Source organism: Lucilia sericata, unplaced genomic scaffold, assembly GCF_015586225.1.
Source record: "Lucilia sericata isolate MDLA Ls3-8-SP2 unplaced genomic scaffold, ASM1558622v1 Contig000796F_arrow, whole genome shotgun sequence".
NCBI classification, from domain to species: Eukaryota; Metazoa; Arthropoda; class Insecta; order Diptera; family Calliphoridae; genus Lucilia; species Lucilia sericata.
In genome coordinates, this window is record NW_023994788.1 from 1 (window position 1) to 122500 (window position 122500).

Below are 122500 nucleotides of genomic sequence, written 5' to 3' on the forward strand. Positions count from 1 at the left end.
GTTCAGTTCTAGTTCAGTTCTAGTTCAGTTCTAGTTTAGTTCTAGTTCAGTTCTAGTTCAGTTCTAGTTCAGTTCTAGTTCAGTTTAGTTCAGTTCAGTTCTAGTTCAGTTCTAGTTCAGTTCTAGTTCAGTTCTAGTTCAGTTCTAGTTCAGTTCTAGTTCAGTTCAGTTCAGTTCTAGTTCAGTTCTAGTTCAGTTCTAGTTCAGTTCTAGTTCAGTTCTAGTTCAGTTCTAGTTCAGTTCTAGTTCAGTTCTAGTTCAGTTCTAGTTCAGTTCTAGTTCAGTTCTAGTCAGTTCTAGTTCAGTTCTAGTTCAGTTCTAGTTCAGTTCTAGTTCAGTTCTAGTTCAGTTCAGTTCAGTTCTAGTTCAGTTCTAGTTCAGTTCTAGTTCAGTTCTAGTTCAGTTCTAGTTCAGTTCTATTCAGTTCTAGTTCAGTTCTAGTTCAGTTCTAGTTCAGTTCTAGTTCAGTTCTAGTTCAGTTCTAGTTCAGTTCTAGTTCAGTTCTAGTTCAGTTCTAGTTCAGTTCTAGTTCAGTTCTAGTTCAGTTCTAGTTCAGTTCTAGTTCAGTTCTAGTTCAGTTCTAGTTCAGTTCTAGTTCAGTTCTAGTTCAGTTCTAGTTCAGTTCTAGTTCAGTTCTAGTTCAGTTCTAGTTCAGTTCTAGTTCAGTTCTAGTTCAGTTCTAGTTCAGTTCTAGTTCAGTTCTAGTTCAGTTAGTTTAGTTCTAGTTCAGTTCTAGTTCAGTTCTAGTTCAGTTCTAGTTCAGTTCTAGTTCAGTTCTAGTTCAGTTCTAGTTCAGTTCTAGTTCAGTTCTAGTTCAGTTCTAGTTCAGTTCTGGTTCAGTTCTAGTTCAGTTCTAGTTCAGTTCTAGTTCAGTTCTAGTTCAGTTCTAGTTCAGTTCTAGTTCAGTTCTAGTTCAGTTCTAGTTCAGTTCTAGTTCAGTTCTAGTTCAGTTCTAGTTCAGTTCTAGTTCAGTTCTAGTTCAGTTCTAGTTCAGTTCTAGTTCAGTTCTAGTTCAGTTCTAGTTCAGTTCTAGTTCAGTTCTAGTTCAGTTCTAGTTCAGTTCTAGTTCAGTTCTAGTTCAGTTCTAGTTCAGTTCTAGTTCAGTTCTAGTTCAGTTCTAGTTCAGTTCTAGTTCAGTTCTAGTTCAGTTCTAGTTCAGTTCTAGTTCAGTTCTAGTTCAGTTCTAGTTCAGTTCTAGTTCAGTTCTAGTTCAGTTCTAGTTCAGTTCTAGTTCAGTTCTAGTTCAGTTCTAGTTCAGTTCTAGTTCAGTTCTAGTTCAGTTCTAGTTCAGTTCTAGTTTAGTTCTATTTCAGTTCTAGTTCAGTTCTAGTTCAGTTCTAGTTTAGTTCTATTTCAGTTCTAGTTCATTTTAAGTTCAATTCTAGTTCAGTTCTAGTTCAGTTTTAGTTCAGTTCTAGTTCTGTACTAGCTGTGTTTTAACGGATTTTAAATTGAAGAATTAGGATAAAATTCTTTTTGAATTTTTTAATTAACATTGTGAGAAATCGTTATATCTTATTTGCTTTAAGTACTTCACTTAAATAATTATGAAAGAATTGATTTTTTTTAGTTACAAAATGATTATAAATTATCGATCACAAATTCACCTCAAAACAGATTTCCAACCACTCAAATTACCAAAAAACCAAATGATTGAAGACCAAAAATTAACAAAAAAATACAACGAAAACCTCTTAACAAATTGCTCAATTAACACACTTTAAAATTTATTTGAAAAAAAAAAACAACATAAAAAAACATTAATTAAAAAAAGAGAATCCAAAAATTGAAATGTAATAAACAATGACCACAAATTAACAAAAACATTAAAGAAATATAAAAAAATACCATAAAGACAACTAATCCAAAAAAAAACACCAAAGTGCAAACAACAAGAAACCAACCGACCAGTCAGCCAGCCAGCAGCAGACCTTTAAAGACCACACCAAACCAGACTGACCACCACCAACCAAGAGGAGAACAGTCAGAAAAATAAGAAGAAAAAAGCAGTGGCAATTGAAAAAACTGATCACGCTTATGATGAAGATGACGATGACGATGACGATGATGGTGGTGTGAACTTACACACCAACATACTTAGAGTTTGGTCGGTCATACACATGATTGATTTACATGATGATTACAAAATCCAATAACCAATCAAGTGTTAGCTTACTTTGAATATTGACTGGAATGGATGGACGGACCAACACAACCCTTCTAACAAAACAACATTTTGTTTCTTCTTCAAGTGACTAAAGAGTTAAGTCTTTAGCATTAAAAGTAATTTGAGATTACAAAATTTATTTAAAAAAACAGAAAACAAAAATAATCATTAAATAAAGATGTACCATTTAAACCGCAATAAAAAAAGTCAATTTAATATAAAAAAGATAGAAAAATGCGATAAAACCCTGTTTTGAACATAAAAAAATTGTATTTAAATTTTGGCGGTTAGTTTTTTTCTGGTTGGTGATTTTTTGAAAACCAGAAGTCATTATTTTTTTGTTAAAGGTTAAAAACCATACAACTTTTATCGAAATAGAATTTTTATTTGGTTTTTATAGATGTTTTCTAAATAACACACCCTCATTTGCGGCAACTCATAAATTTTATTTTTTCAATATTGTTTGTTTTTTTCGATTTTAAAAATAAAAAATGTAATTGCAAAATTTGTTGGTTGTTATTTTGGTTTTATAAGTCATAAATCATTATTTGCAGATAAGAATAAATATTTAAAATTTAAGACAGCCTTCGCCTTAGCAAAATATTTTATATAAAAATTTTTATTATTTTTATTTTTTTATAAATTTTGGAATCTCTGAAGGTTTCACCTGTTATATAATTGAAAAACTTTTGAAATTGTAATTTAAAATAAAATGTTAATATAAAATTCCTTAAAAACTGAAGATGAAGCGAACTTGAAACTGAGCATTTAAGGAAGCTTTTTAAAACAAAAGCTTTTTCACAGTTTATTTGAGCAATTTAGCTAAAATCCTAGAACTGAACTAGAATTGAACTAGAACTGAACTAGAACTGAACTCAAACTGAACTAGAATTGAACTAGAACTGAACTAGAACTGAACTAGAACTGAACTAGAACTGAACTAGAACTGAACTAGAACTGAACTAGAACTGAACTAGAACTGAACTAGAACTGAACTAGAACTGAACTAGAACTGAACTAGAACTGAACTAGAACTGAACTAGAACTGAACTAGAACTGAACTAGAACTCAACTAGAACTGAACTAGAACTGAACTAGAACTGAACTAGAACTGAACTAGAACTGAACTAGAACTGAACTAGAACTGAACTAGAACTGAACTAGAACTGAACTAGAACTGAACTAGAACTGAACTAGAACTGAACTAGAACTGAACTAGAACTGAACTAGAACTGAACTAGACTGAACTAGAACTGAACTAGAACTGAACTAGAACTGAACTAGAACTGAACTAGAACTGAACTGAACTGAAGAACTGAACTAGAACTGAACTAGAACTGAACTAGTACTGAACTAGTACTGAACTAGAACTGAACTAGAACTGAACTAGAACTGAACTAGAACTGAACTAGAACTGAACTAGAACTGAACTAGAACTGAACTAGAACTGAACTAGAACTGAACTAGAACTGAACTAGAACTGAACTAGAACTGAACTAGAACTGAACTAGAACTAGAACTGAACTAGAACTGAACTAGAACTGAACTAGAACTGAACTAGAACTGAACTAGAACTGAACTAGAACTGAACTAGAACTGAACTAGAACTGAACTAGAACTGAACTAGAACTGAACTAGAACTGAACTAGAACTGAACTAGAACTGAACTAGAACTAAACTAGAACTGAACTAGAACTGAACTAGAACTGAACTAGAACTGAACTAGAACTGAACTAGAACTGAACTTGAACTGAACTAGAACTGAACTAGAACTGAACTAGAACTGAACTAGAACTGAACTAGAACTGAACTAGAACTGAACTAGAACTGAACTAGAACTGAACTAGAACTGAACTAGAACTGAACTAGAACTGAACTAGAACTGAACTAGAACTGAACTAGAACTGAACTAGAACTGAACTAGAACTGAACTAGAACTGAACTAGAACTGAACTAGAACTGAACTAGAACAGAACTAGAACTGAACTAGAACTGAACTAGAACTGAACTAGAGCTGAACTAGAACTGAACTAGAACTGAACTAGAACTGAACTAGAACTGAACTAGAACTGAACTAGAACTGAACTAGAACTGAACTAGAACTGAACTAGAACTGAACTAGAACTGAACTAGAACTGAACTAGAACTGAACTAGAACAGAACTAGAACTGAACTAGAACTGAACTAGAACTGAACTAGAACTGAACTAGAACTGAACTAGAACTGAACTAGAACTGAACTAGAACTGAACTAGAACTGAACTAGAACTGAACTAGAACTAAACTAGAACTGAACTAGAACTGAACTAGAACTGAACTAGAACTGAACTAGAACTGAACTAGAACTGAACTAGAACTGAACTAGAACTGAACTAGAACTGAACTTGAACTGAACTAGAACTGAACTAAGAACTAGAACTGAACTAGAACTGACTGAACTAGAACTACTGAACTAGTACTGAACTAGTACTGAACTAGAACTGAACTAGAACTGAAGAACTGACTAGAACTGAACTGAACTAGAACTGAACTAGAACTGAACTAGAACTGAACTAGAACTGAACTAGAACTGAACTAGAACAGAACTAGAACTGAACTAGAACTGAACTAGAACTGAACTAGAACTAATATAATAATTAACCATATTAACGCTCCTTTTTAAAGAGGGCGTATCATTTGCCTCAGTCATTATGAAGAAAAATGCTTTTTGTTTTTCAATTAAAACGTTTTGCTCCAATTACTGCATTTTTTTTATCATTTGCAATTGTTTTGTTGTCTATAAGTCTGGTATTGTGTTTATCTGAAAATGTCATTATTAATTAATGAACATTGTTGTCTTCTTCATAATTAGTATTTATAAAATTTTTCTAGAAATTTTATTTCGCAATATTAGCTAACAGCAAGAAATTGCGTCTTTTCCACAATTTCAACTAAAGATCTTCTCTAACTTCTCTTATAAGAGCCGATTGAAGAGGGTTTAAAACTTATAAACTTTGATACTATGTTTTGAAAAAATGTTGCAAATGTTAATTTGTTTGCATCATTGTAATTATTTAACTACTTTAGTTAAATTATTTATTATAATTATTTTATATTTCATTCACTTTGTTTGATTATTTCATTTCATTGTAATTGGTGTAGACAATAAATGTAAATTATTAAGAGTTACATTCATTCTCTTAATATTTAATTACATTTGAGGTAAAGTTGTTTTGTTTTTGTTTTCATATGAAATCATTTTAAATAATTTATCTCGTTTCATTCCTTTTAACACAGTGTTTACAAGTCTCATATCGGTAGATAAAATGACTGGTCAATAGCTTGTATACTGTTTTAAGAGTGACTTTAATATGATCGTGCAATCAAATATAATTTGTGTTTAATTGTAAAACTCAGCAAAAAAAAAAAAAAAAAAAAAATCCAATTGCATTTAACATATTTGCATACCCGCTATGATCAGAGAGGAGTTTTTATAGGGGGTTGTGGGGTTTAGATATTGAATTAAAATATTGAGACCTGTTCAGTTATAGTCAGTTCTATTTCAGTTCTAGTTCAGTTCTAGTCATTCTAGTTCAGTCTAGTTCAGTTCTAGTTCAGTTTCGTTCAGTTCTAGTCCGTTCTAGTTCAGTTCTAGTTCAGTTCTAGTTTCTAGTTCTAGTTCAGTTATTAGTTCTAGTTCTAGATTCAGTTCTAGTCAGTTCTAGTTCAGTTCTAGTTCAGTTCTAGTTCAGTTTAGTTCATTACTAGTTCAGTTCTAGTTCAGTTCTGTAGTTCTAGTTCTAGTTCAGTTCTAGTTCTAGTTCAGTTCTAGTTCAATTCTAGTTCAGTTCTAGTTCCGTTCTAGTTCCGTTCTAGTTCAGTTCTAGTTCAGTTCTAGTTCAGTCTAGTTCAGTTCTAGTTCAGTTCTAGTTCAGTTCTAGTTCAGTTCTAGTTCAGTTCTAGTTCAGTTCTAGTTCAGTTCTAGTTCAGTTCTAGTTCAGTTCTAGTTCAGTTCTAGTTCAGTTCTAGTTCAGTTCTAGTTCAGTTCTAGTTCAGTTCTAGTTCAGTTCTAGTTCAGTTCTAGTTCAGTTCTAGTTCAGTTCTAGTTCAGTTCTAGTTCAGTTCTAGTTCAGTTCTAGTTCAGTTCTAGTTCAGTTCTAGTTCAGTTCTAGTTCAGTTCTAGTTCAGTTCTAGTTCAGTTCTAGTTCAGTTCTAGTTCAGTTCTAGTTCAGTTCTAGTTCAGTTCTAGTTCAGTTCTAGTTCAGTTCTAGTTCAGTTCTAGTTCAGTTCTAGTTCAGTTCTAGTTCAGTTCTAGTTCAGTTCTAGTTCAGTTCTAGTTCAGTTCTAGTTCAGTTCTAGTTCAGTTCTAGTTCAGTTCTAGTTCAGTTCTAGTTCAGTTCTAGTTCAGTTCTAGTTCAGTTCTAGTTCAGTTCTAGTTCAGTTCTAGTTCAGTTCTAGTTCAGTTCTAGTTCAGTTTTAGTTCAGTTCTAGTTCAGTTCTAGTTCAGTTCTAGTTCAGTTCTAGTTCAGTTCTAGTTCAGTTCTAGTTCAGTTCTAGTTCAGTTCTAGTTCAGTTCTAGTTCAGTTCTAGTTCAGTTCTAGTTCAGTTCTAGTTCAGTTCTAGTTCAGTTCTAGTTCAGTTCTAGTTCAGTTCTAGTTCAGTTCTAGTTCAGTTCTAGTTCAGTTCTAGTTCAGTTCTAGTTCAGTTCTAGTTCAGTTCTAGTTCAGTTCTAGTTCAGTTCTAGTTCAGTTCTAGTTCAGTTCTAGTTCAGTTCTAGTTCAGTTCTAGTTCAGTTCTAGTTCAGTTCTAGTTCAGTTCTATTTCAGTTCTAGTTCAGTTCTAGTTCAGTTCTAGTTCAGTTCTAGTTCAGTTCTAGTTCAGTTCTAGTTTAGTTCTAGTTCAGTTCTAGTTCAGTTCTAGTTCAGTTCTAGTTCAGTTCTAGTTCAACTCTAGTTCAGTTCTAGTTCAGTTCTAGTTCAGTTCTAGTTCAGTTCTAGTTCAATTCTAGTTCAGTTCTCGTTCAGTTCTAGTTCCGTCTAGTTCAGTTCTAGTTCAGTTCTAGTTCAGTTCTAGTTCAGTTCTAGTTCAGTTCTAGTTCAGTTCTAGTTCAGTTCTAGTTCAGTTCTAGTTCAGTTCTAGTTCAGTTCTAGTTCAGTTCTAGTTCAGTTCTAGTTCAGTTCTAGTTCAGTTCTAGTTCAGTTCTAGTTCAGTTCTAGTTCAGTTCTAGTTCAGTTCTAGTTCAGTTCTAGTTCAGTTCTAGTTCAGTAGTTCAGTTCTAGTTCAGTTCTATTCAGTTCTAGTTCAGTTCTAGTTCAGTTCTAGTTCAGTTCTAGTTCATTCTAGTTCAGTTCTAGTTCAGTTCTAGTTCAGTTTCTAGTTCAGTTCTAGTTCAGTCTAGTTCAGTTCTAGTTCAAGTTCTAGTTCAGTTCTAGTTCCAGTTTCTAGTTCAGTTCTAGTTTCAGTTTCTAGTTCAGTTCTAGTTCAGTTCTAGTTCAGTTCTAGTTCAGTTCTAGTTCAGTTCTAGTTCAGTTCTAGTTCCAGTTCTAGTCAGTTCTAGTTCAGTTCTAGTTCAGTTTCTAGTTCAGTTCTAGTTCAGTTCTAGTTCAGTTCTAGTTCAGTTCTAGTTCAGTTCTAGTTCAGTTCTAGTTCAGTTCTAGTTCAGTTCTAGTTCAGTTCTAGTTCGTTCTAGTTCAGTTCTAGTTCAGTTCTAGTTCAGTTCTAGTTCAGTTCTAGTTCAGTTCTAGTTCAGGTTCTAGTTCAGTTCTAGTTCAGTTCTAGTAGTTCTAGTCTAGTTCTAGTTCAGTTCTAGTTTCAGTCTAGTTCAGTTCTAGTTCAGTTCTAGTTCAGTTCTAGTAGTCTAGTTCAGTTATAGTTCAGTTCTAGTTCAGTTCTAGTTCAGTTCTAGTTCAGTTCTAGTTCAGTTCTAGTTCAATTCTAGTTCAGTTCTAGTTCAGTTCTAGTTCAGTTCTAGTTCCGTTCTAGTTCAGTTCTAGTTCAGTTCTAGTTCAGTTCTAGTTCAGTTCTAGTTCAGTTCTAGTTCAGTTCTAGTTCAGTTCTAGTTCAGTTCTAGTTCAGTTCTAGTTCAGTTCTAGTTCAGTTCTAGTTCAGTTCTAGTTCAGTTCTAGTTCAGTTCTAGTTCAGTTCTAGTTCAGTTCTAGTTCAGTTCTAGTTCAGTTCTAGTTCAGTTCTAGTTCAGTTCTAGTTCAGTTCTAGTTCAGTTCTAGTTCAATTCTAGTTCAGTTCTAGTTCAGTTCTAGTTCAGTTCTAGTTCAGTTCTAGTTCAGTTCTAGTTCAGTTCTAGTTCAGTTCTAGTTCAGTTCTAGTTCAGTTCTGGTTCAGTTCTAGTTCAGTTCTAGTTCAGTTCTAGTTCGTTCTAGTTCAGTTTCTAGTTCCAAGTTCTAGTTTCAGTTCTAGTTCAGTTCTAGTTCAGTTCTAGTTCAGTTCTAGTTCAGTTCTACGTTCAGTTCTAGTTCTATTCTTTAGAAAAATATTCCTTTGTTTTTGAACCTCCTCCCCCATTAAACTATATCTTCCGCACCTGTTTTTATTATTATTACATAGTTGTCTTTACTTTTACCTTATTCATACCAAATGTATAATTATGTAGTTTTTTTTTGCATTGTCTCCATTATTACGTTATTTGATTTTAATTATTACAATGATTTAAAAATTTTTTTTCAGTTTTATGCAACAATTGTATTTGGCGTTTGTCTTAAGAGTTTCTATTGGTTAGTTGAAAAAAAATCAACAACATTGTTATTAATAATTTGCCAATAATAATAAACTATAATAAACATAAAAAAATGTAATTAAGTTTATTTTTTAATAAAGTATAAATTGAAAAAAAATTCAAGTTAAATTTAAAATTACTGTATGTAGAGCAACAATTTGTTTGCTAGAGTGTAACAAATGTTTAATTGTTTTAATGCTAAATTTTTCATTAAAATTATTAAATAAACATGTGTGTGGGCTAGAGTTTAAATTTAACTTGTTTCAAAAATAGTTAAATTTTGAAATGAATTTCTTTTGAAAATATCTATCTTGTTGTGAATTACTACTTATTAATGAAGTTTAATCAAAAAATATAGTAAATTAAGCTGCAAAAATATAATTTCAAATATTATTTAGGGATGTATGTATATCTTTTTACTTCAATACTAATTTGTTTGTGTTTTTTTGTCTACTTTCAGTTCCAACGAAATCGAATCAAAATTTGGCATAACTCGAACTACAACTTTGCAAAAATTCAAGACAAAAATTTTATTTTAAATTTGAAGTATGAAATTTGAAATTACCGAAGGACAAACAAACGGTTAAGGTAAGTTGATGGATATAATTTCAAGGAAAACTAATCAAAGCTAAAGTGTCTAAAATACTTAACGGGAAGTGAACTAGAATTAGAACTGAACTAGAATTGAGCCAGAACGCACAGTGGGGCAGAATGGAAATTTTTTGGAAATAAATCTGGCATTTCTAAACGGCTGATCCGATCGGGATAAAATTTGGCGTGAGCGTGAAGATGAACCCTGCAGATGCCCCAGGGACGGCGCTGTGGCGGCTCAAAGTAGGGTACCTACGACCTGTAAAATTTTTAAACTCGTGCCATTGTTTTGTTTTTCACCCAAATATTTTATATTTTGTGAAAGCGCTCGACGAGATCTTGAAAAAACATGCTTGGACATACTACTTATCTCTTATAATATCCGAGTTATAGGCATTTAAAAATTTAGTGATACAAAATTTACCATACCTTGGTCCGCCTTTTTTTGAATACCGGGCGTAATTTTGCACCAAATGGACTCAATTTTTTCTTGTTAGTTAGACAACAAAATTTCCAATAATATACAAAAAATTTCACATCAATATCGTTTACAGATCCAAAAATATACGTTTTTTAATTTAAAAATTCAAAAAATTTTAGATTTTCTTCTTTTATTAATAAAATAAAATTTTTATTAAGAACATATAACAATTTTATAGTTTTCTAAAAGGTATCTTTACGCAGAACGCTTTGGCGTAAAAAACTTGTCCTATTTTTTGAAAATGTTGCCACTGCGTCCTTCCGAATATGACCTATTTTTTATCAAAACTTCAACTTTGGGCGACATGTTCTAAAATCCCAAAGCTGGGATCAGAAAACTGAAAGCAGTTTACTCCAAAAGTATTTTCCCAGCCCTGAAAGAAATGTGGACCCTATGGGCAAAAAAGTATTCCTATTTTTGGGAATTGCGGGATGCCCTTTTACCTTTTAAATTTTTTTTTGCATATTCTTATTTGAAATGACAAATTTAACAAGCGTTGAAAATTTCATTGAGTTTTGTTCATAAATAAAGATTTTGTCATATATTACATATTTGTTTAATTTCTAAAACTATGATTTATATCAAAATTTTAATAGGATCGAAGATAGCTACAACAATTTAGTCCATATTTATCCCTTAATATCATTTTTTAGTTAGATATGGAAATTCTCGACCCTTTACAAAAAATTTCAAGCCAATCCTTATAATTGAAAGGTCCTATTATGCTTAAATTTTCAAAAATTTATAACTATTTTTTACCTAAATTTTTTCGACAGATCATTTCGTTCTGTTTCGTTTATGATCATGTAGGTAAAAATATACAGGTAATGATAATTTCGATTCATTCACTAATAAGAAATATCAATGACTGAATTACAGGTTATAGTAATATAGTCCTAAATGTTAATAGGTAGACAATTCGTAATTTTTTACTTTGGAATACCTGTATCGGAAATGACAAGAATTGGTATATAAGTAAACTTCTCAGATTTTAAGTACCATATTTAATAAATCTACAATGAAGATTACATTAAAGTACGAAGAGTTGTGTTCCGTTTTATGGAGTATATCTTCAAAAGGGCCAGAAAGAATTGAAGACATTTCAAATTATATAAAAACTACATATAGTAGAAAAGTAGACAAAACAGGCATATCAAAAATTGAAAACTTTTTAAAACTTTTTGATGTAAAAAGTAAGTCTGTGGATGGAAATCAAAAGAAATTTCGATTAAAATTTTGTAGTTGGATGGAAACTACTACGGAAATCTCAACTTACAACACATCAATAGGAGCGCCTTGCAAGTCATACGAAGACTTATGTTCAAGGTAAAAAAAAAGAGGGTCACACAAAAACTTTTTTCAATCTCAAATGAGGAAATTGCTGATACATTTAACGAAATGCTGAAAAAGGAAAACCAACATATGGATGTCGTACATATTGCAACTATTCTTCCTAATGCATCACCAAAACGACTTAAGCGAATTGTGGAAAGTATACCAACTCCAACATCATAATCAAATTTTACTGAAGAGGAAGCAATAGCGCTTATGTTGGAACTGGGTCTCAGTCGAAATAAGTACCAAATATTAAGGAAAGCTCTGCATGAAAAAGGACACAATATATTACCATCATACAAGGCGATCCAGGAAAAAAAAAACAAAATATCCTACTAAATCAACAAAAAATAATGAAGAATTGAAAGAACTGAGAGCTGCGGAAAAAAGCAGAATCCAAGAAGAATTTAAAGTTCAGATGGGATTAAACATCGACAAACCACTTTCAAGTTGCGGTAGTACAAATGACGGTAATACGTCGAGAAGGTTTTGAAAGGTTTTGAAATTACTTCAAAAATAACTGGAATCGACAAGGAGTTGCTTCGAAGAGTTAAAACTATTTTAATGGCACTGAATAGTAAACATAAAATTAATGAAAATCGATTTGGGGAATACACATCTGAAATTTCTAAATTACTTGTATCTCTGTATCCATGTAGGGAACTAACACCAACAGTACACAAAGTATTGTGTCATGGTCAAATAATAATTGAATCGAATATTCTTCCACTTGGAGAGTTAACAGAAGAAGCCCAGGAAGCGAGGAATCGAGATTTTAAGCATGTTCAACTATTCAGCTCAAGAAAATGCTCCAGGCAATCATAGAATGAAGATATTTTTAATAGTTTACTTCTATCTTCTGATCCTGTTCTTTCAACTATGCGAAAAAGATGGATTTGTTATGAAACTCTATCATCTCAAAACAAGGAAGATTTAAAGGACTTATATTACCTTCTGGATATGTATACCGATATGACAGATTATTTTATAGAAAATAAGTAGTGTTAGGAATTAACTATATAAGTAGGTTGTAAGAATTAATTGTATTATGTTTAAGATAAACATTTCAAATAAAAAAAGCTATTATACTAACTGATGATATTGTATTAAATTGTGTTTTATATTTCGGTGGGCGGGAAAGGTGGTTTGTGTGGGGTGATTTAGGTGTTGTTGTGCGTGGCTCATAATAAAATTATAATTTTTTTTATTTTATATACAATATTATAATAAAATAATTAACTAAATAATTTTTAAAAATTGTCCAAATATTTTATTCAACACCAAATGTATGTTCTGTCATACTTAATACTAAAATATGAAAAAGATGAAATTAAAGGACACAGGTTTAAATGAACATATTTTTGAATGTAATTGAGATATTGGCTTGAAATTTTTTGTAAAGGGTCGAGAATTTCCATATCTAACTAAAAAATGATATTAAGGGATAAATATGGACTAAATTGTTGTAGCTATCTGCGATCCTATTAAAATTTTGATATAAATCATAGTTTTAGAAATTAAACAAATATGTAATATATGACAAAATCTTTATTTATGAACAAAACTCAATGAAATTTTCAACGCTTGTTAAATTTGTCATTTCAAATAAGAATATGCAAAAAAAAATTTAAAAGGTCAAAGGGCATCCCGCAATTCCCAAAAATAGGAATGAAAATCCCAAAAATGGGATTTTTTACTTTTTTGCCCATAGGGTCCACATTTCTTTCAGGGCTGGGAAAATACTTTTGGAGTAAATAGAAAACATATTGAGGTTTCCAAAACTGCTTTCAGTTTTCTGATCCCAGCTTTGGGATTTTAGAACATGTCGCCCAAAGTTGAAGTTTTGATAAAAAATAGGTCATATTCGGAAGGACGCAGTGGCAACATTTTCAAAAAATAGGACAAGTTTTTTACGCCAAAGCGTTCTGCGTAAAGATACCTTTTAGAAAACTATAAAATTGTTATATGTTCTTAATAAAAATTTTATTTTATTAATAAAAGAGTTAAGACACATTTTTGGCAAAAAAACGCCAAAAAACTAAAATTTTTTGAATTTTTAAATTAAAAAACGTATATTTTTGGATCTGTAAACAATATTGGTCTGAAATTTTTTGTATATTATTGGATTTGATTGGATTGGAATTTTGTTGTCTAACTAACAAGAAAAAATTGAGTCCATTAGGTGCAAAATTACGCCCGGTATTCACAAAAAGGCGGACCAAGGTATGGTAAATTTTGTATCACTAAATTTTTAAATGCCTATAACTCGGATATTATAAGAGATAAGTAGTATGTCCAAGCATGTTTTTTCAAGATCTCGTCGAGCGCTTTCACAAAATATAAAAATCTTTGTATTTGGGTGAAAAACAAAAAAATGGCACGAGTTTAAAAATTTTACATGTCGTAGGTACCCTACTTTGAGCCGCCACAGCGCCGTCCCTGGAGCATCTGCAGGGTTCATCTTCAAAACTTAAACTCGAATACTCCTTGGCTACGCTCACGCCAAATTTTATCCCGATCGGATCAGCCGTTTAGAAATGCCAGATTTATTTCCAAAAAATTTCCATTCTGCCCCACTGTTGAACGGTAATAGAACTAAATTTTAACTAAATTAGAACTGAACTGGAACTGAACTAGAACTGAACTAAAACTGAACTAGAACTGAACTAGAACTGAACTAGAACTGAACTAGAACTGAACTAGAACTGAACTAGAACTGAACTAGAACTGAACTAGAACTGAACTAGAACTGAACTAGAACTGAACTAGAACTGAACTAGAACTGAACTAGAACTGAACTAGAACTGAACTAGAACTGAACTAGAACTGAACTAGAACTGAACTAGAACTGAACTAGAACTGAACTAGAACTGAACTAGAACTGAACTAGAACTGAACTAGAACTGAACTAGAACTGAACTAGAACTGAACTAGAACTGAACTAGAACTGAACTAGAACTGAACTAGAACTGAACTAGAACTGAACTAGATCTGAACTAGATCTGAACTAGAACTGAACTAGAACTGAACTAGAACTGAACTAGATCTGAACTAGAACTGAACTAGAACTGAACTGAACTGAACTAGAACTGAATTATAACTGAACTAGAACTAAACTAGAACTGATCTATATTTTCACTTAAAGAAGAGAGTAGAATCAAATCATTTTCATAATGTGCTTCAAAACTTATTATTTGTTTTAATTTATTTAAAATTATTTGATTGCAACGGCCTTAGGCAGTCAGTAGCCCGCCCTAACACACTAATGCCACCCAATTTCACAACTCTGCCGGTTGAAACAAACGATTTTCTTTGTGCCACCAAACAAACATTTAAATTTTTAACTCATTATTTTAATTTTTTTTCCCTAATTCTTTACAAAATATGTAATAAGTAATTTCTACCAGACAATTTATTCTCTCTATGTTTTTTCCAACTATTTTCTATAAAAGTTTTATCTGATCGTGAAAACAATTTGAAAACTTTGTTTTAAATTCACTTTGAAGTTTCTTTTATTTCTTTCTTAACATAATTAGTTAGATTTCTAGTTAAAATGTTTAAAATGTATTTAATGAAAGTCAGTCTGTTGTCCCTGTTGCGTATGCGTATAAACGAACTGTTTGTGTGGTTTAGGAATTGTTGTGACTGTGAGTTGGTCAGATCATTGGAACGATCATTAACATTATCATGATGTTTGTTTCATCTCTGGTTGATATGCCGCTGTTTGGTGTATTTTTTTTCTTTGCTGTTTCTATAAAGAACAATGGTCAGTTATTGTCTCTTAATGGTGCAGTTTTTCTGGCTTCTTGGGGAAAAGTGTTTTATAATGTGCTGTGATTATTTTAATGATCATAATGTTGTTTGTTTTTAATATAAAATATTATGGTTGATGGCATGGAAAATAAATTTTAATGAAATATTTTGAATTTTCAAAAAAAAGGAAACTTTAATAAATTTTGTAAAATTAAGAAAATTGTTTAAATTAAAAAATTATTTAGTGGCTGATTTTTGAAAGCTTTAAGAAAGTTTTGAAAATAGAAAATTATAAAATTATAAACTTAGATATTTGAATTTATAGAGTTATAAAGTTTTAAGTTTTAAGTTATAAAGTTATAAAGTTATAAAGTTATAAAGTTATAAAGTTATAAAGTTATAAAGTTATAAAGTTATAAAGTTATAAAGTTATAAAGTTATAAAGTTATAAAGTTATAAAGTTATAAAGTTATAAAGTTATATAGTTATAATGTTATAAAGTTATAAAGTTTTAAAGTTTAAAGTTATAAGTTTTAAAGTTTCAAGTTTTAAAGTTTTAAAGTTTAAAGTTTTAAAGTTTTAAAGTTTTAAAGTTTTAAAGTTTTAAAGTTTTAAAGTTTTAAAGTTTTAAAGTTTTAAGGTTTTAAAGTTCTAAAGTTCTAAAGTTCTAAAGTTTTAAGTTTTAAGTTTTAAAGTTTTAAAGTTTTAAATTTTTAATTAAAATTTAAATTTAAATTATAAAGTTATTAAATTTACAAGGAATTAAAAACTAAACTTTGCCAAATTAGATTTATGTTTAGACATAAAATTGTCTTGACATAAAAATGTTATGACATATTTATGTCTTGACATAATTTTTTAATATTTTCCAATACCTTGCCTGGAATAATATGAAAGAAAAATTTCATATAAAAATATCCTTCTAGCCTTAATTACAAAAGCTAAGGCTCCTAGTTTTAGACTTCTAACACAGGGTGTTGCCTCTTATTATTATTAAAAAAATCAATAAAAAGTCTATTATTTATAAAGAATTCATGTAGCACGTGTGTAAAAGGCACTCTATTGAGTGCACAAAAAAAGTCTTAATATAATTTTCATTCTTTTTTTTTTTTTTGTTTTTGGTAACAAATTGTTTGTGATTTTTTGTTTGTTGTTGTTAAGGTTTTAGTATATTTAACCTTTTTTTCTGGGATCACCAAAAAATAACAAAAACATTTACAAATATTTTTTGTGTTTTTTTTTCAACTTTAACTTTATTTTTAAATTTTTTAGTGACTTGAAATTCCATACAGTTTTATTTGGATTTTTTTATTATTATTGCTGTTGTTGATGGGAGTTTTACAAAACTTTAACTAACCATGGGCCGTAACGCCTCAACGATTAATTTGTTAAATGTTTTTAGTAGATTTTTGTGACTCGCACACGTACACACGTTCTTAAACTTCCAAAAAGAAAAGATATTAAAAAGAATGCAAACATTTTTTTAAACATTAATGTGTTAACAAACTTTGCTTAGAGAAAATTGTATATAAAGTTTTCATTCCTTTAAATAATTGCTGTATAATGTTCTTGCTTTTAGGCCTTTTTTGGGAGTTGTTATTTTTGTTTTTCTGTATTCCCTTTTTAAAGCAAAGGCAGCTGCTTGGATGTTCTTATTTATTCTGAACATAAGTTTGTGAACACAAAAAAAGACCAAAGTATTGATTCCTCATTTTTTATTTCATTTTAAATTTTAGCTTTCAGCATAAAGTTTTGAAAAATTTTCGTTTTTCCTTCCAAAATAAGAAGAAAAAATCAAAACAATTTAAACGTCGTATGTGTCAAAAAATTTCTTCAGTCTTGTCGTTCTTTTGGGGGGGTTTTCGAAATTCTTTCTTTGAAAAAAAAAAAAAAATGAAAAAAAAGTTTTAGCCAGTGGGTGTGTTATAAAATGTTACATGTTCTTTAAGTTTTTTTATTTTGGCATTTTGACTTCATCATGCTTTTTGCATAAAAAATTACCGCAATTTTTTGTCGGCTTTAGTTTTTTGACAACAAAAACAAAATTGGGTCGATATTATATGGGCTTTTTTTTGAAAAACATCAGAAATATCAATCAAAATGTTAATTAAAATATTTATCTTTTTATTTCTTTTGCTTTTTTGGTGGAAGAAGAAATTAATGTATCAATTTCCAACAATTATTAATAATTAAAATATTAAATAAAATACAACCCAGGTGGGGAAATGGATGGACAAATATGAAGACAAACATACAGTCAGTTACAATAATTATAGGGTAATCAAAGAAGTATTCAGTTATTTATAAATATACATTTTCAACATAAAGAATGTGAAAGTTAGGTTTACTCATTGAAAAAATTATGCCATGACATTTTTGTGTCTTGATACTTATATGTCTTGACATATTTATGTCTTAAAATGAATCTAATTTTGACATAGTTTGTTTTCAAATCCTTGTTTTCTGATATTTTGATTTAAAACTTTATAACTTTATAATTTTATAAATTTATAACTTTATAACTTTATAACTTTTATAACTTTTATAACTTTATAACTTTTTAACTTTATAACTTTATAACTTTATAACTTTATAACTTTATAACTTTATAACTTTATAACTTTATAACTTTATAACTTTATAACTTTTATAACTTTTATAACTTTTATAACTTTTATAACTTTTATAATTTTTATAACTTTTATAACTTTTATAATTTTTATAACTTTATAACTTTATAACTTTATAACTTTTATAACTTTTATAACCTTTATAACTTTTATAACTTTTATAACTTTTATAACTTTTATAATTTTTATAACTTTTATAACTTTTATAACTTTTATAACTTTATAACTTTATAACTTTTATAACTTTTATAACGTTTATAACTTTTATAACTTTTATAACTTTTATAACTTTTATAACTTTTATAACTTTTATAACTTTTATAACTTTATAACTTTATAACTTTATAACTTTAAAACTTTTAAAACTTTTATAACTTTTATAACTTTTATAACTTTTATAACTTTTATAACTTTTATAACTTTTATAACTTTTATAACTTTTATAACTTTTATAACTTTATAACTTTTATAACTTTATAACTTTTATAACTTCTATAACTTGAAAATTTCAGAGTATTTTATTAAATAAATCAGTAAGTTATCCAACTTTGCCAATAAATTGTTAGTCGGTATTTGGCAAAAGATAATTTGTTTTAAAAATTATTAAAAAATAATTATCTTTTCTTCAATTTAATAATTAATAAACATCAAACACTTTTATTGCTATAAAAAAACTATTATTCAAATATTAAAATTTTCCAAAATCCTAACATCGTGTTTGGAATATTTAATTTCAAAATTAAGCAAAAACGCTCAGAAATTGAAGACAGCTGAAATATTTATATTACTCAAATCAAAGGTTTAACTTCAAAATTGTTAAGTATTTCTTTTTTTTTTCGAGTTCAGTCACCACTTTCCGTATTAAGGCTAAATTCAATAATTATTTTTTATTTATGATAAGTTTGAGTGTTGTGCGTATGTTATTGTTGTTGAGGTTGTCATAGTTTTATTAGCAATTAACTCATAATCCCTTAAAAAAAAAACAAAACATAAACCATATGCAACAACTACAACAACAACGTTTTTTTCATAAAAATTTGAAATAATGTATAATTTTTTTCTTGTTTAATGTTTTGTTATGGCTTTTAACTATTTGAGTTTTTAAATCATATTTTAGTTTTTATCCAGACTTTGTTGTCACAACAGGTGAATTTCTACAGACAATTTGAATTCGGTGTTTTTTTTTTTAATTTTTTATTAATTTTTTGTTGTTTTTTGTTTTGTTAATGATAATCTATGTTGACCGGAAACTCAATGTTGTAGTTGTTGTTTTGTGGTGTGTATTTTTATGTTTTTTTTTTAAATGTTTAGAATCACCGGAGTTTAAATTACTTAATACTTGTATATTGTTTGAAAAAAATAATCGGGGAAAAAACATAAAAAACTCAGTTTTGAAACGGAAGTGAATTTAATGGTTGGTTGTGTCAATAAATTTGAAAAAAGGCAAGAGTTTTTTTGAAAAAAAAAAATAAAAATTCAAGTGTTTATTGAATTTAAATAAAAAATTTTATGAAAAAATTATTCTATTTAAATTAAAAAAATTTTAAATTTAAAAAAATAAATCTAAAAATTAAAAAATTTTAATAAATTCAAATATTAAAACAAAATATAAAATTTTTTCTAAAAAGTGCTTTAAAATTTTATTAAAAAAAGGTATAAATATTTAATTATTTAAAATTTACACAGAATTTTAACAAAAAACTATTTCAAATAAAACTTTTAAACAGAAAAGTTGTAGTCGGTTTTATGTTATGACATAATTTTAACATAAATGTGAGCATTAACTAGGTTAAATTCTTAATAATAATTTGGTTATGAACTTTTGTATACAAATATAAATATGTCTTCATAAATTTCTGAACTAATATAAAAATGTCCTGATTTAATTTTTATTTTTTTTAAAGAAAATTTCGTATTTTGTAAAATTTATGGCTTAACATAAAAATGTCTTGACATAAATATGTCATATTATATTTTAAAAACTTTTTATGGTGATTAGGTTTTATGTTAAAAAAAGTTGCTGTTAGTATGTTTAGACTAAATTATGTTCTGACATATTTTTGATAAATTTAAGGCTTAACATAATTATGTCTTAACATTAAAATGTCTTGACACTAATATGTCATATCATATTTTTAAACATTTATATGTTAGTTGAGTTTTATATTAAAAATAGTTTGGCATAAATATGTTTGGACTAAATTATGTTTTGACAAAAATATGTCTTGACAAAATTTTTTCTTAACATAAATAAAATTTAAACGAAATCTTTAAAATTCTAATTGAAAATTTTTTTAAGAGAAGTTTTGATAAAAAATCAAATCTATTTAGTTTTTATAGAAAAATTATTTAACACTAATATGTATGTCTTGACATAATTTTGTTTTAACAAAATCATATTGTTTTTTAATTTTTAAATTAAAATGACGTATTTTAAATAAGATAATCAGAAAAATGTCTTAACATATTTTCTTATATTTTTTAGATAAAAATTTGATTGGAAATATGTTAATAAGGAAATGTCATAACATACTTATATCTTAACATTAATTTATGCATCTTGACATAAATATGTCATGTCATAAATATTATTATTTTTATAATTTTTCATGTTGCCGTAGTTTTTAGGAATACGGCTTTTTAATTATGGCTTAACATAAATTTATATTGACATAATTTTGTTTTGACATAAATATGTCTTGACATAATGTCTTATTTCAGATTTCGAAATTATTTAAACTTTTTAATAAAATTAATTATTTAAAAAAAATTCATAACATAATTATGTCTTGACATTAAAATGTCTTGATATAAATATGTTTGGACAAACATTTTAATTTTTTTGGTTTTTCTTGAGTATTTTTTCTTTAAACTTTTTAATAAAATTAATTATAAAAAAAATTCATAACATAATTATGTCTTGACATTAAAATGTCTTGATATAAATATGCTTGAATAAGAATTTTCACATTTTGTGTTTTTCTTGAGTATTTTTTTTATTAAACTTTTTAATAAAATTAATTATTTAAAAAAAAATCCGTAACATAATTATGTCTTAACAATAAAACGTCTTGATATAAATATGTTTGAACAATATTTTTTAAATTTATTTATTTTTCTTGTGTCTTGTGTTTTTACAATAAAAAAGATGATGATTTAAAATAAATTTGTCTGAATAATATATTCTTTTTGTCATAAAAATGTCTTGACATTATTTACAGGAACAAAAATTTCAATTATTTAATTATAATTTTTATTTTTGAAAAAAATAATATATTGACATTTATATATGTTTCATAACATAAAATTTCACATTATTTAGTTTGAAATGTGATTTGCATTTTTATATAATAAAAACATTTATGTCTTGACATAAAATTTTCTTAAAAATGTTTTAATAATTATGAATTTTTAATATCTTTACTATGGCTAAACATTAACATGTCTTGAAATAAATATATCATCAAGGACTTCTTTTGTTTTTTAGATTTAATAGTTAACTTATTTAATTTATGCTTAACATAAATATGTCTTGACATAATCTTTTTATTTCATATGTCATAATATAAATATTTTTTTGCTTAAAATGTATGTTTTAATTACATTTTATTAAATAAATTTTTAAAAAATATGTTTGTGTTGACATAATTATGTCTTGACATATTTATGTCATAACAAAATTTTTTAAATTGTCTTAAAATTACCTAAGTTTTTAACAAAATATCTTACAAAATTCTTCTTCAAAATCTTGATACAATTTCACCATTTCTATTTGTTTTACGCTTAATTTTGAAATTCCGAACAGAATTTTTTTTTTTCAAACCAAAACTTTTTCAACTCCACTTTAAGGCAATCTTAGTTCATGACTTTTCAATACATCCATCATAAATCTTTTGAAATGACATGTCAGTTTACCAATCGAAAAAAAAAACAAAAGCAAAACTTAAATTCCAATTAGTCAACGGAAATTAAGTAATTTTTCAGCTAGATGCTAGAAAAAAACAACAATACAAAAATAACGAAATAACTGAAACTTGTACTCTAATTTAAACATTGCAAGTGATCTATCAAATGAGCTGAAAAAAAAAACAATTTTTTTTTTTCTTTCTGTTAGCGTTTTAAATTTAAAATGAAGCCATAAAGTTTTTAGAAGCAAAATAAAACTTGATTTTATTTCCATTTGATTTTATTTAATGCTGCAGCACATGTGACGTTTCAAACTCTATGATTTTCAGAGCAATTTATTTTTTGTCGTGTAGCTGCTGTTGTAGGTTTCTAATGTGTTTCGGTTTTTTGTTTTTTTTTTGTTCGTCTAAAGTGTTGCGTGTTTTTTATTTTGTTGATATTAAAAAACCAAAAAAAAGTTGTTGCAGATTGATCTGTTTTTAATTTATTTTAAAGAAATAATATATTGTTTAAAAATTGTGGTTTTAAGAATGAAATGCATCTATGATATTGCAGGGCTGGGTAGTGGTAGTGTAAGGCACCTGGTGTAAATGTTGATTTAGCAATAAAATAGCAGTTAATGTGGTTTAACTAATTAAATTAGGTTGAAAATTTATGCAATAGTTAAAAGCTATTTGATCATATTTGTCATTATCATTAGCAAAATTATCATTAACGTTCACATAATTATGTCTTCTGATGTTTTTTTAATTTATGTTAAAATAATTGATATTCTCATACGTTTTTTAATTAAAAAATATGTCTTAACATTTTTATGTCTTGACATATTTATCTCATAACATGAATTTTTAATTTTATTGTATAAACATTTCCTGTACACAATAAAACATTTAGCTGAAATTTTTTTAAATTTTCTTTTATGTCTTGACATTTTATGTCAGAAAGTTAATATTTTCTTATAACATTATTTTAAAAATTAATTTTCAAACTTTAAACTATTTATTTAAACATAAAATTTTTAAATAATTTTATTTTATGTCTTGACATGTAAATTCTATTTTTAAAATGTTTGTTTTGACATAAAAATATCTAGACATAATTTTATGACAATTAATTTGAACGTTCTCTATTACTATTATTTATTTAATTTTTTCCAAAATTTCAAATTTTCCTTTATGTCTTGATATATCAATGTCTTAATATAAGTTATGTCTTGACATAATTATGTTTTGCTGTTAAATTTTTTTCAACTATTTTTGAAATTTTAACTAGTTTCGAGGGTTTTTTAAGTAGCTTATGCCTTGACATAAATATATCTTAATATAATTTTGTCTTGACATAAATATGTTTAATTCAAAATCTTGCTATTTTTTCTATTTACCTAAATTTATACATAAAGTTAAAATTTTAATATATGTCTTGATATGTTATGTCAGCTTTTCTGAATTATATCTTGACATAAAAATTACTTGATATAATTTTATATATATTTAATATAAACCCTTGATATTATACTTAAATTTACAATAAAATATTGTAATAACAATTTATGGTTTGACATATTTATGTCATAACATAAATCATGCCTTGACATTATTACGTCTTGAAAATTAGTTTGCAATTTTAAAATTGTTTAACTTCTTATGAAGTTTGAAGTAATTTCGAGTGTTTTTTCAACTTCCTCATGTGTTGACATAAATATGTCTTAACAAATTTCTATTTGCAAAATCGAAGGTTTTAAAATTATAATTATAAAATACTTTTATATCATGACATATTTATATATGTCCTTACAAGTGTTATCTTAATTATTTCTCATCATTTTTATGTCATAACAAAAATTATGTCTTGATATAATTTTTATTTTTTTTAATTTTTGACGTTTCTGAACATTTTATGAAATTTTTGTACATTTTAATTTGTTCATGTCTTAACATAAATATATTTTAAAATAATTTTGTCTTGACATAAATATGTCTTAGGCAAATTTTTGACGTTTCTCACTTTTATGAATTTTTTCTTGACATAAATATGTCTTGGCAAATTTTTGACGTTTCTCACTTTTATGAAGTTTTTAGTAATTTTTAATTTTTTCATGTTTTGATATAAATATATGTTAACATATTTTTGTCTTGCCATAAATATGTCATAGGCGAATTTTTGAAAAATTTAACTTTTTAAATTTTAAATTTATAACTTATCTATGTTATAGCATATGTTATGTCATAACATACATACATCATTGTATTAATGTCATAAAATTTTTATGTCAAAACAAAAATTATGTCTTGATATAATCGTAAATTTTTACATTTGTGACATATCTTAACTTTTTATGAAATTTTTAGTACATTTTAATTTTCTCATGTCTTAACATAATTTTGTCTTGACATAAATATGTCTTATGCGAATTTTTGACAAATTTAACTTTTTTACATAGAAATTTTATTTTTTTTTATTTATATCATGAAATATGTTATGTCTTGACATAATCTTGTTAATTTTTTAAGATTTTAAATGTTTCTTAACTTTTTATCAAGTTCTTTTTGTATTATTTACTTTGTCTTGACATAATTAACATAATTCTTAATACGTTCATACAATAAGTTACATTTTTGCCTTTAAGTTTTCTCTCCTCTGTTTCGTTTCTTAACCATTTATTAGTGTTAATTTCTGCTTAATATTTATATAAAAACGTTTTTTTAATCAAAATGACTTTACATGTTAAAGCTTTTTGTTAAAATGTCTACGAATTGTTGTGATCTTTATTTCTGTGAGATCTTTTGATTGTACGTACAGTCGCATACAAAATGTCAGATGGTTTGATGATTTTCATTTACATTCTGTTGATTATACATGTTTATTGTAAATATTTATAATAATGTTGCACATTTCGTTTTGTTGTTCTTGTAAACATTTGTGTATTCCTCTTTGTCTTGGTGATCAAAACATATTTGTTGTAATAATTTTTTTCCGGTCGTTTAGTTGATAATTTTGTGGTTTTTCTTTTGACTTTGAATTTTACTTCATGGTGATGATGATGAAAAAAAAGATCCTTTCATACGTAGAGGAAGAGTAATATGAACAAATGAAAAATAAATAACAACCACAAAATTTAATTAAAAATTATATTTGGAAAATATTAACAAAATATGTTTAAGAAAAACAGGAAGTTCTTATACAAAAAAAGCCTGGGAAAATGTGGTAAATCTTAAAAAAGACTTTTCATGTTATAACATAAAGCCTAAAAAGAATATCTTTACAAAATTTTGTCATAACATTATACATATTCTAAATTTATTGAAAATGTTCTTTTCAATTCTTGTTTAGTTTTAAACAGTTTAGTCATAATTTAATATTTTTACATAAAATTTTTAAACCTTTGTAACTTTTATCAAGTTATAAAAACTTTTTTATTATCACAATTAATAACATTGAAATTATGCTAAAATTTTTATTATGCCATTTTTTATAATACTGTTAAAATCAAACCACTTTAAAAAGCTTGTTGATTGCAACACGGATCTGGCCACAAAATATTTGTAAAGTTGAAAGCAGGAATTAAATTAAATAAATGTGAATTTTTTTTAGCCTCAACCTAAATATGTCATTAATAGCAACACCTACGCACAGGAATAATGTAAAAAGATTTAAATACAAATGAATTAATGAAAAGCATAATAAGAAGCAAATAAAACGTTTTCATTTGAAGGCGGAGATATACAGTAAAAGATGAAAAATGAGGGACACTTTTGAAGTTCAAATACTATTTTCTGAAGTCTGGGCAAATTAGTGTCATGACAGAATTATTTATGTCTTGACATAGTTATATTTTATTTTTGAATTTTTTTAATATTTGGAAATTTTTTTATGTCATGACATATTTAATATCTTAACATAACAATTTATGTTTTGACACAAATGTATAAAGCAAAATAAATAATTTAGTTTTTCGTAACGTTATTTGTGTTCTTTATGTGTTGAAATTTTAATGTCTTAACATTGAAATTTTTTATGTTTTAACATAAATTTTGTCTTGACACATATTTAACTGATAAACATATATTAGTCTTTATTCCAATATACTTTTAAGTAATAAAAAATAAAATTTTTTATGTCTTGACATATTAATGTCTTAACATTATAGTTTATGCCTTGAAATTGTTTCTGTCTTAACATAAATTTTGTCTTGACACATATTTAACTGATATAATATATATGTTTATTCCAATAAAAGTTTAAGTAATAAAAAATAAAATTTTTGATGTCTTGACATAAAAGTTTATGTCTTGCCATAAATTTGAACTATATATTTTTATTGCAATTAAAAAAATATGTTGATTTTATTTTTGCAATAACTATTTAGAAATTTTTATGTCTTGACATTTATTAGTGACTTAACATAAAAATTTATGTCTTGACATAAACTTAACATAATATACTTTATATATATATTTTACATTAAAATTATGATATTGTAGTTATTTATAATAGATTTTCTATGTCTTGACATATTTAATATTTTAACATACTATATAATTTCTTGACATGTTCATATTTTGTCTTTTTTTCTTTTTCATACTCTATCTTGACATTTTAAACGCCTTAACATAATAATTTGTAACTTGACATATTTTAATTTTATCATAAATAAATTTATTGTTAGAAAATCTTACAGATTTTTTTTAAATTTTTGAAATTTTTTAAAATATTTCTTGACATAATTTTATCTTGACATATTTTTGTCCTAACATAGTATAAATTGTACATCTATAATTTAGCTATTTTTATAAATTTTTATACATTTTTTAAAATTTATGTCTTGATATAATTTTATTTTGGAATATTTTTTTTGACATATTTATGGTATAACATATTTTCTATTGCTGTAATAATGTCTGGTGAAAATTTTTAGAAATTTCTACCAAAATTAAATATGTTTATAATTTGTGGGCGATTATCACAATTTTATAACTTGACATAAATATGTATATCTAGACATAATTTTATCTTTATATTATTTTTATTTTGAATAAGAACAGGTTATTTTTACTACAAATTGCTAAAAAGGTAAAAAATTTATTGTATGTCTTAACATATTTATGTCAAGACATTCATTTTGTCTTGACATAATTATGTCTGGTAAAATGTTTGCCAATTTCTTCGAAATTTCTAGATAACTATTATTTTAATTGATTTTGTAATGTTTTTCAAAATTTATGTCTTGACATAAATATGTATATCTTGACATAATTTTGTTTTAACTTTATTTTTACAAAATACCAAAAAGTGATGTTTTCTAAAATATTTTTAAAATTTTTGTGTTATGGCTTGACATAAATTTTGTCTTGACATAATTATGTTTGGCAAAAATTTTTAGCAATTTGTGGAAAATTTTTAGAAATTAAATATTATAACTATGTTTAGAAAGTTTTAAAAATTTATGTCTTGACATAAATATATACATATGTATATCATGACATAATTATTTACATATGTATATCATAACATAATTTTATCCTAATTCCATTTTTATAAATATAAACTCGCGATTTTTACTAAAAATTAAAAATTTTTTTTTAAATGTCATGATATATTTTTATACTTATGTCTTGACATAATTATATCTAGTTTAACAATTGTAGCCAATTAAAATTAGTCGAAAATTAATATTTTAACTGTTTTTAGAATAATTTAGAAAATTTATATCTTGACATAAATATGTCATAACAAAATGAAATTAGTCTTGATTAATTTTTATTGCAACTAATGGTACATATTTTCCTCTCAACTGTTTTAAACTCATAATATTAAAATCTTTTTTGTTAAGACACAGCTAAACGTGTCATTTACATAAATATAAAACTTTTTGATCTAAATATGTCAGTTTAAGAGTTTCCACCAACTAAATGACTAACGAATTTTTTTATTTTACAATGTTAAATGACAATTAAATTCTCCTGTGTAAAAATTAAAAGACTTTCATTGATTTTTATCTCATGATTTATTTTTTGAATGAAAAATCATAAATTTAAAAAAAAATCAATTTCATGTAAAAAAAAGTGAAAGAATTACTTTATTTTGTTATTTAGTGGTTTAATTTGATGGTTGGCTGAGTTTCTTCTCAAAATGTGACGCTTGTGGTTTAGAGTGTCAGTAAACCAAATGTGAAAAAAAAATCCCAAAATGAAGGTGTCATGCTGTTAATGACATTTAAATTGTCAAAAATGTTAAGAAAATGAAAATAAATAGAGAAAACAAAATCATGACATGACATAACGAAAACATAATTCAAAAAACATAGTGAATTTAGAAATTGGTTTAGGTTTTGAGCAAAAAGGAAAAAAAGAGTCAAATGTAAATGAGATTTTATGTAAATTACTATTTCTTGTAAATAGTAAATTGTGTTACATTTTATTGTAATTCGTTGCTGTTTTTTGTTTTGTAATTATGTTTGACAAGTGTACATGAAGTAAATGACTTAATAGGGACTAATATCACGTTTTGTATTCAATTATGTTGTATTTTATTCCTCAAAAACAGGGAATTAATGTCTGAAATGGGTGAAAGTAAAATCAGAGTAGAGGGATTAATTTGAAAATTGAAATCATTTGTAAAAAGAGACTTTTTTCTAAATTAAAATTGTGTTGAATCAACAATTTTCATAAAATTAAGTGAAATAAGTAGTTTAAGTAGACTAGACTAAAAGCTACACTATACACTAGACTATAGATTAGACTTAACTATAGACTAGACTATTTTATTGACTATGCTATAGACCAAACTATAGACTCGACTGTAGACTAAACTATAGACTAGACTGTATATTAGACTTAACTATAGACTAGACTATAGATTAGACTATAGACTAGACTATTGACTAGACCAATAGACTAGACTATAGACTACACTTTAGACTAGACCATAGACTGGACTATAGAATAGACTAGACTATAGACTAGACTATAGACTAGACTATAGACTAGACTAGATTATAGACTAGACTATAGACTAGACTATAGACTAGACTATAGACTAGACTATAGACTAGACTATAGACTAGACTATAGACTAGACTATAGACTAGACTATAGACTAGACTATAGACTAGACTATAGACTAGACTATAGACTAGACTATAGACTAGACTATAGACTAGACTATAGACTAGACTATAGACTAGACTATCGACTAGACTATAGACTAGACTATAGACTAGACTATAGACTAGACTATAGACTAGACTATAGACTAGACTATAGACTAGACTATAGACTAGACTATAGACTAGACTATAGACTAGGACTATAGACTAGACTATAGACTAGACTATAGACTAGACTATAGACCTAGACTATAGACTAGACTATAGACTAGACTATAGACTAGACTATAGACTAGACTATAGACTAGACTATAGACTAGACTATAGACTAGACTATAGACTAGACTATAGACTAGACTATAGACTAGACTATAGACTAGACTATAGACTAGACTATAGACTAGACTAGACTAGACTATAGACTAGACTATAGACTAGACTATAGACTAAGACTAGACTATAGACTAGACTATAGACTAGACTATAGACTAGACTATAGACTAGACTATAGACTAGACTATAGACTAGACTATAGACTAGACTATAGACTAGACTATAGACTAGACTATAGACTAGACTATAGACTAGACTATACACTAGACTATAGACTAGACTATAGACTAGACTATAGACTAGACTATAGACTAGACTATACACTAGACTATAGACTAGACTATAGACTAGACTATAGACTAGACTATAGACTAGACTATACACTAGACTATACACTAGACTATAGACTAGACTATAGACTAGACTATAGACTAGACTATAGACTAGACTATAGACTAGACTATAGACTAGACTATAGACTAGACTATAGACTAGACTATAGACTAGACTATAGACTAGACTATAGACTAGACTATAGACTAGACTATAGACTAGACTATAGACTAGACTATAGACTAGACTATAGACTAGACTATAGACTAGACTATAGACTAGACTATAGACTAGACTATAGACTAGACTATAGACTAGACTATAGACTAGACTATAGACTAGACTATAGACTAGACTATAGACTAGACTATAGACTAGACTATAGACTAGACTATAGACTAGACTATAGACTAGACTATAGACTAGACTATAGACTAGACTATAGACTAGACTATAGACTAGACTATAGACTAGACTATAGACTAGACTATAGACTAGACTATAGACTAGACTATAGACTAGACTATAGACTAGACTATAGACTAGACTATAGACTAGACTATAGACTAGACTATAGACTAGACTATAGACTAGACTATAGACTAGACTATAGACTAGACTATAGACTAGACTATAGACTAGACTATAGACTAGAATATAGATTAGACTAGACTATAGACTAGACTATAGACTAGAATATAGATTAGACTAGACTATAGACTAGACTATAGACTAGAATATAGATTAGACTAGACTATAGACTAGACTATAGACTACATTATAGACTAGACTATAGACTAGACTATAGACTAGACTAAGCTTGAAAGGAGAGTGATTTTTTTGAAAACAACTTTTTATGCGTTAATTTTCCTGGCTTAATCCGACTTCGAGCAGGTGCAGAGGTTAGGCTCCACATTGTCGTACATTTAAAATTTACATAGAATTTTAATAAATTATAAACAACTTTAGGAAACAGCTGCTTGGAAAAAAGTAGTTTTTCAACCATAAACAACTTAAAGTAATTAATAATTAATTAATAATTGTTAATAGTTAACACTTTTAACACACATACATAAGTACAGGGGCACTTTAAAGGCAACAACAACAATAAAGTAAAGAAAAAACTTAACAAGCCGGATAGCAATACTACTCCGATTAGTAAAGTATCACTTAAAATATGGAGGACACTTAGAAGATAAATTTTACTTTAATAAATATTTCAATTAACATTTTTTCTCTCTCTTTGACTTGCAATAAATAAAATTTCTAGAAAAAAGACAGACAGACAGACATTCATCACAAATTTTCTTAAGTTGCAGTAGACCAATTGAACTCTATAGTTCAGTTTTAAATGAGAATTGTTGGATGGGGCGATTACAGCTTGTGCTGTAATAAAAAGGGAAGATACCCCTCTCTTTTAGACTCTTAAAGATCCATTAAAAGATGTTAATGCTGCTGGCTCTGCTGGCATCAAGTATGTGGAACATTTCTACTTTTTTCTTGAAAAAACAAAAAAATTAACTTTAAGTGACCCTTTTTATTATTGTTGTTCTTGGCTGTCGTTTTCTCTACTTTAATTTGCAAAAAAAAAAAACAAGAAACATCTAAGAAACTCTACTTAAAAACTAGCTTCTTTTTTTACAGCAATTCAAATAATGTTGCAAGTTTTTTTTTTTTTGCATCACAAAACAAAACGATGTCAACTGTTGAGGCTGCCTTTGCTGCATTAAAAAAAAACAATATGTGTTATTTTTTCGCAGATAAACTCTGCCATAAAAATAAAAGCTACAAAGTGCAAAAAATTGTCATGCAACTTAAATAAATATAAAAGAATTTTAAATTAACAATAGAGTTTTTAGAAGATGAGCAGGTCTGTTGCAAGTTTAGTTTAGGTCAGTTTTTTTTTTCGTTTAGACAAACAATTGGGCTTTTATGCCTCGCAGAAAATAGAGGATTCTTTTGGATTATATACAGATTCAAAAGGAATTTGTTTTAAAGGATTAAGGCCATAAAGTAGTGAAAAATATTTAGATTTCACTTCAAAAGGATTTGGGTTAAAATAAACAAAGTTTAACAAGCAAATGGTACTAATTTTTGGTAAAATTATGTCATGACATAATATAAAAGAAGAAAATTACATATTACAAAACAACAAAAGTTATTATTTTATCAAAAAAAAAATATAAAATAAAAATGTATGTCTTGACATAAATATTTTTGTCATGACATAAATTTTTTTATGTTAAAAAATATTGACAAATGTTACTATATATAAAATTATACCCTAAAAATTATGTTTATGTCATGACATAATTATGTCATAACAGAAAAATGTCGATAACAAATTTTGTACTTATACAACGTTATATATATTTATGTCAAGACATATGACATATTAAGATAAAAAAATATAAATAAATCCTTATTTAATAAAAGTTTGAAAAAATTATGTCTTGCTACAAGACATGCCATGCCATAATAATTTATCGAAAAATTTAAATTTAACACAAAATTTCAAATTTAAATTAGTTTAACATTTTAATATAAAATGACATTTGTCATGACTTGAAACATAAATATACTAATGCCATGCTATGAGACGTAAATATGTTAAGGCATAAATATGTCTTGATCAAAGTTTAATTTAAAATACAATTTTATTAACAGAAGTAATAAAAAATATATTTCCTAAAAAAATTATGTCAAGCTACAGGATATATGTAACTTTCGAAAAGATATGTCATGCTACAAGACATATTTATGTCATGTCATAAAAATTTATCAAAAAATTTAAATTTAGCACAAAATTTTAAATTCAAATTAGTTTAACATTTTAATATAAAATGTCATTTGTTATGACTTAAAACATAAATATGCTAATGTCATGCTATGAGACATAAATATATTAATAGCGTGACATAAGACATATGCCTTGATCAAAGTTTAATTTAAAATACAAGTTTATTAACAGAAATAATAAAAAATATATTACCCATAAAAATTATGTCAAAGTAAAGGACATTTTTATGTCATGCCATAAATTGAAACTTGAATTTTCACTAAAAATAAACTAATTTTTAATGAGATAATTCACAGTTTTTAACGAAAAACCTCATTTTCACTAAAAATTCACATTATTACCTAAAAATCACTTTTGGACTGCAAAAATTCACTTTTCCACTTAAAATTTATAATTTCACTGAAAAATCATATTTTCACTAATAATTCATAATTTCAAATAAAATTCATCATTTCAATGAAAATTCATCATTTCACTGAAATTTCATAATTTCACAGAAAATTCATCATTTCACTGAAAATTCATCATTTCACTGAAATTTCATATTTTCACTTAAAATTCATTTTTCAATAAAATTCCACTTTTTTACTGAAAGTTTACATTTCACTAAGAATTCACTTTTTTGCTTAAAATTCAGTTTGTGACTGAAAATTCATCAAAAATTCATAATTTCACTGAAAATGTTTATTCTTAATGGAAATTAATATTTAACTAAAAATTCATTTTTCAATAAAATTCCACTTTTTTATTGAAAATTTACATTTCACTAAGAATTCACTTTTTTACTTAAAATTCAGTTTTTGACTGAAAATTCATCAGAAGTTCACTTTTCCACTGAAAATTCATATTTTCTTATTCTATTCTCATTTTTACTAAAAATTCACTTTTTCACTAAAAATTCGCTCTTTCACCAAAAATTCACTTTTTTACTAAAAATTTTTTTTTTCAACATAAATTCACTTCAAACCGAAATTTCACACATATTCACCGAAAAATAACTTTTTCACCGAAAATTTCGCCGGAATTTCACTTTTTTGTTAAAAATCTAATTTTCATTTTTTTTACTAAAAAATTAATTTCACTTAAAAATTCTCTTTTTCACTAAAAAATACACATTTTTACCAAAAATTCACAAATACTCACCGAAAATTTCACTTTTTTGTTAAAAATCTAATTTTCACTTTTTCACTAAAAAAAAAACTTTATTATATTCTCGTTTTCACTTAAAATTCTCTATTTCACTTAAAATTCACTTTTTCACTAAAAATTCACATTTTCCCCAAAAATTCACTTTTTCACCAAAATTTTATTTTTCACCAAAAATTCACACATATTCACCAAGAAATAAGTTTTTTCACCGAAAATTTTGCTGAAATTTCTCTTTTTCATTAAAAATCTAATTTTCATTTTTTCACTCAAAAATTCTTTTTATATTTTCATTTTCACTTAAAATTCACTTTTTCACTAAAAATTCACTTTTTTTACAAAAAAATCACATTTTCACCAAAAATTTTATTTATCACCATAAATGTACTTTTCTCCAAAAATTCACACATATTCACCAAAAAATAACTTTTTCACCGAAAATTTCGCTGAAATTTCACTTATTATTAAAAATTTAATTTTCACTTTTTCACTAAAAAATTCTTTTTATATTCTCATTTTCACTTAAAATTCACTTTTTCACTAAAAAATCACATTTTCACCAATAAATTTATTTATCACCATAAATTCACTTTTCACCAAAAATTCACACATATTCACCAAAAAATAACCTTTTCACCAAAAATTTCGTTGAAATTTTAGTTTTTTATTTAAAAGCTAATTTATAACTGAAAATTTACAATTTAACCAAAAAATTAAATTTCTTTCTTTAATTAACAAAATTTCGAAGTTTGTTTTTAAAATCTGACTTCAAAATTAGTCACCATTTTATTGAATTAAATCCGCCTCTATTTTAGTAATTCTAACACTAAATTTTTATAAAAATTTTTGTAGGCTTTAAAATGCTTTTCAATATTTAACACCTTTTTTATTGGAAAACGCACATAAATTCCTACGCCCACAACATAAAACATGAAACTTTAACCCGACACCACCAACTTGAAATGACCGTTAAATATTTCATTACAAACAAGAATTATTACTTTATACAGAATCAATACTCAAAAATTAACATATTTATTTTAATGTTTAACAAATTTTTTATTAAAAAAAAAACTTTTATTTTATTATTTAATTACAGATACTGGACAACAAATTGATGCCCCATAAAATACCAAACACTTTTAGAAAATAAAAAAAAGAAAAGAAATGTGTGGGTAACTTCCCTCCAATTTGATTTGAAAATTTACAAAGAAAAACAAATTGATGAAATGTCATCATAATATTATCAAATATTTTTTTTTAATAATGTTGAACAAATTTCAATCACATTTTTACTACGAAATCCGTACCAAAGTTTATTTTTAACGAAAGAATAAAACGCAAAAAAACAACGAATTTATTTTAGAAGCTGTTTTTAAAAAGAAAAAAAAATTATTGATTAATTTTTTTTTTAAATAAAATAAAAATTATTGAATAAAATCACAGGCATTTGAAATGCCTACAGAATGTGAGCGAAGTTCTACTTCGCCAGCCACAACAACAATAACAAATAATTCAGCAGAATTAAAGGATAATTTAAATGAAGATTCAGCAGCAGCAGCTCAACAACAACAACAACAACAACATTCAGCAATGATGGATAACAGCGATAATATGTCAACTTCACAGACCTCTACTACTTCGAATGGCAGTAGTAGTTGTAATGGTGGTAGAAAAACGGTAAGTTCTTTAAAAGTTTCCTTAAAAAAACTTAATTATTTAAAAAAAATATTCTAATATTTAAACAAATTTCCCCTTCAATTAACTAAAATCTCTCTCTATTTTTAATTCTAAAAGCTGTTTAAGTGCTAATTACCCAAAGGTTTTAACTCTGCAATTATCACTTTAAAAACGCTTAAACAAATATTTAACTAACAACAATATTTAATTGTTGTTAAATTTATGCCAAACCATATATTCTTCTTTTTGTTTGTATATATAATATTTTTGTTGTTGCCCCAAATGGCCTATTGCTGTTCTTGTTAATGGGTTAAATAAAAGAGAGAAAGTACTTTTTGTTTTTGTACATGTTGCCACTCATTGTCAAGTAGAAAATATGAAAAATGTTTATAAACATTTTCTATTTTTGTTTTTGTGTTTTTGCCATAAACACTTAAAAAGTCAATAAACTAAACAATATAAAATACATAAATAAAAAAAGAAGAAGAAATAAAATGTTTAGAAAATCTAGTAATAGAACCTCTTTAAGTACAACAACAACAACAAAAATAAATATTATTAAAAACAATGCAAATAACAGTAATTTTAAAAAAGAGAAAGATACTACATATATGCTAAACTATAGACTTTAGACAAGATTTTAGTTCAGACCATACAATAGACTATAGCCCTGAAAATATAAAAGGCTATAGTCCTAACTGAACTATAGTATAGGCAAATCCACTGTAGTATAGGCAAATCCATAGTGTGGACTATAGTTCAGCGCATACAACTGTCAAGACTGCAGACTAGACTATAGTCTAAACTAGTGTAGTAGACTATACAGTAGACTACAGGCTATTGTCCAGGCTATTGAATAGACTATAGACTAGACTATAGTCCAGAATAAAGACTAGACTATAGTCCAAACTATAGGCTAGACTACAGTCCAAACTACAGACTATATTCCAAACTAAAGACTAGACTATAGTCCAAACTATAGACTAGTCTATAGTTCAGACTATAGACTAGCCTATAGTTCAGACTAGTTTACTAGACTATATAGTAGACTATAGTCTGGGCTATAGAATAGGCTATAGACTAGACTATAGTCCAGGCTATTGACTAGACTATAGTCAAAACTATAGACTAGACTATAGTCCTGAATATAGCCTAGACTATAGTCCAAACTATAGATTAGACTTTAGTCCAAACTATAGACTAGACTATAGTCCAAACTATATACTAGACTATAGTCCAAACTATAGACTAGACTATAGTCCAAACTATAGACTAGACTATAGTCCAAACTATAGACTAGACTATAGTCCAAACTATAGACAAGACTATAGACTAGACTATAGAATAGTCTATAGTCCAGACTATAGTCTAAACTAGTGTACTAGACTATATAGTAGACTAGACTATAGTCCTGAATATAGACAAGACTATAGTCCTGAATATAGGCTAGACCAAACCATAGACTAGACTATAGCACAGACTATAGAGTAGCCTATAGCACAGACGATAGACTAGCCTATAGTTCAGACTATAGACTAGCCTATAGTCCAGAGTATAGACTAGAGTAAAGTCCAGAATAAATACTAGCCTATAGACTAGCCTTTAGTCCAGACTATAGACTAGCCTTTAGTCCAGACTATAAGCTAGACTATAGTCCAGACTATAAGCTAGACTATAGTCCAGACTATAAGCTAGACTATAGTCCAGACTATAGGATATTCTATAGTCCAGACTATAGGCTATTCTATAGTCCAGACTATAGGCTATTCTATAGTCCAGACTATAGGCTATTCTATAGTCCAGACTATAGGCTATTCTATAGTCCAGACTATAGGCTATTCTATAGTCCAGACTATAGGCTATTCTATAGTCCAGACTATAGGCTATTCTATAGTCCAGACTATAGGCTATTCTATAGTCCAGACTATAGGCTATTCTATAGTCCAGACTATAGGCTATTCTATAGTCCAGACTATAGGCTATTCTATAGTCCAGACTATAGGCTATTCTATAGTCCAGACTATAGGATAATATGTCAACTTCACAGACCTCTACTACTTCGAATGGCAGTAGTAGTTGTAATGGTGGTAGAAAAACGGTAAGTTCTTTAAAAGTTTTCTTTAAAAAAACTTAATTATTTAATTATTCAAAAAAATATTCTAATAATTAAACAAATTTCCCCTTTAATTAACTTAAATCTCTCTCTATTTTTAATTCTAAAAGCTGTTTAAGTGCTAATTACCCAAAGGTTTTAACTCTGCAATTATCACTTTAAAAACGCTTAAACAAATATTTAACTAACAACAATATTTAATTGTTGTTAAATTTATGCCAAACCATATATTCTTCTTTTTGTTTGTATATATAATATTTTTGTTGTTGCCCCAAATGGCCTATTGCTGTTCTTGTTAATGGGTTAAATAAAAGAGAGAAAGTACTTTTTGTTTTTGTACATGTTGCCACTCATTGTCAAGTAGAAAATATGAAAAATGTTTATAAACATTTTCTATTTTTGTTTTTGTGTTTTTGCCATAAACACTTAAAAAGTCAATAAACTAAACAATATAAAATACATAAATAAAAAAAGAAGAAGAAATAAAATGTTTAGAAAATCTAGTAATAGAACCTCTTTAGGTACAACAACAACAAAAATAAATATTATTAAAAACAATGCAAATAACAGTAATTTTAAAAAAGAGAAAGATACTACATATATGCTAAACTATAGACTTTAGACAAGATTTTAGTCCAGACCATACAATAGACTATAGCCCTGAAAATATAAAAGGCTATAGTCCTAACTGAAATATAGTATAGGCAAATCCACTGTAGTATAGGCAAATCCATAGTGTGGACCATAGTTCAGCGCATACAACAGTCAAGACTACAGACTAGACTATAGTCTAAACTAGTGTAGTAGACTATACAATAGACTATAGTCCAGGCTATTGAATAGACTATAGTCAAAACTATAGATTAGACTATAGACTAGACTATAGTCCAGAATATAGACTAGACTATAGTCCAAACTATAGGCTAGACTATAGTCCAAACTATAGACTAGACTATATTCCAAACTAAAAACTAGACTATAGTCCAAACTATAGACTAGTCTATAGTTCAGACTATAGACTAGCCTATAGTCCAGACTATAGACTAGACTATAGTCTAAACTAGTTTACTAGACTATATAGTAGACTATTGACTAGACTATAGTCAAAACTATAGACTAGACTATAGTCCAAACTATAGAATAGACTATAGTCCAAACTATAGACTAGACTATAGTCCAAACTATACTCTAGACTATAGTCCAGACTATAGACTAGACTATAGCACAGACCATAGAATAGTCTATAGTCCAGACTATAGACTAGACTATAGTCTAAACTAGTGTACTAGACTATATAGTAGAATATAGTCTAGGCTATAGACTATAGTCCAGGCTATTGACTAGACTATAGTCCTGAATATAGACTAGCCTTTAGTCCAGACTATAGACTAGACTAAAGTCTAAACTAGTGTACTAGACTATATAGTAGACTATAGTCTGGGCTATAGACTATAGTCCAGGCTATTGACTAGACTATAGTTCAAACTATAGGCTATACTATAGTCCAAACTATAGACTATAGTCCAGGCTGTAGCACAGACTATAGACTAGCCTATAGTCCAGAATATAGACAAGACTATAGTCCAAACTATAGGCTAAACTATAGTCCAAGTTATAGACTAGACTATAGTCCAGACTATAGACTAGACTATAGTCCAGACTATAGACTAGCCTATATCACAGACGATAGACTAGCCTATAGCACAGACGGTAGACTAGCCTATAGCACAGACGATAGACTAGCCTATAGTCCAGAATATAGACTAGCCTTTAGTGCAGACTATAGACTAGCCTTTAGTCCAGACTATAGACTAGCCTTTAGTGCAGACTATAGACTAGCCTTTAGTCCAGACTATAGACTAGCCTTTAGTCCAGACTATAGACTATGGTCCAGATTATAGACTAGACTATAGTCCAGGCTATAGGCTAGACTATAGACTAGACTATAGTCCAGACTATAAATTAGGCTATATCATAGACTACAGACTAGCCTATAGCACAGACGATAGACTAGCCTATAGTCCAGACTATAGACTAGAATATACTTCTGGCTATAGACTAGACTTTAGTCCAGAGTATAGTCTTGACTATAGTCCAGACTATAGACTAAACTATAATCCAGATTATAGACTAGACTATAATCCAGACTATACTAGACTATAGTCCAGACTATTGGCTAGATTATAGTCCAGACTATAAACTAGATTATAGATTAGACTTTAGTCCAGACTGTAGACTAGCCTTTAGTCCAGACTATAGACAATAGTTTAGAATATTAATATATACATAGTTCAGACTACAGCTTAGGCAATTCTTCAGACTATAGCGTAGACTATAGGCTGTACTGCTGAATATATATATGAGGCTGTAGTGCAGACTATAGACTAGACTATAGTTTAGACTCTAGTCCAGACAATAGACTAGACAATAGTCCAAACTATAGACTGGACTGTAGTCCAGAGTATGGACTAGACTCTTGTCCAAATTATAGACTACTCTTTTCCAGATTACATACTAGACTGTAGTCCAGAAAAGAGTCAAGACTTTAGTCCAGATTTCATTCAAGACTATAGACTAGACTATAGTTCAGACTATAGACAGGACTATAATTTAGACACTAGTATAGACTTTAGTCAATTCTAAATTTTTAATTGTTCAAGTAAAAAAAATTTACCCAAATCATAACCTATAAATGGCTTAAATTAACAATGTTTCAAAGTCTTTTGTAGCGTTTTGTTATTAGCATTTCACCACCCCCAATCCCCTTCAAATACATTTTAATCATAAATGGCGTTTTGTAAAAGCAAACAAATCTGTAAAGGTTATTGGCACCAAAAAGAAAATAAATCAATCAATTTTGTCTCTCTAACATTTATTTAAGCAAAACAAACAGCTGATTTTATGGGGGGAAAAACAAATACCTATAGTGTTCAACAAATATGGTAACACTGAAACTATCATAAAGAGTTACCTTAGTTACTTAAAGAACCTTCATATTGTGACAGCTTTATAGTTTTTTCATATTTCTGCTTTATGTTTAATGTCAATTGTTTAGAAAGAAAAAAATAATATTGAAATTTTTATTGTTATTAGTAGTTTATCGTTATTGTTGTTATTATTTAACTTTGACTTGCCTACTGGTGCCTGCTAGTCCCAAAGACTTTAAGAGGTTTCTTGGGTATTTTTTTCTTATTATTTCATATGCTACATACCTAATTATAGGTACTAGAGGAGGAGAGAAAAAAATTTTATAAAAAATATTGTCTTTAGAAAAAATTTAACGCATTGAGACTGAATCTTATTGAAAGGTATGAAAAAGGGAAGAGAAAAAAAACAAATGTTTGTTTTAAACATTCTCTGTTTGAGGCAAATATGCAGAAGGGTTGAATGTTGTTAAATAGCAATGGTTTTTTAAAATGACTAGATATATGCTGATGATTGCTGATGAGGACGACATAGACATTTCTTCAAACAGTGCGTCGTTGACAATGTCTGTTGGTTAATTTTGAGTTAATGTGGTTTTTTTGTTTGGTCTTGCCAAGAAAACCACTGCTAATGTGAATTTACCTATATATTTGCCCACAATCTTAGATAGGAACAGAGGTTCAAAATAATTTATTAATAAATTTTATAATATTTTACAAAAACTATGAAATGAAAAGTCAGTTTTTAGTTTAGTACTTAAACTCAGTTTAGTTAATTTTAGAAAAAAAGTAATTTCCTAATCAGCTTTGCATTTAAAATCCCATTATTCCTTTGCTATTTAAACTTGTCATTTCATCTCTTGACATTTTAAAATCTTTACTCTATTTTGTCAATTCTAAATGTCACTCTATAATTTCCCTTAACAAAATGTCAATTCAAAATTGATGCTCTTTCGTTATGTTTGCGATTACCATTTCCTTTTCAACCACCCTAAATAATAATACCAGACTGTCACTGTCAGTGTCACTCTTTTACTAAAGACTTAAAGAAATAATTACTTTAAGATTCTGTAAAATTGTCATGCAAGAAAATTTTGCTTATACGTAGCTACCTTTCAAACATATGGTGTGGTATTATTGTTCTTGTCAGCAGCAGCAACTACAATAAAAGCAACAAGAACAACAACAACTAGACTTCCGTCAACATCAAACAGTCATTGACTGCTGCACAGTGGTATAGGAAAAAAAAAGAGGGAAATAATTCGGTAACTTCTAAACGGTTAATCCGATTTTAATGAAATTTGGTATGCACAAAGAGGAGGTGTTGTCGAGTTTAGGTTTTGAATTTGGACCTTATAGGCCAACCAGGGGCCCGGCGGGGGGTCCTCAAATTAGGACACCTCGGCTATGTTAAATTTTTAAAACGATCCTATTTCTTCATTTGAGTTCCGATTTAAAAAAAATTTCGTATATAGAATCTCCTCATCGAGCACTATAAAAAATGTCGTCGTAGCAGTAAATTATCTCTTATAGTTTAGGAGATATTCGCATTTGAATATTAAAATTTTTACCGTCCTTACTTTAGTTTTTTTGATCCAAATATTTCCGATTTTCGCCATTTTTTTTTATTTGCTTAACAACAAGTTTATATACCAAGCAGTGAAAGAATTATGTAAAAATCATGACTGAGTCCAAAGTTATAGGCATTTAAATTTAAAAAATTAAAAAAAGGCGATTTTTTGTCATTTTTTTGGGAAAAAAGTATCTTTTTCTTTTTAAGTTATCTAAAAAGTTTCTAAGAAGATGTATATAGAATTTATACTTTTTGGAAAGCTGACTTTACATAAAGTACGATAAATGAAACAAAACCTAAAAATTTTTGATACCGAGGGGACCAGGTCCATCCAAAAAAACCCTATTTTTTATGGAAAATTAAATTTTGAGCAAAAATTCTCAAATCGCATAGTCGATATCAAATTATAGTGACCTGTTTTATATGACCCAATATGTTCTTAATCATTTTGTAACGGGTTTCGATAACCCCGCCCCTGGTATGGATATAATAGGCAAAAAACTAAAAAATCCCATTTTTGGGATTTTTTAAAACTTTTTTGGGAGTTCCGGGATTTCTAATAAGAAAATTCGAAATTTTGATTTAATTTTGGATTTTAAGTAAAAAAGTCTACCTAACTGTAAAATTTCATCAAAAAATATTCATAAATAAAATTTTTATTGCAATTTGAAAAATTTGTATCTTCGCAAAAACTGAATAAAAAACATTTTTTAATTTTTTTTAAAAAAAGTATTCCGCGAATTTTTTAATTTTCAAAAATTATATACAGTTTTGAAAAATAGACAAAATTACCTTTCCATTGATATATAACATGCCTACCTAATGTTTTTTAAGTGACAAATTAATTAGGGAAAACTCAACATCTTTTAGAAAATTTACCTAGCACTATTATTTTCATCCATATATGTAACAAATTTAAGAGTTAACCTTATGGATGAAAATAATAGTGCTAGGCAAATTTTCTAAAAGATGTTGAGTTTTCCCTAATTAATTTGTCACTTAAAAAACATTAGGTAGGCATGTTATATATCAATGGAAAGGTAATTTTGTCTATTTTTCAAAACTGTATATAATTTTTGAAAATTAAAAAATTCGCGGAATACTTTTTTTAAAAAAAATTAAAAAATGTTTTTTATTCAGTTTTTGCGAAGATACAAATTTTTCAAATTGCAATAAAAATTTTATTTATGAATATTTTTTGATGAAATTTTACAGTTAGGTAGATTTTTTTACTTAAAATCCAAAATTAAATCAAAATTTCGAATTTTCTTATTAGAAATCCCGGAATTCCCAAAAAAGTTTTAAAAAATCCCAAAAATGGGATTTTTTAGTTTTTTGCCTATTATATCCATACCAGGGGCGGGGTTATCGAAACCCGTTACAAAATGATTAAGAACATATTGGGTCATATAAAACAGGTCACTATAATTTGATATCGACTATGCGATTTGAGAATTTTTGCTCAAAATTTAATTTTCCATAAAAAATAGGGTTTTTTTGGATGGACCTGGTCCCCTCGGTATCAAAAATTTTTAGGTTTTGTTTCATTTATCGTACTTTATGTAAAGTCAGCTTTCCAAAAAGTATAAATTCTATATACATCTTCTTAGAAACTTTTTAGATAACTTAAAAAGAAAAAGATACTTTTTTCCCAAAAAAATTACAAAAAATCGCCTTTTTTTAATTTTTTAAATTTAAATGCCTATAACTTTGGACTCAGTCATGATTTTTACATAATTCTTTCACTGCTTGATATATAAACTTGTTGTTAAGCGAATAAAACAAAATGGCGAAAATCGGGAATATTTGGACCTGCTATTATCAAAAAAAACTAAAGTAAGGACGGTAAAAATTTTAAAATTTTAATTTTCAAATGCGAATATCTCCTAAACTATAAGAGATAATTTACTGCTATGACAACATTTTTTATAGTGCTCGATGAGGAGATTCTATATACGAAATTTTTTTTAAATCGGAACTCAAATGAAGAAATAGGATCGTTTTAAAAATTTAACATAGCCGAGGTGTCCTAATTTGATGACCCCCCGCCGGGCCCCTGGTTGGCCTATAAGGTCCAAATTCAAAACCTAAACTCGACAACACCTCCTCTTTGTGCACACCAAATTTCATTAAAATCGGATTAACCGTTTAGAAGTTACCGAATTATTTCCCTCTTTTTTTTTTCCTATACCACTGTGTGCTGTATATATTACAACATTTGCCCAGGCTTATAATTTTCTACTTTTGGTATGTTCTTGTTAGTTTAAACAGAATTGGGGTGGCTGACGACGAGCGTCTTTGTCGGCAAGATATATTCATAGATTCACCATGAACTTTTCGAATGGTCTAAAATCTTCAAGTGAATTTCCATTTGGCAGTAAATGTTCATTTCCTTCACTTCCCTCGTTAAGAGGGAATAAAATAAAATCTCACTTAGAAATGGAATTCTTTATTTGAAATGTTTTATTGCTTTCATTGCCAAAACCATGTCGCTATCGTTCTAATTGTAATCCAGAAAGAAATGTTATTGTTATTTGTTATAGCAGCCAGGCATGGAATATAGAAATATTATGACTATAGTGTGGTCTAAAGTCTTGACTATAGTCAGGTCTATATATAGTCTGGTCTATAGTCCTGATTGTATTCTGGCCTATAGTCTGGTCTATAGTCGTGACTATAATCTGGTTTGTCTGTAGTGTATTTATAGTCTTCGCTGTACTGTAGTCTATAATCTTGACCATAGACTGATCTACAGTCTTGACTATAATCTGGTCTATAGTCTGGTCTAACACTTGATTATAGTCTGCTCTATAGTATTCACTTTAGTCTAGTGTATAGTCGGGTGTATAGTCTTGATTATAGTCTGGTGTATAGTCTTGACTAGTGCCTGGTCTATAGTATTAACTATAGTCTGGTCTATTGTCTCGACTATAGTCTGGTCTATTGTCTCGACTATAGTCTGATTTATTGTCTTGACTATAGTCTGGTCTGTAGTCTTTACTATAGTATAGTCTATAGTCTTGACTATAGTCTGCTCTACAGTCTGCTCTATACTATTCACTATAGTCTAGTGTATAGTCTGGTGTATAGTCTTGATTATAGTCTGGTCTATAGACTTGACTATAGTCTGGTGTATAGTTTTGACTAGTGCGTAGTCTCGACAATAGTCCGGTATATAGTCTTGACTATAGTCTGGTCTGTAGTCTGGCCTATAGTTTGGTTTATAGTCTTGCCCATAGTGTGGTCTATAGACTTGACTATAGTCTGGTGTATAGTTTTGACTAGTGCCTAGTCTCGACTATAGTCCGATATATAGTCTGGTCTATAGACTTGACTATAGTCTGGTGTATAGTTTTGACTAGTGCTTAGTCTGGTCTATAGTCTTGTCTGGTCTGGTCTTAGTCTGGTCTATAGTCTTGACTATAGTCTGGTCTATAGTCTTGACTATAGTCTGTTCTATAGTCTTGACTAAAGTCTGGTCTATAGTCTTGACTATAGTCTGGTCTATAGTCTGGTCTATAGTCTGGTTTATAGTCTTGACAAAAGTCGGGTCTATAGTCTTAACTATAATCTAGCTTATATTCTGTTGACTAATCAATAGATCAGTTAATTCCATCTCTGACAGCTGTCATCATGATGTAGAATTCTTTTTAACGTTTTTCTTATTATATTCTTCCTCATTTTCTTTAGCTCTCAAGTGGGTGACCTTAAAGAGAGTAAGAGAATACAAGGGGAAAGAGCATAAATATCTTTTGGATATAGCATTTTTTATACTTTTATTTTGTTCCTTTTTCAGACTATTAGCAAGTAACAGGGTTGCAATTTGTGGGTAGTATTAGTTGAAAATAGGAGAGTGGGTAAGAAAGGGTTTAATATTTATTGGGTGCTTTTGTGAGCAGCCAGGGGTTAATGTATTTGTTGTGATTTTTATTTATTTTTTTGCATATAACCATGTCCATTTATGAATATACGTTGCTCATTTATTGTCGGTCAGGTCGAGGTGACAATTTAAACACTAGCTTTTATACATATTTTTTTAAATAATACTTTTTTTAATGTTGGTTATGGTAGTCGGAAAATAATATTGATTTTTTTTGGGATAAAAAAACGAGAATAATAACAAAACAATATGTCGCGTCAGGTGCCTTTGTGGGTAGATATTTATTTAATATCTTTATATTTAATGAAATAAATTTATTATTTTATAAAATATTAATTAACTTTTTTTTGTATTTTCTTTTAGTCTATAACATCTCCGGATCCCACAGCATATGTGGCTAAAGCCAGAGTAACACGACCAACCCCACCACCCCCACCTTATAATCCCATGCAATTCGTACAAATCAAACCCTGTAATTTGTATCAAACAGCACAAGAACAACTTAAGAAAGCGGAAGAAGTTAAAAAGATTAAAGAGATACGCAAAGAGGAGCCAGAAGATTGGCAAAATGTAAGTAGAATAAAAAAAAAAAAAATATTTTTTAAATAGTAAAAAATATTTTTTTAAAAGTAAATGATTTAAAAGATCAAGTTTAGTTCTAGTTCAGTTCTAGTTCAGTTCTAGTTCAGTTCTAGTTCAGTTCTAGTTCAGTTCTAGTCAGTTCTAGTTCAGTTCTAGTTCAGTTCTAGTTCAGTTCTAGTTCAGTTCTAGTTCAGTTCTAGTTCAGTTCTAGTTCAGTTCTAGTTCAGTTCTAGTTCAGTTCTAGTTCAGTTCTAGTTCAGTTCTAGTTCAGTTCTAGTTCAGTTCTAGTTCAGTTTCTAGTCAGTTCTAGTTCAGTTCTAGTTCAGTTCTAGTTCAGTTCTAGTTCAGTTCTAGTTCAGTTCTAGTTCAGTTCTAGTTCAGTTTCTAGTTCAGTTCTAGTTCAGTTCTAGTTCAGTTCTAGTTCAGTTCTAGTTCAGTTCTAGTTCAGTTCTAGTTCAGTTCTAGTTCAGTTCTAGTTCAGTTCTAGTTCAGTTCTAGTTCAGTGTCTAGTTCAGTTCTAGTTCAGTTCTAGTTCAGTTCTAGTTCAGTTCTAGTTCAGTTCTAGTTCAGTTCTAGTTCAGTTCTAGTTCAGTTCTATTCTTCTAGTTCAGTTCTAGTTCAGTTCTAGTTCAGATTCTAGTTCAGTTCTAGTTCAGTTCTAGTTCAGTTCTAGTTCAGTTCTAGTTCATTTCTATTCAGTTCTATTTCAGTTTCTAGTTCAGTTCAGTTCAGTTCTAGTTCATGTCTAGTTCAGTTCTAGTTCAGTTCTAGTTCAGTTCTAGTTCAGTTCTAGTTCAGTTTCTAGTTCAGTTCTATGTTCATTTCAGTTCTAGTTCAGTTCTAGTTCAGTTCTAGTTCAGTTCTAGTTCAGTTCTAGTTCAGTTCTAGTTCAGTTCTAGTTCAGTTCTAGTTCAGTTCTAGTTCAGTTCTAGTTCAGTTCTAGTTCAGTTCTAGTTCAGTTCTAGTTCAGTTCTAGTTCAGTTCTAGTTCAGTTCTAGTTCAGTTCTAGTTCAGTTCTAGTTCAGTTCTAGTTCAGTTCTAGTTCAGTTCTAGTTCAGTTCTAGTTCAGTTCTAGTTCAGTTCTAGTTCAGTTCTAGTTCAGTTCTAGTTCAGTTCTAGTTCAGTTCTAGTTCAGTTTAGTTCAGTTCTAGTTCAGTTCTAGTTCAGTTCTAGTTCAGTTCTAGTTCAGTTCTAGTTCAGTTCTAGTTCAGTTCTAGTTCAGTTCTAGTTCAGTTCTAGTTCAGTTCTAGTTCAGTTCTAGTTCAGTTCTAGTTCAGTTCTAGTTCAGTTCTAGTTCAGTTCTAGTTCAGTTCTAGTTCAGTTCTAGTTCAGTTCTAGTTCAGTTCTAGTTCAGTTCTAGTTCAGTTCTAGTTCAGTTCTAGTTCAGTTCTAGTTCAGTTAGTCAGTTCTAGTTCAGTTCTAGTTCAGTTCTAGTTCAGTTCTAGTTCAGTTCTAGTTCAGTTCTAGTTCAGTTCTAGTTCAGTTCTAGTTCAGTTCTAGTTCAGTTCTAGTTCAGTTCTAGTTCAGTTCTAGTTCAGTTCTAGTTTCAGTTCTAGTTCAGTTCTAGTTCAGTTCTAGTTCAGTTCTAGTTCAGTTCTAGTTCAGTTCTAGTTCAGTTCTAGTTCAGTTCTAGTTCAGTTCTAGTTCAGTTCTAGTTCAGTTCTAGTTCAGTTCTAGTTCAGTTCTAGTTCAGTTCTAGTTCAGTTCTAGTTCAGTTTCTAGTCAGTTCTAGTTCAGTTCTAGTTCAGTTCTAGTTCGTTCTAGTTCAGTTCTAGTTCAGTTCTAGTTCAGTTCTAGTTCAGTTCTAGTTCAGTTCTAGTTCAGTTCTAGTTCAGTTCTAGTTCAGTTCTAGTTCAGTTCTAGTTCAGTTCTAGTTCAGTTGTTCTAGTTCAGTTCTAGTCAGTTCTAGTTCAGTTCTAGTTCAGTTCTAGTTCAGTTCTAGTCGTTCTAGTTCAGTTCTAGTGCAGTTCTAGTTCAGTTCTAGTACAGTGGACGTCCAATAGTACGTACACTCTTTATTACGAATATCCAATAATACGAATGGCAAAATTGTTGCATTGTCTACTCTATAGTACGAATAAAGTCACAATTTTTCTGTTCGATAGTACGAATAACGCATTTTTTATGGGAATTTTGGTTTTATTTACGTATGAATGAAGTTTTTTATTATGTTTTTATTTTATTATTTCGGTATCATTCACCTTAAGCTCAGTAATTTTGAAGTTTTTTTTGTATTTATTACAAGTGTTTTGTATTTTTAAAAATCCTATACACACAATTTACTGCATGTATATTTACAAATCAACAATTATTTAGTGTTATTAATTTATTTTATTGGAATTTTGATGACCCAAGAGAAGAAATTAAATTGGATGATAACGCCAATGAGGAAAGTATTTTATTAGTTCCCGACAATAACTCTGCTGAGAACAATATTGAAGCCTCAAAAGCGCTGTTATTGAAAAAGCCGTAAGAATCATTTTACAATGTAATAAACATCAATGTTAAATGATGGATTTTTTAATAAGTAAAATGATTTTATATACATATGTATGTATGAACTGTTAATTTTGAAAGTAGTGTGACTCCACATTCCAAACAATGGGTTTAAGGATAACTATTCTAATTTTTAAGAGAAAATTATAAATTAGAGAATTGTGGTATATTACATTCAAGTTTCTAATAAATGTTTTATGTAATCTGAACATTTTAATACATTTTAGAACACATATGTAAATTGCAAATTGTCTTTGGCACACATCTTTTTAAAAACATTAAAATTTAATACCTTCTACATATATCTCATTTCAACCATTGGACTCACGATACTTTCAAAATTAACAATTCATATACGTAAATATGTCCCTTTTATGCCTGTTTATGTACAAGAAATTTATTTAAAATAATACACATTTATTATATTTTGTTCCGTTATGTAATTTTTCATGAAAAATAAAACAAAAATAAATAAAATCCAATATTTTATGTGTATTATTTGAATTTAAACATACAAAATGTGTTGTTCAATAATACGAATTTTTCGGTATTACGAAAGGGCCTGACACTATATAATTCGTACTAGTGGACGTCCACTGTAATGTGTTTTAAGTGTTTTTTTTTTTTTTTAATAAAATTCGCTGTGTTTATTTTTCACAAAAATTGCAATTATTTTTTGAAAGTCATTTTTGTTGACATTATTTATTTTAATAAAAACTTATTTAATTATGGCCTTTTTTGTTCAGTCAGTGTTAATTTTATTAATAAAAAAAGTTTCTTTTAATAAATTTTTTTAACATTTTATTTTGTTCATAGTTTTTATTTGAATTGGTTTTTTCATTAATATTTTACTTTTAATTCATTAGTTTTTTTCTTTTCCTACAAATGTTTTTTTTTAGACAAAAGTGTGGGAAAGGAAGTTGTTTGTTTATTTTTATTGCCAATATTAGTTGTATGTTTTTACAACTGTTGCTTTTTTTCGTATTTTATTATTTAAAATGTCTCTTTTTGTGTAATTTGTTATGGTAGTTTTTTTGGTTTTTTATTTAGTATTCAATAACTTAACTTACTGCTACAACTTTATGTATGGTTAAATAATACTACTAAATATATTAATTAGTATTTGAAACTTAATTTCTTTCGTTATATGATTTTACTTTATGAATTGTTTGTTAAAAGTGGTAAATGGTTTGTTAAACATTAAGAAATATTAACAATTTGTTAACCCATTTTTCTGGTGGGTTTTTATATTGTTTTAATATTTATGAGTTTAAAACGTGTGTTTTTATTTTATTCAATTCATATAAATCTGCTAATAGGGATTGAATATTTTCTGTCAGTTTGATTGTAGGCGCCAAATGTATTTGAAATTGAACATTTTTTAAATGATGTTTTTTTAATGAGTTCAAGTTGCAAAGATTTAAATTAAACCCTAGTCTAGACTATACAGTATGGTCCATGGTCTTGACTATAGTCTGGTCAATAGTCTTGTCTAAAATATTGACTATAGTCTTGTCTATTGTCAGGTCTAGTCTAGACTATAGTTGAGTCTATAGACTGGTCTATAGTCGAGACTATAGTCTGGTCTATAGTTGAGACTATAGTCTGGTCTATAGTTGACACTATAGTCTGGTCTATAGTCGAGACTATAGTTTGGTTAATAGTCGAGACTATAGTCTGGTTTATAGTCGAGACTATAGTCTGGTCTATAGTCAAGGCTTAAGTCTGGTCTATAGTCTGGTCTATAGTAGGGACTATAGTCTGGTCTATAGTCGAGGCTATAGTCTGGTCTATAGTCGAGACTATAATCTGGTCTATAGTCGAGACTATAGTCCGGTCTTTGATCAAGGCTATAGTCGAGTCAATAGTCTGTCCATAGTCGAGACTATAGTCTAGTTTATAGTCGAGATAATAGGCTGGTCTATAGTCGAGACTATAGTTTGGTTTATAGTCGAAACAATAGGCTGGTCTATGGTCGAGACTATAGTCTGGTTTATAGTCGAGACAATAGGCTGGTCTATGGTCTGGTCTATAGTCGAGACTATAGTCTGGTCTATAGTCGACACTATAGTCTGGTCTATATTAGGGACTATGGTCTGGTAGAGACTATAGTCTGGCCTATAATCGAGACTATAGTCTGGTCTATAGTCAAGACAATAGTCTGCTCTATATCGAGACTATAGTCTGGTATATTGCTGGGTCTATAGTCGGGACTATAGTTTGGTCTTTAATCGAGGCTATAGTCGAGACAATAGGCTGGTCTATAGTCGAGACTATAGTCCGGTCTATAGTCGAGGCTATAGTCTGGTCTATAGTCGAGGCTATAGTCTGGTCTATAGTCGAGACTATAGTTTGGTCTATAGTTGAGACTATAGTCGGCTCTATTGTCGAGACTACAGTCTGGTCTACAGTCGAGACTATAATCTGGTCTATAGTTGAGACTATAGTCTGTTCACTAGTCGACACTATAGTCTGGTCTATAGTTAAGACTTTAGACTGGTCTATAGTCGAGACAATAGTCAGCAAGATCTAAGCTTTCAGATACTTAAACCTTTTGGCAACTTGTTGAACTACAAAGAAAGCTCTAGACTACAACAATTTTACAACTCGAATGTGATAAATATTGTGTTAAATTCATCGTCCATTTGTTATAGATCTGGGTTAGGTAACACTTTCATAAAAGCTTAAAAAAATTACTAAAACTGCATTTCTTAAACATTGAGCAAGTTCGGCAAAAAAAGCCCTTTGTCTATTAGATCACGCTCATACACACAATTCCAATTGATATCTACCGCGCTCCAAAGCCCCAATAACTCAGAAAAAAGTGTGTAAAACAAATTTCATTTATTTTATCTTTTTAATCATTTCAAAATCCTCTAAATATATGTAATTTTTTTTCTTTAACAACTACTGCATACTAAAAGAAAAACTTTCGTTAATCTCATAAACTAGTTATTACTAACTAACCACCAATTGCAGTTTTGAACGTGTGCAAATCAATTGCAGTTTCTCGAAATATTTTTATCAGTTTCACATGAAATAATCATAAAAAAAAACAATTGCATAAAATTGTATATAAAATGAAAATAAAATCCATAAATTCAATACATGAAATGATGAAAGAAAACGCTCTAATAAAAAAAAAAAAAACCTTTAAAATGTTGCTACTAGAGTAGTAGTTCAGCAGCAGAGTAGATTGAAATAAAAACACCACGACAGACAGACACAAAATATAGCTGAAAAAGAAGAATCAGTAATACAAATGACACTGTTACAGATTCGTGACAAATTTACACAAAATTTGAAAAAACTCACGTAATATGTTAACATAACACACATACACAGAGTAGAAGTATAAACTTAATAATGCATTAGTAGCTAAAGTGGGCTAAAAAAGTAAAGCTACACAGAGGAATTACTTAGCAAATCAGAAATTTAAAGGTTAATAGCATTAACCTCAATTTGACACCTTGATAGCTGGGCTATAATTTAAAATTTTCAATTACTTTAACTTTATAATAACAGCTTAACTCTTCTTCTATTATCCAGCCAAATTTGCCACAAATCGCTTAGATAATTATCAAGTTATGAATGAACAAACTTTTCACATAACTTTTGGCAAACGCTTTAAAATTGAATTGCCAACCTGCACCCCATTCGAGTAAATAAGCTGCTTTAAATCGCTAAAAATCTAGTTTACTTGCAATATGTAACACTGAATCCATATCTTCAGTTTCGATTTAAACAAATTTAATATGCCAAACACATCATTGAAATGGCCAACTAACAACTGCCTCCTATTTGTTTGTTTTTTCTTTCCTGAACTACAAATTCGTGGCTTATAAATATTTTTAACACCCATCTATCTTATTTGTTTTTTATAGTTTAATGCGTAACTCGTCTCACCAAAAAAAAAAAAAAAAAAAAATAAAGAAGCGAAAAATAATTAAAATTTTATTTCAGTTTTGTTTAAATACAAAAATAAACTATTACGCAATTGTTTGCTAAATAAACATATAAATTACCAACTTAAAATTTTTAAAATTTGTTGGTTTTTTTTTTGTTACAATTTTACTTTCTATGCATTTTAAACTTTATTTTCTTATTATTTTCTCAGCATAAATAAAAGAAATTAAAGATTAAATAATCGCTAGCAATGCACTATGGCTTAAAACTAAATTGTAAACATCTTCACGTAGGAATATGAAATGGAATTAAATTTACACAAAATTTTATAATTTATGAGAAATTTTTTAATAATTTATGAAAAGTTATTAAAAATTTAGTCATATGAAATGTTTGTTATGTTTCGGAAAAGGTTTTCAAAACTCTTTTAATTAAAAATTGAGTTATCGACACTAGGACAACAAGCATATAGAAGGCAGACAGATGGACAGAAGACAGACAGACAGACGGACAGACAGATAGAAGGAAAGAAGGATAGATAAATAGATAGATAGATAGATAGATAGATAGATAGATAGATAGATAGATAGATAGATAGATAGATAGATAGATAGATAGATAGATAGATAGATAGATAGATAGATAGATAGATAGATAGATAGATAGATAGATAGATAGATAGATAGATAGATAGATAGATAGATAGATAGATAGATAGATAGATAGATAGATAGATAGATAGATAGATAGATAGATAGATAGATAGATAGATAGATAGATAGATAGATAGATAGATAGATAGATAGATAGATAGATAGATAGATAGATAGATAGATAGATAGATAGATAGATAGATAGATAGATAGATAGATAGATAGATAGATAGATAGATAGATGCTATCTATACTATAGGAAGGATTTAAATAAGTTTGGAGAGATTTAAAACTATTTAAAGTACACAGAGATTTAGGGAGATTGATAGAGATGAGAAGAGAATAAGAGAATGTAAAAGAGAATTAGAGACATTTTGAAGGATTTAAAGAAATTTGAAGAGATTTCGAGATATAACTAAAGTAACTCTGAGACGAGTAGAGAGATTTTGAAAGATATGAAGAAATGTTGAGTGATTCAGAAAGGCATAGATATATTTTGAGATATTTGTATATGGGAATTAAAAATATTTTGAAGGATTCAGATAAATTTTAAAAGATTTTGATGTATTTAGAGAAATTTGGAGATATTTAAAGTAATTCAAAGAGACTTAGAGCGATGTATGAAGATTGAGAAAGAGCGAGAGAGATTTTGAAGTGTTTAGAGAAATTTGGAAACCTTTAATGAGATATAGAAAGATTAACGGAGTAATTTAGAAAGATATATTATAATTTGAGAGAAATGTGAAGAGATTTAGTGAGACTTAGAGAGATTTTGAAGGATTTAGAGGAATTTGGAGAGATTTAAAGTAATTTAGAGAGATTTAGAGAGATTGAGAGAGAATTAGAGAGATTTTGAAGGATTCAGAGACATTTAGGAGAGATTTTAATAGATATGGAAAGATTTAGAAAGATATATAGAGATTGAGAGACATGTGAAGAGAATGAGAGAATGTAAAAGGAAATTAGAAAGATTTTGAAGGATTTAGAGAAATTTGGCGAGATTTAAAGTTATTCAAAAAGATCGGAAAATTATATTGTAGAAATTATAAACGGAATGACAAATTTATACATAGTCTTCTCACAAAAGTGAAGACTCTAATAAAATTTTCAAATAATGTAAAGTTTTCACCAAAATGTCATATTTTTCTAATAATAATAATTTTCTTAGAAAAAAGGTTTCTATGAAATTAAATGGCGCCAACACAAAATAATGTTCCTTCCCCAAACTCCTCATACTTTTACCACACATATTTATTAAAAATTAAAACTCTTTAAACGATAATTAAACAAATAAATTTGTTCTCAAGAAATTCTTTTAATAAACTTTTAATTAGTAATTTAAACATTATTAAAACAAGTGAAATTTTCAAATTCTTATGAAATTCTTTAAAAAATAAACTCCCAACACAGTGAAAATGAAAAACCTGACAAACAAACAAACAAATAATTAATTATTTTAAACACATATTTTAGTAACAGCTGAAAAAACACACATACACACATATAAAATTCTTAAAGACTCTTTATTAAGCCGATATTTTTTTCTCCCATAATTAAACAGACATGAATGACAATTACTTTTATATATATAAAAATAAGTTAAACTTTCTCTGATTTAAATTTTATATTAATAAATATTCTTTTATTCTTTTCTTTTTTTTCATTCTCTACAAAAAAATACCCCACCAATTACGAAATGGAATGTGCGTTAAAAAAAATCAACAACCCAACCTTAAACAATTAAATTGTTTAAAAATGATTAAATGTTTAACATCATTATTATTTTTATAAACAAACAAAAAATGTGTTATTGATTTGTTTCATTGTTGCAAATGTTATGTGTTGCGTGTAATTGGTTTTCACTCTTAAAGAATCTGGACAATTGGAAGTCATCACGTAGAAAACGTGTCGAACATATTATTGATCGTGTGGTGGAGGTGAAAAAATTGGAATTAGAAGAACATGATCGCACGCGCAGAAAATCGAAAACATTTTCCGAAATGATTGAAGAGAGGTAAGTTGCAAAAAAGGGAAATAAAATAGAATTTAATACTAGTTTTCTAAAAAAATTGAAAAGGAAATAATTATAAGAACAAAGTTCTTTAAAATACTATGTCGAGACAAACTTTTTTTTAAGAAAATTTGGTCGAGACAAAATTTTTTTAAAGAAAACTTGGTCCAGACAAAATTTATTAAAGTAAACTTAGTCGAGATAAACAGTTCTCAACAAACTTTGTTGAGACAGACTTTTCTAAAGAAAACTTTGTTGAGACAAACTTTTCTAAAGAAAACTTTGTTGAGACAAACTTTTCTAAAGAAAACTTTGTCGAGACAAACTATTCTAAAGAAAACTTTGTCGAGACAAACTATTCTAAAGAAAACTTTGTCGAGATAAACTTTTCTAAAGAAAACTTTAATGAAACAAACTTTTCTATAGAAAACTTTGCCGAGATTAACTTTTCTAAAGAAAACTTTAATGAGACAAACTTTTCTAAAGAAAACTTTGTCTAGAGAATCTTTGCTAGAGAAAACTTTGTCGAAACAAACTAAAGACAAATTTGTTGAGACAAACTTTTCTAAAGAAAACTTTGTCGAGACAAACTTTTCTGAAGAAAACTTGGTCGAGACAAACTATTCTAAAGAAAACTTTGTCGAGATAAACTTTTCTAAAGAAAACTTTAGTGAAACAAACTTTTCTACAGAAAACTTTGTCGAGATAAACTTTTCTAAAGAAAACTTTAATGAGACAAACTTTTCTAAAGAAAACTTTGTCTAGAGAATCTTTGCTAAAGAAAATTTTGTCAAAACAAACTAAAGACAAATTTGTTGAGACAAACTTTTCTAAAAAAACTTTGTAGAGATAAACTTTTCTAAAGAAAACTTTGATGAGACAAACTTTTCTAAACTAACTTTTCCAAAATAAAACTTTCTTGAGACAATCTTTTTTAAGGAAAACTTCCTTGAGACAATATTTTTTAAAGAAAACTTTGTCGACAAAAACTTTTTATTTTCTAAAGACTTTTCGATAGAACACTGTCATGTAAAGAAACTTTCCTGAGGAAAACTTTATCTAGAGAAACTTTTGTAATTTCTCTAGAGAAAGTTTTCGAAAGAAAACTTTATCTGGAAAAGTTTTTTTGAAGAAAACTTTCTGCAAATCTTTATTAAAGAAAACTTTGTATTCAAAATTTTTTCTTAAAAAACTTTGTGTAGAACAACTTTTCTAAGGAAAAGCTTTTTCAAAGAAAACTTTGGAAAAACTTATCTTATTAAAGCTTTATCTAGAGAAAATTTAGAATCTGAGAAAGATTTTATTTAGAAACTTTATCTGGAAAGCGTTTTCTTCATTTTATTCTAAAGAAAGCTTTCCTGAAGAACACGTTTTTGGAAAGAAAACTTCATCTGAAAAAGCTTTTCTTAGGAAAACTTTATCTGGAAAAGCTTTTCTAAAGAAAACTTCATCTGAAAAAGCTTTTCTTAGGAAAACTTTATCTGGAAAAGCTTTTCTAAAGAAAACTATGTCTTTAAAATCGTTTCTTAAAAAACTTTGTCTAGAGAAAATAAGCTTTTTTTAAGAAAACTTTGGAAAAACTTAACTAATTAAAGCTTTATCTAGAGAATTTTATTTGGAAAGCCCCTTTTTAAATAAAACTTTACCTAGAAAAACTTTTATTGTAGATAAAAAAGCTTTCCTGAAGAAAGCTTTTTTCGAAGGAAAATTTATATGAAAAAGCTTTTCTAAAGAAAACTTTATGTGAAAAAGCTTTTCTAAAGAAAACTTTATGTGAAACTTTGAAAACTTTGTCTTACGAAATCGTTTCTTAAATAGCTTTGGAAAAACTTATCTAATTAAAGCTTTATCTAGAAGAACTTTTCTAAAGAAAATTTTAGTTAGAGGAACTAAAAAAAATAAAACTTAGATAAGAAAAGCTTTTCTTAAGAAATTTTTTTAGATAAACTTTTCTAAACAAAGTTCTAAATTAAAGTACTTAGTCCAGAAAATACTTTTTAGAAAATGTTTATTGATTGATTGTTGATAATGATTTCGATAAAATTTTATAAAATTTTAAAAAGTACTTTTTTGTAAAAAAGTACTTTTTTCAAAATTAATGTAAGATTTAGTGTTATATTGATTTTTGTGATTTTTTTTTAAACAAAATTTAAATTTGAACGACTTTTGCTATCAAATTTGGAAATAAGTACTTTTTTGGAAGAAAGTACTTTTTTGGGAAAAAATACTTTCTGACAATTATTTTTTTTTTTTTTTTTTTCATTGAATGTTTTGTATATTTTAGCCAAAATTTCAAGTTTAAACTAGTTAATGCTAAAAGTACTTTTTTACAAAAAAGTACTTTTTTCAAAAAAGTACTTTTTGAAAATTTTCTTTTATTTATTGTTAAAAATCCTAAATTTTATTAAAAAAGTGTTAAAATGTCTGTTTTAGGCTTATGTTTAGTGTCTTTATAATTATTTCCTTAAGTGTTTTATTAGATTTATTTGATATCATTATTGTTATTTCCATGTTTTCATTTAATGTGATTTTTTTTTTTTTGTGTATTTTTTTTCAGAGGTGAACGCTCTGGTGGCCGAGGCCTTAATAAATTGGCTTCTTTAGCTGTTTATGCAGAAGATGAAGCAAATGATTTAAGTGATTTAGGCATTGGCACCAGTAGTGCCAGCGGTAAAAGCAGTTTATCCGAAGATTATGATAACAATAGTGTTATGGTGAGTTCGCTTTAATACATTTATATATTTTCCCTGTTTTGCTTTGTTTTTTTCTTTTAATTTTTCTATATTAATTAAGCTTAAAATTTCGAAATGATCTACATTTTATCTTTTTCGCACAAAACAGCAGCAGCAAAAAACACAACATAATTATTACCGAGTGTAAAAAATTATACTTTATTAATTTTGAAAGTTGTTAGTGGAAAGAAATAGAAAAAAAAGCAAAAGAACTGGGTCATTGTATTTAGCGTTATTGCAAAAAGAAAAAAAGAAGCTGCTGTTCTTTCAATTAGTTGTTTAGAAATTGAAAAAAATAACTGAAAAAAATTCAAACAAACCACCATGATCATTTAAAAAAAATCTTATTCCTAGTTTAGTAGAAAAAAAAACAACAAATTTAAATACCAGTTGCGTTAATAATTTCTTTCTATTTAAAAGCAATAAGAAAATAAAACATTTAAAAACAGAAAATAATTTTCTGTTCAACCTAAAGTTCATTTATGAGCAGCTTTTTTTGCTTCCATTTCTACAGCTGTTTAAAGCCGGGCGTTAATAAAAAGAAAGCGTTTTTCTATTTTAAATTTTTTTTGCTCGTTAATGTTGTAGATTTTGTGCTTTATTTTGAAACTCTATATCATTGTTACAACAATTAGTTTGCAAAAATAATAGAAGAAAAAAAAAGCTCAAGTATATTGAATATGAATGAATGACTTTTTAAAGTGCAAACTAAAAGAGTTATTAGCTACTTTGGTAGTCAGTCGTCTATATTTTATTACTTTATCGTACACTTTTTTGTTTTTTGTTGATGTGTGATTTCTCAAGTGGAATTGACATGCTATAGAGAAAATAGATACTTTATGAAGATCATTAAAGGACGGTGGGACAAAAGTAAGGGGGAAACAAACAAGAAAACTCTCTCTAGAAAAAATGTCTAAAGAAACTTTTCCGAAGGAATCCTTTTTAAAGAAAACTTCAACAATCTTTATCTGACAAAAATTTTTTTTAAAGAAAATCTCTTTAAAAAAGAAAGCTTTATCTATACATTTTGTAAAAGAATACTTTGTCTAGACAAACTTTAGCTAGAAAACCTTTTCTTAAAAAAAAGCTTTCTCCAGACAAACTTTTCTAAGGAAAGCTTTCTCTAGACAAACTGTTCTTAAGAAAGCTTTTCCTACACAAACTTTACTAAAAAACTTTTCTACACAAACATTACTAAAGAAAAAATTGTCTAGACAAACTTTACTAAAGAAAACTTTGTCTAAACAAACTTTAGTAAAGAAAGCTTTGTCTAGACAATCTTTACTAAAGAAATCTTTGTCTACATAAACTTTACTAAAGAAAACTTTTTCTAGACAAACTTTACTAAAGAAAGTTTTTTCTAGACAAACTTTAATAAAGAAAACTTTATCTAGACAAACTTTACTATAGAAATCTTTGTCTAGATACATTTTACTAAAGAAAGCTTTGTCTAGACAAACTTTACTAAAGAAAACTTCGTCTAGACCAACTTTACTAAAAAAAACTTTGTCTAGACATACTTTACTAAAGAAAACTTTGTCTAAACAAACTTTACTAAAGAACACTTTGTCTAGATAATCTTTACTAAAGAGAACTTTGTCTAGACAAACTTTACTAAAGAGAACTTTACTAATTAAAACTTTGTCTAGACAAACATTACTAAAGAGAACTTGTCTAGACAAACTTTACTAAAGAGAACTTTGTCTAGACAAACTTTTCTAAAGAAAACTTTTTATAGATAAACTTACTAAAGAAAGCTTTGTATAGAAAAACTTTACTAAAGAAAGTTTTGTGTAGACAAACTTTTCTAAAGAAAGCTTTGTCTAGACTAAAGAAAACTTTGTCTAGACAAACTTTACTAAAGAAAACTTTGTCTAAACAAACTTTACTAAAGAGAACTTTGTCTTGACAAACTTTACTAAAGAGAACTTTGTCTAGACAAACTTTACTAAAGAGAACTTTACTAATGAAAACTTTGTCTAGAAAAACTTTACTAAAGAAAGCTTTGTCTAGATGAACTTTACTAAAGAAAGCTTTGTCTAGACGAACTTTACTAAAGAAAGCTTTGTCTAGACAAACTTTAAATTTTATCTAGTCAAACTTCTCTAAAGAAAACTTTAACTAAACAAACTTATACACAAAAACTTTTCTAAAGAATGCTTTATCCAGATAAGATTTTATAAGGAAAACTTTAGGCAAACTTTTCTAAAGAATTCTTTATCCAGATAAACTTTTCTATAGAATGGTTTATCTATCGAATGTTGTATAAAGAAAACTTTAAGAAAGTTTTTTGCAGGCAAAATTTTATAAAGAAAACTTTATTTCAAAAAGCTTTTTCAAAGATAACTTTTTGCACAAAAGCTCTATACATATTATCAAACTGTTCTAAAGAAAACTTTACTTATATAAACTTTTCTAAAGAAAGCTTTATCCAAATAAACTTTGATAAATAAAACTTTAAAAAAGCTTTTTCCAGACATACTTTCTAAGGAAAACTTTATTTCAAATAGCTTTTTCAAAGATAACTTTTTGCACAAAAGGTCTATATTAACAAACTGTTCTAAAGAAAACTTTACTTAGATAAACTTTTCTAAAGAAAGCTTTATCCCCATAAGCTTTGACAAATAAAATTTTAAACAAACTTTTTTAAATAATTCTTTATACAAATAAGCTTTTGTATAGAGTGGTTTATCTATCGAACGTTGAATAAAGAAAACTTTAAAAAAGCTTTTTCCAGACAAACTTTCTAAAGAAAACTTTATTTCAAAAAGCTTTTCCAAAGATAACTTTTTGCACAAAAGCTTTTTGAACAAAAATGTTATCTAGACAAACTATTCTAAAGAAAACTTTACTTAGGTGAACTTTTCCAAAGAAAGCTTTATCCAAATAAGCTTTGATAAATAAAACTTTACACAAACTTTTCTATAGAAAGGTTTATCTATCAAATATTTTATAAAGAAAACTTTAAGAAAGCTTTTTCCAAAGAAACTTTTCCAAAGTTACCTTAATTTAAAAAAGCTTTTACAAAGTTAACTTTCTGCACAGAAGCTTTTAAAGAAAAGGTTCTCTTTCCTTAATAATATTCCTCAAATTGTATTATGTTTTTATGTCCTTCGCTCCCACTGTCTCTGTGTGACTGACAGTGCTGCGCTAATTAATTTTAATTGTTTTCAAACGCTAAATTTCTTCTTATTTGCTTCAAGTTTGTTTACACTCGTGCGATTATATATTTATTATAATGAACTTTTTGTTCGAAAATAAAGCTTTAAAACAATTTAAACAAATTATTAACACCACTCAAGTACCATAATTTCCGTTTTTGCAGTTTTGTCGCCGTTTTTTTTATTTAACAAGTGTCAACAAAATCAAATCATTAATAAACAAAAAAGCACTTTAAGTCATTTTTAATTATAAAGCTGATCAGGAAAACGTTAAAGTTATATAAAACGAAAACATCACAGCGCCATAACAGTTTATCAATCAAATGACACAATAAATTACGATTAAAAATCATTTTCATTTATTAATCATCTTAAGTATTTTAAATACAGACACGTACTTGACAAACATTTTTGTTTAAATTAGTTAATTGAGTGACCATAGTATTCATATACTAAAAAATTAATTCATTTATTTTTGCTGCAAAAACAGCAAGAACTACGTCATTAAAAATCTATTTAAACCAAACGGTCTGAATAAATAAGTGAAGAAGATAAAAACGCTAATATGAAACGCTTCAATAAATTTCATCAATTGTTATTCAGTTTGTTTTTGTATTTGGGTTTTATCTCTTCTCTTGTTTTTTGAATACAAAGACGAACTGACTGTCTGACTGCCCGCCTAGCTGACTTCTAGTATACCAGATGCTGTCTAAATGGCTGGCAAACTGACGCTGATGATGATTGTAATGATTGTTTAATATTATTGAAATTGTTTTGAAAATTGGTATTGTTGTTGTTGTTGTTTTTTTTTTGCAAATTATTTGTTTTTGTTTTATTATTATACCATATAGCATGTGTTCTAAATGACTCAAAAGTATTAATTTATTTGTTTATAGTATAAGAGGCAGAGATTCTTAAACTATACCATCAGTTATTACCAAAAAGCTTTTCTCACGAAAACTTTAACTAGAGAAACTTTTGTACAACAAACTTTAAAGCTATGGAACATTAAAACTTTCTAAAGAATAAAAGCTTTAAGAAAGCTTTTTTAAAGATAGTATTAAAACTTTCTAAAGAAAAGAACTTTTAAAGCTATGAAAAGAAAGCTTTTTAAAAAGTAGCTTTAAATGTTTCTAAGGAAAAAATGCTTTAAAGTTATGAAAATAAAGTAATAAAACTTTCTAAATAAAGAAGTTTTAAAGCTATGGAAAGAAAGCTTTTCTAACCAAAACATTTTCTAGAAAAAACTTTTCAGATATTCATAAACAATACCATCAATGATTCTCAAAAAGCGTTTCTAAAGGAAACTTTATCTAGAGAAGCTTTTCTAAAACAAGCTTTAAAGCTAAAGCTTTTTAAAAGATAGCTTTAAAGATTTATAAAGAAAAAAGCTCCAAAGCTATGAAAAGAAAGCTTTAAAACTTTCTAAAAAAAACTTTTATAAAGAAAACTTCATTCTAGACAAACTTTTCTAAAGAAAACTTTATTCAAGACAAACTTTTCTTAAGAAAACTTTGTTTAGAAGAACTTTACTATAGAAAACTTTACTCGAGAAAAACTTTTGTTGTCTAGGCAAACTTTTCTAAAGAAAACTTTAACTAAATAACTTTTCTAAAAAAAAGCTTTATATTGACAAACTTTTTTAAAGAAAACTAGACAAACTTTTCTAAAGAGAACTTTACCTAAGCAAACTTATAGAGAAAGCTTTGTCTAGATAAACTTTTCTAAAGAAAACTTTATTCGGGAAAAACTTTTCTTAAAAAAACTTTGTTTAGACGAATATTTCTAAAGAAAACTTTATTCGAGACAAACTTTTCTAAAAAGCTTTTCTAAAGAAAACTTTGTCTAGAGGAACTCTTCTATAGAAAACTATATTCGAAACAAACTTTTCTTAAAAAAACTTGGTGCAGATAAACTTTTCTAAAGAAAGCTTTCTCTAAATAAACTTTTCTAAAGAAAACATTATACGGACAAACTTTTATTAAGAAAACTTTGTCTAGAAAACTTTTCTATAGAAAATTTATTCGGGATAAACTTTTCTAAAGAAAACTTTATACGAAACAAACTTATCTAAAGAAAACTTTTATTAAGACAATTTTCTATAGACAACTTTATTCTACACAAACTTTTTTAAGGAATATTTTGTTTAGATAAACTTTTCTAAAGAAAACTTTATTCAGAAAAAACTTTTCTTAAGAAAATTTTGTCTAGAAGAACTTTTCTAAATAATACTTTATTCGAGACAAACTTTTCTAAAGAAAGCTTTTAATGAAAACTTTGTTGGAGACAAACATTTCTTTCTAAAGAAAGCTTTTAAATAAGACTTTCTTGAAGAAACACTTTTCTTTTTATCCAGACAAACCTTTCTAAAAAAAGCTTTGTTTAAAAAATTCTAAAGAACACATTCTTCGACACAAACTTTTCTTAATAAAACTTTGTCTAGATAAACTTTCTAAACTAAACTTTATTCGAGACAAACTTTTCTTAAGAAAATTTTATACAAAAATTACAATTTTAAATGTTTTAGTACTTTTTGTCAAGGAAAAAGCTTTTATTTTTTAAATTTAAAGAAGTACTGGTACAAAAAAGTACTTTTTGAAAGAATTTGTTTTTTTTTACTTATTGAAATGTAAAAAATCTCTAATTTTTGCTAATGAAACAAGTTTGGAACTTTTTTTCAAAAGGTACTTTTTAAAATTTCATTAATTATTTAATTAAAAAAGTACTTTTTAAAGAAACTTTACCATTTTTTTACTTAGTTAAGTAAAATTAAATAAATTTTAGTAATTTTATATGGTAGGTACTTTTTAAAAAAAGTTCTTTCTGAAAAAAACTATTGGTACCTTTCACAAAAAAGTACTTTTTAAAGAAAATTTATCATTTTTGACTTAGTTTAGTTAAATGAAATAAATTTTAGTTATTTTAACTGGTAGGTACTTTTAAAAAAAAAGTACTTTCTTAAAAAAAACTTTTGCTACCTTTTACAAAAAAAATTACTTTTTAAAGAAAATTTATCATTTTTGATTTATTTTAGAAAAATAAGATAAATTTTTGTAATTTTAAGTGGTAGGTACTTTTTTAAAAAAAGTACTTTCTTAAAAAAACTTTTAGTACCTTTTACAAAAAAGTAATTTTAAAGAAAATTTATTATTTTTGACTTAGTTAAGTAAAAAAAATAAATTTTAGTAATTTTAACTAGTAAAAACTTTTACAAAAAGTACTTTCTTAAAAAAAACTTTTAGTACCTTTTACAAAAAAGTACCTTTTAAAGAAAATGTATCATTTTCTTTTTATTTTTTAGTAATTTTAAGTGGTAGGTACTTTTATACAAAGGTACTTTTTTAAAAAACTTTTAGTACCTTTTATAAAAAAGTACTTTTTAAGGGAAATTTATTATGTTTGACTTAGTTCAGTAAAATAACATTAATTTTAGTAATTTTATGTGGTAGGTACTATTTTAAAAAAAGTACTTTCTTAAAAAATCTTTTGGTACCTTTTACAAAAAAGTACTTTTTAAGAAAATTTATAATTTTTGTCTTAGTTAAGTAAAATAAAATAAATTTTAGTAATTTTAACTTGTAGGTACTTTTTTAAAAAAGTACTTTCTTAAAAAAACCTTTAGTACCTTTTACAAAAACGTACTTTTTAAAGAAAATTTATCATTTTTGATTTAGTTAAGTAAAATGAAGTAAATTTTACTAATTTCAACTAGTAGGTACTTTTTTAAAAAAGTACTTTCTTAAAAAAACTTTTGGTACCTTTTGCAAAAAAGTATTTTTTAAGGAAAATTTAATGTTTTTGATCATACTGTCATTGTCTTTGTTAAAAAAGTACTTGTTTTTAAATTGTTTAAGAAAGTACTTTTTGAACCAAATAAAATAATAAAGTAGTTTTGGAATTTCCTTTCATTTTATAAAAAAAAGTTTACTTTTTGATAAAAGTACCAAATTAAAGTACTTTTTTAAGCATTTCAAAAATTGTTGTAAATTGTAAAGTAAACATTCTGGACACCCTTTAATAGCTTTCAAACACAACAAATACTATCAAATACAACTTCATTATTAGCCCCCAATAAAATCTACTTCATTATTAACATTCCCAACACAATTATTATCTACATCATTGGCTAGATCATCATTTTCTATTAAAAATAAAAGTCATGAATATGTAAAAAATGTATTTTTATATATTTTTTTTTTCATTTCTCGTATACAATTTAATTTATTAATAATTTTTTTATGTGTCTTGTGTTTTTTTTTTTCTTTAATGTGAAACAACAAAAAAATATAAACAATATATTAACAAAATTTTTGTGATCATCATTTTTATTTAAATATTATTATTTGTTTTTATAATACACATATTTTTTCAAACAGTGAGTGTTTTTTTTTTTTTTTTGTTTTATTCTTAAAATCTGTCCAATGATTAACCGCCAATTCTGGTTCCTCTCCTCAATGTTGTTCCGTTTTTATACGAAAACAAAAAAAAAATTCAAAACACAAAAAAACTTTTTGTATTCGTTACTGAAATGATGCATCACATTTTGTTGTCTTTTAGTTTTATTTTAAACGTTCAATTAACAAGTCTTTTTTTATATTTATAAATATATATTTTTAAAGAAATCACAAAATTTTGAAAAGAATTTTTAAAGATTTTTTGAAAATTAAACGAAATATTAAGGATTTATTCGAGAAAATCCAGTGCTTTAAGGAATTTTGTAAAAATTTAAAAGGAATCACATTGAAAAAAAGTATTGAAAAAGTTGTTTTTTTATAAATTTTATTTTGAAAATATTTTAAAAATAAAAATTATTTTTCCAGCAAAGTGTAAAAGAAATATTTTGAAAATCTATTTAAAAACACAAACGAGAAAATGAGTGTAATTGAGGTATAAAACGCTTGAAGAGAGTAAACTACTCACAATAGTTTTTCTCTCTTTTTCCGCAGCCTAAAACTATACCTAAGAAAAAGTGCTTTAAAATAAGAAAATCGGTTTAATCTACTGCGCAATTCATTACGAATGTGACAAAATTCGTTTTGAAAACAAAATTTTGCAAAGAGAGCTTTCTAAAGAAAGCTTATTCTAGGCAAACTTCACTAAAGAAAGTTTTGTCTAAACAAACTTTATTAAAGAAAGCTTTGTCTAACCAAACTTCACTAAAGAAAGCTTTTCGAGACAAACTTTACTAACGAAAGCTTTGTCTAGACAAACTTCTCTAAGGCAAACTTCACTAAAGAAAGATTTGTCCAGACAAACTTTACTAAAGAAAGCTTTGTCTAGACAAACTTTACTAAAGAAAGCTTTATTAAAAAATTCTTTGTCTAGACAAACTTTACTAAAGAAAACTTTGTCTATACAAACTTTACTAATAAAAGTTTTGTATAGACAAGCTTTACTAAAGAAAGCTTTGTCTAGACAAACTTTACTAAAGAAAACTTTTTCTAGACAAACTTTACTAAAGAAAGCTTTGTCAAGACAAACTTTTTCTAGACAAACTTTACTAAAGAAAACTTTGTCTGGATAAACTAATCTTAAGAAAACTTTATCTAGACAAACTTTTGTAAAGAAAACTTCGTCTAGATAAACTTTTCTAATAGAAAACTTTGTGTAGACAAACTTTACTAAAGGAAACAAGCTTTTCTTAAGAAAAGCTTTGCTTTATACACCAAACAATCTAATACACTTGAAACATTTCGAAATTTTAAGCTTTAGAATACCTTAACTCTTTTAAAAGAAAGAAAACTAAATTAAATTTAAATTTCTCTCTATTTCTCTCCCTCTCACCAGAGTGACAACGCTGCTGAATTGGACAAGGCCATAACCAACAGCACTCACCATAATAATAAACCAAACACCACAGAAAGCACAACACGAGAATATATATCATCGCCCGGCTACGAAACCTCTTCGAGTACAGCACCAGCTAGTTCGCCCGATCCATGTGAATACACCTACGAAGGTGCCATACAAGACTACAAACAAAGAGTATCACGTGCCGCCTCTGGTCTCACCTCAGTGAACCTCAATAAACTCACCAGCCAGCAGCAACACACCAACTCTAAGGAGTCTACACCCGAAAGACCCTTAAATAAAGAAACAGCAGCTTATCCTCCTCGAAGAGGCAGTAAAATCGAAGATCGTCTAATGGGTTTTGAAGTACAATCGCCCAGCGAAGAGTGTGTGGAAAAGAATAAGGTTGATGTACCAAAGATTGATATATCGAAAAGAAAAGAAATCTTTGAATCCATTGACCAGACACCAGAACCAAAGTCAACTCATGCTGGTAGTAATGGCGGCTCGGCAGTGCCTAGAGTAACTCTAAGAGATCGTTTTAAGGTCCAGGAGACCAATAGCGAAACATTGACCGAACAACCCAAAAAAGAGCTAAAACGTTTATCGGGTGACATCACCAGCATTAAGGAACGTTTGCAGAGTCTCGAACAACAACAGAATTTAGTCAATGGTGCAAATGGTGCAACTAAAACCACTGCCAATAAATTAGTCGATATACCAGTGCCACCGCTAAAGGAGCGATTATCTAGTTTACAAAATGCTGTAACCAAAGAAGAAGTACGCAAACCACCGGTTGTGCTGGTCGATGCCCGCCAATTGGAGATCATGAAGTGTGAGGAAGAAAAGGCCCAGCAAACGTTAAAACAAGAAACAATCAAAGAGGAAAAAGAAACGAAAACAATTGCTACAAAAACCCAGGAGGTGGAAGAAATCGATAGAGATGATAGCGGTATACATACAGCCGATGATGTGGAACTAGAATTGGAGCGACATCAAGCCGATAAAATGAAAAAGGAGCAAGAGCTTAAGCTTAATGCCGCCATTGAAGCTTTGGCCAAGGAGGAACAGCAACTAAGTGAAGCGGCCAATGCTGTCAATCAAATCGAGGCAGAATTCGAGGAATTAACTTTAGGTTCTCTGCCACCTATGGCTAGCAATACAACTGCCTCTGAAGCCTCGGCAACCACCATTACTAATGATCATATGGAATATAGTGTAAGTTCTACTAACCCCCCCACAACAACATTAAACTATAATACATCTAGTAGTCATAATCTTAAAGAAAATATTATAGATAATCCTTTGAGTAGCAGTAGTAATTGTAGTAGTAGTAGTGGTAAAGGTCCTAATAGTAATAATGATGATAATATGGTGAAGGGTTTAGATTTTAAGACAGCTTCCAATTTACGCCGCAAACCCACAAATGAAATGGTTCATGCTAAGAATCTATTGCGAATCTTTAAGGATACTTTTCAGAATGATATAGAATTAGACGATCACGAGTTGCAGGAGGAAAATGAAACGAAAAATATTAGAGAGGAGGAGAAGATAACAGAGAACAAGGTTAGCAAAGATTTAAGCTTAAATATTAAGACACAGGTTTTTGAGAATTCGAAAATTCAAAAAGAGGATTCAGCTAAAGCTACAGTAACACCTAGTAGCTTGAATTCTAATTCTCCTACTTCGCCTTTAGCGACTGCTTCTGCAGTATCCGGAAGTTCTCCTATTTCCCCCTTAACACCCACCTTGATACCGCGTTGTAGAACCCCCTTGGGTAAACCACCCATGTCTCCTCAAGCTATTAGAGCCTCTAACAAATTTCCCTCAGCTACACCACCCGCTAGCCCTTCATTGGCGCGCAAACATGATTCCCAATTTAGCATTAATGGACGCGTAGAGATATTCAACTCCAAGACCATGACTTCTTCACCAAATGCCACGCAAATAGTGAAGCCAACTACGCCTACTATGACCACAAAGAAAACACAATTGCCCTACATTAATAGGCCCATAGGTACTACGCAATCTAACGATATCGTATTACCTAAACAAAACAATACGCAACAACAGCAATTGCCGCAAGAGGCAACCACAAAACAGCAACAGCAAACAGCAACAACTACAGTTATTGAACAAATGACAACAACAACAACCACACAGCAACAACATGTTGTTGATCTACAAGAAGAAAAACCTAAACAATTGATGAAATCAATGCCATCACAGCAAATGGTTAATGAACCTCAAACAAAGTTAGCTGGAGAAACTCAACATCATCATAGCGATGAGTTAGTCAAGCAGCAACAGCTGCAACAACAACAACACCAACAACCTGAAGTTGTTGTATGTGCTCCACCAATCACCATAGTAAATCCAGATGAATTACCGAAACCCAATACGGTTAAAAACCTTTCTAGTTGCTTTCAACAAGCTGACAGTAATGCAAAAACAACAACGGTTGTGTCTAAACAAATAATACCAAAACCTTTATCACGTTCACGCATACCACAGGCCACACCACCCGCCTCACCCATCATGCCCAGAAGACATACCTGCTATAACTCAGATAATGCCAAAGCAGAAGTAGATGAAGTAGAAACCGTTAAACTTTCTCCCAGTTCTGTTTCGCCTTCAGAGGAAAAGAAATTATCAATGATTTCTAATTCTTCAACGTCATCCACTTCTACGGGTTCCACAGTAATAGATAATTCCAAGAAGTTGTCTTTGGTCTCCAATGTTTCGAGTATTTCGGGAGATGTGGCTCCCGCTCTAGTGCAAACAAATGCTCAAGTTCATAAGGAAGCTGAAAAGGAAAAGGTTGAAGCTGGAAAGGAAAATGTCATAGAAATAAACAAATCAGAAATTTCGGAAGTTGTGGAGGAGCAGCTGCACAAACCGGCCAAAACTTTGGATAAACAGGCCACACAAGCCCTGGTAGATGAAATGATTAAGGCGGATACTCAAGCTCGCACTTTAATTTTGGACACCAAAGATTTGAAACCTAAAACACCTTTGAAACTCAATTTAGAGAAACCCCAGGACTTAAAAACCTCTCCCACGACTCCCCTAACAGAATCTGTACCAACCAAAGATATGGTTGTGAAAGAATCACCCAAAACTCCCAAATCACCTTTACCCTATACCTCACCCTTGGCTGCCTTGCATTCACCCAAATCAGAGCTTTTCAAAACTACCACCCCCTTAGTAGTCTCTACACTCTATGACAAATATCAACCTACAACTTTTGTACCCAACAATCAAAGGACACCCTTAGCTCCTTTGAAACCCATAAAACCGGGAGAACCTACTACGCCCACCATAGTAATACCGGCAGAATTACCTCCCTTGTTGGACTGTACTCCCAATGACTCTACTCTCTACAAATTGGCCTCTTCGGCTCCTCACTCTCCCACCAGCCCTAGGTCGCCTTACTCTGAAAAGAACATGGCTATAGATTCTGCCTTATGCAACAGTCTGCTCACCTCTTTGGCGGCAGCTACCCCCGCTGTCATGCAACGTCAATTTACAGTGGAAGAAGATGTTTGTGAAAAAGTTGACAAAGATACTTTACCCTTCCATGGGGGTTCTACTGGGTTTAAGGATATATCCCCCACCGATATAAAACGCTGTGATGGTTTAATTCCCACAAAGACCAACAAATTACAAATTTCGACTCCCCAAAGACAAATAACCGTTGAAGAGGAGTTGTGTCAAAAACTGGATATAAACACTCTGCCCGATGGCAAACAGCAACCTATTACCGGCTTTAAATGTATTTCTCCCACGGAAATACGCAAATGTGATAATTACTTTGAGACAAATGCAGCAAAACCCTTCAGCCCGAAACCCAATTCAAAACCCAGCTCACCCATCATGCAGGCCAGGGAAGCCCACTCGAAGGCTCTCATAGAAACCTGTGAAAAAATCATAGCCGAGGAACGTTTGGCCAGTACACAAATGAAATCTTCTCTACCCTCTTCGCCCGTGGGAACCCCACTTCTGCAAAGGAAATCGAAAATACCTAAACCCATCACATCCTGCTGCAAGGCTACAGAATCCCTAAATGAGGCAGATTATAAAAAGTCCCCTGCCTCTTCACCTACGGAAGAAAATGGTGGTGTTATAGCGCGTATGCATGTGGTAGAGACCCAAATCAAGGTAACCACCACCACACCACCGGCCTCACCCAAAGTGGCTATAAAACCATCAGCCTCTCCGCAACCAGCAAAGAAAACTAAAAATATATTCGATTTTCTAAAGAAAAACTTTGGGGTGGGCGGCCACGGCAATAAAGAGGAAGCACAGCCCTCTCAAAAACCAGAAACACCAGCAGAAGCTGATAGCTCCTCAGCCGCAACCGAAAACAAAGTATTAGTTCTATCCGAAGAAGAATTAAAGGATTTGGAAAAAGTAACCTATGATGAAATTCATACCTATGATAATTCTAAATTTTATGTAGCAGCTGCTAATGTCGACGATGATTTGGAAGAGGCCACACCTCCACCACTACCCAAAACACCCGCTCCCGTTAATATTGAAATAACACGTAAAATTATTACCAATGAAATTATGGAAGATGGTAAAACGGAAAAGGATTTCACCAAAGAAATTGATGATTTATTAGATGATGAACTGAATAAATTGAATCAGGAAATCGAGGAATTGGAAAAGGCGGGCAAGAGGCAATAGGCAGGGGAGGGAAAGTTGTAAGAAAGAAGAAAGTTAAAGTGGCATTAAAGGGGTTAGGGGAAGGGAGGTAAAGTTGACGTTAGTGTTATAAATTTGGTGCGATTTTTCTTTAATTTCAAATATTATTTATTAATTTTTCTCAAAAGCTTTTAGTTTTTAAAGATCTGATTTTTTAATTTAAAGGATTTTGTTTTAATACTATCAAAGCTTTTAATATTCCTATAGAAATTTCTCCTTTTCATATCTTATATTTCTTTTTCCTTTAAAGTTTTATTAATTTAAAAACTTTTTTTAAGGCTTTATGGACAAAGCTTTTTTTTACAATATTATTTGTTTTCTCAAAAGCTCTCGATTATTTTTTTTTTCTCTATTTAAAATCTTATTTGCTATTATTTTGAAAAAGCTTTTAATATAGAAAGTGGTATTTTTTACTTTTTTGTCAATATCTCATTAATATTTGTCTTATAAAGCTTAAAATTCAAAAGCTCTTATTATTTTGAAAAGCTTTCGAGTATTTTTTCAATAAAGCTTTAAGTTTTCCAGTTATAACATTAAAATTTCCTGAAAAGCTTTTAATTTCAAATAAAGCTGTTAAATTGAGAACATTTTTGAGCTTTATTAAAATCAAGCTATAAATTTGCAGTAAATTAGGCAAATATTGTAAAAGCTTTTTTAGATTTTCCCTCTTGCTTTTAGTTTAGGTTTCAAATAAAGCTTCAAAGTCAAAAGCTTTTTTGTTTTTTATGTGAAAATGGTTGGATTTTAAGGAAATTAAAGCAAATATTCCTAAAAGCTTTTAGGATTTCTAAAAAAATTATAATACTCTCCTATTTACCTTTCCTAAAAAGCATTTAGTTTAGCTCTCCAAAAGAGCTTTAAAATAAATCTACGTAAAAAATAATAAAAGCTTACTTCTTTCTCATTTTAAAGCTTTAGAATCACAAGCTTTATGAGCTTTTAAGTACAAAAATAATTTGATTCAAAGCTTTTGTATAAATTACTCAAAAGCTTTAAGTATTACTTAAGAAGTGAAACGTTTAATACTCAAAAAATTGGAATTCTAAAAAGCTTAGGTTCTAAAGCTTTTAGTTGAAAAACCACAAAAATTTCCAAAAATTTTAATTTCTCTATAAAAAAAATGTTTCATATTTTACGAAAGCTTTAAAGCTTTTTGTTTAAAATGAACTTTAAGCTTTACTAAGAAGCAGACATTTTAAATCTTATAGAAATTTTTAAAGCTTTCAGGTTTAATTTTTTGTAACTAATATTAAAAGCTTTTCGTTTTAATAAAAACTTCAATTTGTTGCTATAAATAGAAAAAATATCTAAAATAGAGAAAAAGTTTTAAATTTTAATTAAAAGCTTTTGCCTTAAATTTCGTTTACTTTCAAAAAAGCTTTTTGTTTTAAATTAATAATATTTTTATTTATTTAAAAGAAAATACTAAAATGTAGCATTATAAAGAGCTTTTATATTAAAGCTTTTTTTTGTGGAAGTAAAAGCTTTTGCAGAAAATAAGTAGTAAAACTTTAAATTTGTCAAGAAATGATTTGAGACATTTATTTACTTTATAATTTATAGAATTTTTTGAAAACTTTTAAAACGAGACGTTAATTTTTAAAGAAATTTGAAAAAATTTTTCATAAACCTCTACGTTGAATGATATTTAAGCTTAAATCAACAGAAAAACCTTGAAACTTTTTAAGTCTATATTTTCTCTTTTTATATATTTTATAAACAATTTAATAGGTTTTCAATTAAAACCACTTTTTTTTCTTCTTTTTCTTATTACAATCTTGTTAAAGTTTACCGTTCTTAATCTTTTAAATAATTGCATAATAATTAAACTTGAAATTATTTTAAACAACGAACAACTGCAAATCTTAAAATTTGCATACAAGGAGAGCCAGCAACTGGTTTTATTAAATGAATTTTTACCTTAACTTAGACTTTAGTTGGCATTTTCCTCCAGACAGTCGTCGTAGTCGTCGTTGTCCAATACAACCCATTACAACACAATTCACAAATAAAACCCTTTATTACACGCTGGCCAACAACCTACATGTCATGCAGGCCACTTTTTATAATAACAAAACATAAATAATTAATAATTAAATATTTATTATTTGAATAAATATTATTATTTAATTGAGGAAATCAGAACTTATTTAAACAGATTGTGTTTACTGCAAAAAAAAAGAAATTTAAATAAATTACTATAGTTACCATGACACATTTGCAAATCCATCATTTAGAGCAAAAAAGAAAAAAAAATTGAAATTTTTTTTAAAGAAAAAATATTTTTTTAATACTCATACATTACAAAAACCTACACATTTTTTTCTTTGACTACTGTGTGTTAAATAAAAAAAATTTAATTCATTCTTTTTTTATTATTTTTCTTACTTAATTGTCTAACGATTTTTTTATATATAAATAATATTTTCATTTTTTTATTATAAATAATTTAAACTTTTCAAAACTGTAAAACAGAATAAACTTGAAAATGAAAAAAAAAATCAAAATGAACAAAAAAACGTATACAAAATGTTGTTTTCTTTCCAAAAAAAAAAAAAAAACCTTCAAAAACACATTTTTCAAAACCAACATTTTCAACTCTAAATCATTTTCAATAAAAACTTAACAACATTTTAATTTACATATCAACATTTTTAATTTTTAATAAAACACTAAAAACACGTTCATACCGATCATTTCAAAAAAAAAAAAAACTACTTAACACATTTACCGCTATACTTATGTTAGACACTGTTATTTAAAAGGGAATGTTGCAACATTTGCCAGAATGTTAATTAACATTAAAGTTATCGCTGACTTGTTTTAACATTTGCACTTTAACACACATACAGGGTGTTTCTAGAAATAGCCGTCAAAAAAAGTTTCTATTGAGAGAAAAAAGCTTGTTTACAGAGTGAGTCAAAATAAAACTTACAGAGCATGTCAAGAGTGAAGTTTTTAAAATTAAAGAATTACTAAAATGCAAGTTCTAAATCAGTTAAAATTCAATTCTAATTCAGTTCTAGTTCAGTTCTAGTTCAGTTCTAGTTCAGTTCTAGTTCAGTTCTAGTTCAGTTCTAGTTCAGTTCTAGTTCAGTTCTAGTTCAGTTCTAGTTCAGTTCTAGTTCAGTTCTAGTTCAGTTCTAGTTCAGTTCTAGTTCAGTTCTAGTTCAGTTCTAGTTCAGTTCTAGTTCAGTTCTAGTTCAGTTCTAGTTCAGTTCTAGTTCAGTTCTAGTCAGTTCTAGTTCAGTTCTAGTTCAGTTCTAGTTCAGTTCTAGTTCAGTTCTAGTTCAGTTCTAGTTCAGTTCTAGTTCAGTTCTAGTTCAGTTCTAGTTCAGTTCTAGTTCAGTTCTAGTTCAGTTCTAGTTCAGTTCTAGTTCAGTTCTAGTTCAGTTCTAGTTCAGTTCTAGTTCAGTTCTAGTTCAGTTCTAGTTCAGTTCTAGTTCAGTTCTAGTTCAGTTCTAGTTCAGTTCTAGTTCAGTTCTAGTTCAGTCTAGTTCAGTTCTAGTTCAGTTCTAGTTCAGTTCTAGTTCAGTTCTAGTTCAGTTCTAGTTCAGTTCTAGTTCAGTTCTAGTTCAGTTCTAGTTCTAGTTCAGTTCTAGTTCAGTTCTAGTTCAGTTCTAGTTCAGTTCTAGTTCAGTTCTAGTTCAGTTCTAGTTCAGTTCTAGTTCAGTTCTAGTTCAGTTCTAGTTCAGTTCTAGTTCAGTTCTAGTTCAGTTCTAGTTCAGTTCTAGTTCAGTTCTAGTTCAGTTCTAGTTCAGTTCCAGTTCAGTTCCAGTTCAGTTCTAGTTCAGTTCTAGTTCAGTTCTAGTTCAGTTCTAGTTCAGTTCTAGTTCAGTTCTAGTTCAGTTCTAGTTCAGTTCTAGTTCAGTTCTAGTTCAGTTCTAGTTCAGTTCTAGTTAGTTCTAGTTCAGTTCTAGTTCAGTTCTAGTTCAGTTCTAGTTCAGTTCTAGTTCAGTTCTAGTTTAGTTCTAGTTCAGTTCTAGTTCTGTTCTAGTTCTGTTCTAGTTCTGTTCTAGTTCTAGTTCTGTTCTAGTTCTGTTCTAGTTCTGTTCTAGTTCTGTTCTAGTTCTGTTCTAGTTCTGTTCTAGTTCTGTTCTAGTTCTGTTCTAGTTCTGTTCTAGTTCTGTTCTAGTTCTGTTCTAGTTCTGTTCTAGTTCTGTTCTAGTTCTGTTCTAGTTCTGTTCTAGTTCTGTTCTGTTCTAGTTCTGTTCTAGTTCTGTTCTAGTTCTGTTCTAGTTCTGTTCTAATTCTGTTCTATTTCTGTTCTAGTTCAGTTCTAGTTCAGTTCTAGTTCAGTTCTAGTTCAGTTCTAGTTCAGTTCTAGTTCAGTTCTAGTTCAGTTCTAATTCAGTTCTAGTTCAGTTCTAGTTCAGTTCTAAGTAAATTCTAGGTTAGTTCTACATTTTCACTATAAATTCGATTTTTAGCTAATAATTTGAATTTTAAGTTAGAATTAGATTTTTTCGATTTTTCACTCAAAATTTGTTGTTTATAAAAAATTGATTTTTCAGCAGAAATTCGATATATCACTAAAAATTAGATTTTTCACTAAAAATTAGATTTTCCAATAAATATTTAATTTTTCACTAAAAAATTAGATTTTTCACTTTATCATTAAAAGTGTGTATTTTCACTAAATGAGATATTTTACAAAAAATTTTATTTTCAAAAAAAAAAAAAAAATTTTCACTAATAACTAAAATTTAAAAAAATTATCAAGAACCCGATAAAAACAACTATTTAAAGTTTTTCAATAAAGCTGCAATATTAAACGTTGCACTTAATAGTAAAGAAATATTTAATTTCAAATATATAAAGCTTTCATTTAGTAAGCTTGTATGAAAAAGCTCTCTCTTGCGCTGTTTGTTTGTCTTATGCTGTAAACAAAAGAATTTTCTTGAAAAGAAAAATAAGTTTAATTTTTCTAACGGTTTTTCTAAGTATTTTTAAAATTTTTTAATAATTATTATGTGTCATGTTTTTTTTTAATTTGTATTTCTTTTCTGTTGTATTCTTCTTTCTCTCTTTTCTCTTTACATGCCTGAACATGTTTATTAAACAAACAAATTATAAATGAAATAATTAATAACGCTCTACTATCTACGCTCTTGCTTGAAAAATTAAAAAAAAATTTAATTTACATCTAAATTTAAACTGTTTTTATTTAAACAAAATTTTAAATAATAATGGAAATTTTCTTTTTTTGTTTCGAAATTTGCAAAAAAAAAAAAAATACAGTTTAAATTTACAAACTTTTGTCCACAATTGCTTTTACGTCATGCTAATCAAGGTAAGCCTGAGATATTTATGAAAAAAAAAGAAGAATTTTAATTTGAGTTTATTTTTTTTTAATATAAAATTTTGTGGTGTTTTTTTGCATGCTTTTAAAATAAAAAACTAAATTTATGGAAAAATTTATTCAATTTTGTAAAAATTTGTTTTGTGTTGTTTTAAAAATTTCCAGCTATTTTGTTTATTTTTGTAATTTTGTTCAATTTATTTCGATTTTTTTTTCTATTTATTTTAAGTTTCTTAACTTTATTGTAAATTTTGTAACAATTTTTTTAAATTTATTTAGAATTTTTCTAATTTATAAAATTTTTATTAATTTTATTGTAATTTTGTTAAGTTGTTGTTTTAATAATTATTTTAATTTTTGATTTTTCTATTATTTTTTGAAATTTTTCTTTATAATTAAACATTTTTCCAGCTTTAGTTGCTTTTTTACATTAATTCGGATTTTTCCTATTGAATTTAAGCCTTTTCTGGACTTATTAGCTATTTTTTGCTAGTTAGTACCAATTTTGTTTTCCATTTGACCTTTTTGTCATTTTAAATCCAACGGTTTCTGCAGCCAACCCCTACAGTGTAGCCAACCATTTCGTTTGTTTACAATTTATTCAGCTCTCATTACTTTACAAAATACCTTTGCATGCTTTTAGGCTTAACAAAACTAAATGTCTACACTAGTGTCGCCAGATGTGGGGATTTGTCCGCAAATTGTGGATTTCACTTAATCGCCTATATTTCTTTGAATAATCAAGCTATCGGGATAAAGTTTGGCCTATTACACTGTGCAACAAGAAAATCTTTCCTGAATAAGACCAACGGGAAATGATAGTAGACCATCAGTCACAAAGTTAGCTCGTTAATTTATAGTGGGCCACCTTAAAGGTGACCGTATTTTACTCTTATAATGTTAAATTACACATATAAAAAATTTGACAACTGGTCAAATTCCCATTCAGGTTTACAATATGGCTCCTTTTTCGGAAAATTTAAGCAGTTTGTTTCATCATTCATTCTCAACAATTATTGTATGTTAGTGATTTTTAACCATTTTTTGCTGTTTTCTTAAATAGTCTGTTATCTGTTAACTTTGTAACAGTTAATATTATTTTACCATTTAGTTCAACGTTAGTTATTTAACGGCTTAAGTCAGACATGGAAAACTCAATACTAAGTATTATACTTTTTTCACAAGTTTTGGCCATCGACAAAGATCGCGGTCCCCTTGTTATACCTTCTTCAAAATTATAAATTTTTGCTCTTAATAGTATTAACCTATATACTAGCCAATAGACTAGTCAGTAAGCTAATATGTAGATTAGTAAATATCCTAATCCATGGAGTAGTCAAGGGATTTATCAACAGTACATAGGCTTGCCAATGAAGTTAACATACTAGTCATTAGATCTTTGCACAGACTAGTCCATAGATTTGTCAAGAGACAAGTAGAGACTAATCAAGATACTAGTAGCTAGTCACAAGATTAATCCTTAGAGTAGTCAATAGACTAGTCTAATGAAGTTTATATACTAATCAATAGATCCTTCCATAGACTAGTCCATAGATTTGTCAAGAGACAACTAGAGACTTAAGATACTATTAGCTAATCAAGATATTAATCCTTGAATAATCTAGTCCATAGAGTAGTCAATAGACTAGTCCATAGACTAGTCAATAGACTAGTACATATACTAGTCAATAGACTAGTTCAAAGCCTAGTCCATTAACTAGTCAATAGATTAGTCCATATACTAGTCCATAGTTAATAGACTAGTCAAGAGACTAGTTCAAAGACTAGTCAAGGGACTAGTTCAAAGACTTATCTATATACTACTCAAAAGACTGGTCCATAAACTAGTCAATAGACTAGTCCATAAACTATTCCATAGACTAGTCAATAGTCTAGTTAATAGCATATTCAATAGTCTAGTCAATATTATAGTCAATAGTCTAGTCAATAGCCTAATCAATAGTCAAAAGACTAGTGCATACACTAGTTCAAAGACTGGTCCATATACTACAATAGACTAGTCCATAGACTAATTTACAGACTTCTCAAGAGACTAGTCCATAGACCAGTCTATAGACCAGTCCATACACCAGTCTAAAGACTAGTACATAGACTAGTCCATAAACTAGTCCATATACTAGTCAATAGACTAGTCCACAGACTTGTCAAGAAAATAGTTCAAAGACTAGTCCATAGACAAGTTAATACACTGATCAGTAGACTAGTCAATATATTAGTCCATACACTAGTCCATAGATTAGTAAATAGGCTAGTTAATAGACTAGTCAAGGGACTAGTTCAAAGGCTTGTCGGTATACTAGTCAAAAGACTGGTCCATAGACTAGTTTACAGACTAGTTCATAGACTAGTCCATAAACTAGTCTACAGACTATTCAGTAGATTAGTCCATAAACTAGTCCATAGACTAGTCAATAGTCTAGAAAACTTCGTCTAATCAATAGACTAGTGCATACACTAGTTCTAAGACTTGTCTATATACTACAATAGACTAGTCCATAGACTAATTTACAGACTTCTCAAGAGACTAGTTCAAAGACTTCTCCATAGACTATTCAGTAGACTGGTCAATGGACTAGTCAATAGACTAGTCCATAGACTAGTGAATAGATTAATCCATACACTAGTCCATGGCTAGTTAATAGACTGGTCAAGGGACTAGTTCAAAGACTAGTCCATAGACTAGTTCATAGACTAGTCATTAGACTAGTTCATAGATTAGTTCATAGACTAGTCCATATACTATCAATACTCTATTCCATATACCAGTCAATAGGCTAGTTCATATACTAGTCAATAGACAAGTCCATATACTAGTCAATAGACTAGTCTACAGACTTGTCAAGAAAATATTTCAAAATCTAGTCCATAGACTAGTCAATAGACTAGTCCACAGACTTGTCAATAAATTAGTACATAGACTAGTTAATGGAGTATTCCATAGACTAGTCTCTTGACTAGTCCACAGACTTGCCAAGAGACTAGTACAAAGACTAGTCCATAGACTAGTCAATACACTAGCAGTAGTCTTGTCAAGAGATTAGTTCAAAAACTAATCAATAAACTAGTGCCTATACTATTCCACTGACTATTCCACACCTGACTTAAGGTAAAATTGCATTTGCAAAAAGAAATCAAGAAGAAAACTTCGTTAAATGGTTCATTTTGTTAGCTTTACATTAGATTTTTTTGCCTATTCTAATTCTTATTATTATTTTTTTTTTGTTGCTGCCCATTTCATTATCTATTTTACATTCTTTCATTTGTTATAAAATAAATACAAATACCATATAAATTATTTTGTTTGTTTATTTGTTTTGTTAATTTCTGCGTGTAATACATATTTGTAGTTGTTGTTACTAGTTCTCTTTTCTATATTTGACAGTCTTAGTTAAGTGTCGTCTGTCAACGTTGGTTTAGTTTGTTTGGGGACGTTGTTAGAACAATTAATGTCTGTTATCTAAAAAACTTTATAATTAAGATTTAATTTTTTTTTTATAAAAATAAAATAAATGGCTTCAGAAACCAAGGTGAGAGTTTTGTCAAAAATGGGGGAAAAAATGAAAGTGTAAAAAGTAGTTTAAGCAAACTATTAAGTGTTTGAAAAAAAATTTTTGAAAAAAGCTTTTTGTAAATAAACCTGATATTTGCTGTTATACGAACTTTTTGTAAAATAAGGTCGTTAAATATAAAGATATATAGTGCCAAAACATAATCAAATTTACATGGTGTTAATATTGTGCTAATTTATTTCTTATATAAAAAAGTGGAACATCAGACTTTTTATATATCAATGGAAAGGAAATAAAGTATACTTTTTCAAATTATAAAAACAAAAATTTAATATTTTAATGAACTACAGCTTTTTTTTATTAAATTTTCTTGTTTCTGGTTTTTGCCATAATTTATTTTTAAACTATACAAGAAAAATTAAACAAATTATATATCAAAGGAAAGCTAATTATTTCCACTTTTATAAACTTTATAAATAATTAAAAAAATCTATTAAATTAAAAAATTATTAAAGATTAAAAAAAAATGTAAAAAGTCGTTGGTTTATATCTAGTTTAATTAATTTACAAATCGAAAAGCTAAACCTATTGTACATCATTTGAAAGCTCATTAAGTGCAATTTTAATATATAACAAAATATTAAAGAATTGTTGTTAAATATAAATTTTTAGAGAAATTTTTTTTAAAAGGAGTTTTCTTTGGAAAATATCCTCTAGAGAAAGCTTCTAGATAGAGTTATCATTGGACAAGTTTTTTCTCTAGAGAGAGTTTTCTTTAAAAACTTTACTCTAGAGAGAGTTTGCCTTACAAAAGTTTCTCTGCAGAGAGTCTGCTTTAGAAAAAATTATCTACAGAGAGTTTTCTTTAGAAAGAATTTGCTTTTTAAGACTTACTCTAGAGAGAGTTTTTTTTAGAAAAGTTTCTCTAGAGAGAGTTTTTTTTAGAAAAGTTTCTCTAGAGAGAGTTTTCTTTAAAAAAGTTTCTCTAGAGAAAGTTTATTTAAAAAGAGTTTGCTTTAAAAATGTTTCTCTAGAGAGACTTTGCTTTAGAAAAGTTTCTCTAGAGAAAGTATTCTTTAGAATAGTTTCTTTAAAGAGAATTTTTGTTTAGAAAAGTTTCACTAGAGAGAGTTTTCTTTACAAGAGTTTCTCTAAAGGGGTTTTTCTTTAGAAAAGAAAGAGCTTTCTTTATAAAAAATTCTCTAGAGAGAGTTTGCTTTAGAAGAGTTTCTTTAGAAAAAGTTTACTTTATAAGAGTTTCTCTAGAGAGAGTTTTTTTAGAAAAGTTTCTCTGGATAGAGTTTTCTTTAGAGAATTTTCTCTACAGAGAGTTTTCTTTAGAAAAGTTTCACTAGAGAGAGTTTTCTTTACAAGAGTTTATCTAAATAGGGTTTTGTTTAGAAAAGAAAGAGTTTTCTTTAGAAAACTTTCTCTAAAGAAAGTGTTCTTTACATGAGTTTCTCTAGAGAGAGAGTTTTCTTTAGAAAAGTTTCCTTAAGCAAGTTTATCTAATCAGAATTTCCTTTAGAAAAGTTTCACTAGAGAGAGCTTTCTTTACAAGAGTTTCTCTAAAGATATTTTTCTTTAGAAAAGAATGCGTTTTCTTTAGGAAACTTTCTCTAGAGAAAGATTTCTTTAGAAACGTTTTTCTAGAGAGTTTTTTCTTTACATTAGTTTCTCTAGAAAGAGTTTTCTCTAGAAAAGTTTTTCTAGTGACAGTTTCCTTAAGGCGAGTTTATCTAGAAAGAGTTTTCTTCAGAAAAGTTTCTCTAGAGAGAGTTTTCTTTACAAGAGTTTTTCTAAAGATAGTTTTCTATAGAAAAGAATATCTAAAGAAAGTTTTCTTTAGAAAAGTTTCTCTAAAAAGAGTTTTCTTTAGAACATTTTCTTTAGAAAGAGATTTCTTAGTAAAAGTTTCTCTTGAAATAGTTTTTTAGAAACGTTTCTCTAGACAGAGTTTTCTTTAGAAAAGTAAAAAAGAAAATAGAGTTCTCTTTAGCAAATTTTCTTAAAAAAGAGATTTACAAGAGTATCTCTAGAGAGAGTTTTCGTTCGAAACGTTTCTCTAGAGAGAGCTTGCTTTAGCAAAGATTCTCTATAGAGAGTTTCCTTTAGAAAAGTCTGAGAGAGTCTTCTTTAGGAATGTTTCTCTAAATAGAGTTCTCTTTAGCTAATTTTCTTAAAAGAGAGATTTACAAGAGTATCTCTAGAGAGAGTTTTCGTTAGAAACGTTTCTCTAGAGAGAGTTTGCTTTAGAAAAGATTCTCTATAGAGAGTTTTCTTTAGAAAAGTTAAAGTTTTCTTTAGAATAGTCTGTCTGGAGAGAGTTTTCTTTAGAAAAGTTTCTTTAGAGAGAGTTTGATTTAGAAAAGTTTCTCTAGAGAGAGTTTACTTTATAAGAGTTTCTCTGGAGAGAGTGTTCTTTAGAAAAGTTTCTCTAGACAAAGTTTTCTTTCTCTCTCTAGAGAGAATTTCTTTCAAAAAAGTTTTCTCTGGAGAGAGTTCTCTTTAAAAAGGTTACTCTACTGTTTCCTGTGGAATACATTTCTATAAAAAATACTCTGTAGAATTAACTATTTAGTAGTTAATTAAATCTCTACATTGGCTAGTAATGGGGCGAAATAATCCCTTGAAAAAAAACAGACAATTACACTTTCACACTTATTTGACAGCAATAAACTCATGATAAATGATTAACTAAATCGATATTGAAATTACTATAAAAAAAACAATTTTATTCAACAGTTTTTTACCCCTTATTTGTAAACAAAAAAGAAACCTTATCAATATACAAAAAAACTCATACATTATTCACATATTTTTAACTCAAATTAATCAATAAATATGATTTTTAAATAACTAGAATAAAAGATAAAAAAATCAACAATACGCACAAAAACAAAAATATTTCAACATTGTTTAGTTATCGGAATTTCTGCAGAAATTTTATGGCAAAAATGTTAAAAGTCCCAAGATTTAAATTCACTGTGTTACGCAGCCCTTTTAAGCCAAAAAGGTGAAGAGATTGCAACAAAAATCCAACAACCTTAATAATGTTTTAACATGACAACAGAATGTTAAATAAATTTAATTAGTTGCAACGATAAAAAAAAGAAATAATTTTAGATTTTGTTTTAAAAAATGTAATTTTTAGTTAGTATTTTTTAAGATTTCTTAACCAAAACACTTTTCCTATATTTGAAACTAAATTCAAATTGGCATATTAAGGAATTGAGTAATAAAATTGTGTGAAAAATTAAAAAAAGTCTTAATAAAATTTTTAAAATTTTTGCTGTTACTTAAAAAAATATATTTTTAATTCCGGTGTTTATTTTTAACCGCTAATTAAATTTCATTATAATTGTTTATTGATAACGTCAATAAAGAGTTCAATTGTATTTTTTAACTTTACTTTGGTAATTTATTTATCAAAAAACACTTTAAATTAATAAATTAAATCACATAAGAGACGTTGAAATCTAATCTTTAAATAATTAGTTAAAAAAAGCTTAACTGTTTGAAATTGAGGTGAAATGTTATAAAAAAAAACATAGGTAATCAAGCAGCCCCTCTATAAAATAAAAGTTTTTAGACCTGCTAGAGAGTAAGGCGTCATCGATTGATAAATCTTATAATGAAAGCTTTTTTGACATATTAATAAAAGTGGTCTCTTCCCTAAAAAAAATCTATTTTCTTTAGGAAAATTCAATTCCAAATTTGTTATGAAAGGTTTAAAGCTTTCAAGTAAAGCTTCTTAAAAAAAATTTTAAAAATCATAATAAAAGATTTTATGATAAAGAGCTTTTATTTTTTTGTATAAAACTTTTCAAAAAGCTTGTTGAACAAATCATTTTGAAATAATAAAAGCTTTACCAAAAAGCTTATTTATTATTTCTATATAATAAAATCTTTTTAATAAAGACTTTTTATAAAAACTTTTTTATAATAAAAATACATATAACCGAAATTTTAACGAAAGCCTTTTTATCAAAATTTTTTATAAAATGTAAAAGATTTCTTATCAAGATTTTTAAAATAAAAGCTTTGGGACAAAGTTTTTTTAATAGAAAAAGCTTTTCTATAAAGCTTTTTAAATTTTTTTTATTTTGTTAATAAAAAAGATTTTTTATATAAAAAGCTTTTTTACAATAAAAGCTTAAATAAAGACTTTTTATAATAAAACGTTTTTTTAACAATAAAAGTTTAAACCAAAGTTTTTATTATAAAAGCTTCTTAATAAATACATTTTATAATATGTAAAAGTTTTCTGGTAATAAAAGCTTTTCGATTAAGCCATTTCACAAGGTTCTTTTATAATAAAAGCTTTTTTAAAAAACTTTTTGGTAATAAGGACAAGACATTCTTTATAATAAAAACTTTTGGAAAAAACCTTTTTGCAAAGAAAGCTTTAAGCAAGGATTTTCTAAAAACCCTTTCTATAATAAATAGCTATTATCACAATTAAAGCTTTAAGCTAAGTTTTTATTATAAAATCTTTTTCTGATAAATACTTTTTATAATAAAAGCTTTCGATTAAGATTTTTATAATAAAACCTTTTTGTTAAGCTTCTTTATAATAAAAGCTTGTATAACGGCTTTTATAAAAAATACTTTTAAGAAAATATCGTTTTTTAAATTATTGGAAATAATTGTAAACACCAAGCTTTTATAAAGTGCTCATATTATAGAAATAATTTTGAAGTTTTTGTGTGGTAGAGCTTTTAAATGAAGCCTTTTAACAATAAAAGTAAAAAAGAGTTTTTTTAATATAAAAGTTTCAAAAAAGCTTTTTGTAATAAACACTTTTGAAAAAAGCTTTTTGTAATAAACATTTTGAAAAAAGCTTTTTATAACAAAAATGTTTGAAAAAAGATTTTTATTACAAAATTTTTGAAAAAAGCTTTTTATAACAAATATTTTCGATAACAGCTTTTTATAACAAAAAATTTTTAAGTTTTTTTTGTAATAAAAACTCCTGAAAAAAGCTTTGTGTAAGAAAAGCTTATAAAAGCTTTTTTTACTATAAGCTAAAGCTATATATACTAGAAGTTTTTAACAAAACTTTTTGTAATGAAATCCTTTTGCAATAAAATCGATTAAAACTACTTTTCGGTTCAAATAACGAAATCTTTTCAAAAAAGCTTTCTTTATTATAAGCTTTTGCAATAAAAAATATTAAAAATGCTTTATGCAACAAATGAGTGTAAAAACTTTTCGTAATAAGAGCTTTTTGTACTAAAAATACTTTTTTTTATAACGAAAGCTTTCCAAGAAAGCATTTTTATAATTAAATTTTTTTGGGATAGTTTTATATAAAGTTTTTTCGATAAAGAGTTTTCTATAATGAAAGCTTTTTAGTCAAGCTTTTTTTATTAAAAACTCTTTATTGAGCTTTTTCATAAGACATTTGTTAACACATGTATTTCACCAAATTTAAACTTTTCACCAAATTTAAGCTTTTTAATAATAACAACTTTTTATAAATGATTTTATTATAAAAGTTTTTTTAAAGAAAAATTTTCTATTATAATGAAAGCTTTTACTTGTTTACTTTTAAGAGCTTTTTCGGAATTTCCGTTTAATGTGTGTTATGGTTTCAAGTAAAGGGTTCTTATTATTAAAGCTTTCTTAAGGAAACTTTAAGAAAAGCTTTCATATTGTGAAAACTATAACAATTGTTATAAAAGCTCAAAAATCTTTCTATGAGGAACATTAATTATAAAAGCTTTTAACAAAGCTTTCTATTTCCAAAGCTACAAATAAGAGTTGAGCTTTTAGAACATAAAAAAAGCTTTTTTGTAGAAAAATATCCAAAAAGGCTTTTAAGAACGAATTTCTTAATGAAAGCTTTTTGTTTATTTTGTATGGTATAAACACTTGACTTAATAAAAGACTTTAACGAAAAGTTTTATTAATTAAAAGCTTCAATCTATAGTAAATATTGCACTTTTTTAATATCCCTTGATGTTTAAACGTTTTGCATGATTTCTGTTAAATGTTTTTTATATTTATTTGTTTGTCTTAATTAAAGTTTTTTTTTATAGCAATTAAATACTCTATATTTGTTTTTCTTTTTTTTTGTGAGCAATTAAAGATTTTGTTTGTGTTTACAATGAAATGGAAACGTTTGATTAATTATTGCCTTTATAGATTTTTTCGTTATTTATATAGTTTTGCTTGAAAATTGTTTATATTGCAAGTAATATTTATTTTACGTGGATTTTTTTAAGTTTTAATTAAAAAAACTACTTTTAAAATGTTTGTAAATATATATATATATATATATTTTTTTTTTTGCTACTAACTGTTAATGTAATAATTTTAAAGAAAACTAACCAAAGGCTAAAAATTTAATTAATTTTTTTGTGCTTTTTTTTCTTTTTTTATGTTTTTTTTATAAACAAAATCTAAAACATGCTGCGCGCTTTGCTTTTTAATGATATATAAACAAACTGCTTAAATTCTAAATGGAAATTTAGATCAACGAAGCTCTGGAATTGGCGCTGGCAGCAATTGACAAAGAGACGATACCGCAGCTACAGCAGCAACAGCAGCCAACGCCACAGCAACAGCCAGAGAATTTGTATCCAATAACTGCCCCATCCAATAATACTATTTCCACTACTACAACAACTACTACTACTAACAACAATAACAACAACAACATTTTGAAAGAAATTGCCCAGGAAACGGAAATACTTGAAGTTGTTCATAAAACTTTAGAATCAAAAGAAAAGGAGGAAATTTTAATAAATAAAACCGATGAAGAGAAATGTGAAAAATTAAAATTGGAAGAACAATTTACCACAACTTTGGAAATTAAAGAAAAATCTGAAGAGGAAATCTCAAAAGAACCCATTTATGAGAATATAAGCTCCACTACATCAACAGGAGAAGTAGATGTGGTTATAACAACTAAAAAAACATCATATCAACAACAGCAGCAGCAACAACAACAACAAATCATTCCAAGTATGATGAGTAAAACCCAAATTGATATAGATCTTACAACAACAACAACAACTAATAATGATTCCAAACAAAATTTCAATTCTCAAAATCTTAAACAAAATCAAAATTCAAATTCAAATCAAACAATTAAACAAAATTTAGCATCAGCATCTAATCAATTACAAAATAGTCAAATTAACAACAGTTTTAATTGTCCAAATAATAATAATAATAACAACAACAACAGTAAAATTAATAATAATATACAAAATAATCAAAATATTAATAATAATAATTGTAAAGTAGTTGAGTTAACAAATGCTTTTGCTAACACAACAATAACAACAACAACATCAGCCAAAACTACAACAACAAAAAATAAAAATCATAGTGATTTAAACACAACAACAACTTTTAAAGAAATCACCTTCAATCATCTCGAACAGCCCACTATTGAAAGCTCAGAAGTCGAAATCAAAACTACAGCTTTAACAGTAAACGATAATCTTCCAAAAACTCTTCCTACAACAACTAAAGAAACCGCTATAAACAACCCTAACCCATCTGGCGATCTTAACACGGAACCTTATTATCAAGTACCCAAATCTAGTGAACCCTATTATGATGCACCCAAACATTTAAAACCGGTACCGGTCTATGAAAATATTGAAATATTCTTCAATGGCAATAACAGCAGCGACTTAAACCCCCATGATTTAAGTGTTAATCTACAACCGCCCAAAGAAAAACCACCACCACCCCCGGTCGATAGTCCTCCTCTTTTCGATGATGTCGATAGCAGCAGTCACACCGATGCCTGGTCATCGGATAATACCTACGAGACCCTGTCACGTCATCAACTTAATCATCACAATCATCAACATCATTTATCCCCAGATCAACCTTCGCCACCCATTAAACGTATGAACTCTACGAAGCGCATTAAGAAGGAATTGCGCAATAAACGTTCTAGTTTCTTGGGTATTGAGGGTTCATCTTTGGATGATGATGAAACTTATTTGGAGCTTACGGTGGCCCCACCACCCGATATGGCTCAACTGTTGCAGGAGGAACGTCGCTTGGAGAAGCAATTGTATTTGAAAGCAGGTTTATGTGATAGTTCGGATACAGGTGAGTGATTAATTTGTTATACTTTTCTTCTCTCTTTGGCCACTTGTTACCATTTCCATGTTTGGTTGCATTCCAAATAGAAAATTTAATCCGTTTAGTGTCTGTGTGTGTTGTTAAAAGGTTAAGGGTGAGTCGTCATATGTGTTTGCTTCTTAAAAACATATAATGACTTACTTATAGTTTTATATATACATATAGAGGGGGCCTTTACATGCTGAGAGGTGCAGCACCATATCATTGATTTTTTGTGATTTTCTTTTTCTCGAAGCTTACATGTACATAGTTATTTGGCTCAGCACCTTTTAACTTGTAAGCTTTTGATAAAGCTTAATGTAGGTCTTAAACTGTTTACGGGTTTACAAACGTGTTTTGTAAATATTTTCTGAAGAAAAACGGTTTATAACTAGTGGTGCCCGGTCCGTGTTACAGGCCCATGAAATGAGTAAACATTGGCCAAACTGTAAAACTTTACAGGAACACTTCGCACGATCCGTGGAACATATGCTTGGAATTCTGTCCTTATATAGATGGATGGATGGATGGATAGATAGATAGATAGATAGATTAGATAGATAGATAGATAGATAGATAGATAGATAGATAGATAGATAGATAGATAGATAGATAGATAGATAGATAGTAGATAGATAGATAGATAGATAGATAGATAGATAGATAGATAGATAGTAGATAGATAGATAGATAGATAGATAGATAGATAGATAGATAGATAGATAGATAGATAGATAGATAGATAGATAGATAGATAGATAGATAGATAGATAGATAGATAGATAGATAGATAGATAGATAGATAGATAGATAGATAGATAGATAGATAGATAGATAGATAGATAGATAGATAGATAGATAGATAGATAGATAGATAGATAGATAGATAGATAGATAGATAGATAGATAGATAGATAGATAGATAGATAGATAGATAGATAGATAGATAGATAGATAGATAGATAGATAGATAGATAGATAGATAGAATAGATAGATAGATAGATAGATAGATAGATAGATAGATAGATAGATAGATAGATAGATAGATAGATAGATAGATAGATAGATAGATAGATAGATAGATAGATAGATAGATAGATAGATAGATAGATAGATAGATAGTAGATAGATAGATAGATAGATAGATAGATAGATTAGATAGATAGATAGATAGATAGATAGATAGATAGATAGATAGATAGATAGATAGATAGATAGATAGATAGATAGATAGATAGATAGATAGATAGATAGATAGATAGATAGATAGATAGATAGAAGATAGATAGATAGATAGATAGATAGATAGATAGATAGATAGATAGATAGATAGATAGATAGATAGATAGATAGATAGATAGATAGATAGATAGATAGATAGATAGATAGATAGATAGATAGATAGATAGATAGATAGATAGAGATAGATAGATAGATAGATAGATAGATAGATAGAGAGATAGATAGATAGATGATAGATAGATAGATAGATAGATAGATAGATAGATAGATAGATAGATAGATAGATAGATAGATAGATAGATAGATGGATAGATAGATAGATAGATAGATAGATAGATAGATAGATAGATAGATAGATAGATAGATAGATAGATAGATAGATAGATAGATAGATAGATAGATAGATAGATAGATAGGTATTTCTAGCTGTTATTCCTAAGAAATCATGGAAAAACTCCAACCTCAGAAACTAAGTTTCTGCTTAAAGCGTTGACCTTAAGCGAATAAAATTTCGAAACACTAATAAACCATCTCTCCCCCATTTAGGTGAAAGTCGCGATTCCGGAGTCTCTGAGAATCATTCTCGCCAGAGTAGTGAACACTATACGAACTCTTCGGAAGAGAATGAAACACACGATGACACAACATCACCTTTAACGCTGCAAACACAAACCGGTTTGGATGTACCACCACCAGCTGATATGTTATACCAAAACGATGGTCTACTCGCGGTGGTGCAAACACCACTGTTAACAACAGTCAAGGGAAATTCGGCCGAATCATGGACCGAATCGGCTACAGTAGCAGCAGCAGCTACACAATCACTAACCGAGGCCACCGCAACAGCAAATGCTAAAATGATGTCCATCGAAGAGAAGATACGAGAACAGGAAGAAGTGTTAAGAGTAGAACGGGAGCTATTGCAATTGGAACAGGAAGAGCTGAAGCGGCAAAGAGAAAATCTTATGTTAAGAGAGAATATGGCTAGGAGAGAGTTGCAGCATGGAGCCAAAATGTTAATGTCGGCCAATAGACGTTCTTTACAGGATCTTAATGGTTTGGGTGGTGGCATGACGGTGGTAAATATTAATGGTGAGGCGGGAAACAATATGGATATGTATCATTCACAAATGAATCATAATATGCAGAACTCTCAGCATTTGCTAAGTCAAACACAATTGGCTCAACCTCAGCAGCAGCAGCCACAGCCGCCACAACAGCAATCCCAACAAATTTATGCTAATATTCCAAATTTACAACAACAATACTATCACATGGAAAACGATTATCGCAAATCCATGTCCGATATTAATGAATTCTCCAAACGTATGATGTCACAACCGCCACCTGCACCACCCTCCAAACCCATGCGTGCCATGCATATTAATACCAATACCACCAATGGCATAATGATTAATGGCGATCATCAGGATTATGCTGGCCGCCAAAGACATTCTTTAAATTCACAACATTTTGGTGGTTCTTTGGTTAAAATTGCTCCTGCACAGCCCACAGCTGCCCCACGAGCAGCTCCCCACATCTATTCCAATTATCATCATCAATCGGTGCAGAATTTAAGTTCTTCTACCACGGCCCCCCAGTCTGCCCAAGTGGTCAACAGCAATAACAGTGTCAATCAATCACTGTATCCCGGCAATATGTCACGCAATACCTTACATGCTTTAAGTGCTACACCAAAACCCAAATACACCGACGGTTGGGTACAAGTCCAGCAACGCAAATCGTACGATAGTAATCTAGCCAATGATCCAGCTTGGCTATCGGCCTATCAACAGAAACGTAAATCTATGCCGGATTCTTATCATGGTTATAATCAAAATAATCATTGGCTGATCCAAGAGGCCGAACAAAGACGTTTGAGTGAACAACAACAGCAACAGAGAAGAACTGTTAACACTACGAATACCAACACAGTGCATCAGTCTAATAATAAGTTGGTGAATGGCTCTGCTATGATATCGAGCTCGACAAACGGCAAACCTTTGCCCGATTCCATAATACAAACTCTAACGGAGAGAGTGCAAAGCAAAGGCATTGGTGAGAGAAAGAGGTAAGTTTTTCAATTGTAATTTAAAAAAAAAAAAAATGAAATAACAAACTAAATCTCTTGCTTAATTCCAGAAATACTTTAGACAAAAGTCCCCTACATGCCGCCTCTACATACCAACAATATCAACAGCAGCAATACAATAACAAACTAAATCAACAACAACAACAGCAGCAACAATCAACTGTCTCCAATGCTGTTATACACCGTCATAATAATATAATAACTTCAACAACATCAGTCTCCACAACGTCCACGTCCTCCACTACCAATCTACAAGGCCAGTCAAATCTTAATACTACAACCCAGCAACAACAACAACAACAACAGGACAAAGTACTAAGTGTTAGTGGCAAAAAGAAATGTTCTCACTGTGGCGACGAATTAGGTAACTTTTGCATCAATGTTGGTTGTGAGTGTTAAAAAAGTTTATGAAAAATCAACAAACAAGTTATCGAGGCATTAGTTTTCTTTTGGGAATCACTAAATCACTTAGATTGCGTTCAGAAATATAATCATATTTGGAAAGAATTTTGAAAAAGCCAACATAAACTCACTCATTTTTAAAATTTTGAATTTGTAGTAAAAAAATGACAGTAAAGCAAAAGAAAAACTCTTCCTCTTAAGAAACTTTTCTAAAGAAAACTCTCTCTAGAGAACCTTTTTGAAAAAAAAACTGTCTCTGGAGAAACTTTTCTAATAAAAACTCTCTCTGGAGAAAATTTTCTAAAGAAAACTGTCTCTTGAGAAACTTTTCGAAAGAAAACTCTTTCTTGAGAAACTTTTCTAAAGAAATTTCTTTCTTAAGAAACTTTTCTAATGAAAACTCTTTTTTGAGAAACTTTTGTAAAGAAAAAACTCTCCAGAGAGAGTCTGAGATATTACTAACAAAAACTCTCTCTAATGAAACTTTTTTAAATGAAACTTTCTCTGAAAACTTTCTAAAAAAACTCTCTGGAGAAACTTTTCTAAAGAAAGCTCTCTCTAGAGAAACTTTTCTAAAAAAACTCTCTCCAGAGAAACTTTTCTAAAAAAACTCTCTCCAGAGAAACTTTTCTAATGAAGTAAAAACTCTATGTGGAGAAATTTTCTAAAGAAAACTCTTTCTAGAGAAACTTTCGTAATGAGAACTCTCTCTGCAGAAACTTTTTTAAAGAAAACTCTCTATAGAGAAGTTTTTTTTAAAGAAAACACTATCTGGAGAAGCTCTTCTTAAAAAAACCTCTCGTGGGAAACTTTTCTAAAGAAATCTCTCTCCAGAGAAACTTTTTTAGAGAAACCCCCGTTAAGATAAATTCTTTTAAAAAGAACCCTCTCTAGAGAAGCTTTTCTAGAGAAGAGTCAGAGAGAGTCTGAGATATTACTAACAAAAACTCTCTCTAATGAAACATTTTTAAAAGAAACTTTCTCTGAAATCTTTCTAAAAAAACTCTATGGAGAGACTTTTCTAAAGAAAGCTCTCTCTAGAGAAACTTTTCTAGAAAAACTCTCTCCAGAGAAACTTTTCTAATGAATACCCTTCTAAAAAACTCTCTATGGAGAAATTTTCTAAAGAAAACTCTTTCTAGAGAAACTTTCGCAATGAGAACTCTCTCTGCAGAAACTTTTTTAAAGAAAACTCTCTTTAGAGAAGTTTTTTCTAAAGAAAACACTCTCTGGATAAGCTCTTCTTAAAAAACCTCTCGTGGGAAACTTTTCTAAAGAAATCTCTCTCCAGAGAAACTTTTTTAGGGAAACCTCCCTTAAGAGAAATTCTTTTAAAAAGAACTCTCTCTAGAGAAGCTTTTCTAGAGAAAAGTCTCCTAAAAAAGAACTTTATTATAGAAACTATTCTAAAGAAAACTTCATAGAGAAAAGTTTTTTTAAAAGAGAACTTTACCTTTAGAAACTCTTTAGAATGTAAATTTTTAAAGAAAAGAGAAAATATTCTAAAGAAAACTCTCCCTAGAGAAACTCTTAAGAAAAAATCTTTATTTAAAGGAACTTTTCTTAAGAAAACTCTCATTATAGAAACATTTCTAGAGAAAGCTTTATCTCGAGAAACTTTTCCAAGGAAACTTTCTAGAAACTCTTTTGAAAGAAACTTTTTTAAAGAAAACTCTGTGTATAGAAAATTTTCCATAAAAACTCTTTCTAGAAAAACTTTTTTCAAGAAATCTTTCCCTAGAGAAACTGTTTCAAAGAAAACTTTATTTAGAAAAACTTTTATAATAAAACTCTCTCTGGAAACTCTTTCTAAAGCAACTTCTCTAAAGAAAACTTTCACAGAAAACTCTTTTCAGAGCAACTTGTGTAAAAAAAAAAACTTTCTCTAAAGTTTCTTTTTCTTTAAATCCTTTTAAAGAAAACTTTCTCTAGGTAAATTTTTTTAAAGAAAACTATCTCTAGAGCAACTTTTCTAAATAAAACTTAAAGAAAACTTTCTCTAGGGAAATTTTTCTAAAGAAAACTATCTCTAGAGCAAGTTTTTTGAAATAAAACTTTATTTAGAGAAATTTTTCTAAAGAAAACTTCTTTATACAAAATTTCCCTTGGAAAACTTATTTCAAGGATTCGTCTCTCAAGTAAAATCTGTTGAGAGAGAATCTTTTCTTTATAAAACTTATTCCAGGAAACCTTTCTAAAGAAAACTCTCTCTAGAAGAACTTCTTTTGCTTTACTATTCAAGATCAACTTTAGTAAAACATTTTCATTAAATTTTTATTTATTTCTTTAACGTTTATTTCACAAAAACTTAATTCAAATTTCCTATCTATTTCCTTACATGCCTGTGCTCTCATTAAATGGATTTTTTTACATAATTTTTAATAGATATGGGTTGCACAGCCGATAAATGCCGTCATACACATCGCGAACTAAAATATATTGTTTGGGTGTAGTTGAACGAAACGAACGAATATTAAAAACAAACGAATTTAAATTTTTAACAATATTAATTTTTTTATTAAAAAAAATTTATACATTTTTTTTTGTTTAAAAATAAATATAATTTTTGAGTTAAAATGTAACTTTTGCTGGATATTAGTTAATTATTTCTTAATTTTTGTTTTAAAGAAAACCGAGAAATTTTTTGCTAAAAAAAAATTTAAACCACCTTTAGAATAATAAATATGAACCCACCCAGCTTGCTAAAGCAGTTAAACGAATTTATTTAAAATGAAAATTAAAAGGTTTCAAGGCTTAATTAAGGCTTAAGAGAATTAATTATTTTTGTAGATAACAAAATATTTAAGTTTATTATATTAAATTTAAGTGTATTATACAAATTTGCTGAATTTTCATTAGTTTAGTTTAAGAATCTATTAAAAATATTATAAATCTCTGTAGAAAATTAGGTTAAAAGTTTTTTAAGGATAAAGTTTGCTTAATTTAGTTTTTCATTAAAAAATTGCGTCTCTAGAAAAACTTTTTTGGAAAAACACTTTTTAGTGATAGATTTCTAATGAAAACTCTTTCTACAGAAACTTTGCTAAAGAAAATTCTCTCTAGAGAAACTTTTTCAAAGAAAACTTTATCTACAAAAATTTTTCTAAAGAAATCTCTATCTAGAGAAACTGTTCTAACAAAAACTTAGTCTGTAGAAACTTTTCTATAGAAAACACTCTAGAGAGACGTTTCTAAAGAAAACTCTCTTCACATCTTTTCAAAAGATAACTTTTTCTAAAGGAACTTCTCTCTAGGAGAACTGTCTTAAAGAATCCTCTAAAGAAAGCTCTCTCTTATATAAAGTTTTTATAAAGAAAAATTTTATGGAAAAGAAAATTCTCTCTTATATTAAGTTTTTCTAAAGAAAAAACTTTCTAGAGAAACTTTTCTAAAGAAAAAACTTTCCAGAGAAACTGTTCTAAGAAAAGCTTAGTTTATAGAAACTGCTCCAATGAAACCTAAGTCTAGAGACACTTTTTTTAAGCAATACTCTGTCGAAAGAGAGAAAACTCTCTCTTATATGAAGCTTTTCGAAAGGAAACTCTTTATATGAAAATTTTTAAAGAAAACTCTCTCTAGAGAAAATGTTCAAAGGAACCCTTAGTTTAGAGAAACTTTTCTATAGAAAACTCTCTCTAGAGAAACCTTTCTAAAGAGAACTCTCTCTAGAGAAACCTTTCTATAGAAAACTCTCTCTAGAGAAACATTTCTAAAGAAAACTCTCTGTAGAGAAACTTTTCTAAAGAAAACTTTCTTTAGAGAAACTTTTCTAAAGAAAGTACTCTTTTCAAAGAAACATTTTTAAAGAAAACTATCTCTAGATAAAATTTTTAAAAGAACACTGACTCTGGTGCAAATTTTTCAAATAAAATTTTCTATAGAGACAATTTTCTAAAAAAAAATCTCTCTAGAAAAACTTTTCTAATCGAAACTCTCTCTAGAGAAACTTTTCTAAAGATATCTCTTTCTAGAGAAACTTTTCTTAAGAAAAATGTTTCCAGATAAACTTTTCTAAACAAAACTCCCTCTAGAGAAACTGTTTTAAAGAAAACACTCTTTCCAAAGTAACTTGTCTAAAGAAAAGTATTCCAGGAGAAACTTTCCTAAAAAAAACTCTCTCTACAGAAACTTTTCTAAGAAAATCTCTTTCTAAACTTTTTTAAAGAAAACTCCCTTAATAGAAACTGTTTAAAGAAAATACTCTTTCCAAAGAAACATATCGAAAGTAAAGTATTTCTAAAGAAACTTTTCTGAAGAAAACTTACTCTGGTTTTCAAGACAAGTTTCTATAGAGCGACTTTTCTAAAAAAAAATCTTTCTAGAGAGACTTTTCTAAAAAAACTCTTTATAGAAAGACTTTTCTAAAGCAATCTCTTTCTAGAGAAACTTTACCAAAGAAACTTCTTTAAAGAAAGCTCTTGTGAAGATTTTCTAAAGAAAACTTTCTTTAGTGAAACATTTCTTAAAAAACATTCTCTAGATAAACTACACTTAAGAAAGGAATCTCTTTAAAGGAAACTCTTTCTAAAGAAACTTTTCTAGAGAAACTGTTTTAATGAAAAAACTCTTTATAAAGAAACTTCTCTGAGAAAAACTTTCTTGGGAAGTTTTTCTAAAGAAAACTTTCTTTAGCAAGACTTCTATATAAAAAGAACGTTCTCTAGAACAACTTTTTTAAAGATAATTCTCTCTAGAGAGAAACTTTTTAAAAGAAAATTACCTCTAGAAAAAGCTTTTTAAAGAAAACTTCCTGTAAAGAAACATCATTAGAGAAACTCTTCTAAAAAAACTCTATCTAGAGAAACTTTAAAAATCACTCTCTAGAGAAATTTTTGTTAAGAAAGCTTTTGTAAAAAAACGCTCTTATGTGAACATTTTCTAAAGAGAAACCTTTTTAAAGAAAACTTCCTGTAAAGAAACTTTACTAGAGAAATCTTCTAAAAAACTCTCTCTAGTGAAACTTTAAAAAAGCACTCTCTAGAGAAAATTTTGTTAAGAAAACTCTCTGTGTTGAAACTTTTCTGAAGAAATCTCTCTCTTATGTAAACATTTTCTAAAGAAAATTCTCTTATGTGAACATTTTCTAAAGGAAACTATCTCTAGAGAAACTTTTCTATAGAAAACTTTGTCTTATATGAAGTTTTCTAAAGAAAACTCTTTCTAGAGAAACATAGCTAAAGAAAACTCTCTTTGTAGACAAATTTCAAAGAAATCTCTCTGTTGAGAAGCTTGTTGAGAACTTTTCTAGAGAAAATTGTCTCTAGAGGAACTCTTTTAAAACTTGCTCTGAAGAAACTTTTCTAAGCAAAAGATCTTAAAAGTCCAACTAATTAGATTTTGTTTATTGAGGTTAAGTTTTAGTTTCAAAGCAAATTTCTCGGTTTTCTATAAACTTAAAAAAACACAACAACAAAACCAACTTTATTTTTTTTTTTAAATTTTACTTTTTATTTAAAATATTTTTTATAATTTTAAATTAAATTAATTTTCTTTTACTTTCCCCTTTAAAAAAACAAAAAAAATCTTCTAGGACGTGGAGCTGCCATGATTATTGAATCTTTACTATTATTCTATCACATCAACTGTTTCAAATGCTGTGTCTGTCATGTCCAGCTGGGCGATGGTCTTAATGGTACCGATGTTCGAGTGCGCAATCATAAATTACACTGTCAAAATTGTTACTCAAGTGATGATGGCATTAAGTTTAGTTGTGTTTAAGTAAAATTTAAAAATAAATATTTAACTAATTGTTGTTATTGTTAAAAAAAATATATAAGAATAAATTAAGGCTTAAAATAATTACATACATACAAAAGAAAATACATACATATTTGTTAACCAAGTTAATAATATTATATGTATTGTAACGATTTAAATTTTTGAAATATTTATAACATTTATTAAAAACTTTAATTAAAGAAAACAAACTAAAATATACTTATAAATGTTGAATTTTTAACATTTTTTAAAAATGTTTTCAAAATTTGTCCTTTTTTTATATTTATATACAAAAAAAAAAAACAAAACATTTATATAAACAAAACAAATGTATTTTTCAAAAATTTATATATAATTGTCTTAATTATGCTCTTTTTTTTAAACAACCCATTGGTGTCTTTTTTAAACTAAATGTCAATAATATTACCACAAACTCTCTTCCGCTCTCTAACTGTGTTTTTTTTGGAAAAAATTTTATGAAATTTACCATAATTATTAAAAATATATTAAAAGCTTGAAAAAATAAAAAATCTCTATGAAATGTTAAAACGATTATCGAAATGTTTATGAAGTTTTATGCTAAATATTGAAATTTAAAAAAAAAATCGAAAATAAAAACTGTTACGAATTGCTAAAGCAAATATTTTAAACTAAATGCAATAAATTTATAATTATATTTTAAACTTAAACCCAATTGTATCATATCATTTAATTTATGCTAAATTTTTGTTATAAGTTTATGAAATTTTATTAAAAAAAATTGTTAAATGTCTTTAAAATTTGGCTTTAAATTGTGTAAAAAATTATTAAAATTGTATTAAATTTAAAACATCTCTTAACTTTTCTTTATGTTCTTTAAATTTAAATTAACATTTTTATGTGTTTAACCTTTACTTTTAAAACTAAAATCTTTTTTTTATATATATAAATATTATTATGATGATGATGATTATAATTACGCTCTTTAAACTTTAACAAAACATTATTAAGAATTACTATTATTAACAAAACTTTATATTTCTGTAAAAAGGTATGCTTGAATTATTATTATACTATTATTACTATTATATTATTATTATTTTTATCTTTATCTTTTCGAAAAAAATGTTAGTTGTTTAATCACAAATCAATAAACAAAAAAATACACAAAAACTTTTCAAATTGTTTTAAATTAAAAGGAAATTATGTTAACATATAAGAGCTTTTCTCAAGAATACACTGTCCAGAGCAGGCCTGGAAAATTCAGTACTTATGTAAGTACTCTTTTCAGTAATTTTAGATATTGATAAATACCGCGGAGACCCCACGACAAATTCGGTATTTTTTTAACTCTAAACGTTTGATAAGTGGCCCACGTAGTAGTTTATAGTCTAGTCTACAGTCTACTCTATAGTCTAGTCAACATTCTAATCTATAGTCTATCTATAGTGTAGTCTATATTCTAGTCTATAATCTCGACTATAGTCCAGTTAATAGTTTGGTCTACAGTCTAGCCTAGCCTAGCCTTGTCTATAGTCTATACTCTATAGTATATAGTATAGTCTAGTCTAGTGTAGTCTACTCTAGTCTAGTCTATAGTCTTGTTTAGTCTAGTCTAGTCCATAGTCTAGTCTACTATATTGTCTATAGTCTGGTCTAGTGTAGTGTTGTCTACTCTAGTCTAGTCTATAGTCTAGTGTAGTCTAGTTTAGTCTAGTCTATAGTTTAGTCTAGTCCATAGTCTAGTCTACTATATTGTCTATAGTCTGGTCTAGTCTATAGTCTAGTCTATAGTGTGGTTTAAAATATAGTATACAGTCTAGTCTATAATCTAGTATATATTATAGTCTTTTGTCTAGTCTACAGTCTAGTATAGTTCAGTATTTTGTCTAGTCTATAGTCTAGTCTACAGTCTAGTCTATAGTCTAGTCTATAGTCTGGTCTATAGTCTAGTCTATAGTCTAGTCTGTAGTCTAGTCTATAGTCTAGTCTATAGTCTAGTCTATAGTCTAGTCTGTAGTCTAGTCTATAGTCTAGTCTATAGTCTATAGTAGTCTATAGTCTAGTCTATAGTCTAGTCTATAGTCTAGTCTATAGTCTAGTCTATAGTCTAGTCTATAGTCTAGTCTATAGTCTAGTCTATAGTCTAGTCTATAGTCTAGTCTATAGTCTAGTCTATAGTCTAGTCTATAGTCTAGTCTATAGTCTAGTCTATAGTCTAGTCTATAGTCTAGTCTATAGTCTAGTCTATAGTCTAGTCTATAGTCTAGTCTATAGTCTAGTCTATAGTCTAGTCTATAGTCTAGTCTATAGTCTAGTCTATAGTCTAGTCTATAGTCTAGTCTATAGTCTAGTCTATAGTCTAGTCTAGTCTAGTATAGTAGTCTAGTCTATAGTCTAGTCTATAGTCTCTAGTCTATAGTCTAGTCTATAGTCTAGTCTAGTTAGTCTAGTCTAGTAGTATAGTCTAGTCTATAGTCTAGTCTATAGTCTAGTCTATAGTCTAGTCTATAGTCTAGTCTATAGTCTAGTCTATAGTCTAGTCTATAGTCTAGTCTATAGTCTAGTCTATAGTCTAGTCTATAGTCTAGTCTAGTCTAGTCTATAGTCTAGTCTATAGTCTAGTCTAGTTTATAGTCTAGTCTAGTCTATAGTCTAGTCTATTCTATAGTCTAGTCTATAGTCTAGTCTATAGTCTAGTCTATAGTCTATTCTATAGTCTAGTCTATAGTCTAGTCTATAGTCTAGTCTATAGTCTAGTCTATAGTCTAGTCTATAGTCTAGTCTATAGTCTAGTCTATAGTCTAGTCTATAGTCTAGTCTAGTAGTCTAGTCTAGTCTATAGTCTAGTCTATAGTCTAGTCTATAGTCTAGTCTATAGTCTAGTCTATAGTCTAGTCTATAGTCTAGTCTAGTCTATAGTCTAGTCTATAGTCTAGTCTATAGTCTAGTCTATAGTCTAGTCTATAGTCTAGTCTATAGTCTAGTCTATAGTCTAGTCTATAGTCTAGTCTATAGTCTAGTCTATAGTCTAGTCTATAGTCTAGTCTATAGTCTAGTCTATAGTCTAGTCTATAGTCTAGTCTATAGTCTAGTCTATAGTCTAGTCTATAGTCTAGTCTATAGTCTAGTCTATAGTCTAGTCTATAGTCTAGTCTATAGTCTAGTCTATAGTCTAGTCTATAGTCTAGTCTATAGTCTAGTCTATAGTCTAGTCTATAGTCTAGTCTATAGTCTAGTCTATAGTCTAGTCTATAGTCTAGTCTATAGTCTAGTCTATAGTCTAGTCTAGTCTAGTCTATAGTCTAGTCTATAGTCTAGTCTATAGTCTAGTCTATAGTCTAGTCTATAGTCTAGTCTATAGTCTAGTCTATAGTCTAGTCTATAGTCTAGTCTATAGTCTAGTCTATAGTCTAGTCTATAGTCTAGTCTATAGTCTAGTCTATAGTCTAGTCTATAGTCTAGTATAGTCTAGTCTATAGTCTAGTCTATAGTCTAGTCTATAGTCTAGTCTATAGTCTAGTCTATAGTCTAGTCTATAGTCTAGTCTATAGTCTAGTCTATAGTCTAGTCTATAGTCTAGTCTATAGTCTAGTCTATAGTCTAGTCTATAGTCTAGTCTATAGTCTAGTCTATAGTCTAGTCTGTAGTCTAGTCTATAGTCTAGTCTATAGTCTAAATAGGTTCATAAATAACGGAGATATGCAAATATATGCAAAATCCGAGACAATTTCTGAAAATTTCATAAAAAATGGTGTGATGTTTGGTGCACGCTGAGACAGAAATTATAAACAAACAACAACACACATAATCATTCGGTAAAGTTTGTTCTTGTATGTACTTGCTTGTTTATAAAAACAAAGCTAAGAAAGAAGAACACTCTACGAATGAAGCAGTAATTATTAGTTAGAAATATCTATGCTTGAGAAAAAACGAAACACGCAAAATCCTTAACATACCAAAACAAATAAAAACCCATTTATTCTCTTTCTGCTTTACTTTCTAAACGATCCTACCAGCAAGTGTAGTAGCACATGCATATAACAAATCTAAACAGAACAAAACCAACGGTTAAATTTTACAAACGCAACAACAATAACCAACAACAAATTGCACGTTGTTTTTGTAAAAGTCTGTAAAAGCCCGTCCAAAAACCCACTATACACAAACAAATGGCAGTGTGACACTGATGACACAATAACAAAAGAAACGTACAAACAAATTTCATAAACAACAACAACTACGGCTGCAGATTTTAACAAGTCGCGGCCTGATGCCATGCGAAACCTTTGAAACAATAACATTGCTATGTATTATAACAACAAATATATGGGGAGGGAGAAAAACAACAACAATAATAATAAGAAAGTTTTGTATCAAGAAAATCATACGATTTTGAACAAAATTGTTAAATTTGTTAAATACCTACAAATAATTATACCGCAATTTGTTTTGTATACATTTTGTTTAAATTTTGCAAAAACAAACTTACCTTTGCATGTATTTGAAAGGTTGCCTGTGCAAAGTTGCCAAAGCAAAGAACAGCATTCTAAAACTAATTAATTTCTTATGGGGTAAAACACTAAAACACTTAATTACATATTTTTATTTGTCATTTTCCCTTAATTAACACTGTTTTAAATAAATTAATCCAAAAAATACAGTTTTTACTGGCATCTTCATAAATTTTAACAAAAATTGCATCCGCTTAGTTAAAAGATTAAAGGAGAACTAAATAAAAAAGGAAGAAGACGAATGAAAGAGAAAAGCTAAACTGTTATACGCACTTTCTATACACTTATTAACCTCCTTAAGATATGCTAAGCATTTGGCGACTTTGAATTCTGAACAAATATTGGCAACACTGTGCAATTGGCTATAATAACTAAATCAAGTCTAGTAGTTAACATACATATATGTTAAGGCAAATTTTAACATCCATTTTACAATTCTATTTAGATAACAGCAATTAAATTAAATTCTTTTAATAAGATTATTAAATTAAAATTAATAACTATATAGAATAAGGTATTAAAAAACGTAAAAAAATTATCTTAAACTCAGCCTTAAGATAGGCTACATTATTTGTTTTTATAAATAAACTAGCTATACCCAGTGTGCTTCGCTACCCTCATCGTAATGGAATAAAATAAATATTATTGTAAATGTATATATATCTACAATATCAAAAAGTCCCCTATTTAAATTTATGTTTATATATTCAATATTTTAGAAAAAAGTGCCGAAAAGTCCCCTTTTATAGGTTATCACTTAATCTTGGCTGTACTTGCTTAATTTCATGTTTCTAGGTTCAATATTATAGAAAATTCAAAAAGTACCTTTTGAAGAACGAAAAAGTACCAAAAAGTCCCCTTTTATAGATTCTCATTTACTCCAGGCTCTATATGCTTAATTTCATGCTTCTAGGATCAATATTATAGAAAATTCAAAAAGTACCTTTTGAAGAACGAAAAAGTACCAAAAAGTCCCCTTTTATAGATTCTCATTTACTCCAGGCTCTACATGCTTAATTTCATGATTCTAGGATCAATATTATAGAAAATTCAAAAAGTACTTTTTGAAGAACGAAAAAGTACCAAAAAGTCCCCTTTTATAGGTCTTCACTTAATTCGGGCTCTACATGTTTAATTTCATGTTTCTAGGTTCAATATTATAGAAAATTCAAAAAGTACCTTTTGAAGAACAAAAAAGTACCAAAAAGTCCCCTTTTATAGTTTCTCACTTAATCCAGGCTCTACATGCATACTTTCATGTTTCTATTTTCAATATTATAGAAAATTCATAAAGTACCTTTTGAAGAACGAAAAAGTACCAAAAAGTCCCCTTTTATAGATTCTCATTTACTACGGGTTCTAAATGCTTATTTTCATGTTTCTAGGTTCAATTTAATAGAAAACTCAAAAAGTACCAGTCGAAGGACGAAAAAGTACCAAAAAGTATGAAATTAAGCTCTACATGCTTAATTTCATGCTTCTAGGATCAATATTATAGAAAATTCAAAAAGTACCAGTCGAAAGACGAAAAAGTACCAAAAAGTCCCCTCTTATAGATTCTCATTTACTAAGGGCTCTACATGCTTAATTTCATGTTTCTAGGTTAAATTTTATAGAAAACTCAAAAAGTACCAGTCGAAGGACGAAAAAGTACCAAAAAGTCCCCTTTTATAGATTCTCATTTACTAAGGGCTCTACATGCTTAATTTTATGTTTCTAGGTTAAATTTTATAGAAAACTCAAAAAGTACCAGTCGAAGGACGAAAAAGTACCAAAAAGTCCCCTTTTATAGATTCTCATTAACTAAGGCCTCCGCATGCTTAATTTCATGTTTCTAGGTTAAATTTTATAGAAAACTCAAAAAGTACAAGTCGAAGGACGAAAAAGTACCAAAAAGTCCCCTATTATAGATTCTCATTTACTCTGGGCTCTACATGCTTAATTTCATGTTTCTAGGTTAAATTTTATAGAAAACTCAAAAAGTACCAGTCGAAGGACGAAAAAGTACCAAAAAGTCCCCTATTATAGATTCTCATTTAATCTGGCAATCTATGTTAAATTTTATAGAGAACTCAAAAAGTACCAGTCGAAAGACGAAAAAGTTCCAAAAAGTCCCCTTTTATAGATTCTCATTAACTAAGGCCTCCGCATGCTTAATTTCATGTTTCTAGGTTAAATTTTATAGAAAACTCAAAAAGTATCAGTCGAAAGACGAAAAAGTACCAAAAAGTCCCCTTTTATAGATTCTCATTTACTAAGGGCTCTACATGCTTAATTTCGTGTTTCTAGGTTAAATTTTATAGAAAACTCAAAAAGTACCAGTCGAAGGACGAAAAAGTACCAAACAGTCCCCTTTTATAGATTCTCATTTACTAAGGGCTCTACATGCTTAATTTAATGTTTCTAGGTTAAATTTTATAGAAAACTCAAAAAGTACCAGTCGAAAGACGAAAAAGTACCAAATAGTCCCCTTTTATAGATTCTCATTTACTAAGGGCTCTACATGCTTAATTTTATGTTTCTAGGTTAAATTTTATAGAAAACTCAAAAAGTACCAGTCGAAGGACGAAAAAGTACCAAAAAGTCCCCTTTTATAGATTCTCATTAACTAAGGCCTCCGCATGCTTAATTTCATGTTTCTAGGTTAAATTTTATAGAAAACTCAAAAAGTACAAGTCGAAGGACGAAAAAGTACCAAAAAGTCCCCTTTTATAGATTCTCATTTACTCCGGTCTCTACATGTTTAATTTCATGTTTCTAGGTTCAATATTATAGAAAATTCAAAAAGTACCTTTGAAGAACGAAAAAGTACCAAAAAGTCCCATTTTATAGATTCTCATTTACTCCGAGCTCTACATGCTTAATTTCATGTTTCTAGGTTAAATTTTATAGAAAACTCAAAAAGTACCAGTCGAAGGACGAAAAAGTACCAAAAAGTCCCATTTTATAGATTCTCATTTACTCCGAGCTCTACATGCTTAATTTCATGTTTCTAGGTTTAATTTTAAAGAAAACTCAAAAAAGTACCTGTGTTGAACGAAAAAGTAGCGAAAAGTCCCTTTATTATTAATTTCATGTTTCTATTTCGATATCATAGAAAACTCAAAAAGGACCAGTTGGAGAATGAAAAGTACCAAAAAATATCACTTGATACCGGGGTTCCAAATAACACCCCATTAGGATATTTCGTGTTTCTAAATTTAAAAATTTTATCTAAATTGGATCATTGTGGTTGAATAAAATCAAATTTCCCGTTTTTACCCCTTTTGGTACTTTTTTCCTCCCCATTAACGAAATAAAAATTCTATTCCAAAAAGTTGCAACATCGTAGTGGGAGCCCGTTATTATGTATTCATATGTATAAGTTAATAAACCAAAAACAATGTTTTATGAAAAAAGTACCAAAAATAGGTACAATTTTAACCCCTTGAACGTCCGAATATCCAAAAAGTACTAAATTCATATTTTTATTTTTTCGTTAAGTTATGAAGGAGTCAAAAATATTTTTTGAATGTGCACTGGTTTAAAAGATACATGGGGTGCGAAAAAAGTACCAAAATACAGTTTTTACCCGTTTATTCCCTAAAGGGGCCGAATTTTAAAAAAGTACCAGACACCTGTCCGTTTATTTTTTAAATGAACGGCGATAAGCTTTAAACTGTTTTTGTATCTTTTCTAGTTTAGGAGATATAAGGTTACCGAATTTACCCGTTTTTACCCTTGTTTACCCCCTAAACATTCGAATTTCCAAAAATCCCGTCTTAGTGGATCTATTTGGCGGGAGACCAACCTCCTGTCCAAATTTCAGCTCTTTAGCTTCAACCGTTTAGGCTGTGCGATGATGAATCAGTCAGTGAATCAGTCAGTCAGTCAGTAACGTTAGAATTTTATATATATAGATAATAGTTTTGTCTACAACTGTAATAATATTGCGCATATATGTACTGTGTTTAATGTCAGTTCAGAAATGTCCATGAATGTTTACGCAAAATCCTGCTGATAGATTTAAGCATTTTGACATTTTAGCTATTCTCTTTCATTTGCACATTCTACTTTTTTATTAGTTCTCTTTTAACCTTTAAACTAAGCGGTTGCAAGACTTATTTTAAAATTATGTTTTTTCATAACAATTTATTAACTTTGAAAATAATTTAAAGTATTAAGTGATTAACAAGTGCAAATAACAAAAAACAAGTGTTAAAGTGTATTTTTAAGAAATTTCTAGATGCTCTGCCGCCAACAACACCCGTCATCATCCCGTAAAGTAATCAATTATAAGAAAAAACAACAAGTATGTAAGTAAAGAATATTAAATGTGATTTTTTCTTAAGTATTATTATTGTTGTACTTTCATTACAACAATTTTTGTTGTTATATACAGCATTGTTATTGTTTCAAGGGTTTTGCATTTCATTAGGCCATTTCTTTTTGTTGTTGGTTGTCAGAACAAGCCTGCATGCCGAAACATATGTTGTTGTTTATAAAATGTATTTGTACGTTTTTGTTTTGTTATTGTTTTTGCATTTTGGTTTGAGGGGAGTTGATGCTTTTTCACTTGCTGCATGCGTTTTGTTGTTTATGAAATGTATTTGAGTGTTTTTTGTTTTGTTATTGTGACGTCACTGTTTTTTGCGCTTTGTTTTGAGGGGAGTTGATGCCTTTTCACTTACTGCATGCGTGTTGTTGTTTATAAAATGTATTTGTGTGTTGTTTTGTTTTGTTATTGTGACCTCACAGTTTTTGCATTTTGTTTTGAGGGGAGATGATGCTTTCTTATTTACTGAATGCGTGTTGTTGTTTATAAAATGCATTTGGGCGTTTTTTTTTTGTTTTGTTATTGTGACGTCACTGTTTTAGCATTTTGTTTTGAGGGGAGTTGATGCTTTTTCACTTACTGCATGCGTGTTATTGTTTATAAAATGTATTTGTGTGTTTTTATACCCACCATTAAAAAAGATGGGGGTACCTATATTGATTTTGTCATTCCGTTTGTAACACATCGAAATATTGGTCATAGACCCATAAAAGTATATATATTATGGATCCTTATTAAATTCTAAGACGATCTAGCCATGTCCGTCTGTCTGTTGAAATCACGATAGGTACCACACGGGAGGAGCTAGACAGTTGAAATTTTGCATAAATATTCTCCATTGCTAAGGTTTGTTTGGTATTAAAGATGAGCAATATCGGTCCACGTTTTCGGATAGCCCCCATACTAGTGGACCTCCAAAAAACAGCTTTAACGGGCATAACTGTTTTATAAGTACGAGTATAGCGATGAAATTCGACATAAATAAGTTTAATGTGAGCCAAAATTTTTCTACCAAATTTTTTGAGGGTCGGTCATAATTGACCCTACTCCTCATATACTGTCCCCTTCAGAAAATGACTTTAATACTCATTACTGCACTAAACATTCGAGTATAGCGATGAAATCTGACATAAATTAGTTTCATATGAGCCGAAATCTTTTTACCAAATTTTTTTAAGATCGGTCCATAATTGACCCTACCCCCCATAATTTATGTCTAGAAAAAAACTTGAAAACTTATATTTAAGATAATTTGAGTATGCTGAATCCGGGAAAAATAATATTTTTTGAATTTAAGTTTTCCCTAGTGAGTTATAGAAGGCCAAAGTTAAATGTCGAATATATTCGACATTCGAAAAACAGTCTCCAAAAAGTACCACCAATATTTTTTATGATTTTTTTTTTTTTTTGTAAAATGTCTTCTTAAACTTCTTTCAATACAATACAATTTAAATCTGCATAGTCCGATCTCCTAAAATACAATTTTTTTGGCCATTAAATGAAGCTGTTTTTTAAACGTTGTTAAAAAGCACTTTTTAAAAAGTAGTCATAAGTGACAATTTCTTAAAATCTGATATTTAAATACTTTTAAAATACGGAAGATCTTTCAAAATCTCAATTATAAATATAATAAAGTCTTCATTTTCGTCTAAAAGAAAAAAATTAAAACTAAAGTTAAATATTATACCCAAAAAATGCTTAAAAACAGAGTCTATTGTAATGCCGAATATATTCGACAAAACCACGGAAAGGGTTAAACGATCATTGCTGGCTTAAAAATACGAGTTATGAAATACGGTTATGAAATTCGACATAAAAAGCTTTTATACGAACGTTAATCTTGCTGCCGAATTTCATCCGGAATGTGGCGGTAATTAACCCTACCAAAATTAGGTCTACAAAAAGTTATGAAAAATCGATTTTTGAAGGAAAATATAAGTGATAACAAAATAAGCTTATTTTTCCATTTAAAAGTGTTTTAACGAAGTTAAAAGCGATTTTAGTTTTCTTAACATTTTTGCTAAAAAAAAAATCGATTTTTGAAGGAAAATATGAGTGATCACAAAATAAGCTTATTTTTCCATTTCAATGTGTTTAACGAAGTTATAAACGATTTTAGTTTTCTCATGTTTTTTGACCAAAATATCGATTTTTGAAGGAAAATACGAGTGATCAGAAAATAGGCTTATTTTTCCATTTAAACGTGTTTTAACGAAGTTATAAGCGATTTTAGTTTTCTAAAGTTTTTTGACCAAAAAATCGACTTTTAAAGAAAAACATGGGTGATAACAAAATAAGCTTATTTTTCCATTTAAACGTGTTTTAATGAAGTTATAAACGATTTTAGTTTTCTTAAGTTTTCTGACCAACAAATCTATTTTTGAAGGAAAATATGAGTGATCACAAAATGAGCTTATTTTTCCATTTAAACGTGTTTTAACGAAGTTATAAGCGATTTTAGTTTTCCCATGTTTTTTGGCCAACAAATCGATTTTTGAAGGAAAATATGAGTGATCACAAAATAAGCTTATTTTTCCATTTAAACGTGTTTTAACGAAGTTATAAGCGATTTTAGTTTTCCCATGTTTTTTGACCAAAAAATCGATTTTTGAAGGAAAATATGAGTGATCACAAAATAAGCTTATTTTTCCATTTAAACGTGTTTTAACGAAGTTATAAGCGATTTTAGTTTTTGTAAAAGTTTTGACGAAAAAATCGATTTTTGAAGGAAAATATGAGTGATCACAAATAAGCTTATTTTTCCATTTAAATGTGTTTTAACGAAGTTATAAGCGATTTTAGTTTTCTAAAGTTTTTTCACCAAAAAATCGATTTTTGAAGGAAAATATGAGTGATCACAAAATAAGCTTATTTTTCCATTTAAACGTGTTTTAACGAAGTTATAAGCGATTTTAGTTTTCTTAAGTTTTTTCACCAAAAAATCTATTTTTGAAGGAAAATATGAGTGATCACAAAATAAGCTTATTTTTCCATTTAAATGTGTTTTAATGAAGTTATAAGCGATTTTAGTTTTCTTAATTTTTTGACCACAAAATCGTTTTTTGAAAGAAAATATGAGTGATCACAAAATAAGCTTGCTTTTCCATTTAAACGTGTTTTAACGAAGTTATAAGCGATTTTAGTTTTCTAAAGTTTTTTCACCAAAAAATCGATTTTTGAAGGAAAATATGAGTGATCACAAAATAAACGTGTTTTAACGAAGTTATAAGCGATTTTAGTTTTCTAAAGTTTTTTGACAAAAAAAAAACAAAAATCGATTTTTGAATGAAAATATGAGTGATCACAAAATAAGCTTATTTTTCCATTTAAACGTGTTTTTACGAAGTTATAAGCGATTTTAGTTTTTTTAATTTTTTTGACCAAATAATCGATTTTTGAAGGAAAATATGAGTGATCACAAAATAAACTTATTTTTCAATTTAAACGTGTTTTAACGAAGTTATAAGCGTTTTTAGTTTTCTTAAGTTTTTTGACCAAAAAATCGATTTTTGAAGGAAAATATGAGTGATCACAAAATAAACTTATTTTTCCATTTAAACGTGTTTTAACGAAGTTATAAGCGTTTTTAGTGTTCTTAAGTTTTTCGACCAAAAAATGGATTTTGAAGGAAAATATGAGTGATCACAAAATAAGCTTATTTTTCCATTTAAACGTGTTTTAACGAAGTTATAAGCGATTTTAGTTTTCTAAAGTTTTTTGACAAAAAAAAACAAAAATCGATTTTTGAATGAAAATATGAGTGATCACAAAATAAGCTTATTTTTCCATTTAAACGTGTTTTTACGAAGTTATAAGCGATTTTAGTTTTCTTAATTTTTTTGACCAAATAATCGATTTTTGAAGGAAAATATGAGTGATCACAAAATAAACTTATTTTTCAATTTAAACGTGTTTTAACGAAGTTATAAGCGTTTTTAGTTTTCTTAAGTTTTTTGATCAAAAAATCGATTTTTGAAGGAAAATATGAGTGATCACAAAATAAACTTATTTTTCCATTTAAACGTGTTTTAACGAAGTTATAAGCGTTTTTAGTGTTCTTAAGTTTTTCGACCAAAAAATGGATTTTGAAGGAAAATATGAGTGATCACAAAATAAGCTTATTTTTCCATTTAAACGTGTTTTTACGAAGTTATAAGCGATTTTAGTTTTCTTAATTTTTTTGACTAAATAATCGATTTTTGAAGGAAAATATGAGTGATCACAAAATAAGCTTATTTTTCCATTTAAACGCGTTTCAACGAAGTTATAAGCGATTTTAGTTTTCTGAAGTTTTTTGACCAAAAAACCGATTTTTGAAGGAAAATATGAGTGATCACAAAATAAGCTTATTTTTCCATTTAAACGTGTTTAAACGAAGTTATAAGCGATTTTAGTTTTCTTAAGTTTTTTGACCAAAAAACCGATTTTTGAAGGAAAATATGAGTGATCACAAAATAAGCTTATTTTTCCATTTAAACGCGTTTCAACGAAGTTATAAGCGATTTTAGTTTTCTTAAGTTTTTTGACCAAAAAATTGATTTTTGAAGGAAAATATGAGTGATCACAAAATAAGCTTATTTTTCCATTTAAACGCGTTTCAACGAAGTTATAAGCGATTTTAGTTTTCTTAAGTTTTTTGACCAAAAAATTGATTTTTGAAGGAAAATATGAGTGATCACAAAATAAGCATATTTTTCCATTTAAACGTGTTTTTACGAAGTTATAAGCGATTTTAGTTTTTGTAAAAGTTTTGACGAAAAAATCGATTTTTGAAGGAAAATATGAGTGATCACAAATAATCTTATTTTTCCATTTAAATGTGTTTTAACGAAGTTATAAGCGATTTTAGTTTTCTAAAGTTTTTTCACCAAAAAATCGATTTTTGAAGGAAAATATGAGTGATCACAAAATAAGCTTATTTTTCCATTTAAACGTGTTTTAACGAAGTTATAAGCGATTTTAGTTTTCTTAAGTTTTTTCACCAAAAAATCTATTTTTGAAGGAAAATATGAGTGATCACAAAATAAGCTTATTTTTCCATTTAAATGTGTTTTAATGAAGTTATAAGCGATTTTAGTTTTCTTAATTTTTTGACCACAAAATCGTTTTTTGAAAGAAAATATGAGTGATCACAAAATAAGCTTGCTTTTCCATTTAAACGTGTTTTAACGAAGTTATAAGCGATTTTAGTTTTCTAAAGTTTTTTCACCAAAAAATCGATTTTTGAAGGAAAATATGAGTGATCACAAAATAAACGTGTTTTAACGAAGTTATAAGCGATTTTAGTTTTCTAAAGTTTTTTGACAAAAAAAAAAAACAAAAATCGATTTTTGAATGAAAATATGAGTGATCACAAAATAAGCTTATTTTTCCATTTAAACGTGTTTTTACGAAGTTATAAGCGATTTTAGTTTTTTTAATTTTTTTGACCAAATAATCGATTTTTGAAGGAAAATATGAGTGATCACAAAATAAACTTATTTTTCAATTTAAACGTGTTTTAACGAAGTTATAAGCGTTTTTAGTTTTCTTAAGTTTTTTGACCAAAAAATCGATTTTTGAAGGAAAATATGAGTGATCACAAAATAAACTTATTTTTCCATTTAAACGTGTTTTAACGAAGTTATAAGCGTTTTTAGTGTTCTTAAGTTTTTCGACCAAAAAATGGATTTTGAAGGAAAATATGAGTGATCACAAAATAAGCTTATTTTTCCATTTAAACGTGTTTTAACGAAGTTATAAGCGATTTTAGTTTTCTAAAGTTTTTTGACAAAAAAAAACAAAAATCGATTTTTGAATGAAAATATGAGTGATCACAAAATAAGCTTATTTTTCCATTTAAACTTGTTTTTACGAAGTTATAAGCGATTTTAGTTTTCTTAATTTTTTTGACCAAATAATCGATTTTTGAAGGAAAATATGAGTGATCACAAAATAAACTTATTTTTCAATTTAAACGTGTTTTAACGAAGTTATAAGCGTTTTTAGTTTTCTTAAGTTTTTCGACCAAAAAATGGATTTTGAAGAAAAATGCGGGTGATCACAAAATAAGCTTATTTTTCCATTTAAACGTGTTTTAACGAAGTTATAAGCGATTTTAGTTTTCTAAAGTTTTTTGACAAAAAAAAAACAAAAATCGATTTTTGAATGAAAATATGAGTGATCACAAAATAAGCTTATTTTTCCATTTAAACGTGTTTTTACGAAGTTATAAGCGATTTTAGTTTTCTTAATTTTTTTGACCAAATAATCGATTTTTGAAGGAAAATATGAGTGATCACAAAATAAACTTATTTTTCAATTTAAACGTGTTTTAACGAAGTTATAAGCGTTTTTAGTTTTCTTAAGTTTTTTGATCAAAAAATCGATTTTTGAAGGAAAATATGAGTGATCACAAAATAAACTTATTTTTCCATTTAAACGTGTTTTAACGAAGTTATAAGCGTTTTTAGTGTTCTTAAGTTTTTCGACCAAAAAATGGATTTTGAAGGAAAATATGAGTGATCACAAAATAAGCTTATTTTTCCATTTAAACGTGTTTTAACGAAGTTATAAGCGATTTTAGTTTTCTAAAGTTTTTTGACAAAAAAAAACAAAAATCGATTTTTGAATGAAAATATGAGTGATCACAAAATAAGCTTATTTTTCCATTTAAACTTGTTTTTACGAAGTTATAAGCGATTTTAGTTTTCTTAATTTTTTTGACCAAATAATCGATTTTTGAAGGAAAATATGAGTGATCACAAAATAAACTTATTTTTCAATTTAAACGTGTTTTAACGAAGTTATAAGCGTTTTTAGTTTTCTTAAGTTTTTTGACCAAAAAATCGATTTTTGAAGGAAAATATGAGTGATCACAAAATAAACTTATTTTTCCATTTAAACGTGTTTTAACGAAGTTATAAGCGTTTTTAGTGTTCTTAAGTTTTTCGACCAAAAAATGGATTTTGAAGGAAAATATGAGTGATCACAAAATAAGCTTATTTTTCCATTTAAACGTGTTTTTACGAAGTTATAAGCGATTTTAGTTTTCTTAATTTTTTTGACTAAATAATCGATTTTTGAAGGAAAATATGAGTGATCACAAAATAAACTTATTTTTCAATTTAAACGTGTTTTAACGAAGTTGTAAGCGATTTTAGTTTTCTTAAGTTTTTTGATGAAAAAAATCGATTTTTGAAGGAAAATATGAGTGATCACAAAATAAGCTTATTTTTCCATTTAAACGCGTTTCAACGAAGTTATGAGCGATTTTAGTTTTCTGAAGTTTTTTGACCAAAAAACCGATTTTTGAAGGAAAATATGAGTGATCACAAAATAAGCTTATTTTTCCATTTAAACGTGTTTAAACGAAGTTATAAGCGATTTTAGTTTTCTAAAGTTTTTTCACCAAAAAATCGATTTTTGAAGGAAAATATGAGTGATCACAAAATAAACGTGTTTTAACGAAGTTATAAGCGATTTTAGTTTTCTAAAGTTTTTTGACCAAAAAATTGATTTTTGAAGGAAAATATGAGTGATCACAAAATAAGCTTATTTTTCCATTTAAACGCGTTTCAACGAAGTTATAAGCGATTTTAGTTTTCTTAAGTTTTTTGACCAAAAAATTGATTTTTGAAGGAAAACATGAGTGATCACAAAATAAGCATATTTTTCCATTTAAACGTGTTTTAACGAAGTTATAAGCGATTTTTCGTTTTCTTAAGATTTATGCTAAAAAAATCGATTTTTGAAGGAAAATATGAGTGATCACAACATAAGCTTATTTTTCCATTTAAACGTGTTTTAACGAAGTTATAAGCGGTTTTAGGTTTCTTAACATTTTTGCTAAAAAAAATCGATTTTTGAAGGAAAATATGAGTGATCACAAAATAAGCTTATTTTTCCATTTAAACGTGTTTTAACGAAGTTATAAGCGATTTTAGTTTTCTTAAGTTTTTTGACAAAAAAATCGATTTTTGAAGGAAAATATAAGTGATCACAAAATAAGCTTATTTTTCCATTTAAACGTGTTTTAACGAAGTTATAAGCGATTTTAGTTTTCTTAACATTTTTGCTAAAAAAATCGATTTTTGAAGGAAAATATGAGTGATCACAAAATAAGCTTATTTTTCCATTTAAACGTGTTTTAACAAAGTTATAAGCGATTTTAGTTTTCTAAAGTTTTTTTGACCAAAAAATCGACTTTTAAAGAAAAACATGGGTGATAACAAAATAAGCTTATTTTTCCATTTAAACGTGTTTTAATGAAGTTATAAACGATTTTAGTTTTCTTAAGTTTTCTGACCAACAAATCTATTTTTGAAGGAAAATATGAGTGATCATAAAATGAGCTTATTTTTCCATTTAAACGTGTTTTAACGAAGTTATAAGCGATTTTAGTTTTCTTAAGTTTTTTTGCCAACAAATCGATTTTTGAAGGAAAATATGAGTGATCACAAAATAAGCTTATTTTTCCATTTAAACGTGTTTTAACGAAGTTATAAGCGATTTTAGTTTTCCCATGTTTTTTGACCAAAAAATCGATTTTTGAAGGAAAATATGAGTGATCACAAAATAAGCTTATTTTTCCATTTAAACGTGTTTTAACGAAGTTATAAGCGATTTTAGTTTTTGTAAAAGTTTTGACGAAAAAATCGATTTTTGAAGGAAAATATGAGTGATCACAAATAAGCTTATTTTTCCATTTAAATGTGTTTTAACGAAGTTATAAGCGATTTTAGTTTTCTAAAGTTTTTTCACCAAAAAATCGATTTTTGAAGGAAAATATGAGTGATCACAAAATAAGCTTATTTTTCCATTTAAACGTGTTTTAACGAAGTTATAAGCGATTTTAGTTTTCTTAAGTTTTTTCACCAAAAAATCGATTTTTGAAGGAAAATATGAGTGATCACAAAATAAGCTTATTTTTCCATTTAAATGTGTTTTAATGAAGTTATAAGCGATTTTAGTTTTCTTAATTTTTTGACCACAAAATCGTTTTTTGAAAGAAAATATGAGTGATCACAAAATAAGCTTATTTTTCCATTTAAACGTGTTTTAACGAAGTTATAAGCGATTTTAGTTTTCTAAAGTTTTTTCACCAAAAAATCGATTTTTGAAGGAAAATATGAGTGATCACAAAATAAACGTGTTTTAACGAAGTTATAAGCGATTTTAGTTTTCTAAAGTTTTTTGACAAAAAAAAAACAAAAATCGATTTTTGAATGAAAATATGAGTGATCACAAAATAAGCTTATTTTTCCATTTAAACGTGTTTTTACGAAGTTATAAGCGATTTTAGTTTTTTTAATTTTTTTGACCAAATAATCGATTTTTGAAGGAAAATATGAGTGATCACAAAATAAGCATATTTTTCCATTTAAACGTGTTTTAACGAAGTTATAAGCGTTTTTAGTTTTCTTAAGTTTTTTGACCAAAAAATCGATTTTTGAAGGAAAATATGAGTGATCACAAAATAAACTTATTTTTCCATTTAAACGTGTTTTAACGAAGTTATAAGCGTTTTTAGTTTTCTTAAGTTTTTCGACCAAAAAATGGATTTTGAAGAAAAATGCGGGTGATCACAAAATAAGCTTATTTTTCCATTTAAACGTGTTTTAACGAAGTTATAAGCGATTTTAGTTTTCTAAAGTTTTTTGACAAAAAAAAAACAAAAATCGATTTTTGAATGAAAATATGAGTGATCACAAAATAAGCTTATTTTTCCATTTAAACGTGTTTTTACGAAGTTATAAGCGATTTTAGTTTTCTTAATTTTTTTGACCAAATAATCGATTTTTGAAGGAAAATATGAGTGATCACAAAATAAACTTATTTTTCAATTTAAACGTGTTTTAACGAAGTTATAAGCGTTTTTAGTTTTCTTAAGTTTTTTGACCAAAAAATCGATTTTTGAAGGAAAATATGAGTGATCACAAAATAAACTTATTTTTCCATTTAAACGTGTTTTAACGAAGTTATAAGCGTTTTTAGTGTTCTTAAGTTTTTCGACCAAAAAATGGATTTTGAAGGAAAATATGAGTGATCACAAAATAAGCTTATTTTTCCATTTAAACGTGTTTTAACGAAGTTATAAGCGATTTTAGTTTTCTAAAGTTTTTTGACAAAAAAAAACAAAAATCGATTTTTGAATGAAAATATGAGTGATCACAAAATAAGCTTATTTTTCCATTTAAACGTGTTTTTACGAAGTTATAAGCGATTTTAGTTTTCTTAATTTTTTTGACCAAATAATCGATTTTTGAAGGAAAATATGAGTGATCACAAAATAAACTTATTTTTCAATTTAAACGTGTTTTAACGAAGTTATAAGCGATTTTAGTTTTCTAAAGTTTTTTCACCAAAAAATCGATTTTTGAAGGAAAATACGAGTGATCACAAAATAAGCTTATTTTTCCATTTAAACGTGTTTTAACGAAGTTGTAAGCGATTTTAGTTTTCTTAAGTTTTTTGATTAAAAAAATCGATTTTTGAAGGAAAATATGAGTGATCACAAAATAAGCTTATTTTTCCATTTAAACGCGTTTCAACGAAGTTATAAGCGATTTTAGTTTTCTGAAGTTTTTTGACCAAAAAACCGATTTTTGAAGGAAAATATGAGTGATCACAAAATAAGCTTATTTTTCCATTTAAACGCGTTTCAACGAAGTTATGAGCGATTTTAGTTTTCTGAAGTTTTTTGACCAAAAAACCGATTTTTGAAGGAAAATATGAGTGATCACAAAATGAGCTTATTTTTCCATTTAAACGTGTTTTAACGAAGTTATAAGCGATTTTAGTTTTCTTAAGTTTTTTGACAAAAAAATCGATTTTTGAAGGAAAATATAAGTGATCACAAAATAAGCTTATTTTTCCATTTAAACGTGTTTTAACGAAGTTATAAGCGATTTTAGTTTTCTTAACATTTTTGCTAAAAAAATCGATTTTTGAAGGAAAATATAAGTGATCACAAAATAAGCTTATTTTTCCATTTAAACGTGTTTTAACGAAGTTATAAGCGATTTTAGTTTTCTTAACATTTTTGCTAAAAAAATCGATTTTTGAAGGAAAATATGAGTGATCACAAAATAAGCTTATTTTTCCATTTAAACGTGTTTTAACGAAGTTATAAGCGATTTTAGTTTTCTTAAGTTTTTTGACCAAAAAATTGAATTTTGAAGGAAAGTATGAGTGATCACAAAATAAGCTTATTTTTCCATTTAAACGTGTTTTAACGAAGTTATAAGCGATTTTAGTTTTCTTAACATTTTTGCTAAAAAAATCGATTTTTGAAGGAAAATATGAGTGATCACAAAATAAGCTTATTTTTCCATTTAAACGTGTTTTAACGAAGTTATAAGCGATTTTAGTTTTCTTAAGTTTTTTGACAAAAAAATCGATTTTTGAAGGAAAATATAAGTGATCACAAAATAAGCTTATTTTTCCATTTAAACGTGTTTTAACAAAGTTATGAGCGATTTTAGTTTTCTTAACATTTTTGTTAAAAAAAAATCGATTTTTGAAGGAAAATATAAGTGATCACAAAATAAGCTTATTATTCCATTTAAACGTGTTTTAACGAAGTTATAAGCGATTTTAGTTTTCTTAACATTTTTGCTAAAAAAATCGATTTTTGAAGGAAAATATGAGTGATCACAAAATAAGCTTATTTTTCCATTTAAACGTGTTTTAACGAAGTTATAAACGGTTTTAGTTTTCTTAAGTTTTTTGACCAAAAAATCGACTTTTAAAGAAAAACATGAGTGATCACAAAATGAGCTTATTTTTCCATTTAAACGTGTTTTAACGAAGTTATAAACGATTTTAGTTTTCTTAAGTTTTTTGACCAAAATATCGATTTTTGAAGGAAAATATGAGTGATCACAAAATAAGCTTATTTTTCCATTTAAACGTGTTTTAACGAAGTTATAAGCGAATTTAGTTTTCTTAAGTTTTTTGACCAAAATATCGATTTTTGAAGGAAAATATGAGTGATCACAAAATAAGCTTATTTTTCCATTTAAACGTGTTTTAACGAAGTTATAAGCGATTTTAGTTTTCTCATGTTTTTTGACCAAAAAATCGATTTTTGAAGGAAAATACGGGTGATCACAAAATAAGCTTATTTTTCCATTTAAACGTGTTTTAACGAAGTTAAAAGCGATTTTAATTTTCTTAAGTTTTTTGACCATTTAAACGTGTTTTAACAAAGTTATAAGCGATTTTAGTTTTGTTAATTTCTTTGACCAAAAAATCTATTCTTGAAGGAAAATATGAGTGATCACAAAATAAGCTTATTTTTCCATTTAAACGTGTTTTAACGAAGTTATAAGCGATTTTAGTTTTCTTAAGTTTTTTGACCAAAAGATAGATTTTTGAAGGAAAATATGAGTGATCACAAAATAAGCTAATTTTTCCATTTAAACGTGTTTCAACGAAGTTATAAGCGATTTTAGTTTTCTTAAGTTTTTTGACAAAAAAATCGATTTTGAAGGAAAATACGAGTGATCACAAAATAAGGTTATTTTTCCACTTAAACGTTGAGTAATCACAAAATAAGATTATATTTTCATTTAACCGTGTTTTAGCGAAGCTATAACCGATTTTAGTTTTCTCATGTTGTTTAACCAAAAAATCGACTTTTAAAGGAAAATATGAGTGATCACAAAATAAGGTTATTTTTATAACCACCATCAAAAAAGATCGGGGGTATATTGTTTTTGTCATTCCGTTTGTAACACATCGAAATATTGGTCACAGACCCACAAAAGTGTATATATACTGGGTCCTTATTAAATTCTAAGACGCCATGTCCGTCCGTCTGTGTGTTGAAAGCACAATAGAGTCGGAACGAAAAGAGGAAATGAGCTGAAATTTTGCATAATAAAGTTTTATATGAGCCAAAATCTTCTTACGAGAATCGGCCCACGACTATAACGGTCATAACTTGCTTAAAAATGATAGTAATGTAACGAAATTCGACATATACAAGTTTTAGGGGAACAGAAATATCTTTGCTAATTTTTTTCGAAATCGGCCCATAATTGACCCTACCCACCATACAAGCTCCCCTTCAGTAAATGATTTTAACTCTTATAACTTGCTTCAAAATGATAGTTAAGCAACGAAATTCAAGGTAAACAAGTTTTTGGGGAACTTGGTCTTTTTTTGTTATTGTGACACATATTTCCAAAAATAAAAGTTTCTAAACCACTGTGTGGCGTAAGTATGTTTTCTTCTGATTTTTTATTTATAATAATTTAACAATAAATTACTTAAATGAAAAGTTTTGATGCTTAGATAGTAAACAAAATGTTTTACATTAGTAAGAATATTAAATTATTAATCAATGATTATTGATTTGTTAAACAAACAATAGTCATTATTGTCATTTATCTATTTTATAAGGGATTAATGTTTTCAATTTGAATTAAAGAAAAATTAAAAAAAAAAACTAAGTTTCTAAGTAAAACTTTATGGTAGAGAAACCTTTCTAAACAAAACTCCCTTTAGGGAAACTTTTCCAAAGAAAACCCACTCCAGAAAATCGTTTTTAAAGGGGACTTTCTTCAGAAAAACTTTTCTAAAGAAAACTCTCTCTCTCTCTTGAGAAACTTATAGCAACAAAACTCTCTCTAAAGGAACTTTTCGTATGAGAACTTTTTCTCTTTAGAAACTTTTCTAACGAAAACTCTCTTTTGTGAAACTTTTTTAAATTAAACTCTAATTAGAGAAACTTTTCTAAACTAAACTCTCTCTGGAGAAACTTTTCCAAGTAAATTTTCTATAAAAAACTCTCTCTAAAGATATTTTTATAAAGAAATTTTATCTAGATAAACTTTTATAAAAAAACTCACAACTTATAAGATCTTTTCTAAAATAAACTTCATTTAAAGAAACGAAGAAAGTTTTTCTAATGAAATTTCTCTCTAAAGGAACTTTTCAATAGAAACCTTTATAATTTTTAGTTTAAAAAGAAAAACTTCTATTATTTAGAAATAAAAATAAAACTATTTAAAATTTTGTTAAAAATCGTTTTGGCCTCTCTCGGTTTTAGCACTCTATATATCATAATTAACCATAGGCATGGCCACGGCATAATCCCAATCGCGAGTAAAGGGAAAACGATGCACGACAATCCATCTATTTTCCTCCATATCATAGCGGGCGATAAATTCACCACATGTGCAATACAGCTGATTGTCCACCGAAAATATCTCGTAGAATTCACGTTCTTCACCAAAATCTATGATTTCCCATTTATTGGCACGTATATCATAACGTTCCATACACATGCCCAGACCTTCACAACAATATATAGACGAACCTATAACAGCACTCGAGCAATAACCTTTAATATCATTCATAGGTCTCAGAGTGTGCCATTCGTTAATGCGCGGATCATAACGTTCTACACAATTCCAACTTCTGACCTCTTCCTCACCACCCATTACATAGAACATATTGTCATGCATTACCGCCCCCATAGAACTGCGTTGCACCAACATGGGTCTGCAGAATTCGGTTTTATTCGTGACCAAATTTAAATATTCCACTGTATTGGTGATACCACTCGATGAGTTGCCTCCTATGGCATATAGACAATCATTTGAAACCAGCGAACGATGATGAGAACGTCTCATTAGTAGGGGTGTCAAATCATACCATTGATCTCGGTAAATATTATAATAATAAGAATTTTTAGTACTACGTCCTATGCTGCCACCCTGCATATATAGAATATTCTTATGGGCTGCCAAACTTATGGCGAAAGCAGCTCTTGGTGGCGGTTTTAGGGGCAACATTGTTTCCGTATGTAAATCATAACGAAATGTTTCGGGACTGCGTCCCATTTTGTCTACCAGAAATATGCGCCACTCAGCACTGCCCTCGTAATGTTCCACCTCACTTAGCCACTGTTGGCAATCGGCTTGTTCAGTTAAAGTTTTAAGAGAGCGCGTCATCTCAGCCGTCACACACATGGGATGTATGAAGCGCAGAAGTTGTGGCAGATATGCCAAACGTGTCTCGGGTTTATATTCGGCCCAGCGTACAATGCCTTTGAGTATGGTGTCATCGGAATGCATGAATAGCTCATTGTTGCTGAGGATGGGAACCAACTGGAAAAATTTAACAAAGAAATTCAAAATAATTTTGAGAACTTAATAGAGAAACTTTTACAAAGGAAACTCTTTATAGAGAAACAATTCTAAATGAACCTCTCTCTACAGAAACTTTTTTAAGAAAGCTTTCTATTAATAAACTTTTTTAAAGAAATACTATCTCTATGGAAGCTTTTCTAAAGAAAGTTCTTAGTAGAAAAAACTTTTACAAGTAAAACTTTCTTTAGATAAACTTTTTTAAAGAAAACTCTCTCTCTCGATAAACTTTTCTAAAGAAAACATATTCTATAAAAAAATATTTCGAAGTATTCTCACTAGAGAAGCTTTAGTAAAGGAAACACTTTTTAGAGAATCTAAGGAAAACTCTCTCCAATATCTTTTTTAAAGAAAACTCTGTCTATAGAAAAAGCTTCTCACTAGAAAAGCTTTTCTAAAAGAAATTATTCTTATAGAAAAAGAAAACACTCTCTAGAAAAGCTTTTTTAAAGCTCCTTCTAGAGAAAGCTTTTTCTAATTATAGCTCTTTCAAGAGAAAATTTCCCAAAGAAAATTCCCTCTAAATTTTAACAATGAAATATCTCTTTAGCGAAACTTTTCTTATAACAACTTTCTCTAGAGGAACTTTTTAGAAGAAAACACTCTCTATAGAAACTTTTCTAAAGGAAAACTGTCTCTACAAAAACCTACCTAAAGAAACCTCTCTTATAA

General features: G+C 28.2%; 2 protein-coding genes across 8 annotated transcripts in view; one reads left to right on the forward strand and one right to left on the reverse strand.

The window, feature by feature from the left end:
- Positions 1 to 9335: 9335 nt before the first annotated feature.
- On the forward strand, positions 9336 to 97931 carry LOC119608124 (bromodomain-containing protein DDB_G0280777). 7 transcript variants are annotated; one of them, XM_037962390.1, is made up of 10 exons: positions 9336 to 9463; positions 34388 to 34968; positions 45822 to 46028; positions 54967 to 55109; positions 57664 to 57820; positions 66787 to 68007; positions 86811 to 88413; positions 90215 to 91739; positions 91811 to 92124; positions 97693 to 97931. In XM_037962390.1, exons 2-10 carry the CDS (start codon positions 34744 to 34746, stop codon positions 97878 to 97880), a joined length of 5583 nt encoding a protein of 1860 aa, XP_037818318.1. In that variant the 5' UTR covers positions 9336 to 9463; positions 34388 to 34743; the 3' UTR covers positions 97881 to 97931. The 7 variants fall into 7 exon arrangements, with proteins under 7 accessions (XP_037818318.1, XP_037818319.1, XP_037818320.1 ...); XM_037962391.1 differs by lacking the exon at positions 97693 to 97931 and adding an exon at positions 94548 to 94744 and having other exon boundaries at positions 91811 to 92148; XM_037962392.1 differs by lacking the exon at positions 97693 to 97931 and adding an exon at positions 94548 to 94741.
- Positions 97932 to 120621: 22690 nt separating this feature from the next.
- The window catches only part of LOC119608130 (kelch-like protein diablo), a 2636-nt gene continuing 757 nt past the window's right edge, over positions 120622 to 122500 (reverse strand). Inside the window, exon 3 of the mRNA XM_037962410.1 lies at positions 120622 to 121789. Within this exon, the coding sequence (XP_037818338.1) occupies positions 120731 to 121789 (1059 nt within the window). The 3' untranslated portion in view covers positions 120622 to 120730. The remainder of the gene's footprint in view (positions 121790 to 122500) is intronic.

Bases quoted from the DNA above. Each gene is read 5' to 3' on its own strand.
- LOC119608124 (XM_037962390.1), top strand. From the start codon at position 34,744: ATGCCTACAGAATGTGAGCGAAGTTCTACTTCGCCAGCCACAACAACA. The intron at 55,110-57,663 runs GTAAGTTGCAAA...ATTTTTTTTCAG, and splicing joins TCCGAAATGATTGAAGAGAG to AGGTGAACGCTCTGGTGGCC. The intron at 57,821-66,786 runs GTGAGTTCGCTT...CCCTCTCACCAG, and splicing joins ATGATAACAATAGTGTTATG to AGTGACAACGCTGCTGAATT.